Source organism: Thalassophryne amazonica, chromosome 17 (assembly GCF_902500255.1).
Source record: "Thalassophryne amazonica chromosome 17, fThaAma1.1, whole genome shotgun sequence".
Taxonomy (NCBI): domain Eukaryota; kingdom Metazoa; phylum Chordata; class Actinopteri; order Batrachoidiformes; family Batrachoididae; genus Thalassophryne; species Thalassophryne amazonica.
In genome coordinates this window covers 47,637,496-47,781,674 of record NC_047119.1, presented here as the reverse complement: position 1 = coordinate 47,781,674, position 144,179 = coordinate 47,637,496, and the positions used below count along the sequence as shown (strand labels likewise).

At 42.7% G+C, this 144,179-nt stretch overlaps 1 protein-coding gene and 1 long non-coding RNA gene across 3 annotated transcripts; one reads left to right on the top strand and one right to left on the bottom strand.

Moving 5' to 3' along the window:
• The first annotated feature begins 62,191 nt into the window (after window positions 1-62,191).
• Window positions 62,192-126,590, top strand: phf24 (PHD finger protein 24). Of its 2 annotated transcripts, XM_034192232.1 has the most exons (8): window positions 62,192-62,634; window positions 68,583-68,768; window positions 84,087-84,165; window positions 92,460-92,662; window positions 103,111-103,277; window positions 119,834-119,866; window positions 122,135-122,212; window positions 125,627-126,590. In XM_034192232.1, exons 1-8 carry the CDS (start codon window positions 62,209-62,211, stop codon window positions 125,721-125,723), a joined length of 1,269 nt encoding a protein of 422 aa, XP_034048123.1. In that variant the 5' UTR covers window positions 62,192-62,208; the 3' UTR covers window positions 125,724-126,590. The 2 variants fall into 2 exon arrangements, with proteins under 2 accessions (XP_034048123.1, XP_034048125.1); XM_034192234.1 differs by lacking the exon at window positions 119,834-119,866.
• Window positions 71,957-83,032, bottom strand: LOC117529446. Its single transcript, XR_004566017.1, has 3 exons — window positions 83,021-83,032; window positions 82,498-82,503; window positions 71,957-72,049 (listed from the first exon to the last, which is right to left on the bottom strand). It is a non-coding gene; the product is annotated as an uncharacterized LOC117529446 (long non-coding RNA).
• Window positions 126,591-144,179: the final 17,589 nt, after the last annotated feature.

Here is a 144,179-nt window from a genome sequence, read left to right as displayed (position 1 = left end):
TGTTTTATTCGTTACATAAAAGTGTTGACACAGACAACTGCCATTGAAGACGGTTTTTAGATGTCTTCTGTAGATGCCTCCAATAGCAAAAGTTCTAAATGTCAAAGCATTTTATTACATTAATGCAATCAAGAGCTGGGAGACAGTAGAGTTGTGAGTGCAGCAGGTCGGCATGGAAAACAAACAGGTGCAGGTGCTGTCCAGGAACAGGGCTGGAGATCCCTGCATTAGTGACTTCAGCCTAAATTACTCAGGTTTTCTCAGAGAAAACCTGCAAAGATGTGAACACCATTTGTGTGGTTTTGAAGTTAGCATGCTGGTGTGCTGGTAGCACTCTTCAAGCAGGCGTGCAACATGAATGTCCCTGGTTGGAAATCACCTGCGCGTCAACAGAACACAAAACTCATTGATACAGGACTTGGGGATATTAATATGTAGTTCTGGGTTTGATTCCTGGTCTGTTACCTGTCTGTCTGTGGACAACACACTTGATCTGCATCATCTGAGTCCAGCAGTAACCCGTAATGGACAGGAGACCATCCGGAGGAAGGTGTTGAATAACATGAGCATCCAGTTCATGTTGTGGTATCTGAGGATAAGCTCCGGCACTTCAGGGCCTCTATATCACCTGTTTCTATGTCTTCTAAGTTACTGTCTCAGATGACACTTAATTGATCCCTTGAGAAGACTCCCTCAGGGAAAGTGAGGTTCCAGCAGTATTGTATAGCAGCACACAGGGTAAGAAGCACATAGAGTATCAAAAGTGAAAGTAAAAAAGAAAAGCAGTTTGCAGTATAAATACACAATATACATACAGTAGTGTTCAGAATAACAGTAGTGCTATGTGACTAAAAAGATTAATCCAGGTTTTGAGTATATTTCTTATTGTTACATGGGAAACAAGGTACCAGTAGATTCAGTAGATTCTCACAAATCCAACAAGACCAAGCATTCATGATATGCACACTCTTAAGCCTATGAAATTGGGCTATTAGTAAAAAAAGTAGAAAAGGGGGTGTTCACAATAATAGTAGCATCTGCTGTTGACGCTACAAACTCAAAACTATTATGTTCAAATTGCTTTTTTAGCAATCCTGTGAATCACTAACCTAGTATTTAGTTGTATAACCACAGTTTTTCATAATTTCTTCACATCTGCGAGGCATTAATTTTGTTGGTTTGGAACCAAGATTTTGCTCATTTACTAGTGTGCTTGGGGTCATTGTCTTGTTGAAACACCCATTTCAAGGGCATGTCCTCTTCAGCATAAGGCAACATGACCTCTTCAAGTATTTTGACATATCCAAACTGATTCATGATACCTGGTATGCGATATATAGGCCCAACACCATAGTAGGAGAACCATGCCCATATCATGATGCTTGCACCACCATGCTTCACTGTCTTCACTGTGAACTGTGGCTTGAATTCAGAGTTTGTGGGTCGTATCACAAACTGTCTGCGGCCCTTGGACCCAAAAAGAACAATTTTACTCTCATCAGTCCACAAAATATTCCTACATTTCTCTTTAGGCAAGAGTGTGTGTTCTTTGGCAAATTGTAACTTCTTCTGCACATGTCTTTTATATAACAGAGGGACTTTGCGGGGGATTCTTGCAAATAAATCAGCTTCACACAGGCGTCTTCTAACTGTCACAGCACTTACAGGTAACTCCAGACTGTCTTTGATCATCCTGGAGCTGATCAATGGGCAGGGGTGGAGTTAGCCTACTTTTAGGGGTGAGCAAATATATTTTAAGCACCCCTAAAAAAAATAAATAAATAAATATATATATATATATATATATATATATATATATATATATATATATATATATATATATATATATATATATATATACGAGGTCTGTTAGAAAAGTATCCGACCTTATTATTTTTTTCAAAAACCATATGGATTTGAATCACATGTGATTGCGTCAGCCAAGCTTGAACCCTCCTGCGCATGCGTGAGTTTTTTCATGCCTGTCGGTTGCTTCATTCGCCTGTGAGCAGGCTTTGAGTGAGGTGTGGTCTACCCCTCTCGTCTATTTTTTATTGCGAATAAATGTCTGAACAATTTGGATGTTTGCTGCATCAATTTTTTTCCAGAAACTGTGAGAGACCTCCAGGTGGACACCGTTCGAAAAATTAATATGGCTTTCAGGTACGATTTTATGGGGATTAAACATATTAAGGAGTGTTACTGCCCCTTTAAGGACAGCCCACAACTGCTGAGAGTGTAGCGCGCTCCCAGCGCCGATGGACAGGCTGACACCCCGCACAAACAACCAGATCATTTCCAACGTGAAAGCTTTGTTGATCCCGGACCTCGTCTGACTTTCACAAAAAGGCAGAAGATGTGGACATCAGCACTTTTTCCGGCACATTCCACCGTTACAGGAGTTTTTTTTTTCATGGAAAAAGAAGCCGAGGGACGCACCACCGTGCCGCTATTGACGCGGCACAAAACCACCTCGGTGTTGGTCTCTCAGAACGGCTTAAAGGTGGATTTCAGACGGATTCAAGTTGCTTTTCTGTCGTGTGAATATCCGAGAAATTGAGCTTGAGCTGGACAAGCCCCAACATGTCCTGTGAGGCTTCATCACGGCGTTTCTTTGTGCCGAGCAGCTGCACCACGACGCGCCGAACTCCTCCGCATGTCTGTCTTAATGTGACGAAAAAGTGCTGATGTCCACGTCTTTTCACAATTCCTGTGCTAGTCAGAGGACATACCGGATCAAGACAGCGTCCAGTTTAGAAATGAATGGCACATTTCACTGTTAAAGGAGTTTTTGTCATGGAAAGAGGAACAAAGGGGGAGGAATTGGTTTATCCACTCACCAGGTGCTCGCTTTGCTTCAAGAAGAGGTCCTGGTTTCCCGGTTCCATGTGAAAACTCTTAATCACACTATTCCCAGGATTTTCTAATTATACATCGTCAAGTTGATGATGATTTATATTCTGCTGTTTATGCTGTGACATTACAGGGAGGTTTTTCTGAAGCACCACGTTTTTGCTGAACTTGCACTGCGGGTGTGCGGTGGTTGTTTTGGCTTGTCACATGGTGCTGCGTTAGTCTGGCTCATTACGCCCTTGCATTATGCACTCGATCACATTTATGGGCTTGTCTCAGTTATAGACCCATGACCTTCTGGGATGCATATCTGTGAAAGAGAGAACGACAGTTAATACTGTTACACAGAGGGCGGGACCTCAATTTGAACAAAAGTGGGCAAATACATTGCGTCTGGGCTGAAGAAGATACAGAACATTTTCAGATGTTCCCGTTTTTAAATTTTTTTTTTTTTTTTTAGCATTTTAAAGTTTTTTAAAGCCACATGTGGATGAGCTGCTTCCTCTAACGGCTGTTAAATGAGCTTTTGCCGCTCTCAGTAACTTTTCACAGTTCTCATTTTATTGACATAGTCACTTATCTGTGCAGTGATATCGACGTCTGTGAGGCTAAGAGACCTGTAGGAGGAGATTATGGAGTCATGAGGTTGCCGAAAAGTACTATTAAGAAAAGGAAGGTGTAAATGTTTCGGATCCTGGTGATTCTCTCACATATGTGACAGCTGTTTGTATTATAATGCAGATAATGTCATTGCACTATTGCTGCAAGTTGTAATCACTGACTTTTCCAGTAGCTTGCAAATAATTATGGTTAGAATTCCATAATCAGATTTCTCCTCCTTTTTTATGAGGTGGATGGATCCTGGACCTCCACCTCACCAAAATTCATTATGGAACTGTGATTTTATGATCTGCGTATTGCAGAGGGTGTATTTATAAACTGTAGTATTTGGAGACAGGTGAGTGTGCAGGTCTGTGTCTGCAAGGGAAAGTGTGTGTGTCAGTGTTAGACTGTGGTTCGGCACTCATGTTTCTGTCAGAACTGGACCGCCGTCTGAGAGTGTAGTGACTGAACCTGACCCGAACCTGACAGGCATTTTAACCTCTTAAACCCTAGAGTCCCCAAATTTGGGGACTTGCCCTGTTTTGGAACATTTGAACACTCATAACTAACCAATGCTGACCCCAACATACACTTATTATACATCAAAATGTCAAGCAAAGTGTCCTCTAGTAAAGTATCCACTTCAGTCACATATCAACAACTAACCACAGCTGAAACGCCAAGCAAATAAAGACATCAATCGGAATTCTTTTTTTTTTTCGAAAAAAACCCCCCCTCATTTACTCCTACCAAGTATTATTTACTTTCAATTTTTTTTTACATCCACAACATCCCCTAGGACCTGTCTTTTGCTGATCCAAACCTTTGCATTTTGACCTTGTCCAAGCTGAGAAATAAATCATAATGTATGGGTATGTGATTTAGGTGAAATAGGCTCTAGGGCTTAAGGGGTTAATGTTTCTGTCTGAACCCAACCCAAACCTGATACTGTTAATGTCACTGTTACTTACATCCTAAACAAATCCAACAAAGGAAGAAATCTGTTAGATCCTGTACTTTCTTTTTTTAATGAACAAAAATGATAGTTTGCATCATGTGAAGCAGACCAGTTGGCTACACCAGCACAGAGACTAAATAAAGTCTTTTAGTCTGACCTGTTGCGCATCCTTTCAGCCGGATTCATCATCACAGCCTGATGAAAACTTTTATTTACATGACTCCCTTGTTTTGGAAGACAATGTCTGGAAATACTTTTCCCTTATCATGGAAATTGCTTGTGAATAAATGCAGCATTTTTAAAATAGTCCCTCTGTGTTTGTCTGCTCCGGGGTGCATTTGTCAGCCTGAGCCAGAGGACGCTGGCACTGTGTCCCTACAGCAAGAAGAAGAAAATAAGCTATTTTAAAAGCTGAAAATCCTTTCTGCAATTATTTTATTAATATCACAGCACTCCATTTATTCATGATCAGCATTCACCGCAGGTATTTGTCATCTCTTTAGCACTCTGCTAGTAATGAAAATAAATCCCATTCATGATCCATCCAGACAAAATAAAGTATGTTAAATTACACCGTTAGCAAGAACAAGAACAACAACAGCAACTCATTCATTATGAGCGGCTGAGCTTTGAGAGGCAGGGCTATGGCTTCATAGTTTCAGAAATGTTCTGTATGTTTGTTGAGTGTCTTTGTGGTGATGTGTCTGAACCAGAGTATCATTTTGAAATAATTGTCTGAAAGCAGCCCAACGCGTCAGGTCCTGAGTATCCAAGCTCTAGTGTGTATGTGTGTGCGTGTGTGCACACAGAAGCTCACATACCTGTGTACAGTCACGTTCATAAGTATCTGAACAGTGACAATTTTTATGTTTTTGCCTCTGAAAACAATGGAGGTGAAATGAGACAATCAACATGTACTTTTAGCAAAGATTTCTAGCTTTAATTCAAGGGGTTTAACCCTCTGGGGTCCGAGGGCATTTTTTGGACAGTTCACTCGCCTGGCATAAATGTTTTATTATTGCTGTTAACAGCTCGCCCTGCATCCCGCAATCAAGTTTTATGTCTTTTTTTTTTTCAGGACAACCTGTGCTTTCAGAATATATATGTTTTTTGTTGTGTTTTCTAAGTGTAATGAAGGTTTACAATCAAAAATAGGCAAGGAAAAAATAAAGCAAAAAATAATTTTCCACGCATTTATTCAAAACACACAGCAAACTATAATAAACAACTTTTTTGACACTTTATAAAGGTATAAAGGTAATTTGAGGTCTTGTGTGAAAGACTGTACAACAACAAAAACACAAATGCACATTTTGAACAATATATACAAAATGGTCTATGCGTTTTGTTGTCCATTGATATGGTAAACAGTGCTTTACGCAGAGAAAGCAACAGAGTTATCCAGTAACATTCACATGCAAACTAGTGGAGCAATCCTGATAGTTACACACTCTTTGTTTGAGCACGTGAGATTGTCATCAGAGGCTCTCTGTCTTCTCCTGCTTTCACTGATTGCTCTGTGTAATGGCGCAGGGCACACTGAGTATGTATGTACTCATTGGATCACCCAGGAGGCTATTCAAATGGGCCAACTAGTAACACATCACTCCTGAAAACGATCTTTGGCTTTTCATGTGAGGTAAATCTACCCTACGATTGGATTTTGGAAAACCATGTGACGGTGAACTAATTTCGATTGGACACTCACATTGCGCACGTCATTACACAGCTTCTAAGAGAAGTACAAAGATGGCTGATGGCTGGCTCGAAAGTCCGCAGAGTTAACTTTTCAGCAAAAATAAAAAGTAAGTTTCTATCTCATATCATTAAAAAAGTTATTTATAATTTAGTAAAGCTTGGTCTTAGCCGTCATATACAACGGCATTGGCCCCAGAGGGTTAAGTAAAAAATTGCATAAATTATTGAGGAATTACAGCCATTTGTATAAACAGTCCCTCTACGAGTATTTCCAAAGTCTATAAGTAATTGGACAAATGAAGATAATTATAATTCTAAGAATTAAATAATCAATTTTGCAGCCAGTTCTTTTTACATTAATTAGGGATGGATATATGAACATTTCCAACTCAATGAATGTGTCTTGGACTTCATTTACATCAGTCATTCAGAAATCAAGCAGTATGGTACTGTATGGTAAATCTGTCTGGAGAGTTCTACTATAAAGACTCAGAAGACAAGAAGCAGTTGAAGGTTTTAATCCACAGTGATACTGTACAGAATGTATGAATAGTGTTTGGCAGAGGTCCCAATCACGTAGCATGTAGCTCTCAAATCATGCCATCAGAAGAAGACAGGGGCAACACATACGAGGTCTATTAGAAAAGTATCCGACCTTATTATTTTTTTCAAAAACCATATGGATTTGAATCACGTGTGATTACATCAGACATGCTTGAACCCTCGTGGGCATGCGAGAGTTTTTTCACGCCTGTCGGTTACATCATTCGCCTGTGGGCAGTCTTTGAGTGAGGAGTCGCCCACCCTCTCGTCGATTTTTTCATTATTTAGGAATGGCTCAGAGACTGCTGCTTTGTTTGATCAAAATTTTTTCAAAACTGTAAGGCACAACTGAGTGGACACCATTCGATAAATTCAGCTGGTTTTCGGTAAAAAATTTTAACGGCTGATGAGAGATTTTGGTCTGGTAGTGTCGCCGTAAGGATGGCCCATGGCGCCTGACGGCGATCTGCGCTTCGAGGCGGCAGCGTCTCGCCGTTTCAAGTTGAAAACTTCCACATTTCAGGCTCTGTTGACCCAGTAAGTCGTCAGAGAACAGAGAACTTTCAGAAGAAGTCGGCATGAGGAGTTTATTCGGACATTCCATTGTTAACGGACATTTTGTAATGAAAGAACGTGCGGGAAGAGTCGCATGTCGGGCCGGACCCGACTGCGGGGGGTCGCGACAGGAAAAACACCTCCGTTGGAAACCTTAACGGGCAAGTTGGAACATGCCCAAGCTGTTAAACAATTTCTCAGTTACTGACTTGTTGAAAGCCATCAAAAGCCGCCTGAATTTTACAAATGGTTTTCAACACGGAGGTGTTTTTCCTGTCGCGGCGCACACAGATTTGACGAGTCGTCACGGAAACGACTCGGCGAATTTGCGCGCACGTCTTTCATTAAAAAATGTCCTTAAACAGTGGAATGTCCGCATAAAGTCCTCATGCCGGCCTCTTCTGAATCTTCTCTGTTCTCTCACGACGTCCTGGGTGAATTAAGCCTTAATTAGGATGTTTTCAGGTCGAAAACAGGCCGACGACGGCGCCTGGAAGCGCTGCACGATGTCCCGCTCTGTGGGAAGTCCTTACACCGACAGAAACACCCCATAATCTCTCATCAACCGTTAAACTTTTCACCGAAAATCAGCTTAATTTCTCGAATAATGTCCACTCGGATATTCCTCACAGGTCCAGAAAAAATTTTGATAAAGCAACGCACGCGGTCTCGAGCAGCGTGTGAAACAAAGGAATTCAGCCGAGAGGGCGGGACCACATCTCACTCAAGGCCTGCCCACAGGGAAATGACGTCACTGACATGCATGAAAAAACTCACGCATGCGCACGAGGGTTCAAGCATGATTGGTGTAATCGCACGTCATTCAAATCCATATAGTTAAAAAAAAATAAAAGGGTCGGTTTATAATCTAATAGACCTCGTACAGATGGTCCAGTCGTGATGGTCAGATGGTTTCAAAATGCTAAGCGACTGCAAGGAGCAGAGAGTTGTGTTAGAACTGTGTTTGTTATAATGTGTTAAAATAATGTGTTTGTTTTCAGTTGGTTGTGATTTGATGACTAAAACAGGGACCATCTGCTTCCTATTACAGATTCCAGCTGCTACTGATTAGGTGACTCGGATTGAAGGCTTTGGAATCAGAGTCTTCCTAGCAGTGCTTACTCTACATTTCTCATTAACTGAGTGACCATAAAAGAAGAAGACTAGAAGACTAGCAGACTAGCGAGAGATGCCACCAAGACAGCCTTGCAGACTAGGAAGTAGCTTCTTTAGAGAAACTGGGCATTGTGCAACTTTGGTGTGTTGCACTAGTCACTGCTTCTTCATCCCTCTTTTCCACATCACCATGCAGCTGTACATTGATGCAAAAACAAACAAACAAACAAAGCAAAAGTTGCACAATTTCTTTAATATTTGAATAACAGGTATCTTTCTAGCAGCTTGAACCTTTTGGTCATTTTTTTCTGACCTCTGCAACCAAAAAGGCATTTCCAGAGAACTGCTGTTCACTGGGCATTTCTTCTTTTTTGGACCTGTTCTCTGTTGACATTTGAGATGGTTGTGTGTGAAAATACCAGTAAAAGCAACACTTTGAGGAAAAACTCAAACCAGCCCACCTAGAGCCATGTTCAAAGTCACTCCAATCACTTTTCTCACACATTCTGTGTCCATGTGTCTAAAAGCTGTGATTTTCTGCAGCGTGATTGGCTAAATAACTAGTTTTAATGAGACATTGTACAGGTGTACCTAATGAAGTAGCCGGTAAAGGCTGAGAACTCCATTTTACCATTTACACTAGTCAAGAGATGGAACATGCATCTCATTGCTGTAAATGTTTGCGAAGATCATGTGCAGAAAGTACAGGAAGTGTCTGAGAAACTGAAATATTTATATCTGCGCTTATACGGCTCCTAAAACTGCTCCACTTTGGAACATGGAGGGACTGGAAATGGCTTACATGCAGTCGCACTGTATGAGCTGCATAATGCGACTGAAGTGCTGACATCTTTCAACATGCTGACATTATATCGCAGTGCAGCGTGACAGTCGAATTTCCTCAGCATCTGCTCCGAGGCGTGGCCGCCTTTTCCTTTCCTTCATCCAGGTCTTTTTTTTAACTGCAGGCATTTAAATCATTCAGAAAGGTCGGTGAAGGAGAGCGAGCTTCAGCAGGAGCGGAGTGCATGCCGAGCCCGAAGGAGGTTTCCCTCTTTAGCTTGTATTGTCCTCGTATGGAATGAGGAGGGGTGATACGGGTAACCGCCGAGCCTGAGCAGCATCACGTCTTTATTTGTGCAATAATTCTAACAATAGCCTTCGGTGGAGTGTGTGACTCCAACACGGCCACACCTGATTTAATCCATTATAAGTAAATACCTAATGTGCATAAACCTGTTTTTATTTCAGTTCAGGTTTTCTATATTCCACAAACTAATGCTATAATTTGCAATATTATAAAAGTATTAAAAAAACTGATACTGGTCATCATAAAAAATTTATGAATAGATTCTGGACATTATCTGCAAACAAAGTGCTCAACAGTCTGTATTTTCACCAATTTAGAGTGGAACCTGTCTGTCACCAACCAGTGGTGGATCATCCTGAGCTGCTGGCCAAAGTTGTGACAAAATATAAGAAAGATCTTGCATAAACAAAGCCTGACTGATGAACGCTGGTGCAGACAGAATTTGAAAATTTGCCGCCTTTAAACTAAAAATGATGCATTAAAAACGATGACTACAGGAGTCAGCATTTAGCATCCCAGTTGGGCTTCCAATGGAAGTTGTCATTGTCCATTTGGCTGCTCCTGTTTTTTGGGGGGGGGGTCACCACAGCAGATACAGCCAGATCCACGCTGGTATTTGGCACAAGTTTTACACCGGATGCCCTTCCTGACACAACTCCAGTGTTACCTGGAGAAACACACACACAGCCGCTGGTATTCCAAAGAGGTCTCCCATCCAAGTACTAACCAGACCCTGCACTGCTTAGCTTCTGAGATCTGACGGGATCAGGCTGACACAGAGCAGGCCAACTGCTGGGCTTTCAATGGAAGTAAAAGGCTATAATTTTGTTTTTATTCACGGGGTGGGGGACGGGGATAGTCTCCCCGCCCCAAGGTCTGCCCATGCCAATGGAAATAAATGAGTGGAAATGTCTAACTTTTCCACAATGCCGCATTAGTCTTCCCAATGAATGTTTCAACTTCAGAATTATTTTGCCAAGCTATTTACTCAAATGTTTACAGAAATAAAGCCATGAAAGGACAAAAGCTGGTTTAAAAAAATTGATTTGACATTGGTGAAAACACGAAATGGATCAACAAAATCTGTATTTGTTATGTAGAAAAAAATGTGAAAATTGATGTGAAGGATTAGGGCGACGGTGCTGACCTGCAGGAAAATGTTTGAGTACTTTGACACGTTTGTGGTTGGAGCTTCGAGAGCTGAAGAAACCACGTGGCTCATGACTCAGCACTCGCTCAGAAGAGGCATCAAAGCCAGCCGCTGACCCATTTGTGCCAGAACCAACTTGTACTCTGAGGCCCTACCCAGCCATAAGGTCCTCATTTTAAATTCACACATTAACTTGAAAATGACAAAGTCCTAAAGTCCTGTACGTGCTCTGACTTAACCCTCACCAGCTGTTGGAATCCACAGATGGGCGAGTTGGCATTCATCCTCGTTCTGGCACCCATGTTGTCCTCCAGGGTTAGTTTCCAATATAATCAATTACAGATCTGTTTTGAAAAATCAGTTGTGGCACATGACTGATCGATAGTGCAGATAAAGTGAGCACCTCTGCTCTGTCTTGTTTTTCATAAACTGTATCCAGATCTGTTTGCAGCGAAAAGCATCAGAAACTCATTTGGTATTTGTCAAAGTGCACATTAATAGTGTAAAAAAAAAACCTCATAGGTTTTCTAATGGAAATCTAAGTTTGCCTGAATGTTTTCAGCGTGGTGCTCTCGAGTCTGAGGACCTCAGGGTTTGTGCACTTGTACAGCACTTAGCGTACTGTCACCGTGATCATCCGCCTACTGTTTATGAAGCATATTCACTTTGCTGGCTTTGAAACAACAATTTAGTTATTGTTGATTATCTCATTTAAAATGGCACAGCCCATTATCTGCACCGCTCGGTAACTGAGGATCCAGCTGTGGCGGCGGCAGTTAGCCGATATTTCACCCTACTGTTCATGCATTTAAACACTTTCTAAACCGCTTTGGTTTGTATGAGAAAAGGCTAGCAGCTCACACACCGACCACTCAGGCATCTACTGGTGTATTCAGGCTGCTGCGGTGGAATGCCGCTGATAGCACGCCACTGAGCTGCAGCAGGAAGGTAACTAATTAAGTTCCAACAATAGTCACTTCTGCACCCTGCAGTCTGAGCAGCACATTTCCTGCATTTACAGGCCAAGCATTCAGAAGCAGGCAGGTGCCGACCTGTTTGGAAGGAATATGGTGGTGACGTGGCATGGGTCAATATTAGAATTAAAACCAAAATATACCCCCCCCCCCCCCCCCCCCCTTTTGATCCTGATTTATCAACCTTGGGTCTGGTTACTACTATTTTGTTGCAGTAGCTTAATGTTGATCCTGATCACTTACATTTGATCCTGAGTATTGCTCTTTGATTCTGAGTACTGGCCTTGGATTCTGAGAACAGAACATGGGGATAAGGGTTAAAGCTCTGCATGAAGGATCGATCGTGAACTCTACCAAAATTGAATAGGTTGTTCTTATGGTCTGTGCCGTACACCTCCACCACATTTGACTAAAGTTGATTAGTTTTGTTTTTTGGAGGGGCATGCTCCCCAAATATGGGAGGTATTGCCATCCAATTACAATACTTTTAGAATTTTGTTTTCATGTATCATTTAAGTCCATCCCTTCGACTGCTCCCTTGTTTTCACTTGGAGTTGCCACAGCAGATCCAAGGTGGATTTGCATTTTGATTTGGCACAAGTTTTACGCTAAATTCCCTTCCTGACATAACTCCATATTACATAGAGAAATGTGGCAGGGGTGGGGTTTGAACTAGGAACCTTCCGCACTGAAACCAAGCGCATTAACAACTTAGCCACCACCCCTGCACTTTTCATGTATTGTGATATCTACTGAAATGGCATCCAAGTATCACAATACAAGTCATACTGGGAGATACGTGTACAAGGGGCGATCAAGAAGTTTTGAACCTGAAAGCCAAAATTTCTCGAGAGTGTATGAAGCTTTTGTTATGGGGTCTAGTTTGTCTGATGTTGTGCTGTTGTTGGCCAGTCGGGTGTGTGCGTACGAGTGTGTTGGTGTACCTGTATCGTTGTTTTTGCAGGCTAGGTAAAGAAGCTAGAGCTGGATGCTCGTGTATGTAGTTCTTCATAAGTTTGGTCTCTCAGAATGCAAAAGATGGTGAACCATGCTCTACTTTTTCTGTGTCAGGCTGAAAATTTTCATTCACCCTTCATATCGCCTCAATCCTATAAACAAGTCTACTCTGGCCAAAGGTCTGCCTTTTCATGAAATTCTACTGAAATCTATTCATTGAGATATGAGATATCCTGCTGACTGTTTAACTAAGTGACTAACAAAAGCAGAACCTCCTTGACGAGGGTCATTAAGGGCCCTTTCACACATAGTGCGAATATGTGCAACTCCAGGGCGACTCACAGCAAAACAGCTTGTTTGATCGAACCACGAAACATTACTCCGACGGCCAGGCATGCATGATGCTGGTGTGATGGTTCGTACACGCGGGAACACACTGCCAGCAGCTGTACGATGTGGTTACACATTGTGCAGCTGCTGTGAAGAAAAAAAAATATATATATATGCTGCGACAGTTTTTTTGCAGCACCTTTTCACAGCAGCATCTCACAGCATCTGCGCGCTGCTGAAAAAAAAATGACGTGCCACTCACGGGACTCGAACCCACACCTTCCAAAAGCTCTAATTGCCAGTCAGAAACTTTACCACTGAGCTTACAATCGCAGTCCTGTGGAAGTTGCTGGAACCTGCCTGATATGAGGAAGGAGATGGATGTATTTAAAATGAAATAAAACCACTCACAGACCTCACGGCCCAACACACATGTCCTGTCAGATGTGACATTCAGATCGCCTGCTGCATGTCCACATAAACTGACGACTCGTTTCTCCTCCCATCGCCCAAAAAAAAATATGTTTTTATGTATTTCCACACAAGCACACACATGCGCATGTCCGTCAAACACGGTACATGTGCTGCAGCTGTGATATCCAGAACCAGAGATGTCCCAACAGCTGTGGGCAGCCAGCCACACCCCCTGTCCTGTCAGCGCACAGACCACGTGTTGTGGGGGAGCCGACACTCTGGCACACTTGGCAATTTCACAGTCGTGGGGCACTTAGAAAATTTCACATCCAGCTCGACAGTGATTGTCTGCAGACTGTTTTCATGATGATAGTATGAAAGGCCACACATTTTCTAAGTGCCATGCGAGCGGTGTTAGATGTTCGTGCATATCAGCTGGAATTTGGCTAACACCTGCCCTGAGAGGATTCAATGGGCTCGCACAGCGCACACTCTGTCTTTCAGCCGCTGGTGTGTGCAAATAGTAGTAGCAACAGGTGTATGAGGTGTTGGAGGCAGCTATGAAATTACACGTTTTGCACACGATTCCTGCTTCATGCGCACTTTCTGCACAAATCGACCAAATTCGCACTATGTGTCCATGAATCCATGAATGAAGTGCGTCCTGCAAAAGGTGGCCAGGCCTTCAATCTCAGGGAAGTTGTTCACACTACAACTTATTCTGCTGCCAGTTGTAGCTCGTGTGGAGATCCTGTTCAATCCCACCAGTGCATTTTACGTGTAGACGGAGCTTTGAAATCTATAAAGGAAGCCAAAGTCTTTGAACAAAGAAACAGACAGGCTGCCCCATTTTCCTCAAAAGCTCGGATTGTGTGTAAAGCCGTGGTTATAATTTTACCTGCAGGCTGCTGAGGATGGTGAAAGCAAAAAGCATTTAGTCTTGACTTTGATGCAAGATCCTCTAAAACCACAGGTGGCAGTCAAGCAAAAACGGTCATTCAGTTGTCGGGATGACTATCGGCATCCAGAAACGATCTGAAGGCTTTGTGTCTCCATGGGGGCCCCAGGCCCAGCAGGGAGCACAAGTCTGAATTGACACCGGGGGGTTGAATCAGGGTGCTGAAGCCAAATTTTCTGGTGGAAACACTGGTAAAAATGACAGAATTACTACATGTTGGGGATGTTCACACCGCTTTCTTACTTTGTAGCAAATAGCGAAATCAGAGGTACGACACAGAACAGTTTCTATGTAATAGCTGAACATTTGGAACATATCTCCTACAAATTAAATTATGGGAGTTTGACTTAATAGCATAGTTTGTCAGATCAAGTAGAAAATATGTAATTACTCAGTGTTTCGGCAAAAATGTTCTTTGCATTTCTATAACAAATACTGGCACAAACTCCAAAAGTGCAAATTAGTCTGCATTTAATAGAGAGTGCTCTCAAACATTAACGAGCTGATTGATTCAGATAATTGGAAGGAAACAAGAGAACTGTAACAATGGAAACATTGGAAATGATTAGAAAAGCACATCCAACACAGAGTGTGGCAACCCTTGTTGGCTGTTCCTGGCCATTTATTTTTATTTTTTGCAAGTATAAAAGACAAACGTATGGATCAATCGAGGAAGAGGTCAAAGTGTCAGGACAGAAAACACAAAGCAGGAAGACATGGGAATAGAAAAAGCACAACAAAACGCATGGTTCCAGCGGGCTAAAGGGAAGCAGTCAGAGAGTGGATGACTTCAGTGATGACTCACGAATCCTTTCAAGGAGACGATGCTGGAACGTTTGTCTGGTGCCATTCTAATGGAACACATGATGATGATTGTCTGAAGCCTATTTTTTCACTCAGTTATGAAATAGGGTAAAGAACCAGAGGCTAATCATCACTTCACTGGTCACCGGTGACAGTATGAATGTTTTTGGACAATATGTTTCATTATGATGAAGACATGTCAAGATGATACTTGATCTCGCCACAAAGCAACGACTTCAAAGTGACATGACAGCACACAGTCTGGATCTCAATCCATGTTTATCTATTACTTATTCATTATTTACTCATTATTGAAGGCAGTATAAAAACTACATTTTTATCATTTCAATACACACACTCAACCACTTCAAGATCAGGTCGCGGGGGGCTGGACCCTATCCCAGCAGTCACTGGGCGTGAGGCAGGGTACACCCTGGATGAGACGCTAGTGTTTCACAGGGCCACATATACAGTAGCACTTTTCCATCTGCATCAGATGCTCAAAGCGCTTTACACACTAATGCCTCACATTTACCCCGATGTGAGGGTGCTGCCATACAAGGTACTCAGTACACACCGGGAGCAACTAGGGGATTAAGGACCTTGCCCAAGTTCCCTTAGTGATTTTCCTGTCAGGCTGGGATTTGAACCGAGGATCCTCTGGTCACAAGCCCAACGCTTAATCACTAGACCATCATCTCCCAGGTACTTGTAGTAGTCTTGTAGTAGTCCACAATGTCCACCTCTGTTCCATTGATGGTAACTGGGTTCGGACGGGTCTTCTGTCTTCTGAAGTCCACCATCAGCTCCTTTGTCTTAGATATGTTGAGCTGCAGGTGGTTGAGTCCACACCACTCCACAAACCTGTCCACCACACTCCTGCACTCAGCCCCCTGGTCACTGCTGATGCAGCCCACAATGGTAGAGTCATCTGAGAACTTCTGTAGGTGACAGAACTGTGACCAGAACCTGAAGTCTGAGGTGTAGAGTGTGAACAGGAAGGGAGACAGGACCGTCCCCTGTGTCAGATGTAATGTCCCGAAGTCACACATACTGTGGGCGACCTGCGAGGTAGATGGTAATCCAGGCCACCAGTGGAGCCTCCACCTTCATGTCAAGTAGCTTATTGCTCAGTAAGTCAGGTAGGATGGTGTTGAACGCATTAGAGAAGTCAAAGACCATGACTCTCACAGTGCTGCCTGCCTCCTCCAGGTGAGAGTGAGCTCTGTGCAGCATGAAGATGACAACATACACCACTCCCCTCTTGGGCTGGTATGCAAACCGCAGGGTGTCCAGCGATGATTCAACGACTGTGCAGAGGTGCCTCAGGATGAGCCTCTAAAGCAGGGGTGGCCAAGACTCGTTAGCAGACTTTTAATGAGCCTTTCATTGGATTCAGGTGTGTTGGAGCAGGGAGACAACTAAAGCCCCATTTACACATAGACGGTTTAGTCGGCGGGTAGTACGTAGACCAAAGTTCGCGGTAGGTCCGGCTGTTTTCGTGGTGGAAAGGGGTGGAGCACTTTGCCGGCGTTTTGACCGCTGTACTATCTGCAAATAGGCGGATAAAACGCCGCTAAATCTGCCAAATAAAGCGATGTTTTGACGTTGTAGCATCCGGCACACGTCAGGCAACGGGGGTTAATACTCAGTTAAGATGCGGGTGAGAATGGCGGTGTTCTGCTGACGCCGATAAAGCCCTGTATATCGCTGGTTAATACCCAGGTTTTTACCCAGGCAAACAGGGTAAATCCTGCGTTACTCCAGGATCATATATTTTTTTTTTTATTATTATTATTATCTGTTTCTTCTTCTTCTGTTTCTTCTTTTTATACTTTTTACCGCTGGTTAATACCCAGGTTTTTACCCAGGCAAACAGGGTAAATCCTGCGCAGGATCATATTTTTTTTTTGTTATTATTATTATTATTATTATGTTTCTTCTTCTTCTTCTGTTTCTTCTTCTTCTTCTTCTTCTGTTTCTTCTTCTGTTTCTTCTTCATCTTCTGTTTCTTCTTCTTCTTCTACTTCTGTTTCTTCTTTTTATAGTTTTACTTTTTATACTGGAACGCCGTTTTAACCGGGAGGTGGCATATATAGAATGGCGTACTGTCCGCTAGCGCCGCCGTTTTGACCGCCTCTGTCGCCGTTCTATACGCCGTTGATTATGGATACGACGCTGGCCGCCGAATAACGGCGGTGTAAACTGCAGCACTACAGGAAGAGAAAGGATGAAACGGCGATTAAAAAGTATCAAACGCCGTTGTTCGCGTTGTCTCTGTTGTTCGCGAATTCTCCGGTCTTCTCCAGGAGTGCTCCCGGAATTATTCAACATGTTGAATAATTTTCTCGACGATGGGGCTTAAGAGTGTCAGGTGTGTTGGAGCAGGGAGATAACTAAGAGTGTCAGGAAGGTGGCTCTCGAGGACCGAACTTGGCCACCCCTGCTCTAAAGTGACTTCATAACATGAGATGTTTGGTCCACAGATCTGCCTCTTGATGAGGGAAAAGCCCATATATAAGTCACACTAGATAATAAGTTGTATTATCAGCTCTTTAATTACGGATTTTTGTGCATTGTTGTAGTATACTTTGTATTATTGGCTTTCATTCTTTAATTATTAGATTTTATTTTGTTCTTTGATTCCTGGGAAATTCATATATGCATAGTCATTACAATTATTAAAAATGAATATGTGATTTTTTTTTTTTTTTTTTACTATATAAGTCGCAGAACCTCCCAAACTAGTAAAAACCTATATTCTGGAAAATAGAGTAAATTAATGTAAAATCTTTATTTTGACTATTTTATTTTGAGTGCCATAAAAGCTTTTTTGGGGGGGGAACTGTGTATGTAATGAGCTTTTGTTTGATATATTATTTGCTGAAATTCCAAGTTACAATTTGGGGTACCCTCATTTAAGTATTGTTTTTTTTTTACGGATTAGACCCAAAACCAGGATTGGCCTCCAAAGCAGGGAGGCTGAATGGATAAAGTAAACCAGATTTATTGTACAGGGATGATTACAAGGACTAATGCTGCATAAATGGTGTGTACTGATTGGGAGGTTTGCAGAGTGGAGACCTGGCCCGCGTTGCATTGGAAACAGAAGGTCGCAGCCCAAGTAGACCCGGTGTGCAGGTGGAGATCCAAGGTGAGGAGTTGTGAGCGGTCCGTGGTCCAGGTGGCCGCTTGTGGAGTTGACGGAGAGTGGTGTCACTGCGGAGGAGGAGAGACAGCATCAGGGCGGCTGCTCACAATCACTCAGACCCAAACTAGAACAGGTGACAAGAAACATGCAGTTTGCCAAACAGTGAGTCAAGAAATACTGAGACGGAACACAGACAGAAAGGCTCTATACAGAAATAGGCCAGATACCAGGTCGTGAACACTGAGTTTCTGGTACCGATGAGCTGTTGAACCAGGGTTTATATGGAGGCAGGTTGATTACAGACAGGTGTGTTCATCAGCTCCACAAGGAATGTCACCTGGAAAGAGAGAGAGAGAGAGAGAGAGCAGGTACCAGGACGACACACAACAGTTTTGACTCATTAAAGTAGTCCAACATGGATTGCATCCCACTATTTTTGGTGCTAACAGTCAAATCTATACATTAATAGTGAAGTGGTCTCTGTATGTGCGTGTCTTTAACTTTGATCACGGGGAAACTGGGGAGAGCTAATATGCTTATGTATTTTGGGTCAAGGATGAACACAGTAAAAACGGAAAGTTGATAGGACTAATATTTTTGGAGAAATTGGCGATATTACATAACAACAGTGAAGAAAGGACCTTGATAACACCATTAATCAGATCCTGGTAACCAGACAAGCTGTGAAAAAAGGAAATGTCTCAACCTCGCCAGTAGTAAAACATGACATCAACTAAATGTGCCAAATAACAAATACAATTATTCACAAAACTTTCACATTTGAATTTTCTGCTCTTTCAGTTAAAATCATTATAGAAACTATGCATAATTTATTACTACCCTTGAAAAATATCGGCTACCTATTTTGTAAACATTACCCAATCTCGAGCCCGTGGATCCCTGCGGGAAACCCACCCGAGGTGATCCCGAGGCTTGAAAAAAACAAAACTAATCAGATTTTTTTTTTTTTTTGAGTTGTAGGTTTGATGCAAGAGACCCACCTCTGGCCCATGGCCTACAATACCTGCCTGTGTGAACTGCACTGGCAAAATAACTATCACAGTAACAACAAAACAAAAATGGCTAAGTCTCAACAAGAACCTTTATGGGTTTTATGAAGTTCAGCAATGAGTCCTTCTTTACAAACCTCGAGGTCTGTAAAGGACTCACTCTGCTTCTGTTGCAGGATTAAGAAGATTTTTGCCAGTGTGAACGATAATTGAAATTAAATCTGCATTTATCTATAATTCATCAAACACTTCAGTCTTTAAGTTCTGATATTCTTAATTCATTAAACACACAAAGGAAGTTAGGTGATAACCTGCAACAATGTTTTTTATCCCCCCACAGGATTCCCCCACCAAAGTTCATCTATCAGGATCAAAGATTATCAATCAGCATCAAAGGTCAGTAACTAGGATCAAAGGTGATGGTCAGATGTCTGTAACTGGGATAAAAAGTGACCTTCCAGTTTCCTCTGTTTTCTTTATCGTTGTTCAAGCACATAATTGCAAACAGTAGTTTTTGTGTTTGTGGTTAAATTGATGAGGCTTGTTTTTCCATTCATGAAGACATTTCCCTTTCAAGTACGCATTTTAATCAGTTAATTTAGGAGAATTGGTTTTTTTTTATTGTCTTCAGCGTAGTTTTTCTTTTTTTTAAAGAAAAGCTGCTTTTTCAGCACGTACTGTATCTGCACTGATAGACCTCTGGAGGGTTCTTAAATAACAGAGCACGCTGCGTACTCAGACACTCTGAACTGTCATTCTTGCACTGAGCGTAACAATCTAGCCAGCATCCGTGTGCATCATATGTGTGCGGGTGTCAGCCATTCTTTACACACAGCAGGTCTTCTTCATCGCCTGCACTGCAGGAGGCTCCTGTGATGAGCAAACTGACCTTTAAAACTGAAGTGTGTCTCCTTCAATAAGTCGGTTTGGACATTTCCCACCATGCATCAGTTAGTAATGCGTACACATGATGGAAGTATAGTAATGTTTGGAAATAAGGCAAACAAGCATTCAGTGAATTCATTGTCTCGTCACTCGCCATCGCCCCGTACGTGCATTGGTGGATGTTGCAAACAGCAGCAGCGATCTTAAATTATTGTCGAGTTGATACACAGTCAAACAAAGTGTGTAAACTTAGTAAATATTCATTTAACAACAGATCTATAGATATCAAAATCACACAGATGAGGCTTATTGGCCTTGACAAACCATAATAATGTGATGTGACATCATTGTGACATCATCACATGACATTAGAAAAAAAGACATTCTATTTTCTGATTTATATGCACTCCAGATCATACTGTGAGCTCTTCCAGTCTCAGGTTTATGAAGAAAACATGGTTTATGAATCCTATACTGTCACATGATGGCATAATGATGTCATCATGACATCATGTGCAAACATCGCGTTTGCTGATTCATAAATGTTGAAGTTATTGCAGGAAACCCAATTCATGTATTTAATATTTATTGGCTCACTTGTGACATCATCATGGATGCTGTTGTGAAAGTGTAATGACACGGACCCACAACAGGGGGCGTAATGAACGGACAATAGATGAGCCAAAAATACAACACTTTACTGTTGTGAAGCGTGCACAACGAAATACAGACAAATACAGAATTGGACAGAGTCAATATACTAAGGTGACGTGTGTGTTGTGTGGGCCGGCAGAGGAGGTACTGCTGGCCCACCACCACTAGAGGGCGCCCTGCCTGGGTGCGGGCTCCAGGCACCGGAGGGCGCTGCCGCCTTACAGGAGCAGCCAGGATGACAGCTGTCACCCATCACTGGAGACAGCTGATCCCATCAACAAGGAGGTATATCAGCAGGACGGCATCTCCACCTCATTTGCCGAGATATCGCCTTACCAAAGAGGTAACAATCTCCGCCTACACATACGTGTGACTATAATTGTATTCTTGTTGATTATTAGTAGGACAGCTGACTACTGGACAGCATTTGGATAAGTACTCACCTTCCTACACTTCTTGATTGTTGTTGACGAGAGGTGGAGGTGGACTCTCCACCCTTCGTGTTGCGGGTGCAGCGCACCCACACCTGACTGTTTTTTGTTCCTTGCCAGCAGTACCGGATCCGACGAGCGGAGGCAGTGGCCACCTGGGAATTCGGGACTTGGCGGTTCCAGTATTCCCGGGGTTCGGTGGCAGAGGAAATCGGGTTGGTTCCGGTTCGACTTGGACAGACGTCTCCTATCGTCGAGCCTGCCCACACGACACCGTTGTAATTGAACTCAGTCTCAATATTGTAATCGGTTGTATTTGTTGTGCCTGTTTCACAACAGTAAAACAGTGTTATTTGACTCCTCCATTGTCCGTTCATTTGCGCCCCCTGTTGTGGGTCCGTGTTCCTACACTTTCACAACAGGATATCTCGGCCAACGTCATGGATCCCGAGGGGCGTCAACCGGCTTTTGAACGGCCAATGGAAGACCAGGACGCGCAGGCGTCCTCGGGAGGGGTGATCGGTGAGTTGCAGCGGATCCTCGCCGCTTTCACGACTCGGATGGATTTAATGACCGAGCAGAACGTCCTCCTGAACCGCAGGGTGGAGGCTCTCGCCGCACAAGTGGAAGCGCGCCCCCTGGGCGCCGCTGCGGCTTTCCCTCCCGTCGACCCTGTGCGTAACAGCGATGTTCCACTGGTCGTCCAACGACCCCCCCCACCTTCCCCTGAAGCTTACATAAGCCCCCCAGAGCCGTACGGAGGCTGTGTGGAGACGTGCACAGATTTTCTTATGCAGTGCTCGCTCGTCTTCGCACAGCGTCCAGTCATGTACGCGACCGATGCTAGCAAGGTAGCTTATGTAATAAACCTGCTTCGCGGTGAGGCACGCGCTTGGGCTACAGCGCTCTGGGAGCAGAATTCATGGCTCCTTCTGACATATGATGGGTTTGTAAGGGAGCTCAGAACTGTGTTCGATCACCCTAATAGAGGCGAAACCGCTTCAACCGTGCTACTGTCAATGAGACAGGGGCGTCGGAGCGCAGCTGCCTATGCTGTCGACTTCCGCATCGCGGCTGCGAGGTCCGGCTGGAATAGCACTGCGCTCCGCGTCGCCTTTGAAAACGGACTGTCGTTGGTTCTTAAGGAGCACCTGGTGGCTAAGGACGAACCGCGGGATTTAAATGGGCTCATCGATCTTGTCATACGGTTAGACAACCGGTTAGAAGAACGTCGGCGGGAACGAGACGAAGGGCATGGCCGGGCACGCGCCGTCCCTCTCCCTTCCGGTTCCGACCGCGCTCCGCCTTCCCCACGCTCCACGGCCCCTGCGCTCCGTGGGACCACAGCTCCCCCTACTGACGAAGCTATGGACACGAGTAGGGCAACATTTAGGGCACCGGATGCACAGAGGAGACGGGCCCACGGAGCTTGTTTTGTTTGTGGTGCCATAGAGCACCATATGAGAGACTGCCCCGAGCGGTTTAAACACCAACGCCCGCCCCTAGAGACTGGGCTAGGGGTGGGCCGAGACATTCACGTGGGACACACCCACATTGCCACACGACTCCCAGTCACGATCCTTTATGAGGACTCAACCCTGAAGGCCCCAGCACTGGTGGACACGGGCTCTGAGGGGAATCTGTTGGACAGCAGATGGGCCAGGGAGATAGGGCTCCCTCTGGTGGCGCTTACCTCGCCTGTTCAGGTTCGGGCACTAGATGGCTCCCTACTCCCTCCGATCACGCATAAGACACCTCCTGTAACTCTGGTGGTGTCAGGAAATCACCGGGAGGTGATCGAGTTTTTTGTGACCCAGGCCACCTCCCGTGTGGTTTTAGGATTTCCCTGGATGTTGAAGCACAATCCCCGGATTGATTGGCCGTCCGGGGTAGTGGTGCAGTGGAGCGAGACCTGCCATCGGGTGTGTCTAGGTTCCTCGGTTCCTCCCGGCTCCCAAGCTAAGGAGGAGGTCAGAGTCCCGCCCAGTCTGGGGACGGTGCCGGTGGAGTACCACGACCTTGTTGACGTGTTCAGCAAGGACCTGGCTCTCTCTCTTCCCCCCCACCGTCCGTATGATTGTGCCATCGATTTGGTTCCGGGCAGTGAGTTCCCGTCCAGTAGGCTGTACAACCTCTCACGGCCTGAGCGCGAAGTGGAAGACGGCATTTAACACCCCCTTAGGTCACTTTGAGTACCTGGTCATGCCGTTCGGTCTCACAAACGCTCCCGCAACATTCCAAGCGTTGGTTAATGATGTCTTGCGGGATTTCCTGCACCGGTTCGTCTTCGTATATCTAGACGATATACTCATCTTTTCTCCGGACCCTGAGACCCATGTCCAGCATGTACGTCAGGTCCTGCAGCGGTTGTTGGAGAACCGGCTGTTTGTGAAGGGCGAGAAGTGTGAGTTCCACCGCACGTCTTTGTCCTTCTTGGGGTTCATTATCTCCTCCAACTCCGTCGCTCCTGATCCGGCCAAGGTTACGGCGGTGAGAGACTGGCCCCAACCCACAAGCCGTAGGAAGTTGCAACAGTTCCTAGGCTTTGCTAATTTCTACAGGAGGTTCATTAAGGGCTATAGTCAGGTAGTTAGCCCCTGACAGCCCTGACCTCACCAAAAGTCCCCTTCACCTGGTCGGGTCGTTGCGAAGCCGCGTTCAAGGAGTTGAAACGGCGCTTCTCGTCTGCACCTGTTTTGGTGCAGCCCGATCCTAGTCGCCAGTTAGTGGTTGAAGTGGACGCCTCGGACTCAGGGATAGGAGCCGTGCTGTCCCAGAGCGGGAAGACCGATAAGGTCCTTCACCCGTGTGCCTATTTTTCCCGCAGGTTGACCCCAGCCGAACGGAACTATGACGTCGGCAATCGAGAGCTCCTTGCGGTGAAAGAGGCTCTTGAGGAGTGGAGACATCTGTTGGAGGGAACGTCCGTGCCATTCACGGTTTTCACTGACCACCGGAACCTGGAGTATATCAGGACCGCCAAGCGGCTGAATCCCAGGCAAGCCCGCTGGTCACTGTTCTTCGGCCGTTTTGACTTCCGGATCACCTACCGTCCCGGGACCAAAAATCAGAGATCGGATGCTTTGTCCCGGGTACACGAAGATGAGGTCAAAACGGAGTCGTCGGATCCCTCGGATCCCATCATCCCGGAGTCCGCTATCGTGGCTGCCCTCACCTGGGACGTGGAGAAGACCGTCCGGGAGGCCCTGACACGAGACCCAGACCCCGGAACCGGACCGAAGAACAAACTCTACGTCCCACCAGAAGCTAGGGCTGCAGTCCTGGACTTCTGTCACGGTTCTAAGCTCTCCTGCCATCCTGGGGTGTGTAGGACCGTGGCAGTCGTCCGGCAGCGCTTCTGGTGGGCGTCCTTAGAGGCCGACGTCCGGGGTTACATCCAGGCCTGTACCAGCTACAGCCGCTGCCCGTTCCTCATCGCCCCTGGTCCCACATCGGCCTTTCACAACAGTGTGGGCAGGCTCGAGGATAGAAGACGTCCGTCCAGAGACGAGCCGGATCCCACACGATTTCCACTGCCACCGAACCTGGAGAATACTGGAGCCGCCAAGTTCCGAGTCTCCAGGTGGCCACCATCTCCGGCTGCTGGCAGGAAGCAGAAACAGTTATGTGTGGGTGTGTGTACACCCAGCAAATACAAGCAGCGACAGTTCCTTAATGGTGGGTAAGACACCTCCACCTCCAAAACAGGAACACAATAACGAGTACAGTAGCACCTACTGAATACGGCTGAGAATATACCTCCAAAGGCAAACGATATCTCGGCAGCGGGGTGGAGATGTCTTCCAGCTTATATGGACTGGTTGATGAGTTGATGATTGGTGACAGCTGTCAGGAGTTAATGAGTGACAGCTGTCACTCTTGGCTGTCCTGTGAGGCGGCAGCGCCCTCTCGTGCCTGAAGCCCACACTCCAGGCAGGGCGCCCTCTGAATGGTGGGCCAGCAGTACCTCCTCTTCAGCGGCCCACACAACAGATGCCACATACACAGTTTGTGGTCGGACGTTTATGTACACTCACCATGGGCATGAAAGTTGTGGTAATTTTGGACTTTTTTATTTTTTGGTGCATTTTTTTTTTAAGTGGGAGTAAACCAAAGTACCTGGAGGAAACCCACGCAGACACAGGGAGAATATGCAAACTCCACACAGAAAGGACCAGGTGGGAAGGGATCCCATGACCTTCTTGTTGCAGTGATGGAAGTTTTCTGGGAATTCTCAGAAATCAAGGGTCTTACTTACGTGGTGAACAGTTATTTTTGATAGCATACATCAGAATCCATTAACGCTTCACACCCAAACAGTAGGTGGCGGTAATGCACCATGTTGGTTTGCAAACTGCCAATAAATTTGAAAGAAGAAGAGTTATTTTTGTTTTCCTGGTCCACACTTGATTTAGTCTGTGGTCTGTCTTCCCAATGTTTGTATTTGTAAAATTGTTTGGAAAGGTCTCTGATGACACGTCACAGTGGATATGAAGTCTCACATTTTCACGTCCTGATCTCAGACTGAAAGATATTGTAGTGCGTCGCTGCTCAACCACACAACAGTGAATGAGAGATGCCATTACAGATTTTAAAATGAACTCCGCGTTGTGAAACTGCAAAGAAAACAATGAAACGTTGTTCTGCTGAAGGGAGACAATTTAAAGTTCATCAGGAATAAATTCAAATAGGGTGGTGTGACCAAAAGGACCAAAACACTGACCCAACTTTTTTAAATCATCATTTATACAGAAAAACTAACACTCTGGGTAAGTCTTTGATCTTATTAGATCATGTTTTTGACGGAATTATTTATCAGCTGATGCTATTCAAGTTATTTCACATAAATCAAACTCTGTGTTTGGGATGAATTTACTTCAAACTGTCTCTATGCAAACATGATGTGTTTGCCTGCTGAATCTGCATTTTATGGCTTCATCTGTTACATGGGTCAACCTACCATCCCTGGTTCTCAAGACCAGGCACCTACAGTAGTGTTCAGAATAATAGTAGTGCTATGTGACTAAAAAGATTAATCCAGGTTTTGAGTATATTTCTTATTGTTACATCAAGGATCAAGGATCAAGGAAATTTTATTGTCATATGCACAGAACAGAAGAACTTTCCTGCACAATGAAATGTGGCTACTGCATTTAACCCATCCTATTTGCCAGTAGGAGCAGAGGTCGCCATTAGGCGCCCGGGGACCAGCTCCAGATGTACATCCCTGCCTTGGTCAACAGCAGGGCTGAGCAAACCAACACCGACCCATAACAAACAACACACATAACACACAACACATAGGCCGGCCCGGTACATAAAACATATATATGAAGCAAAACACGAGGGAAAAGGAGAAGAAAAAAACCCCTCATAGCCGCTGCATTACACAGCGGCAATGAGGAAAAAAAAAAAAATCCCATCAGCACAAAAAAACAATAATCACAGAGACAAAACAAGGACACAGGACGACAACCGAGATTTGAAAGGACCAGTTTATCAGAACACTCCGGAAGGCAGCCAGTTTCGGCGCCGTCGACGGCCTTGTTCGACAGTCTGGGGGGGGGGAAGGGAACAGCCCTGCGCAGGCTGAGAAAGTCCTGGACAGTCCACAGTTCACGTCAGGGCTGGAGAAGCTGAGGGGAGGGGGGAAGACCAGGGAGCAAGGCATAAGAGTGTTGTTCTTCTGAGGAGGTATCTTATCACAGCGACCTTGAAGTGCAGCTGTATTTGGGGAAGCCAAATGAATAGCCAGATTAACAGACACCTGAAAGATTCCACAGTTCTGAGAACAGAGTGGCTCCCAATGCATCTGAAATGTAGAATGTGGTCTTCACAGACGGTCAAAGCGGGTTTCCAGGGCTGCAATCTTCCCAGAAATGTCATCCAATGCGCGGTTAACCCCCGCCGACTGCGCAGCCACTGCCTTCCCAATCGAATCAATCATAGGGCAGCTTGGAACGACCAATCAAAGCTGCTTCCACTTTCTTGATTTTCCGGTAAACCAGCAAGTGCACCCGTTCCACACATCAGAAAGCCGGTCACCACCAAGCCGAATATGTACACATCTTCAACATCCTCCACAGAAAGCATGTAAAGGCACATGACCTGCCATCTCCTCCACGAGTCCATCACGTAACCCATCACATGCGTCCCAGCAGGACAGGTCGGGTCCTCCGCTCCCGAAGATCTTGTAGAAAAAATAGTGTCAATTGCGTTCAGAGACCACTTTAACAGATCCATTTTTGTCGTTTCCAGAAGAGCAACGCTGCAGCCTCACAGACACACGCCACAAAAGCAGGAAAGATAAGGAGGGAGGGAGAAGAGAAAAGTGCGTCCGTCTCGGTCGAGTGCAAGCTGACATGGGAAACAATGTACCAGTAGATTCAGTATATTCTCACAAATCCAACAAGACCAAACATTCATGATAGCACACGCTTAAGGCTATGAAATTGGGCTATTAGTAAAAAAAGTAGAAAAGGGGGTGTTCACAATAATAGTAGCATCTGCTGTTGACGCTACAAACTCAAAACTATTATGTTCAATCCATGATACCTGGTATGCAATATATAGGCCCAACATATAGGCTTGCACCACCATGCTTCACTGTCTTCACTGTGAACTGTGGCTTGAATTCAGAGTTTGGAGGTCATCTCACAAACTGTCTGCGGCCCTTGGACCCAAAAAGAACAATTTTACTCTCATCAGTCCACAAAATATTCCTCCATTTCTCTTTAGGCCAGTTGATTTGTTCTTTGGCAAATTGTAACCTCTTCTGCACATCTTTTATTTAACAGAGGGACTTTGCGGCAGATTCTTGCAAATAAATTAGCTTCACACAGGCGTCTTCTAACTGTCACAGCACTTACAGGTAACTCCAGACTGTCTTTGATCATCCTGGAGCTGATCAGTGGGTGAGCCTTTGCCATTCTGGTTGTTTTTCTATCCATTTTCATGGTTGTTTTCCGTTTTCTTCCACGCTTCTCTGTTTTTTTTTTGTCCATTTTAAAGCAATGGACATCATTGTACAGCCTATATTTTTTTGCACCTGCGTATAAGTTTTCCCCTCTCAACAACTTTTTAATCAAAACTATGCTGTTTCTTCTGAACAATGTCTTGAACGTCCCATTTCCTCAGGCTTTCAAAGAGAAAGCATGTTCAACAGGTGCTGGCTTCATCCTTAAATAGGGAACACCTGATTCACACCTGTTTGTTCCACAAAATTGACGAACTCACTGACTGAATGCCACACTACTGTTATAGTGAACACCCCTTTTCTACATTTTTTACTAATAGCCCAATTTCATAGCCTTAAGAGTGTGGCCTATCATGAATGCTTGGTCTTGTTGGATTTGTGAGAATCTACTGGTACCTTGTTTCCCATGTAACAATAAGGAATACACTCAAAACCTGGATTAATCTTTTTAGTCACATAGCACTACTATTATTCTGAACACTACTGTATCGGGCTTCTCTGCTCTTTTCTACTCTTCTATTTTACTCTTCCTTTTTAGATATCTAGATATACCTTAGTATACTAACATAGTTCCACCTTAGAAATGGAATATAATATATAAGATATACCTTACTGAATTTTCATGGGTGTGAAATATTCATATGATTTAAATATGATCAATATTTAACATGCTTGTAGAAGTCAGATATCGAGGTGAAAAAAGTTTGTGTGTCGTTTGCACAACAATTAAGTTGGGAGTGTCCCAGAAATGTTCATGTCAGCACTGGATGGAAAAATCTGTGTTATTGTGTTTCCCATTATAGACGTGAATTAGAATCTAATTTAAATCCAAAATCAGTGTTCCTGAGAACTAAAAGTTACATTGGTGACTTAATGAACAGTAGCTGCAGCTTTACTTGTATCAAATTTATTTTAACACACTATCACATGTTATAAAAGCACAAATTGCTGAAGTCAAATGTTTAGATAAATGTAGAGAGAACAGTAACAGTCCAATATGAATATGTGATTTTATCAAATTGTTTATTTATTTTATTTATTTATTTATTTATTTATATTTATATGCGCCAAATCACAACAAACAGTTGCCCCAAGGCGCTTTATATTGTAAGGCAAGGCCATACAATAATTACGTAAAAACCCCAACGGTCAAAACGACCCCCTGTGAGCAAGCACTGGCGACAGTGGGAAGGAAAAACTCCCTTTTAACAGGAAGAAACCTCCAGCAGAACCAGGCTCAGGGAGGGGCAGTCTTCTGCTGGAACTGGTTGAGGCTGAGGGAGAGAACCAAGAAAAAGACATGCTGTGGAGGGGAGCAGAGATCAATCACTAATGATAAATGCAGAGTGGTGCATACAGAGCAAAAAGAGAAGAAACACTCAGTGCATCATGGGAACCCCCCAGCAGTCTAAGTCTATAGCAGCATAACTAAGGGATGGTTCAGGGTCACCTGATCCAGCCCTAACTATAAGCCTTTAGCAAAAAGGAAAGTTTAAGCCTAATCTTAAAAGTAGAGAGGGTGTCTGTCTCCCTAATCCGAATTGGGAGCTGGTTCCACAGGAGAGGAGCCTGAAAGCTGAGGCTCTGCCTCCCATTCTACTCTTACAAACCCTAGGAACTACAAGTAAGCCTGCAGTCTAAGAGCGAAGCGCTCGATGGGGGTGATATGGTACTATGAGGTCCCTAAGATAAGATGGGACCTGATTATTCAAAACCTATAAGTAAGAAGAAGAATTTTAAATTCTATTCTAGAATTATCAGGAAGCCAATGAAGAGAGGCCAATATGGGTGAGATATGCTCTCTCCTTCTAGTACCCGTTAGTACTCTAACTGCCAGCATTTTGAATTAACTGAAGGCTTTTCAGGGAACTTTAGGACAACCTGATAATAAGAATTACAATAGTCCAGCCTAGAGGAAATAAATCCATGAATTAGTTTTTCAGCATCACTCTGAGACAAAGACCTTTCTAATTTTAGAGATATTGCGTAAATGCAAAAAAGCAGTCCTACATATTTGTTTAATATGCGTTTTGAATGACATATCCTGATCAAAAATGACTCCAAGATTTCTCACAGTATTACTAGAGGTCAGGGTAATGCCATCCAGAGTAAGGATCTGGTTAGACACCATGTGTTCTAAGATTTGTGGGGCCAAGTACAATAACTTCAGTTTACCTGAGTTTAAAAGCAGGAAATTAGAGGTCATCCATGTCTTATGTCTGTAAGACAATCCTGCAGTTTAGCTAATTGGTGTGTGTCCTCTGGCTTCATGGATAGATAAAGCTGGGTATCATCTGCGTAACAATGAAATTTAAGCAATGCTGTCTAATAATACTGCCTAAGGGAAGCATGTATAAAGTGAATAAAATTGGTCCTAGCACAGAACCTTGTGGAACTCCATAATTAACCTTAGTCTGTGAAGAAGATTCCCCATTTACATTAACAAATTGTAATCTATTAGATAAATATGATTCAAACCACCGCAGCGCAGTGCCTTTAATACCTATGGCATGCTCTAATCTCTGTAATAACCTTTATGGTCACAGTATCAAAAGCAGCCCTGAGGTCTAACAGACCAAGCACAGAGATGAGTCCACTGTCTGAGGCCATAAGAAGATCATTTGTAACCTTCACTAATGCTGTTTCTGTACTATGATGAATTCTGAAACCTGACTGAAACTCTTCAAATAGACCATTCCTCTGCAGATGATCAGTTAGCTGTTTTACAACTACCCTTTCAAGAATTTTTGAGAGAAAAGGAAGGTTGGAGATTGGCCTATAATTAGCTAAGTAGCTGGGTCAAGTGATGGCTTTTTAAGTAATGGTTTAATTACTGCCACCTTAAAAGTTGTTAAAAATTGTAATAACACTGTATTCTAATCCTTTGACAGACTGTGCATTACAGTTTTGTTATCATGCCAATATGGGAAAATAGTCTTTCACAAACTTGTATCATGACCATACAAATTGTGACAAAAAGACTCCTCTCCCAGATGGAGAAATTGACCCTAACCCAACAAAAGAATTACATTTTTTGATGATTTTTTTTGGTACACCAGAATGAATCTGATATTTCAAATTTTTCTGGGGGGAGAACCCCCAGACCTCCCACCAGGGGCTTCTGGCCTTCCGTCCTTGCCAAAAAATTTTCTGTCCCCACCCCCACCCCCACCATGGCACAAATTCATCACCGTTGTTGTGAGGCAACAGTGCTAACCACTACACCACCATGCCGCCAATTTTGGGTTTTAATAATGTCTTTGAACTCTTCTGCAAGCACACTGTTGAGACACAATTCAGCTGTTTTGTGTGACGATGTTAATTCTGGGTTTGGGGTCACATGCATACAGAAAATGTCCTGATTTGAATCTGCTGTCTGGGATATTAGAGGATGGACAGACTGATGAATTCTGTCAGATTTGCAGCAACCTCACAGGCTTTTATTTTGAAATACAGGCTCTTATTGTGGAAGTGCATATTGGTCCAGTCACCTTGCTGTTTTCATGACAAATCCTCATGAAGAAATGTATGCCAAAAGATGAAAGTCGGCTCTTTCTGGATTTCAGTTGATGCTCCAGATTTACAAACACACAGAGGCCACTTGCCTTTTATTATATGGATGACCTTAAAAAAAAGAATTAGGTGCACAGGTTTGAATTATTTTGGATCTTATCTTCACATGGTTAAAATTATACATACAGCTCAAATATATACATACATTCACTTAAATATTGTAATAAATGTCCAGCGTGTGTAGATGCTGTGTAAATAGGTATTGCAGCAAAAATATCTGCTGACAGATTGATTTTTATAGATTATATCTAATTTATATAGACTGACTGTTGAGGTCAAGATTAGAGAACATTGAATAATGTGGATTTAAGTATGAAGATGTTTCATTTTCTCTGTAATGTTGAAGCTTTATGACATCACAGGGGTCCATGGTCTCCACTGTCAGTCAGTGCAAAGGTACGGTTTCTCCAACTGTCTTTCTAGTTTTAAATGTGATGTTGTGTTGTTTTGGTACCTTTTGGATCAGTAAAATCCAGATGAAACCGGAGAGAGTGGAGCCAGTATTAAAATCCGCCACACAAATGAGTCTTGTGTCAGACAGTTTATGAAGCCTGTGAAGACGAGGCCTGGAAGGCTATTAGAGGAACAAGAGGGGAAAAACTCCCATTTCACTTGGATAAATGTGATTGAATTTCACACAAGCACTTATGTGGAGCATGGATGGATGGGATTGTGTTCCATAGTAAGACACGTGTCTCATAAGCAGCATGTAATCAGTGTGATTCCAAGACTGGCACCTTTTTCAATAATGGAATCCACCGTGACATAGACGAGTGGAAATAAGAGCAAATTTAATTTTGGAATTTTGTTGCCATTTGGACTTTGGTGCACAGATTACCTGCTCTTACAGTGAGAAAATCACATTAAAACTGAAAAAGTGGCTGATACACACACAAACTCCCACTTTTGATTAACTCATGCAAACTGCAGATACGAACTGTGATTTGTGTCTTTTCTGTGCTCTGTTTGCCTTCAGGTCAGTGCTCAGCATTCTAAAGGTTTTGCTTTAAATGAACACCATTTAACTGATCACATGTCACACCTTTATGCTTCTGACTGAAAGGAGAAGTCATTGCACAGAGGATAAAGTCATCAACCCTATTTGTCTTTGGGAATCAAAAAAATTGATTTTATCTCAGCTGCAGTTATTTTCATTGATGAGCTTCAGAACTGACGTCTGAACTTGCAGAGTTGAGGAGACTAAGGTTGAGAACGTCACAAAATGGCACGCAGTTCTTAGGTATACACACACACAACACACACACACACACACACACACACACACACACACACACACACACACACACACACACACCACACACACACACACACACACACACACACACACCACACACACACAGAGAGAGTATTTGGAGAGTCACATATATTCCTCATCTTTAGAAAACCCTGTGACACGCTGTGAGTGCATATCAGAAATGAATGAGTCCATCCTCTCTTGTTTTCATATATTTTCACTCACCAAATAAAGAGGGCATGAAATGAGGCAGAATCCACTAAAATGTGGTGAAGATTGATGCACCAAATCAACACAACTCGTGATATCTTGTAGAAATGTCTGCCACCTGCTGGATGGTTAGTGGATGGTGGATTGATGATCGAATCGGAGCAGGTGTGGGTGTCTGCGTGAGAAAGAGAGAGCGAGAGAGAGAGAGAGAGAGAGAGAGACTCTTTCCACAAAGAAACAAGTCACAGATCATATTTCACCATTACTTTTTGATATATTTTATTTTTATTTTTATTTATTTATTTTGCAGCATTTAATTTGTAAACAGATGATAACATGGTAATGCCTCAACACAACCCTGTGGGAAGGATTTTGTATTAATTTAGTCATGAAGAAAAAAATACAAGGGGTATGGCGGAGTGAGGTACACAGTGAATGGGTTCAGAGAGAGAGAGAGATCCTGCAGAGACATGTACTAATTTGCAGAGATAAATGGTTGTCACACAATCTTGTGGTTACCTTCTAAAGCTAAAATAACTCAGTCACAAGTCCACACAACCAGAGACTTCCGGTGACACCTCGCTGAGCTAAGATGACAGCGTCATTCCAGAGCTCTGGTATCATCTTAAAACTCCTCGCTCAATTTGATATCATTCATTTAATTTAACATTTGGAGAGATGATGAAACACCACAACCGGGCACTCCCCGGGCGCCTAATGGCGACTTCTGCTCCTACTGGCAATTAGGATGGGTTAAATGCAGTAGACATATTTCATTGTGCAGGGAACATGTTCTTCTGTGCATATGACAATAAAATTCCTTTGAATCCTTGAAAATGGAGGCCATGAAGAAAACAAAAGCTTGGACCTGATTTGGGAAGCAACGAGTGTGGTTATAACGACAGGAATGTTAACTCCTCGAGCTGAATTAACAAGTGACCTGCTGGATTTTCGTAAATGCTTAAGGAAAACATTAAGCAAAACAAATGGATTAGTATCACCAGAAATACACAGAACTGCAAGATATGACTGCTCCGATAAAAGAAGGAGTGGAGTGAGTGGGAGAAATTGAGAGGAGCCTGACCGACACCGAGTGGTGGGACATCGGGGTTAAGAGCGCTCTCACTCTACTAGCTACGCGTAGTTGTAACCAGAGAGCACTGCAGGAATAAGTCACCGAAATGGAAGGCCATTCTAGGCACAACAAACATTCGGATTTATGGTATTCCAGAGGAGGTGGACGCCACTTCTGCAGCTGCATTCGTGGTGGACATGAAAGTCACAACTGGGAGAGGCTGTCGACCTGGGAATAGAGTGAGCACTCCGCGCTCTCACAGCGAAAGATCTCAAAATGCTCCGCCATGCTTCTATGGTGGTTCACTTCCTCTGATTTTCCGTTAAAGAAAACATTACTCTACACTACCTGGAAAAATGAGCTCATTATCAAAACAAGCGCGTGTACTTTGATCATGATTATGCCGATGCTGTACAGAAGAAGATGAAGGAATATGCTCCCGATTAAGAAGGTTTGAAGGAACACGGAATACGTTTCCAAACTTCTCTAACCCGAACGAGAGTTCACTTCACGATGGGCACAGCCACGTATTAAAGAGTGACACAAGCAGCCGAGGACCTGAAAAAGCGGGGGGTTTAATGTGGACGAGTCAACTGGTGAGAAAGGAGACATCAAAGAGGAAACGCTGGCCAACTGTTGCTGTGGGAGGTGATAGAGAACTGGTGTGGAGGAGACAAGGAACTGTTCCAGGAACAGGGTGCGTGAGAGAATGAAGGAGTACCGCAGGATGGAGCACTGCTGCAGAGGATCAGTAATTTATTCAGAGATCCCACGTTATTTGGATTATATTTGAACTGCTGATACCTACGCGTAAAGAGACAGTCCCAGCAACCCCCACTCCTTTTTTGTTTTTCTCTTCCTTCGTCAGACTCATCGAGTGAACCCACCTCGTTATCCGACCCATCCCTACTGCTAAAGGCGACATGTAGCCTATTCTGTTCTATGACCTGTATAATAATTCTTACCATTTCCTTTTCTTGTTCTCTTTTCTCTTTACTGTTTATAGTCTGGAAATTTACAAGTAAATGATAACAATGGTACATACACCGCATTCTCGATATTATAACATATGTACCCTCATTGAATGTAAATGGGCTAAACAATCCAATTAAACACAGCTAGATGATAGCCACAGTTATAAAGGGAAAAGATAAATATAGCATTTTTGATGCAAAATCACATGTCAGGAGCTGAGCATGAAAAATTAAACAAGTTAGGTTTTTGGGAACATCTATTTCTTGTCATACAAAACTGGCAAAAAAGAAGGGGAGTAGGTGTATTAATCTCACGCTCAACACCATTCAAATACATGTCTGAAATAAGAGATAAAGAGGACAGGTTGTTTTGGTAAAGGGGAAAATAGACCAGAAAGAAGTAGCACTATTTAACATCTACGCCCATCCTGGGAGTGAGGCATCTTTCTTTAGAAAGTGTCTGATTTGATTGTATCAGAAACATAGTATGGAATACTCATCTGTGCTGGTGATTTTACTATTATCTTAACCCTGCATGATACAACCAAAACCAATAGGAAAAAGAACAAACAAACTGAAAAACTAATAAATAGGCTTTGGTGAACTGGAATTGAAGGACTGTGTAGAGGACTATGCATGGTTTTAATTCTGGGTACATTTTTTCACTCTGGGAGGCAGGCAACTGACTCATGAATAGAGTATTTCTTATGTACAGCAAGACCTGTATAGACTCAAGACTGCAAATAGGCCAGAGGGACCTTTCGGACCACTCAGGGGCTTATATAACTCTACATTTTGAAGGCAGACAGCGGTAAACACTTTGGAGGCTCAAAACTGGAATGTTAATGATACCACCTTTGTGACCGCCATGGTGACAGAACTAGGAATATATTTAGAGGAAAATAATAATGGAGATGTTAACTCCAGTATATCATGGGACACAGCTAAAGCAGTTCAGAGGGGTTAGAACATAGCCGAGACAGCCATATCAAAAGCTCAAACATGATCAAAACTACAAGGAAAAATTAAAAAACTTTGAACAGATTCACATTACCAATCTCTTCTTTGTCATTTCGGCTGTTCACGTTAGGAGTCGCCACAGCAGATCAATCGTTTCCATCTCACCCTGTCCTCTGCATCTTCCTCTGTCACATCAACCACCTGCATGTCCTCCCTCAGCACATCCATCTTCTCCCGGTTGTGGAAATGTTCTCCTCCTCTTCGTCATCGTCTTCGCCCAGCATACAGACTCTGATATATATTTTTTAAACATTTATTTCTCATTTTTTTCAACAGGGGACAAAACACCAGCACGTCTTCTTCAAAACACAAACACAACCAAGCAAATCAAATATGTGCTACAACCCGAGCAATAAGACCTGATAGTAACCAAATTAGAAATACCAAACACGGATGTAGATAAAATACAAAATGAGGAGGTGGAGAAAAACCTTAGGTTTTTGAAACAAAGATACTATGAGTGTTATATGGCTGGGGGGCCTGGCTGCCGGTTTGTTTGTCTTTTTGTTTTCCTCCAGGTGGCGTGCATTTGGGACTGAGTGGCTGTGTTGCTGAGGCTGTCAGGACCTCACCCTGATCACCTGCGACTCGTCAGGACTCACAGCTGTGGTGCATCTGGATGGATGGAACAGTTGGCATTTAAGACTGGAGCTGCACAGTGTGTATGTGCCAGAGACTCGACCTTGTGACCAGAACGGGTGAGATCGTCGTATCGGGAGCCACTCTCATCAGCAGCGGATGCTGAGAAACGTCCAGGTTTGATGCACAGTCTGTGAAAGAGGAGGGGGTGAGGTCTCACGCTCGTCAGCACACTTCCTGAGGTACGTTAGATTTTGTGACTAACAGTTATACAGTCAGTAAATGTGGTGTCCCTCACACCCTATTGTATTGAGCTGTTTGTTAGTCATGTATCAGCTTCCACTGCGGTGGAGTTTTGTGAACTGGATGTTCCATGCCTGCAGGTTGGAAGCTGATCAGCAATCAAGCCAGGAAGTGTTTGCTGTTTGTACACCTTTAAGTGTTCTGTGTGTAGAGTGTGGACTCACATAATGGTTCCTTCTTCACAGACTCGGTTGTTGCGGCCACCTGGGGGGTGTCGGCGGGGGTCCTTGGGTCCGAAACAGCTTCTGGCTCCGGACCGTTAGCGCTGCTGGGAGCGCACCACGCCAGACCGCACCTTTATGTATTATCACTGTTATGTATTAAATTCAGTTAGCCTTTGTACAGTGCTCTGCTTATTTCATACTGGGTCCTTCAAACGCTGGTCGGTTCTCCGAGCTGCGTCCGACACATAACAATGAGACTGACCCCAAAGCGGCAAAGTTTTTAGTTTGGAGACAGAAAAAACAAGCAGAAAGCACTATTCATAAATAGACAGACCTTGTAACAAATAAGATTACTACTAATCCACATGATATACAAAAGTCTTTGATAAATTATACAAATCTGTATATTCTAATAGGATCCAGGCAGATAAGCACACAATTACAGAATTTCTGAATTCATTAGACCAGGGTGCCCATGTTCGGTCCTCCTGAGATCTGCTCCAATACACCTGAATCAATGAAGGCTCATTAAAAGCCTGCTAACAAGCCACTCTGATGCTATTGCTCTAGAATGTGGCTGTCGGCAAGGTTGCCCTGCCAGTCCCAGTCTCTTTAACCTATGCATTGAACCTTTGGCCCAGGCAATACACAGGAGACAAAAGTGATGGGTATTGCAATTGGAGGAGATGAATCCAGAATAAGTCTGTATGCTGATGATGTTCTTGTTACATTAAGGAATCCAGATTGTGGTCTCCCTATCCTAATAAACATATTAGAAACATACAGTACATCCAGAAGTATTCACGTTCTTCACTTTTTCCACATTTTGTTATGTTACAGCCTGATTCCAAAACTGATGAAATTCATTTTTTTCCTCAAAATTCTACACACAATAACCCATAATGACACATAATTTTTTTTTAGATTTTTGCAAATTTATTAAAAACAAAAAAGCTAATAAATCACATATGCATAAGTATTCACAGCCTCTGCCATGAAGCTCAAATTGAACTCAGGTGCATCCTGTTTCCACTAGTCATCCTTGAGATGTTTCTATAGCTTAATCGGAGCCCACCTGGGGTAAATTCAGTTAATTGGACATGATTTGGAAAGGCACACACCTGTCTACATATAAGGTCCCATAGTTGACAGTGCATGTCAGAGCACAAACCAAGCATGAAGTCAAAGGAATTGCCTGTAGACCTCTGAGACAGGATTGTCTCGAGGCACAAATCTGGGGAAGGGTACAGAAACATTTCTGGTGCTTTGAAGGTCCCAATGAGCACAGTGGCCTCCATCCATAAATGGAAGAAGTTCAGAGCCACCAGGGCTCTTCCTAGAGCTGTCCGCTCATCTGAACTGAGCAATCACGGTGAAGGGTCTTAGTCAGGGAGGTGACCAAGAATCTGATGGCCACTCTGTCAGAACTCCAGCATTTCTCTGTGGAGAGAGGAGAACCTTCCAGAAGGACAACTATCTCTGCAGCAATCCACCAATCAGCCCTGCATGGTAGAGTGGTCAGAGGGAAGCCACACCTTAGTAAAAGGCACATGGCAGCCCGCCTGGAGTTTGCCAAAGGCACCTGAAGGACTCTCAGACCATGACAAAACAAATTTATCTGGTCTGATGAGACAAAGATTGAACTCTTTGATGTGAATGCCAGACATCATGTTTGGAGGAAACCAGGCACCATCCCTACAGTGAAGCACGGGTGGTGGCAGCATCTCTGGGGAGGATGTTTTTCAGTGGCAGGAACTGTGAGACTTGTCAGGATTGAAGGGAAAATGAATGTAGCAACGTACAGAGACATCCTGGATGAAAACCTGCTCCAGAGTGCTCTTGACTCAGACTGGGACAACGGTTCATCTTTCGGCAGGACAGTGACCCTAAGGACACAGCCAAGATATCAAAGGAGTGGCTTCAGGACAACTCTGTGAATGTCCTTCAGTGGACCAGCCAGAGCCCAGACCTGAATCTGACTGAACATCTCTGGAGAGATCTGAAACTGGCTGTGCATCGACACCCCATCCAACCTGATGGAGCTTAAGAGGTGCTGCAAAGAGGAATGGGCAAAATTGCCAAAAGATAGGTGCATCAAGCTTGTGGCATCATATTCATAAAGACTTGAGGCTGTAATTGCTGCCAAAGGTTCATCAACAAAGTATTGAGCAAAGACTGTGAATACTTACATACATATGATTTTTTAGTTGTTTTTTATATATAAATTTGCAAAATGTCAAAATAACCTTTTCACGTTGTCATTATGGAGTGTTGTGAGTAGAGTTTTGAGGAAAAAAAATTAATTTACTCCATTTTGGAATCAGGCTGTAACATAAAATGTGGAAACTGTGAAGCGCTGTGAATACTTTCCAGATGCACCGTGCTCCCTACGGCGTCAGAAAGAGCTAATGGAGATAAAGTGGGGGAAATGGTCCATTTACATAGCTGAAAGGTGATGGCTTGTAACTCAGCAGTTGTGAAGGTGGATGAAGGCTGCAGCAGGTCCTTAGAACCCGATCGTCTGGGATTTCACAGCCATCAAACCAGAGTCACAGTCAAGGACTGTGTGTTTGTCGGGGTGCAATGACATTCCCACGTGAAACAAACCCACGCATAGGCATCTCGAGGTCGAACCTGGATGTCCACCATCCTGTCCAGGACTTGACCAAGAGACCATCTTCCTCACCACCAAGGGATTGAAAACTGTAAGGATTTTAATCTGAAAACATGTCAGGCTGCTCTCTCCTATCCGTAGGTGCAATGGTATAGTTTCTCGGAGTGCTCTTCTAGTCATACCTGATGTTGTTGTGTCATTTCAGACCCTTTTGGATCATTTAATTAAGAGAGAGAGGGTGCAGCCCAGATTAAAATCTGATACAAATGAGCCTTAATCATGATAATTCAGTAAAATCTACTACTTCATACACATATTATGACCTGCCAAAAAGTCAGTTGTCAGTTTGAAAATTAGGAAGTTGTTGCTGTTGTTGTTGACCTGCTTTTTGCATTGTTGGAAAAAAATGTTTAATCCAATAATTTTCTTCAGCACATGAATCACACTCATTGTGTCATCACTTTGTATTTTCATTTCTTTGTTCTGTTGAACCTTAATGTTGAGTGAAATGTTTTAACAAAAATGCGAACAGGAATGTGGGCCTGCTGGCAGATGGCCTGGTTTGTGGTACTAATGAGAGTTGCTGAGCGACATTATTAGACAGAGAGATTTGCAGCAGCCGAAAAAAGAGGGAAAGACTCATTAACAGTGAGATCACATACGATCAAACATGAGCGGAATTATTTTCACACGCTGGTACACTTCTTTTTGTGTTTATTCAGAAACAAATACTCTAATTGTATTCTTTATTGTATTCTTTCATCTTCTGTGTGAAGACAGTCGTGTGATCTGCGGCGCCTCGACCAGCTCACCTTTAAACCCTTCTTGGGTTTGCTCGCTTGATGTTAAAACATGACCCGTTGTTTCACCCGACCCGAGTCCAAGTTTCTTTTTTCTGCTCGGGTCTGACTGTGTGTCTGAACAGGGAAAACTGTGTTTTTTTTATGTAATATGAAAAGTCACCTTAGCAGTGGTGTACGAGTGAGCCAGAGGTTGGCGGGTTTGATACCCTGAGTGTGATTGTGACATTGAGCAAGGCAGTGAACTTGAAACGGATCAATCATTGGAGATGTATTGAGAAAAGTTGTAGAATAAGAAGAAGAGGCTAGATGAAAATGGTTTTCTGAAAAATAGTGTTGCTAAAAAGCGAATGCGACCACTGATCCATGCATTTTCATGTTCGGTGTAAGGGGAATAAGTGAGGACAATAGCTGATTCACACTTCACCTGTATTGTCTCACATTTGTGTGAAAGGGTCTTTGGCTTTCCCACTAATTTCCAGTGGTGGAGAAACACGTTGAACAAATGATTTTGTTGATTGAACATTGTTCTAAATTGTTTTACGTATGTAAATATTTAACCGCTCCACTGCGAGGGGTATCTGTTCATCTTGACCACCTTCTGACAGCAAGAACTATGCTGGATAATAAGCATCTTGATGAAGATTTTGGGCAACTTAATTTTGTTCTTTGCAATTTAGCCAAGGAGTCTATGTTTACCAAATATGATTTCATTTTTTTTTTCTGTTATTATGCCAGATTATAAGATTTTGGCAAAGTTTGTTTTTACAAGTAATGCAGTAAAGAAACGCGCATCCAAAACACATAAAAAGGCATGCAGGACCAAAAAAATTGTACCAAACATAGAGACTGAATGATCCACACAGCCACAGCGCTCCAATACAGAAAAAAACCTTATTTAGCAAAATGTTACGTTTCAAGTGACCTGCCCTGGTCTCTGTCTGGCCACCGGAATTCGGGACTTGGCGGTTCCAGTATTCCGGGGTTCGGTGGCAGAGGAAATCGGGTTGGTTCCGGTTCGACTTGGACAGACGTCTCCTATCGTCGAGCCTGCCCACACGACACCGTTGTAATTGAACTCAGTCTCAATATTGTAATCGGTTGTATTTGTTGTGCCTGTTTCACAACAGTAAAAACAGTGTTATTTGACTCCTCCATTGTCCGTTCATTGCGCCCCCGTTGTGGGTCCGTGTTCCTACACTTTCACAACAGGATATCTCGGCCAACGTCATGGATCCCGAGGGGCGTCAAGGCTTTTGAACGGACAATGGAAGACCAGGACGCGCAGGCGTCCTCGGGAGGGGTGATCGGTGAGTTGCAGCGGATCCTCGCCGCTTTCACGACTCGGATGGATTTAATGACCGAGCAGAACGTCCTCCTGAACCGCAGGGTGGAGGCTCTCGCCGCACAAGTGGAAGCGCGCCCCCTGGGCGCCGCTGCGGCTTTCCCTCCCGTCGACCCTGTGCGTAACAGCGATGTTCCACTGGTCGTCCAACGACCCCCCCCACCTTCCCCTGAAGCTTACATAAGCCCCCCAGAGCCGTACGGAGGCTGTGTGGAGACGTGCGCAGATTTTCTATGCAGTGCTCGCGTCTTCGCACAGCGTCCAGTCATGTACGCGACCGATGCTAGCAAGGTAGCTTATGTAATAAACCTGCTTCGCGGTGAGGCACGCGCTTGGGCTACAGCGCTCTGGGAGCAGAATTCATGGCTCCTTCTGACATATGATGGGTTTGTAAGGGAGCTCAGAACTGTGTTCGATCACCCTAATAGAGGCGAAACCGCTTCAACCGTGCTACTGTCAATGAGACAGGGGCGTCGGAGCGCAGCTGCCTATGCAGTCGACTTCCGCATCGCGGCTGCGAGGTCCGGCTGGAATAGCACTGCGCTCCGCGTCGCCTTTGTAAACGGACTGTCGTTGGTTCTTAAGGAGCACCTGGTGGCTAAGGACGAACCGCGGGATTTAAATGGGCTCATCGATCTTGTCATACGGTTAGACAACCGGTTAGAAGAACGTCGGCGGGAACGAGACGAAGGGCATGGCCGGGCACGCGCCGTCCCTCTCCCTTCCGGTTCCGACCGCGCTCCGCCTTCCCCACGCTCCACGGCCCCTGCGCTCCGTGGGACCACAGCTCCCCCTACTGACGAAGCTATGGACACGAGTAGGGCAACATTTAGGGCACCGGATGCACAGAGGAGACGGGCCCACGGAGCTTGTTTTGTTTGTGGTGCCATAGAGCACCATATGAGAGACTGCCCCGAGCGGTTAAACACCAACGCCCGCCCCTAGAGACTGGGCTAGGGGTGGGCCGAGACATTCACGTGGGACACACCCACATTGCCACACGACTCCCAGTCACGATCCTTTATGAGGACTCAACCCTGAAGGCCCCAGCACTGGTGGACACGGGCTCTGAGGGGAATCTGTTGGACAGCAGATGGGCCAGGGAGATAGGGCTCCCTCTGGTGGCGCTTACCTCGCCTGTTCAGGTTCGGGCACTAGATGGCTCCCTACTCCCTCCGATCACGCATAAGACCTCCTGTAACTCTGGTGGTGTCAGGAAATCACCGGGAGGTGATCGAGTTTTTTGTGACCCAGGCCACCTCCCGTGTGGTTTTAGGATTTCCCTGGATGTTGAAGCACAATCCCCGGATTGATTGGCCGTCCGGGGTAGTGGTGCAGTGGAGCGAGACCTGCCATCGGGTGTGTCTAGGTTCCTCGGTTCCTCCCGGCTCCCAAGCTAAGGAGGAGGTCAGAGTCCCGCCCAGTCTGGGGACGGTGCCGGTGGAGTACCACGACCTTGTTGACGTGTTCAGCAAGGACCTGGCTCTCTCTTTCCCCCCCACCGTCCGTATGATTGTGCCATCGATTTGGTTCCGGGCAGTGAGTTCCCGTCCAGTAGGCTGTACAACCTCTCACGGCCTGAGCGCGAAGTGGAAGACGGCATTTAACACCCCCTTAGGTCACTTTGAGTACCTGGTCATGCCGTTCGGTCTCACAAACGCTCCCGCAACATTCCAAGCGTTGGTTAATGATGTCTTGCGGGATTTCCTGCACCGGTTCGTCTTCGTATATCTAGACGATATACTCTTTTTCTCCGGACCCTGAGACCCATGTCCAGCATGTACGTCAGGTCCTGCAGCGGTTGTTGGAGAACCGGCTGTTTGTGAAGGGCGAGAAGTGTGAGTTCCACCGCACGTCTTTGTCCTTCTTGGGGTTCATTATCTCCTCCAACTCCGTCGCTCCTGATCCGGCCAAGGTTACGGCGGTGAGAGACTGGCCCCAACCCACAAGCCGTAGGAAGTTGCAACAGTTCCTAGGCTTTGCTAATTCTACAGGAGGTTCATTAAGGGCTATAGTCAGGTAGTTAGCCCCCTGACAGCCCTGACCTCACCAAAAGTCCCCTTCACCTGGTCGGGTCGTTGCGAAGCCGCGTTCAAGGAGTTGAAACGGCGCTTCTCGTCTGCACCTGTTTTGGTGCAGCCCGATCCTAGTCGCCAGTTAGTGGTTGAAGTGGACGCCTCGGACTCAGGGATAGGAGCCGTGCTGTCCCAGAGCGGGAAGACCGATAAGGTCCTTCACCCGTGTGCCTATTTTTCCCGCAGGTTGACCCCAGCCGAACGGAACTATGACGTCGGCAATCGAGAGCTCCTTGCGGTGAAAGAGGCTCTGAGGAGTGGAGACATCTGTTGGAGGGAAGGTCCGTGCCATTCACGGTTTTCACTGACCACCGGAACCTGGAGTATATCAGGACCGCCAAGCGGCTGAATCCCAGGCAAGCCCGCTGGTCACTGTTCTTTGGCCGTTTTGACTTCCGGATCACCTACCGTCCCGGGACCAAAAATCAGAGATCGGATGCTTTGTCCCGGGTACACGAAGATGAGGTCAAAACGGAGTCGTCGGATCCCTCGGATCCCATCATCCCGGAGTCCGCTATCGTGGCTGCCCTCACCTGGGACGTGGAGAAGACCGTCCGGGAGGCCCTGACACGAGACCCAGACCCCGGAACCGGACCGAAGAACAAACTCTACGTCCCACCAGAAGCTAGGGCTGCAGTCCTGGACTTCTGTCACGGTTCTAAGCTCTCCTGCCATCCTGGGGTGTGTAGGACCGTGGCAGTCGTCCGGCAGCGCTTCTGGTGGGCGTCCTTAGAGGCCGACGTCCGGGGTTACATCCAGGCCTGTACCAGCTACAGCCGCTGCCCGTTCCTCATCGCCCCTGGTCCCACATCGGCCTTTCACAACAGTGTGGGCAGGCTCGAGGATAGAAGACGTCCGTCCAGAGACGAGCCGGATTCCCACACGATTTCCACTGCCACCGAACCTGGAGATACTGGAGCCGCCAAGTTCCGAGTCTCCAGGTGGCCACCATCTCCGGCTGCTGGCAGGAAGCAGAAACAGTTATGTGTGGGTGTGTGTACACCCAGCAAATACAAGCAGCGACAGTTCCTTAATGGTGGGTAAGACACCTCCACCTCCAAAACAGGAACACAATAACGAGTACAGTAGCACCTACTGAATACGGCTGAGAATATACCTCCAAAGGCAAACGATATCTCGGCAGCGGGGTGGAGATGTCTTCCAGCTTATATGGACTGGTTGATGAGTTGATGATTGGTGACAGCTGTCAGGAGTTAATGAGTGACAGCTGTCACTCTTGGCTGTCCTGTGAGGCGGGCAGCGCCCTCTAGTGCCTGAAGCCCACACTCCAGGCAGGGCGCCCCTCTGAATGGTGGGCCAGCAGTACCTCCTCTTCAGCGGCCCACACAACAGATGCCACATACAAGTTGTGGTCGGACGTTTATGTACACTCACCATGGGCATGAAAGTTGTGGTAATTTTGGACTTTTTTATTTTCTTTTTTATTTTTTGGTGCATTTTTTTTTTAAGTGGGAGTAAACCAAAGTACCTGGAGGAAACCCACGCAGACACAGGGAGAATATGCAAACTCCACACAGAAAGGACCAGGTGGGAAGGGATCCCATGACCTTCTTGTTGCAGTGATGGAAGTTTTCTGGGAATTCTCAGAAATCAAGGGTCCTTACTTACGTGGTGAACAGTTATTTTTGATAGCATACATCAGAATCCATTAACGCTTCACACCCAAACAGTAGGTGGCGGTAATGCACCATGTTGGTTTGCAAACTGCCAATAAATTTGAAAGAAAGAGTTATTTTTGTTTTCCTGGTCCACACTTGATTTAGTCTGTGTCTGTCTTCCCAATGTTTGTATTGTAAAATTGTTTGGAAGGTCTCTGTGACACGTCACAGTGGATATGAAGTCTCACATTTTCACGTCCTGATCTCAGACGAAAGATATTGTAGTGCGTCGCTGCTCAACCACACCAACAGTGAATGCGAGATGCCATTACAGATTTTAAAATGAACTCCGCGTTGTGAAACTGCAAAGAAACAATGAAACGTTGTTCTGCTGAAGGGAGACAATTTAAAGTTCATCAGGAATAAATCAAATAGGGTGGTGTGTGACCAAAAGGACCAAAACACTGACCCAACTTTTTTAATCATCATTTATACAGAAAAAACTAACACTCTGGGTAAGTCTTTGATCTTATTAGTCATGTTTTTGACGGACATTATTTATCAGCTGATGCTATTCAAGTTATTTCACATAAATCAAACTCTGTGTTTGGGATGAATTTACTTCAAACTGTCTCTATGCAAACATGATGTGTTTGCCTGCTGAATCTGCATTTTATGGCTTCATCTGTTACATGGGTCAACCTACCATCCCTGGTTCTCAAGACCAGGCACCTACAGTAGTGTTCAGAATAATAGTAGTGCTATGTGACTAAAAAGATTAATCCAGGTTTTGAGTATATTTCTTATTGTTACATCAAGGATCAAGGATCAAGGAAATTTTATTGTCATATGCACAGAACAGAAGAACTTTCCTGCACAATGAAATGTGGCTACTGCATTTAACCCATCCTATTGCCAGTAGGAGCAGAGGTCGCCATTAGGCGCCCGGGGACCAGCTCCAGATGTACATCCCTGCCTTGGTCAACAGCAGGGCTGAGCAAACCAACACCGACCCATAACAACAACACACATAACACACAACACATAGGCCGGCCCGGTACATAAAACATATATATGAAGCAAAACACGAGGGAAAAGGAGAAGAAAAAACCCCTCATAGCCGCTGCAATTACACAGCGGCAATGAGGAAAAAAAAAAAAATCCCATCAGCACAAAAAAAACAATAATCACAGAGACAAAACAAGGACACAGGACGACAACCGAGATTTGAAAGGACCAGTTTATCAGAACACTCCGGAAGGCAGCCAGTTTCGGCGCCGTCGACGGCCTTGTTCGACAGTCTGGGGGGGGGAAGGGAACAGCCCTGCGCAGGCTGAGAAAGTCCTGGACAGTCCACAGTTCACGTCAGGGCTGGAGAAGCTGAGGGAGGGGGGAAGACCAGGGAGCAAGGCATAAGAGTGTTGTTCTTCTGAGGAGGTATCTTATCACAGCGACCTTGAAGTGCAGCTGTATTTGGGGAAGCCAAATGAATAGCCAGATTAACAGACACCTGAAAGATTCCACAGTTCTGAGAACAGAGTGGCTCCCAATGCATCTGAAATGTAGAATGTGGTCTTCACAGACGGTCAAAGCGGGTTTCCAGGGCTGCAATCTTCCCAGAAATGTCATCCAATGCGCGGTTAACCCCCGCCGACTGCGCAGCCACTGCCTTCCCAATCGAATCAATCATATAGGGCAGCTTGGAACGACCAATCAAAGCTGCTTCCACTTTCTTGATTTTCCGGTAAACCAGCAAGTGCCCCGTTCCACACATCAGAAAGCCGGTCACCACCAAGCCGAATATGTACACATCTTCAACATCCTCCACAGAAAGCATGTAAAGGCACATGACCTGCCATCTCCTCCACGAGTCCATCACGTAACCCATCACATGCGTCCCAGCAGGACAGGTCGGGTCCTCCGCTCCCGAAGATCTTGTAGAAAAAATAGTGTCAATTGCGTTCAGAGACCACTTTAACAGATCCATTTTTGTCGTTTCCAGAAGAGCAACGCTGCAGCCTCACAGACAACACGCCACAAAAGCAGGAAAGATAAGGAGGGAGGGAGAAGAGAAAAGTGCGTCCGTCTCGGTCGAGTGCAAGCTGACATGGGAAACAATGTACCAGTAGATTCAGTATATTCTCACAAATCCAACAAGACCAAACATTCATGATATGCACACGCTTAAGGCTATGAAATTGGGCTATTAGTAAAAAAAGTAGAAAAGGGGGTGTTCACAATAATAGTAGCATCTGCTGTTGACGCTACAAACTCAAAACTATTATGTTCAATCCATGATACCTGGTATGCAATATATAGGCCCAACATATAGGCTTGCACCACCATGCTTCACTGTCTTCACTGTGAACTGTGGCTTGAATTCAGAGTTTGGAGGTCATCTCACAAACTGTCTGCGGCCCTTGGACCCAAAAAGAACAATTTTACTCTCATCAGTCCACAAAATATTCCTCCATTTCTCTTTAGGCCAGTTGATTTGTTCTTTGGCAAATTGTAACCTCTTCTGCACATCTTTTATTTAACAGAGGGACTTTGCGGCAGATTCTTGCAAATAAATTAGCTTCACACAGGCGTCTTCTAACTGTCACAGCACTTACAGGTAACTCCAGACTGTCTTTGATCATCCTGGAGCTGATCAGTGGGTGAGCCTTTGCCATTCTGGTTGTTTTTCTATCCATTTTCATGGTTGTTTTCCGTTTTCTTCCACGCTTCTCTGTTTTTTTTTTTGTCCATTTTAAAGCAATGGACATCATTGTACAGCCTATATTTTTTTGCACCTGCGTATAAGTTTTCCCCTCTCCAATCAACTTTTTAATCAAACTATGCTGTTCTTCTGAACAATGTCTTGAACGTCCCATTTTCCTCAGGCTTTCAAAGAGAAAAGCATGTTCAACAGGTGCTGGCTTCATCCTTAAATAGGGAACACCTGATTCACACCTGTTTGTTCCACAAAATTGACGAACTCACTGACTGAATGCCACACTACTGTTATAGTGAACACCCCCTTTTCTACATTTTTTTACTAATAGCCCAATTTCATAGCCTTAAGAGTGTGCATATCATGAATGCTTGGTCTTGTTGGATTTGTGAGAATCTACTGGTACCTTGTTTCCCATGTAACAATAAGGAATACACTCAAAACCTGGATTAATCTTTTTAGTCACATAGCACTACTATTATTCTGAACACTACTGTATCGGGCTTCTCTGCTCTTTTCTACTCTTCTATTTTACTCTTCCTTTTTAGATATCTAGATATACCTTAGTATACTAACATAGTTCCACCTTAGAAATGGAATATAATATATAAGATATACCTTACTGAATTTTCATGGGTGTGAAATATTCATATGATTTAAAATATGATCAATATTTAACATGCTTGTAGAAGTCAGATATCGAGGTGAAAAAAGTTTGTGTGTCGTTTTGCACAACACTTAAGTTGGGAGTGTCCCAGAAATGTTCATGTCAGCACTGGATGGAAAAATCTGTGTTATTGTGTTTCCCATTTATAGACGTGAATTAGAATCTAATTTAAATCCAAAATCAGTGTTCCTGAGAACTAAAAGTTACATTGGTGACTTAATGAACAGTAGCTGCAGCTTTACTTGTATCAAATTTTATTTTAACACACTATCACATGTTATAAAAGCACAAATTGCTGAAGTCAAATGTTTAGATAAATGTAGAGAGAGAACAGTAACAGTCCAATATGAATATGTGATTTTATCAAATTGTTTATTTATTTTATTTATTTATTTATTTATTTATATTTATATAGCGCCAAATCACAACAAACAGTTGCCCCAAGGCGCTTTATATTGTAAGGCAAGGCCGTACAATAATTACGTAAAAACCCCAACGGTCAAAACGACCCCCTGTGAGCAAGCACTTGGCGACAGTGGGAAGGAAAAACTCCCTTTTAACAGGAAGAAACCTCCAGCAGAACCAGGCTCAGGGAGGGGCAGTCTTCTGCTGGAACTGGTTGAGGCTGAGGGAGAGAACCAAGAAAAAGACATGCTGTGGAGGGGAGCAGAGATCAATCACTAATGATTAAATGCAGAGTGGTGCATACAGAGCAAAAAGAGAAAGAAACACTCAGTGCATCATGGGAACCCCCCAGCAGTCTAAGTCTATAGCAGCATAACTAAGGGATGGTTCAGGGTCACCTGATCCAGCCCTAACTATAAGCTTTAGCAAAAAGGAAAGTTTTAAGCCTAATCTTAAAAGTAGAGAGGGTGTCTGTCTCCCTGATCCGAATTGGGAGCTGGTTCCACAGGAGAGGAGCCTGAAAGCTGAAGGCTCTGCCTCCCATTCTACTCTTACAAACCCTAGGAACTACAAGTAAGCCTGCAGTCTAAGAGCGAAGCGCTCTATTGGGGTGATATGGTACTATGAGGTCCCTAAGATAAGATGGGACCTGATTATTCAAAACCTTATAAGTAAGAAGAAGAATTTTAAATTCTATTCTAGAATTATCAGGAAGCCAATGAAGAGAGGCCAATATGGGTGAGATATGCTCTCTCCTTCTAGTACCCGTTAGTACTCTAACTGCAGCATTTTGAATTAACTGAAGGCTTTTCAGGGAACTTTTAGGACAACCTGATAATAATGAATTACAATAGTCCAGCCTAGAGGAAATAAATCCATGAATTAGTTTTTCAGCATCACTCTGAGACAAGACCTTTCTAATTTTAGAGATATTGCGTAAATGCAAAAAAGCAGTCCTACATATTTGTTTAATATGCGTTTTGAATGACATATCCTGATCAAAAATGACTCCAAGATTTCTCACAGTATTACTAGAGGTCAGGGTAATGCCATCCAGAGTAAGGATCTGGTTAGACACCATGTGTTCTAAGATTTGTGGGGCCAAGTACAATAACTTCAGTTTTACCTGAGTTTAAAAGCAGGAAATTAGAGGTCATCCATGTCTTTATGTCTGTAAGACAATCCTGCAGTTTAGCTAATTGGTGTGTGTCCTCTGGCTTCATGGATAGATAAAGCTGGGTATCATCTGCGTAACAATGAAAATTTAAGCAATGCTGTCTAATAATACTGCCTAAGGGAAGCATGTATAAAGTGAATAAAATTGGTCCTAGCACAGAACCTTGTGGAACTCCATAATTAACCTTAGTCTGTGAAGAAGATTCCCCATTTACATTAACAAATTGTAATCTATTAGATAAATATGATTCAAACCACCGCAGCGCAGTGCCTTTAATACCTATGGCATGCTCTAATCTCTGTAATAAAATTTTATGGTCAACAGTATCAAAAGCAGCACTGAGGTCTAACAGAACAAGCACAGAGATGAGTCCACTGTCTGAGGCCATAAGAAGATCATTTGTAACCTTCACTAATGCTGTTTCTGTACTATGATGAATTCTGAAACCTGACTGAAACTCTTCAAATAGACCATTCCTCTGCAGATGATCAGTTAGCTGTTTTACAACTACCCTTTCAAGAATTTTTGAGAGAAAAGGAAGGTTGGAGATTGGCCTATAATTAGCTAAGATAGCTGGGTCAAGTGATGGCTTTTTAAGTAATGGTTTAATTACTGCCACCTTAAAAGTTGTAAAAATTGTAATAACACTGTATTCTAATCCTTTTGACAGACTGTGCATTACAGTTTTGTTATCATGCCAATATGGGAAAATAGTCTTTTCACACAACTTGTATCATGACAATACAAATTGTGAAAAAAGACTCCTCTCCCAGATGGAGAAATTGACCTAACCCAACAAAAGAATTACATTTTTTGAGATTTTTTTTGGTACACCAGAATGAATCTGATATTTCAAATTTTTCTGGGGGGAGAACCCCCAGACCTCCCACCAGGGGCTTCTGGCCTTCAGTCCTTGCCAAAAAATTTTCTGTCCCCCACCCCCACCCCCACCATGGCACAAATTCATCACCGTTGTTGTGAGGCAACAGTGCTAACCACTACACCACCATGCCGCCAATTTTGGGTTTTTAATAATGTCTTTGAACTCTTCTTGCAAGCACACTGTTGAGACACAATTCAGCTGTTTTGTGTGACGATGTTAATTCTGGGTTTGGGGTCACATGCATACAGAAAATGTCCTGATTTGAATCTGCTGTCTGGGATATTAGAGGATGGACAGACTGATGAATTCTGTCAGATTTGCAGCAACCTCACAGGCTTTTATTTTGAAATACAGGCTCTTATTGTGGAAGTGCATATTGGTCCAGTCACCTTGCTGTTTTCATGACAAATCCTCATGAAGAAATGTATGCCAAAAGATGAAAGTCGGCTCTTTCTGGATTTCAGTTGATGCTCCAGATTTACAAACACACAGAGGCCACTTGCCTTTTATTATATGGATGACCTTAAAAAAAGAATTAGGTGCACAGGTTTGAATTTATTTTGGATCTTATCTTCACATGGTTAAAATTATACATACAGCTCAAATATATACATACATTCACTTAAATATTGTAATAAATGTCCAGCGTGTGTAGATGCTGTGTAAATAGGTATTGCAGCAAAAATATCTGCTGACAGATTGATTTTTATAGATTATATCTAATTTATATAGACTGACTGTTGAGGTCAAGATTAGAGAACATTGAATAATGTGGATTTAAGTATGAAGATGTTTCATTTTCTCTGTAATGTTGAAGCTTTATGACATCACAGGGGTCCATGGTCTCCACTGTCAGTCAGTGCAAAGGTACGGTTTCTCCAACTGTCTTTCTAGTTTTAAATGTGATGTTGTGTTGTTTTGGTACCTTTTGGATCAGTAAAATCCAGATGAAACCGGAGAGAGTGGAGCCAGTATTAAAATCCGCCACACAAATGAGTCTTGTGTCAGACAGTTTATGAAGCCTGTGAAGACGAGGCCTGGAAGGCTATTAGAGGAACAAGAGGGGAAAAACTCCCATTTCACTTTGGATAAATGTGATTGAATTTCACACAAGCACTTATGTGGAGCATGGATGGATGGGATTGTGTTCCATAGTAAGACACGTGTCTCATAAGCAGCATGTAATCAGTGTGATTCCAAGACGGCACCTTTTTCAATAATGGAATCCACCGTGACATAGACGAGTGGAAATAAGAGCAAATTTAATTTTGGAATTTTGTTGCCATTTGGACTTTGGTGCACAGATTACCTGCTCTTACAGTGAGAAAATCACATTAAAACTGAAAAAGTGGCTGATACACACACAAACTCCCACTTTTGATTAACTCATGCAAACTGCAGATACGAACTGTGATTTGTGTCTTTTCTGTGCTCTGTTTGCCTTCAGGTCAGTGCTCAGCATTCTAAAGGTTTTGCTTTAAATGAACACCATTTAACTGATCACATGTCACACCTTTATGCTTCTGACTGAAAGGAGAAGTCATTGCACAGAGGATAAAGTCATCAACCCTATTTTGTCTTTGGGAATCAAAAAAATTGATTTTATCTCAGCTGCAGTTATTTTCATTGATGAGCTTCAGAACTGACGTCTGAACTTGCAGAGTTGAGGAGACTAAGGTTGAGAACGTCACAAAATGGCACGCAGTTCTTAGGTATACACACACACACACACACACACACACACACACAACACACACACACACACACACACACCACACACACACACACACACACACACACACACACACACACACAACACACACACACACACACAGAGAGAGTATTTGGAGAGTCACAATATATTCCTCATCTTTAGAAAACCCTGTGACACGCTGTGAGTGCATATCAGAAATGAATGAGTCCATCCTCTCTTGTTTTCATATATTTTCACTCACCAAATAAAGAGGGCATGAAATGAGGCAGAATCCACTAAAATGTGGTGAAGATTGATGCACCAAATCAACACAACTCGTGATATCTTGTAGAAATGTCTGCCACCTGCTGGATGGTTAGTGGATGGTGGATTGATGATCGAATCGGAGCAGGTGTGGGTGTCTGCGTGAGAAAGAGAGAGCGAGCGAGAGAGAGAGAGAGAGAGAGGAGACTCTTTCCACAAAGAAGAACAAGTCACAGTCATATTCACCATTACTTTTTGATATATTTTATTTTATTTATTTATTTATTTATTTTGCAGCATTTAATTTGTAAAACAGAGATAACATGGTAATGCCTCAACACAACCCTGTGGGAAGGATTTTGTATTAATTTAGTCATGAAGAAAAAAATACAAGGGGTATGGCGGAGTGAGGTACACAGTGAATGGGTTCAGAGAGAGAGAGAGATCCTGCAGAGACATGTACTAATTTGCAGAGATAAATGGTTGTCACACAATCTTGTGGTTACCTTCTAAAGCTAAAATAACTCAGTCACAAGTCCACACAACCAGAGACTTCCGGTGACACCTCGCTGAGCTAAGATGACAGCGTCATTCCAGAGCTCTGGTATCATCTTAAAACTCCTCGCTCAATTTGATATCATTCATTTAATTTAACATTTGGAGAGATGATGAAACACCACAACCGGGCACTCCCCGGGCGCCTAATGGCGACTTCTGCTCCTACTGGCAATTAGGATGGGTTAAATGCAGTAGACATATTTCATTGTGCAGGGAACATGTTCTTCTGTGCATATGACAATAAAATTCCTTTGAATCCTTGAAAATGGAGGCCATGAAGAAAACAAAAGCTTGGACCTGATTTGGGAAGCAACGAGTGTGGTTATAACGACAGGAATGTTAACTCCTCGAGCTGAATTAACAAGTGACCTGCTGGATTTTCGTAAATGCTTAAGGAAAACATTAAGCAAACAAATGGATTAGTATCACCAGAATACACAGAACTGCAAGATATGACTGCTCCGATAAAAGAAGGAGTGGAGTGAGTGGGAGAAATTGAGAGGAGCCTGACCGACACCGAGTGGTGGGACATCGGGGTTAAGAGCGCTCTCACTCTACTAGCTACGCGTAGTGTTAACCAGAGAGCACTGCAGGAATAAGTCACCGAAATGGAAGGCCATTCTAGGCACAACAACATTCGGATTTATGGTATTCCAGAGGAGGTGGACGCCACTTCTGCAGCTGCATTCGTGGTGGACATGAAAAGTCACAACTGGGAGAGGCTGTCGACCTGGGAATAGAGTGAGCACTCCGCGCTCTCACAGCGAAAGATCTCAAAATGCTCCGCCATGCTTCTATGGTGGTTCACTTCCTCTGATTTTCCGTTAAAGAAAACATACTCTACACTACCTGGAAAAATGAGCTTCATTATCAAAACAAGCGAGTGTACTTTGATCATGATTATGCCGATGCTGTACAGAAGAAGATGAAGGAATATGCTCCGATTAAGAAGGTTTTGAAGGAACACGGAATACGTTTCCAAACTTCTCTAACCCGAACGAGAGTTCACTTCACGATGGGCACAGCCACGTATTAAAGAGTGACACAAGCAGCCGAGGACCTGAAAAAGCGGGGGTTTAATGTGGACGAGTCACTGGTGAGAAAGGAGACATCAAAAGAGGAAACGCTGGCCAACTGTTGCTGTGGGAGGTGATAGAGAACTGGTGTGGAGGAGACAAGGAACTGTTCCAGGAACAGGTGCGTGAGAGACTGAAGGAGTACCGCAGGATGGAGACACTGCTGCAGAGGATCAGTAATTTATTCAGAGATCCCACGTTATTTTGGATTATATTTGAACTGCTGATACCTACGCGTAAAGAGACAGTCACCAGCAACCCCCACTCCTTTTTTGTTTTTCTTCTCTTCTCGTCAGACTCATCGAGTGAACCCACCTCGTATCCGACCCATCCCTACTGCTAAAGGCGACATGTAGCCTATTCTGTTCTATGACCTGTATAATAATTCTTACCATTTCCTTTTCTTGTTCTCTTTTCTCTTTTACTGTTTATAGTCTGGAAATTTACAAGTAAATGATAACAATGGTACATACACCGCATTCTCGATATTATAACATATGTACCCTCATTGAATGTAAATGGGCTAAACAATCCAATTAAACACAGCTAGATGATAGCCACAGTTATAAAGGGAAAAGATAAATATAGCATTTTTGATGCAAAATCACATGTCAGGAGCTGAGCATGAAAAATTAAACAAGTTAGGTTTTTGGGAACATCTATTTCTTGTCATACAAAACTGGCAAAAAAGAAGGGGAGTAGGTGTATTAATCTCACGCTCAACACCATTCAAATACATGTCTGAAATAAGAGATAAAGAGGACAGGTTTGTTTTGGTAAAGGGGAAAATAGACCAGAAAGAAGTAGCACTATTTAACATCTACGCCCATCCTGGGAGTGAGGCATCTTTCTTTAGAAAGTGTCTGATTTGATTGTATCAGAAACATAGTATGGAATACTCATCTGTGCTGGTGATTTTAATATAATTCTTAACCCTGCATGATACAACCAAAACCAATAGGAAAAAAGAACAAACAAACTGAAAAACTAATAAATAGGGCTTTTGGTGAACTGGAATTGAAGGACTGTGTAGAGGAATATGCATGGTTTTAATTCTGGGTACATTTTTTCACTCTGGGAGGCAGGCAACTGACTCATGAATAGAGTATTTCTTTATGTACAGCAAAGACCTGTATAGACTCAAAGACTGCAAAATAGGCCAGAGGGACCTTTCGGACCACTCAGGGGCTTATATAACTCTACATTTTGAAGGCAGACAGCGTAAAACACTTTGGAGGCTCAAAACTGGAATGTTAAATGATACCACCTTTGTGACCGCCATGGTGACAGAACTAGGAATATATTTAGAGGAAAATAATAATGGAGATGTTAACTCCAGTATATCATGGGACACAGCTAAAGCAGTTCAGAGGGGTTAGAACATAGCCGAGACAGCCATATCAAAAGCTCAAACATGATCAAAACTACAAGAAAAATTAAAAAACTTTGAACAGATTCACATTACCAATCTTCTTCTTTGTCTTTCGGCTGTTCACGTTAGGAGTCGCCACAGCAGATCAATCGTTTCCATCTCACCCTGTCCTCTGCATCTTCCTCTGTCACATCAACCACCTGCATGTCCTCCCTCAGCACATCCATCTTCTCCCGCTGTTTGTGGAAATGTTCTCCTCCTCTTCTTCATCGTCTTCGCCCAGCATACAGACTCTGATATATATTTTTTAAACATTTATTTATCATTTTTTCAACAGGGGACAAAACACCAGCACGTCTTCTTCAAAAACACAAACACAACCAAAGCAAAATCAAATATGTGCTACAACCCGAGCAATAAGACCTGATAGTAACCAAATTAGAAATACCAAACAGGATGTAGATAAAATACAAAATGAGGAGGTGGAGAAAAACCTTAGGTTTTTGAAACAAAGATACTATGAGTGTTATATGGCTGGGGGGGCCTGGCTGCCGGTTTGTTTGTCTTTTTGTTTTCCTCCCAGGTGGCGTGCATTTGGGACTGAGTGGCTGTGTTGCTGAGGCTGTCAGGACCTCACCCTGATCACCTGCGACTCGTCAGGACTCACAGCTGTGGTGCATCTGGATGGATTGGAACATGTTGGCATTTAAGACTGGAGTGCACAGTGTGTATTTGCCAGAGACTCGACCTTGTGACCAGACGGGTGAGATCGTCGTCTCGGGAGCCATCTCATCAGCAGCGGATGCTGAGAAACGTCCAGGTTTGATGCACAGTCTGTGAAAGAGGAGGGGGGTGAGGTCTCACGCTCGTCAGCACACTTCCTGAGGTACGTTAGATTTTGTGACTAACAGTTATACAGTCAGTAAATGTGGTGTCCCTCACACCTTATTGTATTGAGCTGTTTGTTAGTCATGTATCAGCTTCCACTGCGGTGGAGTTTTGTGAACTGGATGTTCCATGCCTGCAGGTTGGAAGCTGATCAGCAATCAAGCCAGGAAGTGTTTGCTGTTTGTACACCTTTAAGTGTTCTGTGTGTAGAGTGTGGACTCACATAATGGTTCCTTCTTTCACAGACTCGGTTGTTGCGGCCACCTGGGGGGTGTCGGCGGGGTCCTTGGGTCCGAAACAGCTTCTGGCTCCGGACCATTAGCGCTGCTGGGAGCGCACCACGCCAGACCGCACCTTTCTGTATTATCACTGTTATGTATTAAATTCAGTTAGCCTTTGTACCGTGCTCTGCTTATTTCATACTGGGTCCTTCAAACGCTGGTCGGTTCTCCGAGCTGCGTCCGACACATAACAATGAGACTGACCCCAAAGCGGCAAAGTTTTTAGTTTGGAGACAGAAAAAACAAGCAGAAAGCACTATTCATAAAATAACAGACCTTGTAACAAATAAGATTACTACTAATCCACATGATATACAAAAGTCTTTGATAAATTATACAAATCTGTATATTCTAATAGGATCCAGGCAGATAAGCACACAATTACAGAATTTCTGAATTCATTAGACCAGGGGTGCCCATGTTCGGTCCTCGAGATCTGCTCCAATACACCTGAATCCAATGAAAGGCTCATTAAAAGCCTGCTAACAAGCCACTCTGATGCTATTGCTCTAGAATGTGGCTGTCGGCAAGGTTGCCCTGCCAGTCCCAGTCTCTTTAACCTATGCATTGAACCTTTGGCCCAGGCAATAACACAGGAGACAAAAGTGATGGGTATTGCAATTGGAGGAGATGAATCCAGAATAAGTCTGTATGCTGATGATGTTCTTGTTACATTAAGGAATCCAGATTGTGGTCTCCCTATCCTAATAAACATATTAGAAACATACAGTACATCCAGAAAGTATTCACAGTTCTTCACTTTTTCCACATTTTGTTATGTTACAGCCTGATTCCAAAACTGATGAAATTCATTTTTTTCCTCAAAATTCTACACACAATAACCCATAATGACACATAATTTTTTTTTAGATTTTTGCAAATTTATTAAAAACAAAAAAGCTAATAAATCACATATGCATAAGTATTCACAGCCTCTGCCATGAAGCTCAAAATTGAACTCAGGTGCATCCTGTTTCCACTAGTCATCCTTGAGATGTTTCTATAGCTTAATCGGAGCCCACCTGGGGTAAATTCAGTTAATTGGACATGATTTGGAAAGGCACACACCTGTCTACATATAAGGTCCCATAGTTGACAGTGCATGTCAGAGCACAAACCAAGCATGAAGTCAAAGGAATTGCCTGTAGACCTCTGAGACAGGATTGTCTCGAGGCACAAATCTGGGGAAGGGTACAGAAACATTTCTGGTGCTTTGAAGGTCCCAATGAGCACAGTGGCCTCCATCATCCATAAATGGAAGAAGTTCAGAGCCACCAGGACTCTTCCTAGAGCTGTCCGCTCATCTGAACTGAGCAATCACGGTGAAGGGTCTTAGTCAGGGAGGTGACCAAGAATCTGATGGCCACTCTGTCAGAACTCCAGCATTTCTCTGTGGAGAGAGGAGAACCTTCCAGAAGGACAACTATCTCTGCAGCAATCCACCAATCAGCCCTGCATGGTAGAGTGGTCAGAGGGAAGCCACACCTTAGTAAAAGGCACATGGCAGCCCGCCTGGAGTTTGCCAAAAGGCACCTGAAGGACTCTCAGACCATGACAAAACAAATTTATCTGGTCTGATGAGACAAAGATTGAACTCTTTGATGTGAATGCCAGACATCATGTTTGGAGGAAACCAGGCACCATCCCTACAGTGAAGCACGGTGGTGGCAGCATCATTCTGGGGAGGATGTTTTTCAGTGGCAGGAACTGTGAGACTTGTCAGGATTGAAGGGAAAATGAATGTAGCAACGTACAGAGACATCCTGGATGAAAACCTGCTCCAGAGTGCTCTTGACCTCAGACTGGGACAACGGTTCATCTTTCGGCAGGACAGTGACCCTAAGGACACAGCCAAGATATCAAAGGAGTGGCTTCAGGACAACTCTGTGAATGTCCTTCAGTGGACCAGCCAGAGCCCAGACCTGAATCTGACTGAACATCTCTGGAGAGATCTGAAACTGGCTGTGCATCGACACCCCATCCAACCTGATGGAGCTTAAGAGGTGCTGCAAAGAGGAATGGGCAAAATTGCCAAAAGATAGGTGCATCAAGCTTGTGGCATCATATTCATAAAGACTTGAGGCTGTAATTGCTGCCAAAGGTTCATCAACAAAGTATTGAGCAAAGACTGTGAATACTTACATACATATGATTTTTTAGTTGTTTTTTATATATAAATTTGCAAAATGTCAAAATAACCTTTTCACGTTGTCATTATGGAGTGTTGTGAGTAGAGTTTTGAGGAAAAAAAATTAATTTACTCCATTTTGGAATCAGGCTGTAACATAAAATGTGGAAACTGTGAAGCGCTGTGAATACTTTCCAGATGCACCGTGCTCCCTACGGCGTCAGAAAGAGCTAATGGAGATAAAGTGGGGGAAATGGTCCATTTACATAGCTGAAAGGTGATGGCTTGTAACTCAGCAGTTGTGAAGGTGGATGAAGGCTGCAGCAGGTCCTTAGAACCCGATCGTCTGGGATTTCACAGCCATCAAACCAGAGTCACAGTCAAGGACTGTGTGTTTGTCGGGGTGCAATGACATTCCCACGTGAAACAAACCCACGCATAGGCATCTCGAGGTCGAACCTGGATGTCCACCATCCTGTCCAGGACTTGACCAAGAGACCATCTTCCTCACCACCAAGGGATTGAAAACTGTAAGGATTTTAATCTGAAAACATGTCAGGCTGCTCTCTCCTATCCGTAGGTGCAATGGTATAGTTTCTCGGAGTGCTCTTCTAGTCATACCTGATGTTGTTGTGTCATTTCAGACCCTTTTGGATCATTTAATTAAGAGAGAGAGGGTGCAGCCCAGATTAAAATCTGATACAAATGAGCCTTAATCATGATAATTCAGTAAAATCTACTACTTCATACACATATTATGACCTGCCAAAAAGTCAGTTGTCAGTTTGAAAATTAGGAAGTTGTTGCTGTTGTTGTTGACCTGCTTTTTGCATTGTTGGAAAAAAATGTTTAATCCAATAATTTTCTTCAGCACATGAATCACACTCATTGTGTCATCACTTTGTATTTTCATTTCTTTTGTTCTGTTGAACCTTAATGTTGAGTGAAATGTTTTAACAAAAATGCGAACAGGAATGTGGGCCTGCTGGCAGATGGCCTGGTTTGTGGTACTAATGAGAGTTGCTGAGCGACATTATTAGACAGAGAGATTTGCAGCAGCCGAAAAAAAGAGGGAAAGACTCATTAACAGTGAGATCACATACGATCAAACATGAGCGGAATTATTTTCACACGCTGGTACACTTCTTTTTGTGTTTATTCAGAAACAAATACTCTAATTGTATTCTTTATTGTATTCTTTCATCTTCTGTGTGAAGACAGTCGTGTGATCTGCGGCGCCTCGACCAGCTCACCTTTAAACCCTTCTTGGGTTTGCTCGCTTGATGTTAAAACATGACCCGTTGTTTCACCCGGACCCGAGTCCAAGTTTCTTTTTCGTCTGCTCGGGTCTGACTGTGTGTCTGAACAGGGAGAAAACTGTGTTTTTTTTATGTAATATGAAAAGTCACCTTAGCAGTGGTGTACGAGTGAGCCAGAGGTTGGCGGGTTTGATACCCTGAGTGTGATTGTGACATTGAGCAAGGCAGTGAACTTGAAACGGATCAATCATTGGAGAGATGTATTGAGAAAAGTTGTAGAATAAGAAGAAGAGGCTAGATGAAAATGGTTTTCTGAAAAATAGTGTTGCTAAAAAGCGAATGCGACCACTGATCCATGCATTTTCATGTTCGGTGTAAGGGGAATAAGTGAGGACAATAGCTGATTCACACTTCACCTGTATTGTCTCACATTTGTGTGAAAGGGTCTTTGGCTTTCCCACTAATTTCCAGTGGTGGAGAAACACGTTGAACAAATGATTTTGTTGATTGAACATTGTTCTAAATTGTTTTACGTATGTAAATATTTTAACCGCTCCACTGCGAGGGGTATCTGTTCATCTTGACCACCTTCTGACAGCAAGAACTATGCTGGATAATCAGATCTTGATGAAGATTTTGGGCAACTTTAATTTTGTTCTTTGCAATTTAGCCAAGGAGTCTCATGTTTACCAAATATGATTTTCATTTTTTTTTTTCTGTTATTATGCCAGATTATAAGATTTTGGCAAAGTTTGTTTTTACAAGTAATGCAGTAAAGAAACGCGCATCCAAAACACATAAAAAGGCATGCAGGACCATAAAAAAATTGTACCAAACATAGAGACTGAATGATCCACACAGCCACAGCGCTCCAATACAGAAAAAAACCTTATTTAGCAAAATGTTACGTTTCAAGTGACCTGCCCTGGTCTCTGTCTAAAGTTTGTTTTTATATCAGCATTGACCTTCCACAGAACAGCAATGGGTTTGGATTTGGTGTCTTTATTATCTCGTGCAGAAATGCCACAGGCCTCTCAGATGTTCTGATATTTCTCTAAAAGCTTGAAGCATTACTGTAGCCTCGTAAATTTGATAGAAACAGTTTTTCTTTTCCTCTCTGCAGCAATGGGAGTGCTCATGTCCAAGAAGCAGCAGGTGGAGAAGGTGCAGAAGTGCAGCGCTGTCGTCTCGGCTTTCCAGCAGGGACTTAAAGACCGCGCTGCTGTAACTAAACAGGCAGAAGGTGTAGTAGAGGAAGGCGACGAGATGGCCAAAACCTCAGCAAATCCCGACGAGAAGAACGAGAAGGAGGCGGAACAGGGTGAGAAAGACAATAGCGCAGGCCCCTCGACATCCCAGCAGGCCTCCGCGCCGGTGAGGGATGAGTACAAGGTCAACCAGGAGGCTTGGTCGAGGTTACGAGATGGGAAAGGAGTGGAACCTGAAGAGCTGGACAAGAGCCATCAACTTACTCCTCCTGCTTTTGTGAGGCCCAAAAGAGATAAACATGATGACCAGCCGGTGGAGGTGGAGCTGGGAAAGAGAGAGCAGGTGTGAAAGGCATCTTGACTTATGATCTGACTAGCTTTCATTGAAAATTCACAGCCAGGGTGTCATAAAAATACCTTTCACTTTCACACATACACACAATAAATCCCAGAGTCCTGGATTTTAAAAAGATGCCTGTGAGATTCTCAAGAATCTCCATGGCAACAGCAGTGAATTATTGCTTTACCGCCCTCATGTCAGACATTATGATAAAGCTCTTCAGACAGCCTGTAAAGGGACTTTTAGGCTTTATCTCAACACCTTTTTTGAAGGTGATAGAGTCTGAAGTTGTGTTCCGCACTGGCTTTTATTTCCACCCAAGCTTTTTGTTGTCAGTGCGAGAGAGAGCTCTTCACGCTGAGCAACTTGTGGAAAAACTCACGCATGTGCACGAGGGTTCAAGCATGTCTGACGTAAAAACATATGAATGAAATCCATATAGTTTTTGAAAAAAATAAAAAGGACCTATACTTTACGGACAGCCCTCGTATAAGCTACATGAAACGAACCTTGACCAAATTTCAAAGTAAAAGCAGAAGAGCCAGATCACATGGAGAATACTAAATAACCCACGGAGAATAATAAATAACAAAGGGGAGGTGATGATCCAGTGGTTTAAGCGTTGGGCCTGAGACCAGAGGATCCTCGGTTCAAATCCTAGCCTGACCCGAAAATCACTAAGGGCCCTTGGGCAAAGCCCTTAATCCCTTAGTTGCTTCCGGTGTGTAGTGAATACCTTGTATGGCAGCACCCTGACACTGGGGTGAATGTCAGCCATTATTTTGTAAAGCGCTTTGAGTGTCTGATGCAGATGGAAAAGCACTATATAAATGCAGTCCATTTGCCATTTACACACGGAGAAGTAGAACACTGCACTCATAGAACCAACACTAGTTTCCAGTTCCACAAATTTTTACCTTGGAAAAAGTTTTCAAGGTCAAAGTCCTGTTAGAAGTGGCTTTTCATAAGCTAAAACATACCAAATACAAAATATAGATCAAAAGGGCTTTTCAATGTTAAAATTGAATATCCGCTAAATCCGCAATACGGATCAGATGTGGAGCAAATTTAGTCTATTCATTTAGAGTGCCAATTTGCACCTCATTGTTACAAATGAGAATGATCATGGAGCCACTTTTGTTTGAGATATAATGCAAATGTACACTAAATGGGCTTTTCAATATTAAATTCAAATGCCCACAAAATCCACAGTCCGGATCAGATCGGGATTAATCTTTGTCAGGTGATAGTGAGTGGCAGTCTGCACCTCACTTTCAAATATGAGAGTGATTGGGACACATTTGATTAAGATATAATGTAAAATATAAATTAAAGGGAGTTTTCAATGTTAAATTTAAATGGACACAAAATCTGTAATCTGGATCGGAACCGGATCAATCTTTGTCAGTCAATAAAGGATACCATCCTACATAACGGTCTCAAATCTGAAAAAAAAATTGATCTTTTTTGACGGTCATGAATTTTTGAAAATCCCTTCACACATAGTGTTAATACATACAACTCAGGGCGACTCAGAAGAGCTTGTATGAGCGCACCACAAAACATCGCACCGACGGGCAGGCGTGCACGATGCCGGTGCGACGGTTCATGTATGCGATGGTGTCTTTTGAGCAGGAACACGGTGCGAGCTGCTGCAGCTGCTTGCACTGTGCCACTCACGGCCCTCACAGCACGACACACGTGTCCTGTCAGACGTGACAATCAGATCGCCTACTGCATGTCCAAATGAATGTTATTATGTGTTTTTATGTATTTCCACACAAGCACACATGCGCATCTGTCAGAACACGGGACGTGTTGCAGCTGTGATATCCAGAACCGGTGATGTCTTAACAGCCACGCCCCCTGTCTTGTCAGTGCACAGACCAAGATGTCACTCTGTGATCATATGAGAGATGCCTTGCCTGTGGGGGGGGGGCACACGAAACACATGCACACTTCTTGTTGGGGGAGCCGACACTCTGGCACGCCACGGGTGCACTCTGCAGCTTCACAGTCGTGGGGCACTTAGACAAATTTCACATCCACCTCGACAATGATCGTCTGCTGACTGTTTTCGTGATGACAGTATGAATGGCCACATATTTTCTAAGTGCCATGTGATGTTAAATGTTTGTGTGTGTCAGCTGGAATGTGGCCGACACCTGCCGCAAGAGTGTTTGATGGGCTCACACAGTGCACACTCTGTCTTTCAGCTGCTGGTGTGCGCAAATAGTTGTAGCAACAGATGTACGAGGAGGCAGCTACGATTTTACACGTTTTGTACACGATTCCTGCTTCATGCGCACTTTATGCACAAATTGACCAAATTCACACTATGTGTGAAGGGGTCCTAAAGATAGGGAATTTTCCAAGACTTTTCCTGACTTTGACCTTTGACCGACAAAATTGAATCGGTTCTTGCCTATCAGGATGTGAATCTTCAGTAAAAATTTCATAACCATGTATGAAAAATTGTGGGCTCCAGACTGTTCACAAACAAACAAACAAACAGACAGACAGACAGATAGACGGGTGAAAACAACCTCCACCAACTTCTTTGGCAGAGGTAATAATAACCCACTGAGAATAATAAATAGCACACAGAGAAATAGCCAGAAAATGGAACAAAGTGAAGATAAAAGTAAAACACCAAAACATGACCCATGACAGGCTTGTGAGCAGAAGATTGGATTGGATTTATTTTGGTCAAATTCATACCAGTAAAAAATACAAGGTACAAATAAAACCGAGGATAGCGCATTCAAGCATAAAAACGCTTATTTCCAATGTGGCCCTCTCAGATTCACATGTCCACAGCTTCACAGTCTTGCTTCAGTTTCCCTTTAGACATCAGAATCATCATGGTGCCTTGAACAAGGTTGTTCCATTGTGCATTTGAGTGACATGCATGGCAGCATGCTGACATTTGTGTGAATGTGAGGCACCATTGCAAAGCACTTTGCATGCATGCATCAGATGGTAAAACTCTATAAAACTGCAGTGCATTTATCATTTGTTGATCAGACAGTTAGTGAGTGACGCTGAGACTGCACGACGAGTTAATACTCATAACTGGGTAACTACCATAATTTAGTACAGCATTCACTCATGAGAACATATTTTGCAATTCTTGAAATACAAGTAACAGTCAAACCCATGTTTGATCGTTGTCACAACAAAATAATTAATTTAATATCCATTAAGTGTTTGTATGCTTCCTGTTAAAAGTTCTTACTTGGATTATAGTGCAACTTGAGATAAACTGTGACTGAATAAGTCAGGCATCTGTGTTGTAGCCTGCAGCTCAGAAAGCAGCGCTGTGGCACTGAAACTACCGGGGCGGAAACTGTTTGTGTGGTTAACCAGTCAAGCATTCTGCAGTTATTTTCCCCGGCCTGACAGCTGAGTGCATCCTGTCTGTAAATGTGGTCTATGGGGAAAAAACCACATTGGACAGATGTTAAACAAGGACACACATATCAGCGGTCATCTCAGAAGAAGTGAGAGCTTATTCAACAAGACATAGTACCAGTCTAAAGTTTGGACAGGGAAAGACGACTTCACGACCACCATACCATCCTGCAGGAAGCTGGTTTTTAAAAACAGTTTTTGTTGAACCTGGACATAAAGCAGCGCAGCACATGTGGCAGCTCAGGCGCTTAAACTACAGATGGTGTCATCATTGCAAATACCTACTCCAATCTGATCTTTAACTCCAACAACCACTGATTTTGCCAGAGCAATTCCACAACCCAAGTATGTGTGCCAAGTTTGTTGGACATTTGAGTGCAAAAATCTAAATTTTGACCTCTCGTCCCAATGATCTCAACCACAATGATTGACCTTTTGTAAATTTCAAAAGCCCACCTACATATGTGTGCCATGTTTGGTGGACATTGGAGTGAGGAGGGGTCATAAATAAACATTTTGATCTTTGTCCCCACGGATCTTGACCTTTGTGAGTCCAAACCCTAAAGATTTGTGGAAATCAGCCAGAAGACCTGGGAGAAGTTGGGAGAAGTTTCTCATATGTGAAAACCAACCAGTCAATAAATGTTATTCGGACTCCTTCATGACTCAACGCTCCTCCTGCCACCAAAGCACACTCCTATCAGTGACGCCTAATCTGTCATCCTGTTCTGTTTGTCAGAGCTTTGATTGGCAGAAGATAAACCACACCCTTTTTGTAATCCTCTTGTCTGCTTCAGCAAGGTGATCAAAGCAGATAAAATACACTCAACGAAAATATAAACGCAACACTTTTGGTTTTGCTCCCATTTTGTATGAGATGAACTCAAAGATCTAAAACTTTTTCCACATACACAATATCACCATTTCCCTCAAATATTGTTCACAAACCAGTCTAAATCTGTGATAGTGAGCACTTCTCCTTTGCTGAGATAATCCATCCCACCTCACAGGTGTGCCATATCAAGATGCTGATTAGACACCATGATTAGTGCACAGGTGTGCCTTAGACTGCCCACAATAAAAGGCCACTCTGAAAGGTGCAGTTTTATCACACAGCACAATACCACAGATGTCGCAAGATTTGAGGGAGCGTGCAATTGGCATGCTGACAGCAGGAATGTCAACCAGAGCTGTTGCTCGTGTATTGAATGTTCATTTCTCTACCATAAGCCGTCTCCAAAGGTGTTTTAGAGAATTTGGCAGTACATCCAACCAGCCTCACAACCGCAGACCACGTGTAACCACACCAGCCCAGGACCTCCACATCCAGCATGTTCACCTCCAAGATCGTCTGAGACCAGCTGCTGAAACAGTCGGTTTGCATAACCAAAGAATTTCTGCACAAACTGTCAGAAACTGTCTCAGGGAAGCTCATCTGCATGCTCGTCGTCCTCATCGGGGTCTCGACCTGACTCCAGTTCGTCGTCGTAACCGACTTGAGTGGGCAAATGCTCACATTTGCTGGCGTTTGGCACGTTGGAGAGGTGTTCTCTTCACGGATGAATCCCGGTTCACACTGTGCAGGGCAGATGGCAGACAGCGTGTGTGGCGTCGTGTGGGTGAGCGATTTTCTGATGTCAATGTTGTGGATCGAGTGGCCCATGGTGGCGGTGGGGTTATGGTATGGGCAGGCGTCTGTTATGGACGAAGAACACAGGTGCATTTTATTGATGGCATTTTGAATGCACAGAGATACCGTGACGAGATCCTGAGGCCCATTGTTGTGCCATACATCCAAGAACATAATGCACGGCCCCATGTTGCAAGGATCTGTACACAATTCTTGGAAGCTGAAAATGTCCCAGTTCTTGCATGGCCAGCATACTCACCGGACATGTCACCTATTGAGCATGTTTGGGATGCTCTGGACCGGCGTATATGACAGCGTGTACCAGTTCCTGCCAATATCCAGCAACTTCGCACAGCCATTGAAGAGGAGTGGACCAACATTCCACAGGCCACAATTGACAACCTGATCAACTCTATGCGAAGGAGATGTGTTGCACTGCATGAGGCAAATGGTGGTCACACCAGATACTGACTGGTACCCCCCCCCCCCCCAATAAAACAAAACTGCACCTTTCAGAGTGGCCTTTTATTGTGGGCAGTCTAAGGCACACCTGTGCACTAATCATGGTGTCTAATCAGCATCTTGGTATGGCACACCTGTGAGGTGGGATGGATTATCTCAGCAAAGGAGAAGTGCTCACTATCACAGATTTAGACTGGTTTGTGAACAATATTTGAGGGAAATGGTGATATTGTGTATGTGGAAAAAGTTTTAGATCTTTGAGTTCATCTCATACAAAATGGGAGCAAAACCAAAAGTGTTGCGTTTATATTTTTGTTGAGTGTAAATAAAAGAAAGAGTTACACCTTCGGACTGCTGCTAATCTTGCTGGAGCGTCAGCAGGATCCTGCTCTAGACACCTCACTGTTATCGTGCAGTTTCACCGATTCAGTGATTTCTTCCTCAGCTGCCCAGTGATGAGATGTGTGACGTGTGTGAAGTGTGGACAGCGGATGACCTGTATCCCTGCAGGATCTGCACCCGGGTTTTCCACGACGGCTGCTTGCGGGAGCTGGGCTACCTGCGTGCTGAGGCCCTGCAAGAGATGAAGGACACAGCTCACACTGTTCCCGGGTGGAGCTGCTACTACTGTGTAAGTCTGCACAATGCACCGCCACCATCACTGGCTCAATAGTCCATGAGTCAAGGAGGTTTGTGGTGCCAATTGACCACATGGTACTAAACAACACTTACAATCCAGCCTCAGGCCCACACAAAAATGTATGGTGGCATCCCATGTAGGGGTCAGTGAAGGATTACACAGGGGTCAACATTTAAAAATGCAGCATTCATATTGCAAACTATACCACATTATTTGTCTCATCTTAAAGATTCCAAAAAGGTATAGTTTAGCTAACAGAATTAATAAATGGAATAGTTTTGACCTTGCTGAACACTTGGTCTCCAAAGTAAAGGTACAACAAAGGTCTATGGATTCTATGACTTGTAAATGGACTGCATTTATATAGCACTTTTCCATCTGCATCAGACGCACAAAGCGCTTTACAAATAATGCCTCATATTCACCCCGATGTGAGGTTGCTGCCATGCAAGGTGCTTACTACACACCGGGAGCAATTGCCCAAGGGCCCTTAGTGATTTTCCAGTCAGGGTGAGATTTGGTCTCAAGCCCAATGCCTTAACCACGAGACCATCACCTCCTTGTGACACTGGTTAACCTTTACATAATGAAGACAGATGGTACAATTCCCTGTTAAAACTCTGTTAGCCCAACCAAAAATTTGCATCACTTTTTACCAGAATAGGAGGAACTTTAACTCTTGACCCCTGTACATACTGAAATTGACCTTTATCATCATTGTTGCTGTTTTTACCCCATAATATTTACTAATAGTCCAAACTATACCTTTCTGGAATCCCGGTGATCAGACAAATAATGTGATATATTTCTCAGTATTATTGGAGCATTTTAAAACGTTGACCCCTGTATAATCCTTCATTGACCCCAACCTGGCTACAGCTACCACCCTGGGATGGTCACCATACATTTTCGTGTAGGCTATAGTATACTAAGGCTGGATTGTACCAATTCTGTTGAAATTGGCTTCTGACTCATGGATTACAACTCCAGAAAACAGATTTCACAAACAGATTGTGATGAAAATTAAAAGTGTGACACCAAAAAATGTGCATAAATAATAACTAAAATGATGATAAAGTGTTGATATTTTTAAAAATCCTGAACAATAAAAGTCGATGATAAGTGAGCAGGTGAAGGATAAACAGCTGTCTGAAGCCTGCGCTCTATTTCAGCCCCGTTCAGCCCTCAGCCGCGGCCATATTGTTACTTATTGTTTTTTTTTCCAGCATTTTGGACGTAATCAACTGATAAAAAAATAGTTTTATGATCTGTGACATTAGAAAAAAGTGATGAAAAAGTGTGGATTTTTTTATTGTTGTTTTTTCTGCTTAGAAACAATTTCATATTTAAAAAAATGACACGAGCGTCTGAAAATATCAGCTATTTTTAAAATAAATATTGTTTTCCTTCTTGAATATGTTATTATTAAATATTAAACCCATTTACACCAGAAGTAAATATATAGTCTTACCTGTGCATTTCAGTGAGATCATCTTTAAACTTATTTGCCTTTACAAAACCACATCTGAAACATAATTTAATTCCTTGTGTTCTGGTTGAAGGAAACTCCATTTGACACACGGGATTTGGTGCCAGGTTCCAGCACCAGCTGTAATCAGTTTTTGCGGCTGATAGATCCAGTCTATGTTGTTAACAGAGCGGCTTTGCGCTGCAGGAAAAAGACTCGGAGCGCCTCATCTGCTCATAACATCTCAATCTGCAAGCAACGACATTATCCTATGATCCAGAAAACAATAACAATAATAATAATAATAATATAAATAATAATAATAATAATCTGAAGATCCTCAGTTTTGTGTCTGTATTGAGTGGAGCAGCCAGGGACTCCGTGCAAGTGCGCGTTCGTCAGTTTAAGTGTTCCACCTGCCATTCTGCCGGCGAAAAGTAACCGTTCTGACCCCGAAAACATGGTGCAGCTCCGACCCGAACCACGGGACAATTAAGGTAATGGTTCCAGAGCTGACGCCACTTCTTCCTCCTTCTTATCCAATGTCAGCACGCCGGGAAGTTCTTGGTCTTTTAGTGGAGCGCAGTTCAAAATCAGAATATTTATCTCTTCAAGAACTACGCACCAGGAAAGGATAAATTTCAAACTGTTTAATTTTAGTCTTAAATAGTCATGAAAACATGGCATTATGTGTACACTTTAAGAGTGAATAACTGAGGAATCAAGTTATATTACATTTGGAAATTTCTGTCCTGTGCAGAATTTTAAACATGTTTTTGTTATGTGTCGGACGCAGCTCGGAGAACCGACCAGCGTTTGAAGGACCCAGTATGAAATAAGCAGAGCACGGTACAAAGGCTAACTGAATTTAATACATAACAGTGATGTGATACAAAAACAACAAAAGAGTGTGCGGTCTGGCGTGCTGGTGATACGGTGCGCTCCCAGCAGCGCTAACGGTCCGGAGCCAGAAGCCGTTCGGACCCAAGGACCCCGCCGACACCCCCCAGGTGGCCGCAACAAACCGAGTCTGTGAAAGAAGGAACCATTATGTGAGTCCACACTCTACACACAGAGAGACCACTCAAAGGTGTACATAAACAGCAAACACTTCCTGGCTTAATTACTAATCAGCTTCCCAACCTGCAGGCATGGAACATCTAGTTCACAAAACTCCACTGCAGTGGAAGCCGATACATGACTAACGTACAGCTCAATATAATAAGGTGTGAGGGACACCACATTTACTGACTGTATAAACGTTAGTCACAAAATCTAACGTACCTCAGGAAGTGTGCTGACGAGCGTGAGACCTCACCCCCTCCTCTTTCACAGACCGTGCATCAAACCCTGGACGTTCTCTGCATCCACTGATGATGAGATGGCTCCCGAGACGACGAGCTCACCCGTCTGGTCACAAGGTCGAGTCTCTGGCAAATACACACTGTATACTCCAGTCTTAAATGCCACCATGTTCCAATCCATATAGATGCACCTCAGCTGTGAGTCCTGACGAGCCGCAGGTGATCAGGGTGAGGTCCTGATAACCTCAGCAACACAGCCACTCAGTCCCAAATGCAAGCCACCTGGAAGGAAAAACAAAAGACAGAAACAAAAAGGCAGCCAGGACCCCCAGCCATACAACAGTTTTGTCTCATTTGTCTGCTTATTATTGTTTTGTCTCTGGTTGATGTTGCCACGAGGACTTTCTGTGTCCTTGGACAAAACACTTAATCTACATTGTCTCAGTCCACCCAGCTGGAAATGGGTACTGGCCACAACTGCGGAAGCAACCTGCGTTGGACTGATGTCTTGCCCAGGTGGAACTGTAGACTCTCATCCGCTTGACACTACGGAAACCAGAGATAAGCACCTGCACCAAAAGGCCACAGGCTCTATATAAGACTTACTTGCATGTATGCATATTTAAAGCTTGTCCTTTGTTGAGTTGTTATTGTTACACTTTTTAACTTACAGTTCATGCACAATGGCTATTTCTAGGTAAGACATAGAGGAAAATTATAAAACAAAACAAAAACAAAAAACATTTCAATTGTGATTTCTATTACATTTAGACAATGTTCTTGCTTTTGGAAGCCCTTTGACACAAAACTGTTATCGGAATTCCAGCCCAGTGCCAAACCTGATGGCTCTCCGGTGCCCCCGTCCTTTGAGAGACATAATGCAATCTGCTTTAATTCACACATAAACAGCTGAAGAGCACTTTTGCTTTGAAGAGCCCTCAGAGTGGAGTAGGGGCTCCGCTGCCTTTCCTCGCCAGCCCTGAGAATCCAAACCCGCTGCCAAACTTGCACTGAGAGGAGGGGGAGGATGTTTTCACACAGTCTGAGAGAGGACGCCGAAAAGTCCTCTGCATTTGGCTCGCATCCCTGAACATGATAGGGAGATGGAGAGATGCGCAATTTTACCGCTTTCAGTTTTACTCCAAATAAACCTGCTGTTTTGTGAGCACATGTCGGTCGTCGGTTACAAATCTTCCCTTCTGTTGCATCTGACATTTAATTTCATGCAGGCGCTGGAGGCTGGTGACACATGGGCTGTGTTTCCTTGAATGTTGATTTACAGTCAGCCTTCAAAGCAGACTGTTGCATGTATGGCTCAGTGGCATCTGGGCAGAGGGAGGAGGACTTCAGAACACCACTGAGTCCTCCATGTAGAACTCGTTTCTTGGACACATGGACGAGAATCTAGGTTCTTGCTTAGAAGTCAGTGACATGGAATTAAGTGTGTCCATCACGTCACGGAGTGACATGCTGTGTCTCCAAATAAAATATCTGGACTTGTCTGCTGGTCGCCTTAATGTGGTGCATATGAGGGCCTGTGACTTCGCCTGGACAGGACATGAGTTCTACAGTTTACTTCAAGAGCACAACCAATATGTAGTGGTTGATCGGCGGAGTTGTGAGGATTTCATGAAAATATCGGTGTCTGTTATTTTTGTCAATATGCAAAATGTTGTTTTAGGATTTAACATTTTGGCTGTTGGAAATGGTGTCATTAGTTTTTCCAGAATAGTGGAGCAGATAAGTGAATTTTGGCCAAGTATCAGATTTGGCATGAATGTTCTTCATAAGTCAGTGTTTGAAAAAAAAGTGTGGGCCACTTTAAATCCAATATAGCAGCCAGGTAGGAGTCAAAGAAGAATTACACAGGGGTCAAAATTTAAAAATGCTCCTATCATATTGAAAAGTATAACACATTATTTGTCTGATCATAAATATTCCCAAAAGATATAGTTTAGATTATCTATGACTGAATGCTATGGATTTATGGGGTAAAAACAGCAAGAATGGTGACAAAGGTCAATTTCAGTTTGTACAGAGGTCAAAAGTTAAAGTTGCTCCAATCTCTGTAAAATATGATGCAAATTATTGACTGAGTTAATAGGGTTTTAAAAAGGAATAGTTTGCACCATGTGCCATGCTCAGTTGTCACATTACAGGGTACCATATGTCACATGCCATAGAATCCAATGTACATCAATATTGTTTGACATGTACTTTGCAAACCAAGCATTCAACACAGTCAAAACTATTCAGTCACACGACGTCCCAGATCAACACAGCCTTCACTTTGGAAATGATCTGGTCATTTCAGCCTGTCGATGGCCGCTCGAAGCGCGGCGCGCCCTCAGCCGCTGTGGGCCATCTTTAATCGGGTTGTAATGCTCTTTAATCTGTGTGATGCCCATAGGATTTTCACCAAAAGCCATCTGAATTTTCCGAATGGTTTCCACCTGGCTGTCTCTCACAGTTTCTTGAAAAATTTGATGCAGCGCTGCTCCAGCCGTTTAGACATTTTCCTGACAATGAAAATCCGACGAGAGGGGTGGACCAGTGCTCACTCAAAGCCTGCCCACAGGCGAATGACGCAACCAACAGGCGTAAAAAAACTCACGCATGCGCATGAAGGTTCAAGCTTGGCTGATGCAAGCGCACATGATTCAAATCCATATAGTTTTTGCAAAAAATAAAAAGGTCCAATACTTTTCTAACAGACCTCGTATGCAAATGCTGACTGATGCAGCACAGTGACTGCCAATCCAAGTGAAGGCAGAGTGATGCCTGTTGGTTGGTTGTTGGTTGTATTTGAAGTTATTTATAATAAAGTTCATATTTAAACTCTAAAACATCAAACCTCTTTTACATTACTTTGTCATAAGCGTTTGATAATGAAAATGTCTGGAATTACTGGCATTTTTTATGGAAATATCAGCAGATATATCGATATACTTTTTTTTACCTGATAATATCAGCCCCATAAAAAAAAAAAATCCATATCGGTCAGGCTCTTATTACTTCCCCAGACAAGGCTGGTGTCCATTTACAGCTGGATGGTCAAAGACAATGGAGAAAGTGTCTTTTGAAGGACACAGACAGGTAGAATGACCAGGAATCAAACCCTGGTCTACATATTGGTGGCCCAACTACGTATCCCACTGAGCCACCTACTGTACATTGGACAAGGTTCCTTCTAATAAAAACTAATGTAAACATAACCTGTTTCATACATGAGACGTGTGTTTGATGCCTGTCTCATGTGTGACACAGTGGATTAGTGGTTAGCACTGCTGCCTCACATCAGCAAGTTCCTGGATTGCTTCCCACCTGGTGCTTTCCGTGTGAATTTTGTATGTTCTTTGCCAAGAAGATAGAACAAGACAAAACAGGAGCTGTTAACATATCTGCATGTCTTTGGGTGCTGAACTCAGCTTTCATGTATCCATGATATAAATAGTTTTGATTTGACTGTTGCTTTCAGTTGCTGTTAAATTGCATGCGTGAATTGCAGAATGATTCAATCCTGCAATTACTCAACATTTCTTCTTCTTCTTCAATATTTATTTCATTCATTTAAAAGAAAAACAGAAAAGCAGAAATGAATATATTACAAGACACTGAATGAAAAGGAGCAGAGGGAAGAACAAATCTTATATTTTCTGCCCCTTTTTACAATACAATCTTTCAATTTTAAGCATCATTATTCAACATTATTTAACAGATTACATTTTTTGACTTTGTCACATACCACTGACTTATTTCATAATTTTAGCCATTATTTAAAAGATTACATTTTTAACAGGTTACATGTTAGACTTAAAACATTTTGACATTATTAAAAGATTACATTTTAGACTTTGTCACAACCCACTGACTTATTTCATAGTTTCATACTTACTTAATACATCTAGTTTAATACGTTTTTTAAATAATTTAAGCAACCTTGATTCTTTGATTTCTTTGTTGAGGTTGTTCCATAATTTTACACCATTCACTGCAGTACTCCATTCCTTTACTTTGGTTCTGAATCTTGTTTTTTTTTAAAGACTTCTATTCTTTTCAAATTCTAACTACTTACTCTTTTTTCAAACATATTTTGAATGTTTATTGGTAAGGTATTTTTTATTAGCTTGGTGCATTGTTTGTAATATTTTCAAATCAACTAAATCATGAAATTTAAGTACCCTATACTTAATCTCTAAAACAACTATTGCTAATCATTTTTAAAGCTCTTTTCTGCAAAATAAATAATGGTTGTGTATAAGTTTTACATGTTGATCCCAAGATTTCTACACAATAAGTTAAATATGGGACAATCAATGAATTGTACAATGTTAATAAACCAAAACTATTTAACGAAAATTTTACTTTATGCAAAACAGCAATGGCTTTCGCTATTTTTCCTTTTGTGTAATTTATGTGTGACTTCCATGTAAGATCTTCATCAATCATGACTCCTAGAAATTTTGTTTCTTTTACCCTTTGTATGTCCATTCCATCTATATTTAATGACACATCATTTTTTTCCACTCTGTCATTAAACAATGTGAAATTTGTCTTATTAAGATTTAGTGACAATCTGTTTATATCAAACCAATGTTTAACTTTTTCCAACTCTGTATTTATCACTTGTACTACTTCTTGTATATCTGATCCAGAGTAAAATAATGTTGTATCATCAGAAAATAATATGCTGCCAAGTACTTTAGATACATTCACAAAGTCATTGATATACAAAATAAACAGTTTGGGTCCAAGTACCGACCCTTGTGGTACTCCATAAATAATGTTACACAATTCTGATTTAGTATTATTTATCTGAACAAACAGTTTTCTATTTTCTAAGTAGCTTTTTACCCCTTTTAGGAAACTGGAGAGTTTTTTTTGCACTGAGAGAGGAGTGACAGTTCCTGTAGCATGCACAGTTGTTGCATTTGCAATAAAATGAGCAAACTCTCAGTGTGATTATATCAGACCATTAAACTACTTGTACAACAATGTTTTTGGTTTTTAATTTCTTGCACTGACACTAACGGGATGAACACACAAACCATTTTAAACTGAACAAATCAAGTTGTGTTGTTATTTTCTAGAGTCTCACACATTGATATATTTACTGGATGCAAGCTGCCAGCATAAGATTAGTGTTTTCTTCCCTGAGGGCCTGTTTGGTCCAACATGTTTTCCGGATGCTACCGGTTGGGTGTTGCATTATGCAGCACATCAATTTTGAGGTTTGATTTTGATCAGATTGTGACACAACTCCATAGAATATTGTCAAAGCCCCAGGAGCAGATGGACAGTTTCGTTGTGTTGGTCTGGAAAACATTTGTAGACAATCCGGATAATTACACATGCACAAGAATATTGTGTGGTGTAGAAAGGATCATATGTTACAGAACGTTAGGGCAAAATTTACAATTTTCTCCTAATTCTCTTTGTGATTTTTGCCTGGCAGACCCAAACATTCAGCAAATACATGAAACCCCCAAAATAAAAAAGCTGCCGTCTTCAGATCCTGCAGCATTTTGTCAGACATGAAGGGTGGGGGGATCCTATTTTGTAAAAATGTGTGATCCCACCATCCACCAGGGGATGGCGTTGTAGATAGATATAGATAGATGAGTTACTCAGAAATCTGGCTTGGTGTCTAGGAAATAGTGTTGCAGTGAACTCTTGGAGACTCCATGTGTTCCATACCTCTCAAACATTTAAGCTACGGTCACATTAGCTACAAGCAACAGAGGCAAATCGACGGTCCACCGTTCATTTTGATCAGAATTGGCATTTTGCAGCAGCAAGAGACAACAGTCACTCTGCCGCCAGCTAGGCGGGGTCATCATAGACATAAAGTCTGCTTCATGCAAATGGTGAATGACGTGACATGGTGACTGCCAGTCTGAGTGAACAGACATCAGGTGGTTGTTTGCTCAAACAAAATAATCCAAGATGGGTGGCAAAATAATCCAAGAAGGGCTCAGAAACAGCTGTGTTTCTATATAAATCTAATATGTTTTTCACATATTTTGGAAACGTTAATGAGAACTAGACACTTCTAAATCTAAACACACTGTTTTTGTTACCAGAGAATACTTCTGAAGTGATTTACAAGACAATTTATGGAGATGTTAGCATGCACACAGCCGGGAACACCCATCAAGCGACAAAGCCAACTGCTTGTCGCTGTCATTTGTAGCTCATGTGACCATAGTGTAAGTAAAGCCCACATTTCCACTTGATTTTCTGCTGGCCCAAAGTCATGCAAGGTGTTGTTGTAAGTTATCTGTCTAGTTGAGCTTGAGAGGGTATATAGGGAGAAGGATGCTGAGGATGGAGCAGGCTGGGCAGGAGGAGAAGAGGGAGGCTAAAGAGGAGGTTTATGGATGTGGTGAGGGAGGACATGCAAGTGGTTTGTGGGATATGAAAGATGCTGACTACAGGATGAGATGGGGATGGATGATGTGCTGTGGTGGACCCTAACAAGAGCAGGTGAAAGAAGAGGAGGATGACGAGGAGGATAAATATGTGCAATCTGAGTGCTGCTCTGCTTTATAACAGCAGCTTGTTCACCGTAACTCACATGATGTATTATTCCGGATATTTCTGTCCTTTATTGAAATTATTCATGTTTAACTTTTCAAAGGCTTTGTTGACTATCTGCACGCTGCAGAAAGGAGCCACTGGATGAGGAGTATGAAACTCTGAGGGTTTATCAGCGTGACACCAAAGGACTCTGTTGGCTTGTTTACAGTAATGTCTCTCATTCAGCTTCAGTGTTTCCTTCTTTGTTTCATGTTTGAGTGAAGTATGTCGTACGAAATTAGACACGGTGCTTCAGGCTGTGTTCTTAGCGTGTTCTGCAGAGCGACAGGCAGGAAATGAATCTTTGCTGATGCACCTGTCGGCTCATGCTGCGTGAGGCGTTTTTTTTCCAGTCCCTGTGGTCATGGGTCTTGGTCTTGGTAGTTCCCCTCACTCGTCTCCCTCATGCACACTCAGTTTTCCAGCCAGTTTCGGACAGATTTGCACCTTACATTTATTGTTGTTTGATTTAAGAGTCTCACCTGATATTTGGTAGCTTGCGAGTTTTAGGGTATCCATCCCCTGACTTTTGCTTTTCAGTCAATGTCACTGGAGTTGCCAGGAGTGTTTTTTTTTTTCTAGACCAGTGGTTTTCAAGCTGTGAGGTATGCCACCCTGAGGGTGCCAAAGTTCTTCGGGGGTGGGGGGTTAAAAATAACTGTAAACACTGTTAACCAACAAAAGAAGAAGGGGAAAAAAGGAAAAAGAACACATTGTTAGGGCCCTGTCCCACTGGCGTTTAGGAGGATTTGCGTATGGATTGCGCACAAAATTGGCCCATATTCGCCAAACATCCGCAATATCCGTGTAACATGCCTGTATGAGTTGGCTGTCATCCGAACACGCCCGTGATCATCCGCAGAGACACGCAGGTCTGCAGCCAGGATTTTTGAGCTGTTCAAAAATCTGGATGCGGATAACGTCCGCCTTACATACTCAATTCATACACAATACATACTCACTCTATGCGTTGTATATCTGCCGTTAACCGCTGATATCCGCAACTGATGGGGATTTGCGGCTTGGCAGCGGACTGGAACAGTGTGTAAAACAGATATATATCGTGCCCATCATGTCCACATCACAAACTAAAATATGTTGTAGCGAATGCATACAAATTGGCCACGAATAAAGTGTTTTTATTACATCTGCTTTGCAGCTGATTTGCGGACAATCTGTGAATGCATAACAAACACGTCACGTAAACCCAAAGTACTGTATGTGGCAGAAAGCGACATACCTGCCAGTCAGTGCCGGTCCAGCTGTATAAATCCACAAAGACGTAGCTGCTGAAATCATGTCTCCTCCAGGACTTTTATTTAACACCAATAAAAGGAAGGATTCAAGGATTCAAAAGAAGTTTATTGTCATATGCACATAGGAACATGTTCCCTGCACAATGAAATGTATTTACTGCATTTTACCCATCCTAATTGCCAGTTAGGAGCAGAGGTCGCCTTTGTGGCACCCGGGGACCAGCTCCAGATGTATATCCCTGCCCTAGGTCACGAGCAGGGCTGAGCAAACCTTGACTGGCCTCATGACAAACTTAACAAACAACAACACACATAAGCCGGTCCGGTACATGAACACATATAAAAGCACACACAAGGAAAGAATTGGGACGAAAACCCTCCAATGCTGCTGCGTTGAACCCGCAGCACCACTGGAGAGCAAAAAAAAAAAAAAAAAACCCATAGCACGGAAAACAGTCATAACAAAACAAAAAAAAAACCACAACAGTCAACAGACAACAGCCGAGACTTGGATGTGTCCAGTGTCCAGACAGACAGCCCGGAAAGGCCGCCCTTGAGGCACCATCAGGCCTTATCTGTCCATCCTGGGGGGGGGGATCCCAGTCCTGAATCAGTCCACCAGAGTCTCAAGGTCAAACAGTCAACATCTCAGGACTGGGAAGGGAGGGAGGCAGTGGAAGACAAGGAGGTGGGGGAGACGAGGAGCGAGGCTATCAGGAGTGTTCTTCGGGGGGAGGATTTTATCCCAGCGGCCTTGAAGGACAGCTGGTGTTTGGAAACCAAATAGATATCCAGATTAACAGACGCCTGGCAGAATCCACAGTCTGAAACTTCAGAGTGGCTCCCAAATACATCTGAACAGAGGAGAGATGTGGTCTTACAGATGATCAAAGCAGTTTTCCAGTGCAGCCATTCTCCCCGAGATGGATTCCAACGTGCGGTTGACACCTGCCGACTAAGCTGACACTGCCCTTCCAATCGAATCAATCATGTGGGGCAGCCTGGGCCAATTAATGCCGCCTCCACCTTCTTAATTTTCCGGTAAACCAGTGCTGCAGCTGCTCCACACAGCAGAAACCCTGTCACCACAGCTCCAAATAAGTAAACATCTTCAACGTCCTCCACAGACAACAGGCACATGACTTGCCACCTCTGCCAGCTGTCCATCACGTAACCCGCCACAGGTGTCCCGGCAGGACAGGTCGGGTCCTCCATTCCCGAGTGCCTTGTGGAAAAAATAGTATCAATTGCGTTCAGAGACCACTTGATCAGATCCATTTTGCCGTTTTCCAGAGGAGCAGAGCTGGCAGCCTCAGACAAAACATGCTACAGTAGCAGGAAAGTTGGGGAGGGAGGAGGAGAGAAAAATGCGATCGTCCCGACCGAGAGCAAGAAGGCAAAAAGAGTTGCTGTTTAGCCACAACTCACGCTGAAGTCTGTTTTCTGTGACACTCTCAAAAAAAAAAAAAAACACCGTCTCACACCCTGAGCGGCTTCCCCCCTCCCGCTCCCGAAACTCTTGAACAGTTAACCCTCGCATGAGAACGTGAACATTAACTCTGTGATCAACTTGTCCAAGTCCAGCAAATGCTCCAGAGGCTGTATTATTGGTGTGAATATGATGGTAAAAGGAGCGAGTGCGCTTCTTTTATGACCGGAATGCAGATGCTGTGCACGCGCAACACGTGCGCGATGCATTCATAATACACCCGTAATACTGTCATGATAATCTCAATGTGTCGGATCAGTTTCTTCACTACATGCTTTATATAACCGTGATTGTTCATCATATATTCACTATATTTTATTAATATATCCGTAATTCATACTGGAACATTTGTCATTTTTGGCCATTTTTGTTGCGGATGACAACGAACGCCCGTAATTTGTGTACTCAATTCATGGGCAATTGATCCTCTCCCCAGTGGGACAGGGCCCTTAGCTAACATTCCAGGAGCAAAATGGACAATTTTTTTAGTGCGTAAATCTACCAGTGAGAAGACAGAGTTTGGCGTAACCAAAAAAATAAGAAAGTAGAGGATGATCTTCGTTTGCTCCTCTTCACAGTGCATCCCCACATTAGCCGCCTGTGCGCATCAAAGACCCAGACTCATTGCTCGCACTAAACAAGAGGCGAGACTAGATGAGAGACTAAATATGTATAAAAGTTTAATTCATATTATTTATGTTAAAATGTGTTAGTTATGCCAAAGATGTTTAAAAACACACAGAAATGTTTAAATGTTAGAAAATCGATGTTTGAAATATGACAGAAGGTAAAAATAGAAAACACATTTAAAATGTTTGAAAATGTGTAAAATGTGTGAAAGAGTAGAAAGTTCTTTAAAAACATGTTTAAAATGTTTACAAAGGCTGTAAAATGTGTAAATGCGTAGACGGTTCCTTAAAAACACACAAATATATTTAAAATGTGTTTAACATGTAAAGGAATAAAAACAAACACACAAAGATGTTGAAATTGTGTGTATGTATGTCGGGGGGAGTAGCTATTCATTTGTTCTATGGGGGGGCTCAATCTCCCACACTTTGAAAACCCCTCATCTAGACTTTAGACAGAATTCAGCTGCTTGGCGCAACAGGCAACCACAGTCCAGCACCCGGAGACCAAATCCAGATCTCCACATTCTGCTTCAAGAGTAGAGAAGTGAGGATGATACCAAGTGTGCTTGTTTCGATGTCTGGAGGACACGATAAATGGAATAGACTCACGCCAGCTGTGTGGCAACGTATTGTAATCACTCATGGTTGTCTGTTTGTGTACAAAATAACTTGGAAAGGGAGGAGCAAATTTTTTTAAGGCCACAGCATAACTCAGATGTAAAATAAAAGACTGGGATTGGATTTCGTTTTTATTAAATTGCGATACCCAATCCAGTTATTTTGGCTGATATTGGGCCAACACCGATGTTAGGACCTGGACACACAGCACATGGCGATAGCTGAACAAAGGAAAAAAGTCACAAAGTCACAAACTGTCAAGAAAAGGTGGACGAATGATCCTGCATTCTTCCCATCGCGGAAAAGCCTGCGAATCAAGAGTGCATAAAGGAACGAAACAAAACCAAAACTAACGAAAGAAAAATGAAGCGAACGTTGACCTTGATGCTTCAAATGATACATTCATGATGACGTGACCGACAGCGGGTATGAGACTGAGCGCAGCCACGCTGTCCTCATGTCCACAGGTGCGGGATCTGGTCATCTTGACAACAACATGTGTGCACACAGAGGCCAGCTACAAACAGCTGGAATGTGCATAAATAGTTACAATAGGTGATAAAAACGTTCTTGCTGCTATTGATTCTGTATCACAACGTTGCTTTTCATCCCACACATGGACAAGTCATCAGCGATACAAGGATGCTACGTGCAGCTCGTCGGAGCTTTAATTACACTATGTAACAAATTTTTATTTTTGTTTTGTTCCTGGGTACACAGTGTGTTTTCCTAACCTGTTATACCTTAAATAAATAGAAAATAGCTGTTATTCCACAGAAACTTTGCTTCTGTGATCAGGACAATGATATTTTGAAATTTGTCTGTTTTCAAGAATATTCTCGATTCACCTTCACTACTACTGAGTAGTCTTCTAGAATATTCTTTAACTGCTAGAACGGTCCAGAATTTTCTAGAAGTTTCCAGAATTATCTAGAAATTTCAAGAAACTTTTAGAACTTTCTAGAACGTAAAAAAAAATAAAATAAAATCAAAGTTTGTGCTGAATGTAGTCATTTTTCCATAGACTTTAGACATAAGCAGTTGAAATATAACACTTAGAAGCCAGGAACAAAAATTGTGTTACATAGTGTTATTGATTCTTTCAGATATCGTCAACATTCATGCAAGACATTGGACTTGGGAGGTTGGATGACAGTCAAACGGAACACTGACGCTACGGGAACTACGCGAACGATGAGGAACCGTCAAGACAGAAAGCAAAATGAAATACAGATGAATTGGGGTTGTCGTTGGGATTCGTTCACATTTTTTTAAGAGCTTGAACATTCTGATGAGCGCCAGCTGCAGGAATGAAGCTGGATGGTGGTTAAACAATGCCTTCGAAATTCAATACAAGTCCAGGTTTCGTTTTGGCTTCGGTGTCCTTCGTTAGTGCCGTGTGACAGGGGCTTTAAATATCCTATCCATGCACCCCAGCACATGCCTCCTCAAAAGCCCAGCAGTCCTGTTTATCGTGCAGATGGGGGCACTATTTCATCAAAGTACTAATAACACTGACCTGAGTTAAAACCTAATAAACTTTTCCTAGACGGTGGGATTAGTCTAAAAAACCAAGGACTACCCCAGCAACAGATTTAATGAAAATTTGTTTCCGTTTTCGAGATCCTTGATTCGTGCACCACCCATTGACAAGGTTTTATTAAAATGTCTTGAGGATTTTTCCCAATACTACTATCAGAGAGACAGAGCTTGAAAATGTAACCTCCTTGGCGGAGATAATAATAGAATGATGAAGATGGTGTGAGACAGACCAGAACATCATGTCGTACTCACAATCCAATACTTTTTGATGCTTGCAGCTAATTGCACGTGGCTCCTCTGGGGCTCCTATAATCAGAGAACACTCAGTTATTAACATCAATTAATGTTCTTCTCAGGCAGAAAAGAACTCCTGTGACTATCCCTCGTTTATTTAACTGACTCATCTCATTGTTTTCTGCAGGATAATCTGAATCTTCTGCTAACAGAAGAAGAGATGTACAGCCTCATGGAGACCTTCAAACAGTGCAAGATCATCCCAGGTCAGACATTTCTGGCATCCCATCAGTTCTGTTCTGTTGCTCCTGTGGAGCTCCTGATGTTTTCCTCATGATTGGTGAATCGAGATTTTAAATCTGTCTGACACCAACTTGTGATTGGGTTTGTTCAAGTCGACTACAGTTTGGATCAGTGGCCGTTATCCTCCATTTATGAGGTCTGTTAGAAAACTGTCCGACCTTTTTATTTTTTGCAAAAACTATATGGATTTGAATCATGTGCACTTGCATCAGCCAAGCTTGAACCTTTGTGCGCATGTGTGAGTTTTTTCTCGCTTGTCGGTTGCGTCATTCGCCCGTGAGCACGCTTTGAGTGAGCAGTGGTCCACCCCCATCGTCAGATTTTCATTGTGAGGAAAATGTCTGAACGATTTGGAGCTTTGCTGCATCAAATTTTTCCAGAAACTGTGAGAGACAGCCAGGTGGAAACCATTCGGAAGATTCAGACGGCTTTCAGGGACGATTCTATGGGGATCACACAGATCAAGGAGTGTTACAACCGGTTTAAAGACGGCACACAATGGCGGAGGGCGCCGCTCTGAGCGGCGATCGACAGGCTGAAATGACTAGATCATTTCCAAAGTGAACGCTGTGTTGATCCGGGATGTTGTCTGACTACTACAGAAATGCCAGAAGATGTTGACATAGCACTTTTTCGGCACATTCCACTGTTACAGGAGTTTTTGTCATGAAAAGACGTGCTGAGGAATTCGCGCATCGGGACGGAGCCGCTAATGGCAGAGAACAAAAAGCAATGCCGTGATGAAGCCTCACATGACATGTTGTGGCATGTCCAGCTCATCCACAATTTCTCGGATAGTCACACGACTGAAAAGCCACTGAAAGCCGTCTGAATCTTCCGAATGGTGCAAGAGCTGGGCATGTTACAACATGTCCCATGAGACCAACACGGAGGTGCCTTTGTCCCGCGCCATTAGCGGCTCCGTGGCGAATTCCTCTGCTCCTCTTTCCATGACAAAAACTCCTGTAACAGTGGAATGTGCCGAAAAAGTGGTATGTCCACATCTTCTGCCATCTCTCTGGTAGTCAGACGTCGTTTCAGCCTGTCAATCGCCGCTCGGAGCGCGGCGTGCCCTCCGCCATTGTGCGCCGTCTTTAAACCGGTTGTAACACTCCTTAATCTGTGTGATCCCCATAGAATTGTCCCTGAAAGCCGTGTGAATCATCCGAATGGTTTCCACCTGGCTGTCTCTCACAGTTTCTGGAAAAATTTGATGCAGCAAAGCTCCAAATCGTTCAAACATTTTCCTTGCAATGAAAATCTGACGAGGGGGGTGGACCACTGCTCACTCAAAGCGTGCTCACAGGCGAATGACGCAACCGACAGGCGTGAAAAAACTCATGCATGCGCACGAAGGTTCAAGCTTGGCTGATGCAAGCACACATGATTCAAATCCATATAGTTTTTGCAAAAAATAAAAAGGTCGGATAGTTTTCTAACAGACCTCATATTTCTTTATTTGTTCTATTTTTGTTTCTTTTAAAGTAACATTAAACGTTGTGAAACATTAAACATAATAAATGTCTAAAGGAAGAAAAATTCAATTTAATCAAGACTTGCATTAACATATCTTTAATGTAACATTTTTTGTAAACTAATGATTTATAGTTCTGTTAAGAAATTCATGGACATTAAGTATTTGCAATGAAACAAATTTCAATGATTTGGGCAACACTACAGTAGGGGTGGAACGACACACCAGCTCCACCATTCAAACCACACCATGGCATGGATATCAGGATTCAATACACATCACAATGTCATGATATGCCTATCGCAATTCAATGCACGTCATGATACGCCTATCGCAATTCAATACATACCATGAGACGCCGATTGTGATTTAATACATACCACAATATATCTATTGTGATCCAGTACGTCATGATATGCCTATCACAGTTCGATACATACCACTATACGCCTTTCGCGATTCCATACACGTCACAATACGCCTATCGCAATTCAATACATGTAACAATACACCTCTCGCAATTCAATGCACGTCATTATATGCCTATTGCGATTCATTGCATACCATGATATGCCTATCGCCATTCAATACATACCAAGATACTCCTATCGCAATTCAATGCACGTCATGATACGCCTATCGCGATTCAATTTATACACAATATGTCTATTGCGATTCAATGTCTTGATATGCCTTTTACAGTTCAATACATACCACGATACTCTATCGCGATTCAATACATACCACTATACACCTATCATAATTCAATATCACAATTCAAAACATGTCACGATATGCTTATCACGATTCAGTACGTCATAATATGCCTATCAAAATTCAATGCATATCACAAAAACGCTTATTCAATACATACTGCAATATGCCTATCGTCATTCATTACATACCGCAATATGTAATCAATACATATACCTATCACACTTCAATACATATCACAATATGCTTATTGTGATTCAGTACATATCATGATATGCCTGTAGCGATTCAATACATGTTAAGATATGCCTGTTGTGATTCAATGCATATCACAATTCACCAATTGCAATCCATTACATATCACGATACATACATACGTGGTGAATATTTAAAGAAAAAAATTCTCTTGAAAGATAATTTGTAAATTTTAAATAACAATGTAAATTTAAAAATAATTTGCATATTTTATAAATCACTTTTGATTCTTCAGCTAGAAATCACTTTTTTTTTGCTGTCATAGTTGAGTTTCCATGGTACCATGACAGTCATTTTAAAAAAATGCTAAGATTTGCTACAGGCCCTACGATACAACTGTCACAATGCAAAAAGTATTGTTCCACCCCACTACTGGTGGTTGGCTCTCACTGCGGTATTGTATCACTTCCTGTTCCGGAGCACAGCGGTGTTTTTCTGTATCTGTTAGCTGTTTAATCTGCGCAGTTAGATTGATCTAGTTATCTAGATTACGATTTGTTTCCCAGTGTAATCTTTACGTGCCTTAACTAAAGCACTCATTCTGCTGAATCACCTCTAAATTATTTACACATCATTCACTTTGCGTGTTTTTAGGAATCCGCTAGCTTAGCGTAGCTACTAGCTCTTAGCCGATTTAGCATGGCGGCTTCTCCTGTCTCTCCCGCACTTTTCTGCTCTGGGTGTGAAATGTTTAGTTATTCCTCGGCCTCCTTTAGCAGTAATGGTACTTGTAATAAGTGTAGCTTATTCGTAGCTTTGGAGGCCAGGCTGGGCGAATTGGAGACTCGGCTCCGCACCGTGGAAAATTCTACAGCTAGCCAGGCCCCTGTAGTCGGTGCGGACCAAGGTAGCTTAGCCGCCGTTAGTTCCCCCCTGGCAGATCCCGAGCAGCCGGGAAAGCAGGCTGACTGGGTGACTGTGAGGAGGAAGCGTAGCCCTAAACAGAAGCCCCGTGTACACCGCCAACCCGTTCACATTTCTAACCGTTTTTCCCCACTCGACGACACACCCGCCGAGGATCAAACTCTGGTTATTGGCGACTCTGTTTTGAGAAATGTGAAGTTAGCGACACCAGCAACCATAGTCAATTGTCTTCCGGGGGCCAGAGCAGGCGACATTGAAGGAAATTTGAAACTGCTGGTTAAGGCTAAGCGTAAATTTGGTAAGATTGTAATTCACGTCGGCAGTAATGACACCCGGTTACGCCAATCGGAGGTCACTAAAATTAACATTAAATCGGTGTGTAACTTTGCAAAAACAATGTCGGACTCTGTAGTTTTCTCTGGGCCCCTCCCCAATCAGACCGGGAGTGACATGTTTAGCCGCATGTTCTCCTTGAATTGCTGTCTGTCTGAGTGGTGTCCAAAAAATGAGGTGGGCTTCATAGATAATTGGCAAAGCTTCTGGGGAAAACCTGGTCTTGTTAGGAGAGACGGCATCCATCCCACTTTGGATGGAGCAGCTCTCATTTCTAGAAATCTGGCTAATTTTCTTAAATCCTCCAAACCGTGACTATCCAGGGTTGGGACCAGGAAGCAGGGTTGTAGTCTTACACACCTCTCTGCAGCTTCTCTCCCCCTGCCATCCCCTCATTACCCCATCCCCGTAGAGACGGTGCCTGCTCCCAGACTACCAATAACCAGCAAAAATCTATTTAAGCATAAAAATTCAAAAAGAAAAAATAATATAGCACCTTCAACTGCACCACAGACTAAAACAGTTAAATGTGGTCTATTAAACATTAGGTCTCTCTCTTCTAAGTCCCTGTTGGTAAATGATATAATAATTGATCAACATATTGATTTATTCTGCCTAACAGAAACCTGGTTACAGCAGGATGAATATGTTAGTTTAAATGAGTCAACACCCCCGAGTCACACTAACTGTCAGAATGCTCGTAGCACGGGCCGGGGCGGTGGATTAGCAGCAATCTTCCATTCCAGCTTATTAATTAATCAAAAACCCAGACAGAGCTTTAATTCATTTGAAAGCTTGTCTCTTAGTCTTGTCCATCCAAATTGGAAGTCCCAAAAACCAGTTTTATTTGTTATTATCTATCGTCCACCTGGTCGTTACTGTGAGTTTCTCTGTGAATTTTCAGACCTTTTGTCTGACTTAGTGCTTAGCTCAGATAAGATAATTATAGTGGGCGATTTTAACATCCACACAGATGCTGAGAATGACAGCCTCAACACTGCATTTAATCTATTATTAGACTCTATTGGCTTTGCTCAAAAAGTAAATGAGTCCACCCACCACTTTAATCATATCTTAGATCTTGTTCTGACTTATGGTATGGAAATAGAAGACTTAACAGTATTCCCTGAAAACTCCCTTCTGTCTGATCATTTTTTAATAACATTTACATTTACTCTGATGGACTACCCAGCAGTAGGGAATAAGTTTCATTACACTAGAAGTCTTTCAGAAAGCGCTGTAACTAGGTTTAAGGATATGATTCCTTCTTTATGTTCTCTAATGCCATATAACAACACAGTGCAGAGTAGCTACCTAAACTCTGTAAGGGAGATAGAGTATCTCGTCAATAGTTTTACATCCTCATTGAAGACAACTTTGGATGCTGTAGCTCCTCTGAAAAAGAGAGCTTTAAATCAGAAGTGTCTGACTCCATGGTATAACTCTCAAACTCGTAGCTTAAAGCAGATAACCCGTAAGTTGGAGAGGAAATGGCGTCTCACTAATTTAGAAGATCTTCACTTAGCCTGGAAAAAGAGTCTGTTGCTCTATAAAAAAGCCCTCCGTAAAGCTAGGACATCTTTCTACTCATCACTAATTGAAGAAAATAAGAACAACCCCAGGTTTCTTTTCAGCACTGTAGCCAGGCTGACAAAGAGTCAGAGCTCTATTGAGCTGAGTATTCCATTATCTTTAACTAGTAATGAGTTCATGACTTTCTTTGCTAACAAAATTTTAACTATTAGAGAAAAAATTACTCATAACCATCCCAAAGACGTATCGTTATCTTTGGCTGCTTTCAGTGATGCCGGTATTTGGTTAGACTCTTTCTCTCCGATTGTTCTGTCTGAGTTATTTTCATTAGTTACTTCATCCAAACCATCAACATGTTTATTAGACCCCATTCCTACCAGGCTGCTCAAGGAAGCCCTACCATTATTTAATGCTTCGATCTTAAATATGATCAATCTATCTTTGTTAGTTGGCTATGTACCACAGGCTTTTAAGGTGGCAGTAATTAAGCCATTACTTAAAAAGCCATCACTTGACCCAGCTATCTTAGCTAATTATAGGCCAATCTCCAACCTTCCTTTTCTCTCAAAAATTCTTGAAAGGGTAGTTGTAAAACAGCTAACTGATCATCTGCAGAGGAATGGTCTATTTGAAGAGTTTCAGTCAGGTTTTAGAATTCATCATAGTACAGAAACAGCATTAGTGAAGGTTACAAATGATCTTCTTATGGCCTCGGACAGTGGACTCATCTCTGTGCTTGTTCTGTTAGACCTCAGTGCTGCTTTTGATACTGTTGACCATAAAATTTTATTACAGAGATTAGAGCATGCCATAGGTATTAAAGGCACTGCGCTGCGGTGGTTTGAATCATATTTGTCTAATAGATTACAATTTGTTCATGTAAATGGGGAATCTTCTTCACAGACTAAAGTTAATTATGGAGTTCCACAAGGTTCTGTGCTAGGACCAATTTTATTCACTTTATATATGCTTCCCTTAGGCAGTATTATTAGACGGTATTGCTTAAATTTTCATTGTTACGCAGATGATACCCAGCTTTATCTATCCATGAAGCCAGAGGACACACACCAATTAGCTAAACTGCAGGATTGTCTTACAGACATAAAGACATGGATGACCTCTAATTTCCTGCTTTTAAACTCAGATAAAACTGAAGTTATTGTACTTGGCCCCACAAATCTTAGAAACATGGTGTCTAACCAGATCCTTACTCTGGATGGCATTACCCTGACCTCTAGTAATACTGTGAGAAATCTTGGAGTCATTTTTGATCAGGATATGTCATTCAAAGCGCATATTAAACAAATATGTAGGACTGGTTTTTTGCATTTACGCAATATCTCTAAAATCAGAAAGGTCTTGTCTCAGAGTGATGCTGAAAAACTAATTCATGCATTTATTTCCTCTAGGCTGGACTATTGTAATTCATTATTATCAGGTTGTCCTAAAAGTTCCCTAAAAAGCCTTCAGTTAATTCAAAATGCTGCAGCTAGAGTGCTGACGGGGACTAGAAGGAGAGAGCATATCTCACCCATATTGGCCTCTCTTCATTGGCTTCCTGTTAATTCTAGAATAGAATTTAAAATTCTTCTTCTTACTTATAAGGTTTTGAATAATCAGGTCCCATCTTATCTTAGGGACCTCGTAGTACCATATCACCCCAATAGAGCGCTTCGCTCTCAGACTGCAGGCTTACTTGTAGTTCCTAGGGTTTGTAAGAGTAGAATGGGAGGCAGAGCCTTCAGCTTTCAGGCTCCTCTCCTGTGGAACCAGCTCCCAATTCAGACCAGGGAGACAGACACCCTCTCTACTTTTAAGATTAGGCTTAAAACTTTCCTTTTTGCTAAAGCTTATAGTTAGGGCTGGATCAGGTGACCCTGAACCATCCCTTAGTTATGCTGCTATAGACGTAGACTGCTGGGGGGTTCCCATGATGCACTGTTTCTTTCTCTTTTTGCTCTGTATGCACCACTCTGCATTTAATCATTAGTGATCGATCTCTGCTCCCCTCCACAGCATGTCTTTTTCCTGGTTCTCTCCCTCAGCCCCAACCAGTCCCAGCAGAAGACTGCCCCTCCCTGAGCCTGGTTCTGCTGGAGGTTTCTTCCTGTTAAAAGGGAGTTTTTCCTTCCCACTGTAGCCAAGTGCTTGCTCACAGGGGGTCGTTTTGACCGTTGGGGTTTTACATCATTATTGTATGGCCTTGCCTTACAATATAAAGCGCCTTGGGGCAACTGTTTGTTGTGATTTGGCGCTATATAAAAAAAAAATTGATTGATTGATTGATTTATAGGTAGCTTGGATTTATAGTATATAACCTACTTAAAATCCTAACTTGCCCTCTATGAGTACTGGAGTTAGTGAATAAGCAGTGAGGTGATGGTCTTGTGGTTAAGCCTTGGGCTTCAGACCAGAGGATCCAATGTTCAAAACCCAGCCAGACCAGAAAATCAGGACCCTTGAACAAGGTCCTTAATCCCCTAGTTGCTCCCGGTGTGTAGTGAGCGCCTTGCATGGCAGCACCCTGACATTGGTGTGCGAGTGTGAATGGGTGAATGTGAGGCATCATTGTAAGGTGCTTTGAGCTTCTGATGCAGATGGAAAAGCGCTACGTAAATGCAGTCCAATAAGTGACTTGTGTTGATGTTTTATTTGTTGGCCAAGTTCTTTGTTCACAAAATACAGTATCTTTCTTACCATTCGGAGTCCTAATTTGCAAGAAGAATTTTATTTGCCAACAACTTGGCAAAAAGCTGCCGAGAGTAACATTTATTCAATATGGTAATTTTTTTCTGTACTATAAAGTGTTTGGCTATGAGATTTTAGCACTCCAGCTTTTGCTATGAGGTGAGATAACACTGACGATAATGAATATTTTGTTGCATCTTTTTTAAAAAATCAGATTGCTGTTACAGTATGTACACTCAACCTGTTCCTCCAGCAAATGTGAGGCATTATTCTCCGACTCGTGCGGCGCAAAGCCGCAGTGAGGAGGTTCTGCTGCTCTCCTAAGTTAATTGTAACTGGAAGCCTGTGTGGCAGCTAATTAGCTGTGATGTGATGAATTGTTGCTTGTCACTGTAGAGTCATGCCTGGTGTCAGATGAACTGCTGCAGTACCGTCACTTTGTATCCAAGCAGCAGTTCGATAAGGACCTGACCGACGAGCAGGAGGAGGAGGTCCTGGCCCAGTTTGCGGCGCTGGACCCTGAGAAGAAAGGCCACATTGAATGGTCGGATTTCCTATACTTTGAGTCTCTGGTGGTGCTGAGGAAATTTCGCACGGAGGTAAAGTACCAGAACCAGATGTGGATGGTGAAGCTTCTTATGTTCCATTAGTGGATTCAAAACCTCAGGATTTTAGCTCATTTGGAACGTAGTCATAAATGATCTTCTCTGGAACTGTTTTCAGATGTGTAAAAATAATTTTGTGTGTTTTTCTTTCACAAGAATTGTTTGATAAATTGGTGAAAAAGTTCTAAATACACACTTCTCCTGAGCCCTTATTCAAAAATATCAACCCGACACTTGATGCCGTCATGAAAATGCGACACATTTCATGACAGCATCATGAAATAAGCATAAGACTGGGCTGAAAATATTTCTGCAAACAAGCCAGTCTGGACAAAGCTGGGCTTGACTTTGATTGGTTAATTCAATTTCTGATGCTACAATTCAGGATAATGCAGGGGTGGATCCAGAAAATTTTATTGGGGTGGGGGTCTGATTCATCGCAGTTGGGCAATCTGCTGAATGGATACCATTCATTCATGGAATGACAGCGTAATATTGTCAATGAAATTAAAAATAATATTTTTTAATGAGTAGTAATTAGTAAATAGTAATTTCCATTGTGAATACCAACATTAAAAAAGTAAAATCTTCAAAATAAAATATTAATTTTATTGTAAACCATATCTTTTATAATCACCAGTAAATTTTTGACAGATTGTCCAGGAACCTCCAAAAAACACTGTAATACTGCATGATAGTATTATAGTATCATGCATCTATGAACAGATGATACAATGTAAAAATTATTTCATATTGTTGAAGATATGAACATATGTTCAGCTTTTTTCCCCAGTGAAAGCTAATGACCAAAAAAATTGTGGTAAACAGATTATCAAATGTAAAAACTTCCTCTTGTTTTCTCTTCTTTCTGTTTCTTTTTCTTTTTTTTTTTTTTTGCCTGGTAGGGATGGGGGGGTGTTACTCCCCCCACCCGTGGATCCATCCCTGGGATAATCTATGCTCATGACAAGCACAGATATCAAACAAGTTCAAGAAAACCTGTCTCTCCTCAACAGATGATTCTGAAAAAGTAGCACAGTGACACACTGTGGACAGACGTCACGGTTTGCAGCAAAAATAAAACATCCTAGGAGATGTTACGTAAGAAAAACAGACACTGTTCTGTGGAGGGTATCTTTATTTTTAGAGTGAACCTGTCATTATCTGGCAGGCTTTAAAATAACAATCAAAAAAGGCTTTTTCCTCTTTCATAATCATTCAAACGCAAAAACAAAATGCCAACAACTTAAAAGAATGCCATCTGTCTTTTTAGGATTTAGCTTTTAGCCATTTTTATTTTTTATTTTATTTTATTTTATTAGGATCCCCATTAGCTCTTCCTGGGGTCCACACAAATTTCCAAACACAATAAATCAAAATACATTCAAAAAATATATAATAATAAAAAAAAAAAATGAAAATAAAAATCAAGAAAATAAAAGTCAAATCAAATCAAATTCATCATCACACATGGGCATAAAAAAAACTGTCTATACATGTTTAAAGGTTTGACACAGATTGCTCGTTACACCAACAAATGCAGTTTCAGAGGTTTTTAAAAAAAAAAAAACAAAAAAAAAAAAACAATCATTAGAAGTGAGTTTAATGTGATCCGGTAATAAATTCCATTCCTTCATACCCCTAAATATGATAGTGTTCTTGCTCTCCATAGAGATGTATATGAGTACAAGAGAGCGCAGTCCCAATGCTGCCTACTTAACACGAGTGTGCCTTCATGGAGAGCAGTTTGCCATTTTGAATGCCGGTGTTGCAGACCGAACGGTGCTCAAGTTCGGTCCTCGAGAGCTACCTTCCTGATACTCTGAGTTGTCTCCCTGCTCCAACACACCTGAATCCAATGAAAGGCTCATTAAAAGCCTGATTTTAAAAGCACCCCTGATTTAAACAAATTTAAATTTTTATTGTTGTGCATTATTGACAAGGTTGGGTAGGATTACTTTGAAAGAATACATGTGGATTACATGTATGTATGTAAATACATTTGGATTACTTGTAATCTGATTACTTTAGGATTACATTTCCAAGTAATCCTACCCAACCCTGATTATTGAATGAATAATAGTAATCGAGTGGCTTCAGTATTATGGTATGATATTATGATATGATATCTCTTTACCTAGTCTGAAAGTAGTTTCAGAACTCAGAACTCAGAAGACGTTTATTGCCATTGCCAATAACCAGGATTCACAGACTAGGAATTTGCTTTGGTATAATGGTGCAACATTAAACAGAGAGCAATATAAAATGCTAAGATAAAATATGTGCTAAAATAAGATAAAATATGAAATATGAAAGGCTATGTGCAAAGACACAAACAGAACAACAGTGCAGTGGGAGGAGTGCAATTAAAAACCAAAGTACATTTGTCTAAAGTGACCCGTGATAAAATGATAAAGTGACAGAGTTAAGGTTAAGGTGACTGAGTTATGAAGTGTTCATGAGTCTAATGGCAGAGGGGAAGAAACTGTTCTTATGGCGGGAGGTTCTGGTCCGGATGGACCGTAGCCTCCTGCCCGATGGGAGTGGTTCGAATAGCCCGTGTGCAGGGTGAGAAGGGTCAGCTGTGTTTTGAAGTTATTTATAACATTTTAGTTGAGAGTTATGATTTTTAATTGCCTAGTATATCACAAACAAACTAAAGTTTTCATGAAGATTTAGCTATTTTTGTAAACTGTTGTGTTGTTATATTCTGTACATGCTCCTGCAGGATGCACAACAAGCATTCAAAAGCCATATGTTGTGCCATACTGCATGAGATCACAAGAGAAATTTAACAGCTGTTTCAGGTCCAAATTTAGTCCAAAGAATGCACCAGAATGCACTACAGGCCACTTGTATTCTCTAAATTTTCTGGGGGGTTGGGGGGAGACATCCCCCCCAGACCCCCCCTTAGCTTTCCAAACGCCTATAGCATTCGGGGTTACTTTTGCTGTCTTGAATATTATAGATGAATCAATTTGCTGTCTTTTTTTTTTCCTCCTAAGCATCCATGAACTTGCAGCTCATGTAGCTACGTCACTCTGATTGCTTCATCCGCCTTTTATGATGAAATAATGCTGGAAATGTGGAAATGATTGTTGTACAGAAGCTTCAGATATCTGAGATACAACCCCAATTCCAGTGAAGTTGGGACATTGTTTGAAATGTAAAAAAAAACAGAATACAATGATTTGCAAATCCTCTTCAACCTATATTCAGTTGAATACACCACAAAGACAAGATATTTAATGTTCAAACTGATAGACTTTTTTGCTTTTGTGCAACTATTTGCTCATTTTGAAATGGATGCCTGCAACATGTTTCATAAAAGCTGGGACAAAAGACTGGGAAAGTTGATGAATGCTCAGAGAACACCTGTTTGTAACACTCTATGGGTGAACAGGTTAATTGGAAACAGGTGAGTGTCATGATTGGGTATAAAAGGAGCATCCCTAAAAGGCTCACCTGTTCACAAGCAAAGATGGGGCAAGGATCACCACTTTGTGAACAACTGTGTGAAAAAAATAGTCCAACAGTTTAAGAACAATGTTTCTCAATGTTCAATTGCAAGGAATTTAGGGATTCCATCATCTACAGTCCATAATATAATCAGAAGATTCAGAGAATCTAGAGACCTTTCGACACGTATGCGTCAAGGCCAAAAACCAACAACGAATGCCAGTTACCTTCGATCCCTCAGGCGGCACTGCATTAAAAACAGACATCATTGTGTAAAGGATCTTACCGCGTGAGTTCAGGAACACTTCAGAAAACCATTGTCAATTGACACAGTACGTCGCTACATCTGCAAGTTAAAACTCTACAAATCAACGCGAAAGCCATACATCAACAACATCCAGAAATGTTGCTGCCTTCTCTGGGCCCGAGCTCATTTGAAATGGACAGACGCAAAGTGGAAAAGTGAGCTGTCGTCTGATGAGTCCACATTTCAAATTGCTTTTGGAAATCATGGACGTTGAATCCTCCGGACAAAAGAGGAAAAAGACCATCCAGATTGTTACCAGCGAAAAGTTCAAAAGCCAGCATCTGTGATGGTACTGGGGTTGTGTTAGTGCCCATGGCATGGGAAACTTACACATCTGTGATGGCACCAACACATGCTGCCATCCAAGCAACGTCTTTTTCAGGGATGTCCCTGCTTATTTCAGCAAGACAATGCCAAGCCACATTCTACACGTGTTACAACAGTGTGGCTTCATAGTAAAAGAGTGCAAGTACTAGACTGGCCTGCCTGAAGTCCAGACCTGTTGCCTATTGAAAATGTGTGGCGCATTATGAAGCGCAAAATATGACAACAGAGACCCTGGACTGTTGAACAACTGAAGTCGTACATCAAGCATAAATGGGAAAGAATTCCACCTACAAAGCTTCAACAATTAGTGTCCTCAGTTCCCAAATGCTTATTGAGTGTTGTTAGAAGGAAAGGTGATGTAACACAGTGGTAAACATACCACTGTCCCAACTTTTTTGAAACGCGTTGCAGGCATCCATTTCAAAATGAGCAAATATTCGCACAAAAACAATAAAATTTATCAGTTTGAACATTAAATATCTTGTCTTTGTGGTGAAGAGGATTTGGTTGAAGAGGATTTGCAAATCATTGTATTCTGTTTTATTTACATTTTACACACCATCCCAACTTTATTGGAATTGGGGCTGCAGATGATGACTGTAGTGTTATGTGTCGACGCGGGTTGAGGAGCGGACCTGCGTCATGCCACCTGGAGAGCAAAGAAAAGAAAAGAACACCAAAACATCCAGCCACGCCCCCCCCAACACACAACAGTACCCCCCCATCAACGGGAAGCCTCCCGGTGACCGAACAGACCAGGTCCGAGAACAGCACCTCCCTCCGGGGTCCACGTCAGGAAGCAGACGGTAAGACAGGCACCGCAGCTGGAAGGCCGGCTGGAATCAACAAAAGCCCCTAAACAGTCCCCAGAACAAGTCCACTCACACAAAAAAAAACATAAAACCCACCCAAAACCTCCCCAGGGGACCGTCCCATCAAACCCCGGGAGGAAAAGAAAAACTCCCAAACACAAAAACCCAACACAGTCCCACAAACACAGTACAAACGTAAATGCATAAAAGAAAAATAACAAACAACCCCCCCAGAATGACTTGCAGAGCCCAACCCCCCCTCAGAAGGCCTTCATTGCCAGTTCCAGGAGGAACAGCCAAAACCGTAATCCCACAAAGGTCCCCAGGTCTACATGGAGTAAAACGGTGCCCCCCAGGGACCGTATCATCAACCCCAGGAGGTACCCTCCCCACAACCCCGGAACCCCAGATCCGGTCACACTTGGCCGGTCGGTCCCAAGCCAATTCCCCCCCAGAGGACCGTCCCATCAACCCTGGAGGCGGAACCCGGAAGGAAACAAAATAAAACCAAAAACCAACCCCCGGAGGACAACCAAAAACAACCCCGGGGGGATATAAAACGACCATAAACCCTGTTACCCTCCCCGGCACCCCGAAAGACCCCAGGTCCCTCCCAGAGCCCCTCGGCGGCTCTATTTTGGCGAACGGCTCAAAATATTAAGCCGGAGAAGGGAACAGGTAAAAACTAACCCAGCTCCAACCCCAAGGCGCAGCGGAGAACCGGAAATACGTCCGGTGCCCCAACTCGACCATACCCCAGCCACTCGGGAGGGGTGGAACTACCGAAATGGCAAACGGCAACAGATCGGCCCACCCCTCCGACTGAGGCATGTCTCCGCTGCACCACACCCCGGCAACACCCATGACAATCGGTACAAAGGCTCACCGAGGCTGGAGTGGAACCGGGCCCTAACCAAACTAAAAAGAACGCCTCTAACACCCCCCCCCCAGGTGCAGAGGTCTTCTGAGAATGCCCAGCGTGACCAACCTGCACCACCCCACAACCCACAAGACAAGCGGTCTAAGGGCAAGTGAGGTTGGGGTTAGGAATGTAGAGAAATAAAAGCAACAAAACAAAACGACCCAACAACCCAAACAGAAAATACCTAAAAACACATACAAAATTGACAAGTAAGTGAGCCCAGGCGGGCTTCTAACCGCCTATCACTCCACCAGATACGCCCCTACCTCCCCAAACAAGTATAACCCCTGATTAAAGAAAACAAAACATTTACTTGTGCTAGAATAGTTTTTTTTTTTTTTTTTTTTTTTTTTATGTGGGTTCTTTTGCCTGTCCCAGAACACTTGGAGTTATGTCACCGTTATTTCTCTTGACGCTTACGTGTCGGGGCAATACAGGAATCTCGACTCGTCCGAGCTGCATGGGCTCGTCAATAGGAGGAGCCGGAGGTCCCGTCGGAGGAGCCTCAGTGGGGCTTTGTGTCGGGGAAAGTCCCGAGACAAAAAAAAACGCTCTGATGGGCGTCCTCTCTCGCGTCCACGCTCCTTCATCCGATCATCTAGACGAATCAACAACGATATTAGCTCGTCTAAATCGTTTGGCTCATCACGGACCGCCAGCTCGTCTTTTAATGACTCATTTAACCCGTCTACAAACACGCCCCGTAATGCTGCGGCATTCCAACCTGATTGAGCAGAAAAAATCCGGAAGTCCACGGAATATTCCGCCGCACTCCGCCTCCCCTGCCTGAGATTCAGCAACCGTTGAGCAACGGTATTCGTTTTCACCGGATGGTCAAAAACCAGTCGGAACTCCCGGGAGAAATCCTTAAAGGACCCTAACAATGGCGAGTTGTTACTCCACAATGCTGTGACCCAAGCTAAGGCGTCACCTCGGAGCAAATTTGTCACATACGAAACACGGCTTCCATCAGAAGAGAAGGAAGCCGGTCGCTGAGCAAAAACCAGAGAACATTGCATCAGAAACGAAGCACAAGCTTCGACGTCTCCCGCATAAGGCTCCGGATGACAAATGATCGGTTCAAACACCGAATCTCTGGGTGACGGAGTTATCTGCCCTGGTATCGATGATGCCGCAGCTGGCGCTGCAGGAAGCGGAACGGCTTGAGCTGCAAGCTCCGTAACACGGGCGTCTGTTTGTTTAATTTGATTTGCGAGATGCTGTAATTGCTCCCATATTTTCTCCAAGTGTTCTTGAATCTTTTCGGCAAAAGGAACCGCCTCTGCCGCTGGGTCCATTATGGAATGGCCGGGAACTACTGTTATGTGTCGACGCGGGTTGAGGAGTGGACCTGCGTCAGACAGGACCCAGCACTAAAAATAACCAGAGAGCGGTTCCAAACAGAAACTATTTATTATTCACCTGTGCTTAAAAGTGTAAAAACATAAAAACAACGTCCCTCTGGTGGAGTGATTCGTGGCTCGCTCTCCAGCGCCCGCAAGGATTAAAGCCGGCGCTCCTGGACTTCCTACCACCGCCAAACACCCCCCAGGTGGACACGACAAACTGATTCTCTGTGAAGCAAAGAGAGGTGAGGTAAGGCAACAGATACAACTATATCTTCCAATAAACACACGCTATCAGCAACACACTCAGGTCAGTGTCCTTTTTTTTACTTTATGCAAATGAGCAGCTTCTCACAACAAGTGGAGGATCACTTATCCTTCACGCCACAGCAGTGAGAAGCAAACTGCACAATTCTCTTCACAATTCCAGTATACTGTGCAACAAACACCAGCACTATCAACAACTACTCAAACACTCAATTACCTTTCGTGTGTGCTGACAGCATGTGTCCTCACCCCTCCCCGCTTCACGGGCTCGATGTGTCAAAACCCAGGCGCGGTCCTCAGCGTCTCACAAACGAACGTCACAAGGTCGAGTTCCCGGCAGTTCTGCTTGAATCACACATGACTTAAATGCAGAACACCATCCAATTATCTGCTTCAGCTGCAAGTCGTCCAGGTTGCACGTGAGCACCACTCACAGGTGCTTTCCATGATGTTAATGAGGGTGAAGACTCTTCAGCCAGCACCTTCTTCACAGACAAATCAGCCCTCATGCCACCTGGAGAGCAAAGAAAAGAAAAGAACACCAAAACATCCAGCCACGCCCCCCCCAAACACACAACATGTAGTGCAGTTTTAAGCAGAAACAAGGTGATAATCGGTGAACCGCGGCTAATGACGCATGCGCAGTGAAGGCAGGGCAGATCGATTTTTAGGGCGAACCGTTCAGTCGGCAACACTGGTCAAAATATTGAAGTGCCTGAATGTGAAATGTTTCATGTGCATTTGAACACACGTTTCATGTGCGAGTGAACACACACGGCAAAAAAGCTCACAAAATACGTGTTAAAATACTGTTCTGACCTGGATATCGAGCCAGAAATCTAATTTACCTTAAATGATGTGAGGAAAGTATTAAACTTACCCTGACACCCACACATTCCGAAATATTAGTGTTGAAAGTTTACACAGATCTGACCAGTTCCAGCTTCAATCAATTCCTTTGCGGATGATCATTCATGAGTCCTTGATTCCAGACAATGTCGAGGTACAGAATTTGAACTTGATCATCCGGAGAAGTTAAGCCACATTGATACTTGCATGAATTTGATCCCTGGACTGCTGCGCAATTTGTCGTGCCAATGCGACCCGGTTTTGTCCTGCTTGATGCCACACTATATAAAAATAAAATAAAATGATCATTTCGTAGCCAATGACACATTTGCTCTCAGAACTCTGCTTATGAAACCATCTCTCATTGCTCCCAGAATCACAGAGAAATTATCTACAGGCTGTTTTGTGCACGTTGTGCGGTGTAGAACGCATTTGGAATCTTGTTTCAAAGGTAATCTTTGACATTCATGCTAAAATGCCAGCAAGAATTGAGCTCTGCTACAACTGTGGCCCCTCCGCTAGTATGCCATTACTGCTCTGTTCACCTCCGGCGACCAATGTCGGAAGTTTGACTGGATGCACTAGCTACACTAGATCCCTTGGGTATGAAGAAATATGAAGATACAAAGTAATATGTCTCGACGATGCACAAGTAGCAATTGACGCAATCACAAAGTTACGTTGAGCTTATACGTATATAGGTAATGTCATGTGACATCTCAAACGTCGTCAACAATCAGCTCCTCCTGCTTCTCGGAGTGCACTACCAATATGCCCACCCTCGGATGCCAAAAGTTGAACTATGTCCTACAGCAGGGGTCACCAACCCTGTTCCTGGAGGGCACCTGTCCTGCGTGTTTTCCACGTTGACCTACTCAAGTCACACCTGCTTTTTTAAAAGTGCTGTTTTCCAGCTTGTCATTGGTTGAGCACACCTGATAGAGTTAATTGTTTGGGAGTGGATCTGTTAGAGTATGTGTTAGAATTAGAAAACATGTAGGACAGGTGCGCTCTGTCAGTACAGTGTCACCCTCTGCTGAGCTACATTTACTTGCATTGAAGACAGGAAATTAGGACCCCTGTAATGAACATTCTCCTGTGTTTCAGAGAGATTTTTGAGAATCCGCTACATTGGCCAGCGCCAGTCACTTCATGTCATAGAGTGAATGAGCCCATAATGGTTAGCACTGCTGCCTCAGAGCGAGAAGGTCTTGGGTTTACTTCCCACTTAGTCTGTTACACCCATAATTATTGACATGATTTAATAACCTGCTACCCTGCACCCAACTTTGTGCTCAGATTACCTGCTTTGTACATAAGAACATACATTTGTCACACTCCAAATGCATCTCTAGTGTACAATTTTGTCTGCACTACAGATTGTCAAGATAGGGCCCATAATCTTAAATTACTTTAAAGTAAAATTGGAAGTAGTAGAACCTTATTGAAACCAAGACGTTTGCGCTTAGGTTTGATTTGGATCTTTTGCATAGTGTGACATTTTATGGTGCATCAATAAAAGTAACAGGTCCAAAATATTAAATCTTTATTACATTTTTTCCCCCTCTATTTTGACACCATAATATCAACAAAGGGGCCATACAGCAAACTGTCCATCTTACTGTTGATCTTTGAATAGATCAACAGTGAACTGGGATAAAGTTTGGAGATTTGGGTCTGCTGTTGTTGGCCGATATATCAAAGTGAGGCAGCTTTATTGGCATGCTGTGCGCCTGTCAAAAGTCATCTAAGCACACTAGTCAATCCCCGGAGAGGACATCACAACAAAGGCATGATGTTGAAATGAATCTGATCGAATGACTCAGGAGCGAAAACAGCATTTATTCACCTGCACGATGTTTTGTTATTGTCAGACAAGCTTTGGTTTGAGTAATGTTCTTTGTATATTTGGGTGGAAATCTCTGATGGGGGAGATTAAATTTGCAGGTTGTGGACTGTGTCTGTCACTGTGGGGTAGCGTTAATAAAGCCACATTTCCGATGGTATCAGCCAGCACTAATGTGATTGAGAATGATTAAAGCCAAAGGACTGAACCTGAACATCCAGATGTCACAATCACAAAAAAGGGTGAATAGATTCAGATCATTCAGGCCACCTCATCTCACACGTTTTTTTGTTGTTGTTGTTGTTAGAATTCACTGGTGCGTCTGCTGACTGCCAAAGAGAGAGAGAATGCACGGTCAATATTCCTAGGTCTGGACCTGGACAAAGACGGTGTGATCACCAAAGCAGAATGGCGGCAGGCTCAGGCGTCCTGGTTCCACAAACTCAACAAAGATTCACAGTCCTGCAACGTGAGGTGACCGCATCTCACACAGACGCACAGCACGACGCTCAAACGGGGGAAATATCTGACAAAAAATATTAACACAAAGACTACATAAAGCTGACTTTAAATTGTTGGGTTTCTTGCTGTCAGAGCACATTTGTTGTGTCTTGCACTGGAAATTGTATAAAAAATCAAATTTTCACACAATTTTTAAAAATCTGTCACTAATTTCACAGATTTTAAGTGCACATTTATTTATATGTCAGCTTATTTGTTTTGTAAAACAAATTATACCCCAAATTGAGTTAGATCTGACAAGAAGTGTGTGCTGGGGGTTGTGTGTGGTGTGTGTGTGTGTGTGTGTGTGTGTTGTGTGTGGTGTGTGTGTGTGTGTGTGTGTGTGTGTGTGGTGTGTGTGTGTGTGTGTGTGGGTGGGGGGGTGTGGGTGGGGGGGTGTGGGGCATACCCACACGTCAACATACCCACATACATACAGATGTATGTACATGATCTTGATTTGTTTCACTGAACTCCAAGGGATATGTAACACTGAAAACCAACCCTCAACCTTTTATTTCCTGAATTGAATTACAAAGAGAAATAGTTTTAAGAAAAAAAAGTTTGACAAGAGTTTGAAAATCAGTCATTTATCTGTACCAAAACAGCAACTGCCCAAGAAAACATGCACTTGGAAACTTGGAATTCTCTTCTTGGTGTCCATGCAGCGAAGGCAATGATTTATATATATATATATATATATATATATATATATATATATTTATACCACGGTCAGTGAGAATTCCATGTCTAACTGGCATGCATTATTTTCCTTTATACGCACACGAGTTAAGTCACTGTTATAATCACTCTGCTCTGGTTGTCACCATAGCAACGCACAAATCTGTTGGCGCAGATCAGCTGTGTTTTGACAAGTGAATGACAGAAACGCGATAAAACATGGATTTCCAAGTGAAGTTTAATATTGTTGGCCAAAATAAAACGTTTGAGGAATGGAAAGAGGAGGACAGCAGACGAGAAGAACAGCAAAAGCAACGGCGTAAAGATTTAACATTGGACGAACTGGACAAGATTGAAGATGGGAAAGAAGAAGTGAACGGTTCTATCCTTGCGGGCGGCCGAGTGCTCCGCATCAAAACAGCGAGTGTAGTTTCTGGACTTGTTACCAGAGTTTGTCACAGCGCGACACAGCAGAGAGGAGGGTCGGTGTGAGTGGCCCGCTATGGCGCGAGCCCGCAGACTCGATAAGCGCATCAGAGACAAAACATAAAATAGTCCCAAATACTCACACATTTTTATCAAGTTCTGTTAACTTAAATAAATATGTGTGTTAGCTCACTGTGTGGGACCATAGTATAAGCGGATTAAACAACTCGAAGCCGTGCATTATACGGTTTGAATGCACTTGAATGCACAGTGTTTCAGACTCCGCGTCATGCATTCAAACCATATAATGCACGGCTTCGAGTTGTTTAACTGGCCTCTACTGGTGGTTGGCTCTCACTGCAGTATTGTATCACTTCCTGTTCCGGAGTACAGCGGTGTTTTGCTGTATCTGTTAGCTGTTTAATCTGCGTAGTTAGATTGATCTAGATAACTAGATAACGATTTGTTTCACAGTTAGGGTTGCCAACTCTCTGAAAAATAAATAAGGGACACCTCACCGCCAGGGCCGACCGGCCGACTGACCATTGCCTTCACCCTTCCCAGCGTCTGTGTGAAACGATTTTTAACCATTTGACTGACTTGACGAGCAGAGGTGGTGGCCAAGTGGTTAATGCGCTTGGTTTCAGTTCAGAAGGTTCCAGGTTCAAATCCCACCCCTGCCACATTGCTCCATGTAATGTGGAGTTGCGTCAGGAAGGGCATCCGGCGTAAAACTTGTGTAAAACTTGTGCCAATTCAACATGCAGATCCACCTTGGATTTGCTGTGGCGACCCCAAGTGCAAACAAGGGAGCAGCCGAAGGGACTTACCTACTGTTGACTTGACCCTGAATTTAGGTAGATGCATACATGCATTTGTTCTGATATGAACACGTGGAAAACAAATTATTATTTAGCAATTTATTTTTAGTGCAAAATAAATTTTCACTCACAATTTCAATACGAGCATTCTGTCTTCTTTAAAAAATAAATCTCTGTAGTGTTATTGCTTAACTTAAATTGTATAAGTAAGTCCCTTTGGCTGCTCCCTTGTTTGCACTTGGGGTCGCCACAGCAAATCCAAGGTGGATCTGCATGTTGATTTGGCACAGGTTTTACGCCAGATGCCCTTCCTGACGCAACTCCACATTGCATGGAGAAATGTGGCAGGGGTGGGATTTGAACCCAGAACCTTCTGAACTAAAACCAAGCGCATTAACCACTTGGCCACCACCCCTGCTCTTAACTTAAATTATATAAATTAAAAAAAAAAAAAAAACAATAGAAAATTTGCATCATCCAAAACAATGTAACAGTGCAAAACAATGTAACAGTGCACATTTACACATTTAGTGTAATAAAAAGTGCAAAAATAAAGTCTGAAAAGTAAACAATACTGTTGTCGCACACCTTTTCCACCCAGCCATTTTCCTTTTTCTCATTCGCCCCTGTATTTTTGCATTCTTTTTTGTTTGTTTGTTTTTTTAGGAGGAGTAGTAACGACGTTACAGACATTGCTGTCCGTAGGCATATCTGCAGTGCCAGTGTCGGTGTCTGTATCGATATCAGCCATGCTGCTTTGTTATTGTCGTCCAGCGACTGTCGTCAGCTCATGACGTCGGTATCTTCTTGCGAGCAGATGTCCCTCGACCAATGAGATAAGAGTGATTCTGTATTGTCAACTCGTGTCTGTCAGCTCATTGGTGAAAAGCAGGAGAGAGGCTGGGAATCAAATTTACCGTAAGTTTCCATATAAAGCGCCAGTCAATTCCATTGACATTTTACAGACTTTTTGATTCTCACAGAAATACGGGACAAACTACGTCCCGTTTCAGGTCAATATGGAACGCACACTTTTATTTCCAAATAAGGGACGATTCCGTTTTTCAAGGGACGGTTGGCAACCCTATTCACAGTGTAATCTTCACGTGCCTTAACTAAAGCACTCCCTCTGCTGAATTCACCTCTAAATTATTTACACATTATTTCACTTTGTGTGTTTTTAGGAATCCCCTAGCTTAGCGCAGATACTAGCTCTTAGCCGGTTTAGCATGGCGGCTTCTCCTGTCTCTCCTGCACTTCTCTGCTCTGGGTGTGAAATGTTTAGTTATTCCTCGGCCTCCTTTAGCAGTAATGGTACTTGTAATAAGTGTAGCTTATTCGTAGCTTTGGAGGCCAGGCTGGGCGAATTGGAGACTCGGCTCCGCACCTTGGAAAATCCTACAGCTAGCCAGGCCCCTATAGTCGTTGCAGACCAAGGTAGCTTAGCCGCCGTTAGCTGCCCTCCAGCGGATCCCGAGCAGCCGGAAAAGCAGGCCGGCACCCAGTTACGCCAATCGGAGGTCACTAAAATTAACATTGAATCGGTGTGTAACTTTGCAAAAACAATGTCGGACTCTGTAGTTTTCTCTGGGCCCCTCCCCAATCGGACCGGGAGTGACATGTTTAGCCGCATGTTCTCCTTGAATTGCTGGCTGTCTCAGTGGTGTCCAAAAAATGAGGTGGACTTCATAGATAATTGGCAAAGCTTCTGGGGAAAACCTGGTCTTGTTAGAAGAGATGGCATTCATCCCACTTTGGATGGAGCAGCTCTCATTTCTAGAAATCTGGCCAATTTTATTAAACCCTCCAAACCGTGACTATCCAGGGTTGGGACCAGGAAGCAGAGTTGTAGTCTTACACACCTCTCTGCAGCTTCTCTCCCCCTGCCATCCCCTCATTACCCCATCCCCGTAGAGACGGTGCCTGCTCCCAGACCACCAACAACCAGTAAAAATCTATTAAAGCATAAAAATTCATAAAGAAAAAATAATATAGCACCTTCAACTGCACAATAGACTAAAACAGTTAAATGTGGTCTATTAAACATTAGGTCTCTCTCTTCTAAGTCCCTGTTAGTAAATGATATAATAATTGATCAACATATTGATTTATTCTGCCTTACAGAAACCTGGTTACAGCAGGATGAATATGTTAGTTTAAAAGAGTCAACACCCGCGAGTCACACTAACTGTCAGAATGCTCGTAGCATGGGCCGAGGGGGAGGATTAGCAGCAATCTTCCACTCCAGCTTATTAATTAATCAAAAACCCAGACAGAGCTTTAATTCATTTGAAAGCTTGACTCTTAGTCTTGTCCATCCAAACTGGAAGTCCCAAAAACCAGTTTTATTTGTTGTTATCTATCGTCCACCTGGTCGTTACTGTGAGTTTCTCTGTGAATTTTCAGACCTTTTGTCTGACTTAGTGCTTAGCTCAGATAAGATAATTATAGTGGGCGATTTTAACATCCACATAGATGCTGAGAATGACAGCCTCAACACTGCATTTAATCTATTATTAGATTAATTGGCTTTGCTCAAAATGTAAATGAGTCCACCCACCACTTTAATCAAACGTTAGATCTTGTTTTGACTTATGGTATGGAAATTGAAGACTTAACAGTATTCCCTGAAAACCCCCTTCTGTCTGATCATTTCTTAATAACATTTACATTTACTTTAATGGACTACCCAGCAGTGGGGAATAAGTTTCATTACAGTAGAAGTCTTTTGGAAAGCTAACTAGGTTTAAGGATATGATTCCTTATTTGTTATGTTCTCTAATGCCATATACCAACACAGTGCAGAGTAGCTACCTAAACTCTGTGAGTGAGATAGATTATCTCGTCAATAGTTTTACATCCTCATTGAGCACAACCTTGGATGCTGTAGCTCCTCTGAAAAAGAGAGCCTTAAATCAGAAGTGCCTGACTCCGTGGTATAACTCACAAACTCGCAGCTTAAAGCAGATAACCCGTAAGTTGGAGAGGAAATGGCGTCTCACTAATTTAGAAGATCTTCACTTAGCCTGGAAAAAGAGTCTGTTGCTCTATAAAAAAGCCCTCCGTAAAGCTAGGACATCTTACTACTCATCACTAATTGAAGAAAATAAGAATAACCCCAGGTTTCTTTTCAGCACTGTAGCCAGGCTGACAAAGAGTCAGAGCTCTATTGAGCCGAGTATTCCTTTAACTTTAACTAGTAATGACTTCATGACTTTCTTTGCTAACAAAATTTTAACTATTAGAGAAAAAATTACTCATAACCATCCCAAAGACATATCGTTATCTTTGGCTGCTTTCAGTAATGCTGGTATTTGGTTAGACTCTTTCTCTCCGATTATTCTGAGTTATTTTCATTAGTCACTTCCTCCAAACCATCAACATGTCTATTAGACCCCATTCCTACCAGGCTGCTCAAGGAAGCCCTACCATTAATTAATGCTTTGATCTTAAATATGATCAATCTATCTTTATTAGTTGGCTATGTACCACAGGCTTTTAAGGTGGCAGTAATTAAACCATTACTTAAAAAGCCATCACTTGACCCAGCTATCTTAGCTAATTATAGGCTAATCTCCAACCTTCCTTTTCTCTCAAAGATTCTTGAAAGGGTAGTTGTAAAACAGCTAACTGATCATCTGCAGAGGAATGGTCTATTTGAAGAGTTTCAGTCAGGTTTCAGAATTCATCATAGTACAGAAACAGCATTAGTGAAGGTTACAAATGATCTTCTTATGGCCTCAGACAGTGGACTCATCTCTGTGCCTGTCCTGTTAGACCTCAGTGCTGCTTTTGATACTGTTGACCATAACATTTTATTACAGAGATTAGAGCATGCCATAGGTATTAAAGGCACTGCGCTGCGGTGGTTTGAATCATATTTATCTAATAGATTACAATTTGTTCATGTAAATGGGGAGTCTTCTTCACAGACTAAGGTTAATTATGGAGTTCCACAAGGTTCTGTGCTAGGACCAATTTTATTCACTTTATACATGCTTCCCTTAGGCAGTATTATTAGAAAGCATTGCTTAAATTTTCATTGTTATGCAGATGATACCCAGCTTTATCTATCCATGAAGCCAGAGGACACACACCAATTAGTTAAACTGCAGGAATGTCTTACAGACATAAAGACATGGATGACCTCTAATTTCCTGCTTTTAAATTCAGATAAAACTGAAGTTATTGCACTTGGCCCCACAAATCTTAGAAACATGGTGTCTAACCAGATCCTTACTCTGGATGGCATTACCCTGACCTCTAGTAATACTGTGAGAAATCTTGTAGTCATTTTTGATCAGGATATGTCCTTCAATGCGCATATTAAGCAAATATGTAGGACTGTTTTTTTTACATTTGCGCAATATCTCTAAAATTAGAAAGGTCTTGTCTCAGAGTGATGCTGAAAAACTAATTCATGCATTTATTTCCTCTAGGCTGGACTATTGTAATTCATTATTATCAGGTTGTCCTAAAAGTTCCCTGAAAAGCCTTCAGTTAATTCAAAATGCTGCAGCTAGAGTACTGACGGGGACTAGAAGGAGAGAGCATATTTCACCCATATTGGCCTCTCTTCATTGGCTTCCTGTTAATTCTAGAATATAATTTAAAATTCTTCTTCTTACTTATAAGGTTTTGAATAATCAGGTCCTATCTTATCTTAGGGACCTCTTAGTACCATATCACCCCAATAGAGCACTTCGCTGTCAGACTGCAGGCTTACTTGTAGTTCCTAGGGTTTTTAAGAGTAGAATGGGAGGCAGAGCCTTCAGCTATCAGGCTCCTCTCTTGTGGAACCAGCTCCCAATTCAGATCAGGGAGACAGACACCCTCTCTACTTTTAAGATTAGGCTTAAAACTTTCCTTTTTGCTAAAGCTTATAGTTAGGGCTGGATCCGGTGACCCTGAACCATCCCTTAGTTATGCTGCTATAGACTTAGACTGCTGGGGGGTTCCCATGATGCACTGAGTGTTTCTTTCTCTTTTTGCTCTGTATGCCCCACTCTGCATTTAATCATTAGTGATTAATCTCTGCTGTCTTCCACAGCATGTCATTTTCCTGATTCTCTCCCCTCAGCCCCAACCAGTCCCAGCAGAAGACTGCCCCTCCCTGAGCCTGGTTCTGCTGGAGGTTTCTTCCTGTTAAAAGGGAGATTTTCCTTCCCACTGTCGCCAAGTGCTTGCTCATAGGGGGTCGTTTTGACCGTTGGGGTTTTTCTGTGATTATTGTATGGCTTTTGCCTTGCAATATAAAGTATAAAGCGCCTTGGGGCAACTGTTGTGATTTGGCGCTATATAAATAAAATTGATTTGATTTGATTTAATCCTTATATATATATATATATATATATATATATATATATATATATATATATATATATACATATATATATATATATATATATATATATATATATATATATATATATACGAGGTCTATTAGATAATAAACCGACCCTTTTATTTTTTGTTTAACTATATGGATTTGAATGACATGCGATTACACCAATCATGCTTGAACCCTCGTGGGCGGGACCACATCTCACTCAAGGCCTGCCCACAGGGAAATGACGTCACCGACACGTGTGAAAAAACTCACGCATGCGCACGAGGGTTCAAGCATGATTGGTGTAATCGCACGTCATTCAAATCCATATAGTTAAAAAAAAATAAAAGGGTCGGTTTATAATCTAATAGACCTCGTACAGATGGTCCAGTCGTGATGGTCAGATGGTTTCAAAATGCTAAGATTTGGCTTTTTTTTTAAGACCGCCTGCTTGGTCGTTCTGCTCCCTTGCCATAGCTGTAACAACGGATGTTTTGAAGAACCAAGTAATCTTGACTCATGCCTAACAGCCAACAACTTATGTACAGGAAATAATAATACTGTGGTTTATCACTTTCTTTACAACATGACATGTTAATTTCAATAATCGTGCTGTTTTTTCCCACATGGAGACAAGTGTCAACACACTAGTTACTGAAGATACTATAACATACATATCATTATGATCGTTTTAGCTGCCTGCTGCTTCGACATTAAATTCCTGCTATTAATAAATTGCCTTAAAATAAAAACATAGGCAGCTGCCAGCGCACTGCAAATGATACCTAAATGGGCCTTCTTGTTTCCTTTGATCTGTCATTTTTGGAGCAGATGGAGTACAAAACTGTCCATGTATTGTTGGGACATGATCAGTTTTGTCTTGTCAGCTACAGGGAATATAGAAAGTAGTATGAAAACGTAACTGCAGTGCAATGCAGAATAGCCATCTGCAATAAATATTACCTATTTGACACTTCTGAATCAGACTCTTTGAAAGCAGATCACACAGTGCAACGCAATTCAGTGCAACAAAGCTACAAAATGCCCTATCCTCAATTTAAAGTGCATTAAAGTGCAATTATGGCATGGTTAATTCCACTTTGTGATTTATAAGGTGCAAAATCTTAAATCAAAGGAAGGTGCAGGACACAGAAGGGTCGTATTTAGGCACTGAATTAATCATGGGCGTGTTCTGAGCTTAACATTAAGTAAACCATTTCCTTTAAAAAAAAAACAGGGGCAACAGCATTGGGCTCCTTGCTGTTTAGTCGGCATCCTCTGCAGTGGGAGGTTTTTGGTGAAGAAACTGTTCTGCACATAAAGTACCACAGTGCATCTGCCAAAGCTCCCTGAGGTCAAGCATTACAGCATGTCCTGCAACATCCAATATCCCCTCTGTACCCGGACACTGTGGCCAGCCCAGAATTAGTGCTGCCTACCTCAGAACACGGGGGCGGCGTAAAAATATACGACAAAGCAGAGTTATTAAAGTTTTGCGTTTTTCCATTCATGTTCCATTTTATGTCATTTTCACTTTTGCTGTAGTTTCATACGCAAACGTGTACTTGTGGGGAAAAAAGGAGTGTGTTTGGTTCCTGAAGCCTAGGTTGACCAAACATCCTGTTTTCCCAGGACATGTCCTGGTTTCTCTGAGAAGCCTATCTGAATTTGTGTCTTTGGATATAGATAGTACTTTGTAATATAACAATTTTCTACCCATACAGAGGAAGCATATTTTAAATGTATTGAAATTATAAGGCGTCTGTGAGTAGACTTCAGAGTATCTCATTGCCAAGTCGAGTGTCCTGGTTTTTCGGTAGTCAAAATATGGTCACCCTAGTGAAGCCGCCTATGTAAGGCATATCTGAATCTTGTGCCATCTCATTTTCTCAGCACATTTTAAGCGCAACTCCCAGGTGAACACAAGCAGACTTGTGATTTAAACAATGTGGGCGCTGAGCATGAAAATGACAACTGCTGCGGGAAGGAGCAAAGACACTCATGCTGTGTGTTGCTCTGTGCCAGTTGTAAGTAAGACAGGACCCACCGCCTCTCTAAATTTTTCACAAAAATAAAACATAAAATAAGCCTCAAAAAGGTCTTCTTACTGGGTGGTAGCCGGGTAACCATCAACAAGTCTTGACACACTCAATATACATACTCTCAAGTTTGGAACAAATTATGGCCCAGCAATGACTGCTAAAGCTAGTCAGCTGGTGTCCCTCACAGCTGTCTGAAAAATGACATTTTATTCATTTTTATCATCAGCTTTACATTCAAATAGCATAAATAACCTAATGTTATTTATTGCTGGATATAACCACAGAATTGACATTTTTAGTGATTGCCAAACTAGGGTTCCATGCAGTTTGGGAAGATGGGCAAACTTGGAAGATTGTGCATTTCTGGATTTGGAACAGTGCTGCAAGATGATGTCAGAAACCATCTAAATTACTTTCTTTAGGGTTGGCTTTGGGATTTTATTCCTCTGGAATAACTAAAAAGTGTAGAAATTTGAAAGTTTGAGGAACTGTACAATTGGTCCAGGTTGAGTTCCAGTAGTTTCCACCTTCACAATACTGCTACCAACTGGACTGGAGTGTGCATCATGTTGCAGTTAACAACATCATCAATTTATTTATTTCATTTATTTAGCATCAAATCACAGCAAAGTTGCCTCAGTGCGCTTCACACAAGTAAGGTCTAACCTTACCAATCCGTAGAGCAAGCACACAAGTGACACTGGTAAGGAAAAACTCCCTCTGATGATTTGAGGAAGAAACCTCAAGGAGACCAGACTCAAAGGGGCGACCCTCTGCTTGGGCCATGCTACCGACACAATTTACAATACGAATATACAGGAAAATTTGGGAAATTTTGCTGGTGCACAGGACAGCAGGCCTGCAGAAGAAGGCACCCACTCTCATCTCTGGATGGAGCCTCACCTCAAACAGAGAGAAAACAAACAGAATCAGGCGACAGAAAGACAACAAATACAGTATAATTTGTCAGCATTAAGCAACAAGAAAAACAGAAGAAATGCTAAGGTGATCAAGAAACTATGCCTGTGTCACTCTCTGTTGTTGAAATGACAAATTACGAACAGTTATATATACGATTACATCTACTGTTCTCTTAATTACCTTTGCCAACAAAGTTGGAGGTTATGTTTTTGCTTTTTTTACTGAAGATTCATTTTCTGATAGGCAAGACAAGACTCAGTTTTCAAGTTCATAGGTCATAGCTCAAAGTCAGGAAAAATCTTGGAAAATTGGAAAAAAAAAACCCTATCTTTAACATTGAACAAATTTTAAAAACTTCATAGCTCTCTCAAATATGAAAGAAATTTCATCTTTTTTGATAGTGTTATGTAGGTTTATATCCTTTATCCTCTGACAACGTTTGATCCAGATCTGATCCAGATTACAGATTTTGTGGTCATTTAAATTTAACATGGAAAACCCCATTTAATGTATATTTTACATTATATCTTAATCAAACATGCCCAAACCACAGTGAGGTGCAGACTGGCACACACTACTCCTGGCAAAGTTTGATCTGGACCTGATCTGGATTGTGAGTTTTGTGGACATTTGAATTTAATCTAGAAAAGCCCATTTGGTGTACATTTTGCATTATATCACAATCAAAAGTTCCTCAATCACTCTCATTTTTCTGTTATGGATTTACCTAAACCACTAAAATTGGATTGAGGTTCTAATTTTATGTCTGTCTATCTTTCAGTTATCAGTTGGAAACCAAATGCAAAAAAAAAATAAAATAAAAATAAGTCAAATTGTGCATAGCAGAGACAACCAATGTTCTGTGAAAATTATCTGAAAAAGAATTCAGAAACCGAAAAAGTTGAAGGAAAAAAAAACTGACACCACCACAAGAAAACTTTGATTCAAGTGCATGAACTAAATACATATGCCTGATATTTGATCACATCTAATTTAGCTTAGGGCCCTGTCATACCTTCATGATTTAGCCATCATATGCTGACTGTATTAAAAACACTGGCATATGTCTAATAATTTCAATTTATATTAATTTATATAGCGCCAAATCACAACAAGATTGACTCAAGGTGCTATACAGTTATGCAGCTGTCACACCTTGCTGATTTAGCCAGCGTATGCCCCATTTGCACCAAGTGGTCTGGATTGGTACTGCATGGTATAATACGTGTCGGAAAAGTTGTCTCACTTGGTTTGCGTTTCTTCCGCCGGCAAAAGCCTTTTTTTTGGCAGACGGAACACTTAAATATTTACAAGCACGTGTATGATGTCACACAGCCTCTGGTCCTCTACACAGAGGAAAAACAATAATTTAACTTTATTTTATTTTACTTGTGTCTTGGTGGATCATGGGATTTATTTTCATCACGTGCAGAATGTTGAAGAATCGACTGATGCCTTTGGTAAATGCTGACGTGAATGAATGAGGTACTCTGACTCTTTCAGCTTTTTTTTTTTTTTTAACATTTATTCTTTATTATTATTCACAGATCACATTACACAGCCAATATTGGTCATCCGGAGAAAGGAATAAAAGGAAAAGAAAAGAAAAAAACAGCATAAAAAACCTTGCTGTTAGTAACAATACTATTACTGTGTAATGTTTAATAAAGTGGTGAGAACAAAACTGCAACATGTATTTTGTATATTTGTAAAAGGACAAGACCAAGAAAGAGAGAAGAAAAAAAAAGGGCAATAATAATAATAAGAAATACTACCCAATGAACAGTAAATTAAAAAGGGATGTATGGGCTAATAACAGGAAGTGGATTCTTTTGTAGGGACTTATAGTTATATTGTTTCATTTTGAGATATGTATATAGTACATACAAGACCGAACAATCCTTTTTAAACCAATGAAATTTGTCAATGATGTTAAAGGGCAGAGACGGAAGAGATGATTTAATTCATTAAGTCTGTAGGATGTGCCTATACCTTTCGTACATAGGAGACCCATTTTGACCATGACCTTGTGAATTTATTCATTTGTAGACGGAGTGAGAAAGTAATCTTTTCCATTATATAAATTTCATGAACAATATCCGTCCATTCCTCTATTGTGGGGGGGTTGGGATGTAACAAGTGTCGGGTGATAGTTTTCTTGCCGGCAGAAATCAAAACACCAAATAAGTATTTGTTGAATTGGCCTGTGAGAAAGTTAACTTCTCCCATAATAAGTGTTTTGAAATGAAATGGTATTTTTATATGGAACATGTTTTCTAATATTTTGTGTATCTCAAACCAAAAACTTAAAATTACTGGACATTCCCAAAATACACTCAACAAAAATATAAACGCAACACTTTTGGTTTTGCTCCCATTTTGTATGAGATGAACTCAAAGATCTAAAACTTTTTCCACATACACAATATCACCATTTCTCTCAAGTATTGTTCACAAACCAGTCTAAATCTGTGATAGTGAGCACTTCTCCTTTGCTGAGATAATCCATCCCACCTCACAGGTGTGCCATATCAAGATGCTGATTAGACACCATGATTAGTGCACAGGTGTGCCTTAGACTGTCCACAATAAAAGGCCACTCTGAAAGGTGCAGTTTTATCACACAGCACAATGCCACAGATGTTGCAAGATTTGAGGGAGCGTGCAGTTGGCATGCTGACAGCAGGAATGTCAACCAGAGCTGTTGCTTGTGTATTGAATGTTCATTTCTCTACCATAAGCCGTCTCCAAAGGCATTTCAGAGAATTTGGCAGTACATCCAACCAGCCTCACAACCGCAGACCACGTGTAACCACACCAGCCCAGGACCTCCACATCCAGCATGTTCACCTCCAAGATCGTCTGAGACCAGCCACTCGGACAGCTGCTGGAACAATCGGTTTGCATAACCAAAGAATTTCTGCACAAACTGTCAGAAACTGTCTCAGGGAAGCTCATCTGCATGCTCGTCGTCCACATCGGGGTCTTGACCTGACTCAAGTTCGTCGTCGTAACCGATTTGAGTGGGCAAATGCTCACATTCGCTGCCATTTGGCACGTTGGAGAGGAGTTCTCTTCACGGATGATGCAAAGGAGATGTGTTGCACTGCATGAGGCAAATGGTGGTCACACCAGATACTGACTGGTATCCCCCCCAATAAAACAAAACTGCACCTTTCAGAGTGGCCTTTTATTGTGGACAGTCTAAGGCACACCTGTGCACTAATCATGGTGTCTAATCAGCATCTTGGTATGGCACACCTGTGAGGTGGGATGGATTATCTCAGCAAAGGAGAAGTGCTCACTATCACAGATTTAGACTGGTTTGTGAACAATATTTGAGGGAAATGGTGATATTGTGTATGTGGAAAAAGTTTTAGATCTTTGAGTTAATCTCATACAAAATGGGAGCAAAATCAAAAGTGTTGCGTTTATATTTTTGTTGAGCAACACAATGGGTCTCCTCCTGCAAACTGAACTTTGTGCTTGGGGGTCACAAAGAATCTGATTAGACATTTCCATGCAAATTCTCTCCATGTATGTGAGTTGGTGCATTTCCATTGAAACTCACAGTAACTGTCCCATTCCTCTCTCGAAATTTCAAAATTACATTCCTTCTCCCATTTATCTTTAATATAATCTGTAGAATAAGATTTTTTATTCATAAAGCTCTTATATAGTCTAGATATCATACCCTTGCCTCGTTCCGATGAATAAGCATGTAATACCTCTTTTAGTATTGGATCATCAGGGTCCACTGTAAAATTTCTAATCACCTGGTTAAAATAATTACGTAGTTGTAAATATCTGTAAAAGTCTTGCTTTTCCAGAGAGTGTTCCCTTTTCAGAGTCTCAAAACTTTTAAATTGTCCTTTATTTGTTAGACTCTTTCAGCTTTTAAAATAAGTTATTTTTCTTGTTGTGGCACAAAGTGTTTCAGACTGAGAAACACAATGGAAGCAGACAAACACAGAGGGACTTCTTTAAAATGCTACATTTGATCTGCCATGACAAGAAACGTCATTTTCCAAAATCAGGATGCTTTATGTGGGTAAGTTTTCATCAGGCTATGATGATGAATCCGACTGAAACGAACAGGTCAGATTAAAACTTTATATTTACTCTGTGTGTGAATGGTTTTAATATCTGAAACAGTCTGAACTGTTCACATCACTGCAGCTTTGAGCCAATCAATGGACAGCATTAATGGACATATTTAGACTTGAGTATCTTACAAGAAACGTGTAAACAATCGCATAACTTACCTACAACCTATGTCCTGCGTATGCGGAACATATCAGCCATATGCTGGCATATGTCAAAAATATTGTGCATGCCAAAAGTTTTCCACTTGCACAAAACTTACTCATAACTTATTAGACGTATGCCCATGTTTTTCATACAGCCGGCATACGCTGTAAATCGTCAAGGTGTGATGGGTGTTATGAAAAGCCACTTCTAATAGTACTTTTAGCTTGAAAATGTTTTCCAAGGTAAAAGTTTGTGGAATTGTAAAATAATGTTGGCGGAGGTTTGTATGGAAGCACATTGCATTCACTGGATAAAATAAATAAATAAATAAAAAATTAGACCCCTGATCTCATAATTACAAGAAAAGATCTTGTATTTTTTACAATATAAGTGCTGTAGTACAACCAGGGGGAGCTCATTGATGTGTGATCTGAGTTTGGTGGCACTACCAACCATAAATGTGACTCTACTGAGTTTTTAATGAAAGCATTTCCTTTTGCTGTGGTAATTTGTTGACGATCCCTGAGCTTCAGTCTCATAGCTGGCTGCACGTCAAGATTAATGCAATTCACAAAGAATGGAGGACGACTCATTTTAGTGAGACACCCTGTGCCCCTCCCTGGAAGAACACCTTAGAGAAAATCCACACTTTGTGTATGATCACAGTGCAGCATTAGCGGTTACAAATAACCTGATTTTTTTTATTATGACTTGGGATTTCTCACACTTGCCTTTACTGAGGGATTGGAAGTAGACACCTGATCTCATAATTACAAGATCAGGGTTCTAATTGAATGCAATGCGCTTCCATAGCGCGGTGCTCTAGTTAAAATTGTATTGCATTCAAATTGTTAGTCAGACAATGAACATCAGCAGTTTTATTTTAAAATCTTTTGTGCTACAACTTAGTTACAACACTAGTAGATGGTTCTTGGATTACTTTGTACACAGGGTTGCCAACTTTGGTATCTTGGCTGGAGTGAGACTGCGTGCGCATGGCGTGTGCGCCGAAATTTTTTTGTCACCCTAAACCTAATTAAAAATGCTCTGAAGCTTTGCTCAAACTCTCTCTACAGTCTTCACGAGGCAGCTGACGTATCAGTTGACAGATTTCAGCAAATCAGTGATCATGGAATACTGCGGTGAGAACGCTGTAAGCAGATGTTAACAGCTGTCTCGGGTGCGCGTCTTACACTCCTCTCTTTTCATTAAGAAACAATGCACTGTGGTCTGGTCTGGTCTAACAGAAAATAAACAGGAGATATTTTTATTTTGGCGTGACATTTCTTACTTGAGCATGAGAGCGTGAGGTTGATCCTGAAAGCGTGAGTCTCACACCAGATGCGTGAGAATTGGCAACACTGTGTACAACTGTTGCTTTTGTGCTTTTAGGATTCATCTGTGTACTTCAAGTTTCCTGCACAGTAATTCAGTCTTGCACCTGCAGCCAGATGTCAGTGTGTTAATAGACGTAGACTCGGATTTGCTCTGATGCAGGGATGGATCCAGGGGAGATGGGTGGAGACTGGGGGGGATACATTCTCCTCCACCCAAAAAACAACAACAACAACAAAACAGAACAAATCAATCAAACAAAAACAAGATGCAAAGGAAAAAAAATGTAAAAACAAGAAAAGAAAGGAAAAAAGTTAAAAAGAACAACAAAGAAAGAAAATAAGGCAGTTTTTAATTTTTGCAACTGAACGTTTGTCACAATCTTTTAGTTACTGTCTTCCACTGAACAAAAGATGAACATATCTCACTGTGAAATAATTTTTACTTACTTTTTTAAAATATTGGTCACGATATCACACTGTTATTCCATGAATAAGTGGATTACCCAAATGCAATGAATCAGACCCCGCCCACCACCACCACCACCAAAAAATTCTGGATCCACCCCTGCCCTGATGAGGTTTTGCTCATTGTGTGTCACAGTGTCACAGTGTGTGTTTATGCATGTGCTTGTTAACGCTTATAACCTCTTGTACTGTCAAATATGCGATCCTGCACCATCACCATCCCTCTCACCTATTCAACGCTCGCCATTCCCCACAGACTCATGGGATTCTGCTCTCCTATGAATTGTGGGTGAGTGTGACTCTGCACTGCATGGCCTGTCTTCCTCACTTCAACACCCTCAAACTCTCTCAAGTGTCCTCAGTCAGCCTGTCCTCCAATTTCTGTTTCTTTTGAAATTTAATGATTGAGCTGTACTGACTGAAGTTCAATTCACGTCATTTCATGACATCTTCTCATACGGACACTCAGAAAAAACGCCAGTCAGAGTGAGTTCTGAGGATCAGCAAAAAGCCTTTTGGTTTCATTTGAGAAGATTCAAGGAAAAAAATGTCATTGAGCACTTTAACAAGACACTGTGGGCTGTACGATGAGGAAACCTCATTTCCACTCATCAAAAAGCAAATAAACAAAAGCACGGTGGAGTGTGTGTGTGTGTGTGTGGCACATCCGGTATTGATGACGCTCAACCTCATTGATGCTTTTTAGAAGGCAGAGAAATACCAAATGAGTCAGAAATCCTGGCTCCTTTTCATCATCAGATCCCAAACTCATAAGTTGAAGTGTGATGGTGAAAATGAGGTTTTCAGAAAACAGACATCAGTCTTGGAAAGACCTTTTTTTTTAAAATACAGGAATAACATCGTAAACATTTTGTATGAATCCAGTATGAGTCACGTCTCTTTAAAACAGATCTCACAGATCGCGAGGGGATGCATGCTTAAAAAAATTTAAAAAAGTTTAATGAATATCAACACCCCCAGCATGCTTGTGTAGTGGCTCCTCCTACTCACTCCACTCGTGACGCAACTCATGATCTCCAGTATGGGAGGCGGACGCTCTGTCCAGTTTTCCAAAGACAAAGTTATAGAAATAAATACTGCAGCATTTCAGCGATTTGTGGGAGTCTGATGCTGTGGAGTCTGAGTTGTGTTCATGCTGGAAACCAGAGCAGAGAGCGCTGACATCACGATGATGTCATCATTTGAGATGAAAGAGTCAGTCAACATGCCAGTTTGCGCTACATGATGTCGCTGTCAATGATTACATCTTGAGGACGACATGTCAACGACTTCATGACATCATCGTGTGGATGTCATCGTGACATCATTGTGATGACATACACATGATGCCATCACGACAATGGCATGGCGTCATCATGAAGACAGCGTCACAATGGTGCAACAACTTGAAGACGACATCTTAATGGCACACCATCATCGTGAAGATGACATCACGATGGCACGGCGCCATCGTGATGATGTCACAATGACACAGCATCATCATGAAGTCGTTATCATAATGATACCATGCTGTTGTGACATCATCACGATGATGATATGACAACATCACGATAGCATATCATCGTGATAACGTCACGATAGCACGGCGTCATCGTGAAGATGACGTCACAATGGCACGGCATCATAGTGAATTGAAGACAGCATTGCAATGCAATGGCGTCATTGTGAAGAGGACATCATGATGGCATGGCATAATCATGAAAATGATTTCACAATGGCACATCATCATCGTAAAGATGATGCCACAACAGCACAGCATCATCATGAAGATGATGTGATGATGGCACAACATTATTGTGAAGATGATGTCACAATGGCATGGTGTCATTGCGATGATGACAACATCATCGTGATGATGATCTCACGAGGGCATGGTGTCATTGTAAAGACGATGTCACAATGGTATGGTGTCATCATCACAATCATGTCATGATGGCACGGCGTCATCATCGCAATCATGTCATGATGGCACGGTGCCATTGTGAAGACGACGTCACGATGGCACAGTGTAATCGTGATGACGATGTCGCGATGCCACAGCATCATTGTGAAGACGATGCCACAGTGGCATGGTGTCATCGTGAAGACGACGTCATAATGACACAGCATCATCGCGACGATGACGTCACAATGGCACCGCTTTATTGCACAGCGTCATTGCAAGGACGATGTCACAATGGCACAGCATTATCGTGAAGATGATGCCACGATGGTACAACGTCATCGTGAAGATGATGTCACGATGGCACAGTGTCATCGTAAAGATGACGCCATCACAGCGTCGTCATCGCAATGACAGCAAACTGAAATGGTGACTGATCTTTTTTGAGCCTTAAATAATGTTTTTGAATGAATTTTGACTGCGGTTTAGAAACTGTCACCACTTCGCAATAAGCCTGCCTCCGTCGAAAACACAAAATAATTTTAACATCCATGTTTCCTTTTATCTATAATTTTGTGCATGAACATGTCTTTTGCTTTATGTGTGTGTTTGTCAGGCTAACTGATATATTTCATCTGTTTTTTTTTTGGACAGCATAAGTAATGTTGGGCCCATGTGTGAGAGCAGTCCAACCAGCTCTGCCAGTGAAAGGAGCAAGACAGATGACAACAGGTACACTGAGCCGTGCTGGAGGTGGACAAAATAATAGAAACAAATCTAAAAAAATTATTAAATATCACCAGACTGGTAAGAAACAGCACAATGTGTCCAGGCTTCTGTGGAACATTGCAGTGGATTTCACATAAGATATATTTATTTGGCCTGTTAGAATGAGGCTGGGCTTTTCCCACTGGAGAGCCTGCAGATGGATGTTGTGCCCCAGTATTCCCACTCAACTCCCCCACCCCCCAACCCCGTACATCATTGACTGGGGTGGCAAGATTACTTTTGAGTGAAATGAAACAGTGCTGTTTTCTGAGTGATGAAGACCTTCCTGTTTTCTATGCCATTGCCCAAACTGATGACATTCCAGCTTGGATTCTACCTTTTAACAACAGTACTGTTTGCATTTCTGATAGAATTTTGTCAAATTTTGCAGTAAGTGCAGTTACTGCAGCAGCACAGCTCAGGCTGAGATCTATACTGTAATTGTACGTTGCTGCAGAGTTACTTTGCATTTCAACATCTATCCCTACCGGATGACACCTTTATTCTACACCAGGTAGGGTGGGGGAATGTTGTCGCAGTGGCTGGAGTGCTAATCCACTGTGAGTTCCTTCAGAAAACTACAATGGTAGCTACACAAGTTAAATATGAAGTAGCAGAGATGCTTTGGTGACATCTGACAAGTGAATTCTCAAAGTATCAACAACACTGCGGCACACTTCAGGCAGACTGTCAGTCGAAGAGCAGTCAATCATTCCACTATATTTGACATCTAAATTGGATGGGATGTGCTGCCAGCACTTCGACAACTGTGTTGTCAACCTTTGTGTTTCACCATAATCTTTTTTTTTCATAAAGAGTAATGCTAACTAACCAATGACTTAAGGTGATGACTAGATGTTTTTGTATCACATCTCCCAGGAGGACCCTTAGGTAACCCTGGAATGAGTTTGTCTCAAATGAATGGTTGATGAGAAAAATTACAAGAATCATGAGGGAATCTTAGTGCTGACAATTTGGCCATGTGGTTAGTTTCTCTGGGATTCACCCAACACGCAGATGCCTCGGTATTAAAGGCCCCACTTGGCTGCATCAGATAGTTCCATAGTACGGTGGAGCCTCTTAGACCTGGTCTGACCTGGGTGCGAGTGGTAAAAAGTCCTTGTAGTCAACATCAGTGGTACCTTGGTTACACCACAAAAGTGACCATGTTGTTGTCGGTGGACCTTGGTTCCTTCAACGTCTTTGTAATTCCAGTTAACTTTCATTCCATTCCTGGTTACTTTTCCATTGTCATAACATAACCAGCATCCAATGCAGGTTTCCAAACTGAAGTGGAGATGAGATTGAGATTAAACCTGATCATCTCCATTTCATCCATGAAGGATCTCAGAATTAATTTTCCACAAACCTTGCGCACACATTAAAATAGTTGATGGAAGGTATCGCCAGTTTTCCAACATAGTTGTCTTTTCTTCTGAGAAATTCTCTCGGCCTTCATTTAACAGTGTCACAGGTTAAAACAAACTTCATAGGGTCTTCATGGATTGGTTGTACTACTCGATCCCTTGTGAAGGGATCGAGGAGTACATTCCTCCAGCCTTACTTTACCCATGCTACACTCTTGAAGAATAATACATAAAAAGCTCCTTGTCCAGAGAGGTCTCATTTAAAAAAAATTTCAAATAGTTTTTGTACCTCTTTGTCACTATGACAATTTCACTCATCGAGATTCTGTCTAGTATCCGTGAGAGACTCGATGTCAGAAGGTTTCTTGAAATTAAATAATGATAAAAATTTAGGGAATTATTACTGGACATAAAACTATGTAAAGGAACTCACAGAAAAACTGACAAATTGTCAGATAACTGTTCCTTCAGGCAGAAGGTGCTTTTAGGTATGGGGACACTGGGGTTTTAACCATTTTATTTATGACTCTCATGAGTCTCAAAATAATCCAGACAGATCTGTGATGACTGTAAAAGAAGAAGTATTTCATTACTTTTCATGGATAGACAATTCCCTATGCAGGGCACCTGACAAATTATCTCCACTAAACACTCTGGCGAAATGAATGCTTTTTGGGTGTTTGGGGACTTTTTTAATCAAACATAGTTTTAACCAAAAGCATTGACATTGATATTCTTTTGATGTTTCACCACCTGAAGCAGAAGGCATATGCAAGAGTGTTTTGTTTTCTCAGAACAGTGCCAAATCATGAAATAGTTATTGAAAATTTTCTGGCTATAATCTGTTTTTAGTTATAATTAGACATTCACAACTTATGCTATTCTGCACTGTAGAAAACAAAGATCCTTGTGCATGTCTTTACAGACTCAGAAAAGTATCTTCAGTGTTTTATTGTAGTGGAATGCCTAAAGTATTCCAATGTCAGTACCCTGAGATATGTGGCCAGGTTGACTGCATCATATCCAGTTTTGTTGATATCATTTATGGCTCTGTTGTATGTATTTATACTAAATGCGATGCCTAAAAAATCCCATTTAGAAACTTGACAAGAGTAAAGTAAGATATGACCACAGCCAAAGCCAAAGTTGTCTCAGCACCCTTGAAACTGCTCAGAAAACTTGCCCACACTTGTGCGTGATTTCTCCAAAAGTGTCATAAGTGTTGTCATCTTTATGATCCATTTTTCATTGTTGTCATTTTCTGAGCATCCACTCAAAAAATAACATATATAAAGTTGAACACAGGCCTGGAATAAAAAGTGCACCTGTCCTACTGTCACCACCGCACAGCTGCCCAATCAGTCCACAAGAATGGCTCGTTTGTCAAAATGTCAGTGAAGGAAGGGTCCATTTTCTATGGTAAAACAAGGAGTGTTGGATGAAGAAGGCTGCCTCCTTTTAGATACTTCTGATCAGTAGTCTATGCTACCAAATGGACAGCATGGCTGTCTTCCATATGTGAGGTGCCGGGTTCAAGGCCACCTGCGACCGATTCTCCATGCACATCTGGAGTTGCGTCAGGAAGGTCATCTGGTGTAGAATGTGCCAAATCAACATGCAATCTGTCCTGGATCCACTGTGACAACAACCCCAGGCAAAAAAAAATAAAAATGGGAGCAACCTGAAGAAGCTTAGTCTTTTAGTTAAGGTGCTATTGTAGGAACATATGAGTGGTGAGTGGGACGTTTTGCGCCTAACCTAGAAAAAGTAGGGTGTGGTTCTTTATCTTTTGCAATTTGAGAAACCAAATTTTCTTGAGAATGTGTGAAATTTTGTTTCACTGTGTACCAAGTTGAGAAATGTTGGTTTCTCAGAATACAAAAGATGGACAACCATGCCCTCCTTTTTTCTGGGTCAGGCTCAGAACTTTTCAATTGCCCCTCTTAAGACATTTAGTCACATTTGAGTTTCCTGATGATGATAAAGCAATTTTCTGTTGTGCATCCAACAGGCCAGTGACCTGGGCAGACTTTTTAAAGGAGAGCGCCATCTATATTTTAGCTGGACGGCCCAATAGTTCTGCCGTGCACATCCGTCTCCCTCTATAGTCCAGGATCTTGTACTGCATCCCAGCAGAGAGAGAGTGAGAGCTCGATAGAAGGGTGTCCATGACTGGATGTGGTGAAGGAAGATGAATACTCCTATACAGTGAGGATGAGATCTGAGCAAAGTGGATGAAGAATATACGTCACTGAGCGACAACAGGTCAAGCCATCGACTGAATCTCTCCTCCTCTGCATTGACTCAACACAACATGCTGAAGTCACGCACTCTAACTGACATACTGACAATGCAAGTGACAGCAAATGTTGCAGACCACAACTCAAAAACCAGACGGCTTCCAAAAAGTGTGAGAGAAGATCGTCACTGGCTTGTGACTTAGTGATGATTTGCAGCATGTTGAGATCATGCACACATTCAGACAAGATCCCAGGATGCTCATACCTCTCAATGCAGGGACATTTCTGTGACAGGCTGTTGCTTCTTATTTTTAGACCTAATCACACCCAGTAATGCCGCGGTCACACTTACATTACTTTTAAAGGTTACTTTCTTTCCGTGTGCTTTGCTAAATTCATCCATCATTTCAAGAAAGCCTTTTACTTGAATAATCTGTGCATATATAGCTCATGGCAGTCGAATCTTGGTGAACTGTACTATGCGTGTGCTGATGATCAATCACAAGTCCTGCTATGACTAGCCTCTGAGGCAACATGTAGCAGTGTCCAAAACGCTGTTAACATATCAGCTAGCAATACCATGTGTTAAAATGGTATGAAATTCTTCCCTAAACAAATGTAATGTCTTCCCCAGCTGATTAATATAGTCAGTGGAGGGCACGAGCTAGTAGATAATTACCTAAAGCTAACCTTTTTGTTCACACATTTTTTCAGATAACTTTATAAACCAATAGCGACCCATGACTTCCGCTAAACATTGTTCCACTAACTTTAAGTAACATTTTCTGTAATAAGGTTTAATGGTTAAAAATGTTTGTAAACCCTAAAATACACCTTTCTATTCTTGTTGGGAGTTAATCCACATCATGCAAGGCAACAGGCATCACTTTGAGGAGGTCAGACAGGAGGAGTAAATGCATTAATAGAGATTAAAATTATTTTCCATGTGTATTTTTATTATTTCATATTTTTCATGGCATGCTGAAACTGTGTGGGAACACTCGTGTTTAAACATTAACATAAAATTAGAGAAAAAAATTCCCAAAGCAAAGCGACAGCTTCAGCTAAATGCTATAACAGTTTGTTGGTCTAGTATTATCACAGTTAACTTTTCAGGAAGCTAACTTTTCCAGTAGCTGTGCCCACCATTGAATAGAGTTTACAATATGCTGTAAGAAAGAACTGGATAGCACAAATGTATTCCCTTGATGTAGTCATCTTATTTGTGTAGCAATGTGCTACCTAGCTCACTACTTAAAATACACTACAAAGGCTTTTCATGCTAGCTTGGCTAGTTAGCATGTAACTGGTTCGGAAACTTATTTGCTAGCAAATCATGTATTTTGCCATCTAATCTACTACCAGTTAGTAATTCTATTAAATAATGTAACCTTGCATTTGTGACGTTATGTATTTGTGTATGACGATTAGCTCCACGCTAACAACATAATCACCGCGGCATGTCCTGCAAAAAGTCACTATGTTACCAAACGTCAAGCCCTGGCCATTCCATGAGAATATATTATAAAACTTGCGTTTGCCAATCTCAAGTGTGACTGGATGGTAATAATCAAATGGTTCTGTAGTGAGATTATGTTGTTTGACATCAGTATTTTAAATCACAGAAACAGGGATGTGAAAATTTGTTACTGTTTACGTCGTTTTTATGGAGATTCAGATCACCTACCAAACAGGAATAAAAGCTATTTCAGTACACATTACGAAAATCGCCGTAACAACCAGTGTACCTGTTTTAAATTATTATGGATTAACACACTCTGTTTATTCTCGTATCCTCTTATGTACCTCAGTTTGACCTGATATCATCAGTTGTTCTAACTCTGAAAAGCGATGTGTTGGTTGATAAAAGCTAACCCGGTCAGTGATTTGTATATACCACCATATTGTGTGTTTTGTTGACCTGATGGAAGTATCTGTCCTCTGTTTTAGTGTTCTTATTTTGCACTGTGGAAAATGTAGTTGAACTACTGTGCGACATAATCACTGTAGTCAAATTCTAAAAAGATAACGGGAAATCTGGTGCAAACTTTTGTCTTTTTGTTAATAAGCATAAGCACTCTTTTAAATGATGGAAACATGGTTTTGCAGGTTGTACAAAAAAAAAAAGAGAGAAAATGTAAATGCACATGAAACTGCCCCTACAATCACTGGAAATTTGCTGTAACAACTTATTGTATTGTTTATGCCTGAAGGCTCTATGACTGGTCAATAAAATATGGTTTTAAGTTATTAATAAGCAGAAGGTTGTTTCTCAGCACTCAAATAAATGCATGGCATTTACTCTCCTTGTTAAGGATCCTGGGTTTGTGCCTTTTCTCCTTTTAAATGAGATTTAGAAATTTAATGGCAGGGACCCCCCCCACATATTACTCTGTTACAAAAATATTTCTCACTTAATACAGGTAAGTCTCGTTAAATTGCACGAGTTGGGGTCCACAAAATTGGGCTGTGAGTTAACGAAGTTGGCCAAAAACAATATACAGTATTTTATACAGTCGTATAAATTTTTGGGGTCCACAAATTGACCGCAAGTAAAGCTGAATCATGACTTATGCATGCGCGAGGTAACAGGGCATACTCCTTTCCAGTCCCTTTGATCCATTTCCACTCAGCTCGGCATGTAGATGAAACCAATTCTGGAATTGCCTTTACAGGGTTTGGGCAAAAGTCAAGGTCATTGGGTGTTAGGGTTAGGGCAAAATCTTGATGTTTCACTCTTTTCCACCAAACATTGCACACGTACACTCACAGGGCCACTGCATAATACAGATAGCTAATCAGCCAATGACATGGCAGCAACTCAATGCATTTAGGCATCTAGATGTGGTGAGGGCGACTTGCTGAAGTTCAAACCAGGCGTCCAAATAGGGAAGAAAGGGGATTTAAGTGACTTTGAACATGGCATGGTTGTTGGTGCCAGACGGGCTGGTCTGAGAATCGCAGACACTGCTGATCTACTGGAATTTTCATGCACAACCATCTCTAGGGTTTACAGAGAATGGTCTGAAAAAAAGAAGATATCTAGTGAGCGGCAGTTGTGTGGGCGAAAATGATTTGTTGATATCAGAGGTCAGGGGAGAATGGGCAGACTGGTTGAATGGACCATTGGTTGATGCTATCATGTCAATATGAACCATCAACTCTGAGGATTTTTTTCAACACCTTGTTGAATCTATGCCATGAAAAATTAAGATAGTTCTGAGGTATAAGGGGTCCAACCCGGTACTAGCAAGGTGTAACTAATAAACAGACTGCATTTATTTGTAACGCTTTTCCATCTGCATCAGAAGCTCAAAACACTTTACAGTTATGCCTCACATTCACACAGACACACTCACACACACCGGGAGCAACTTGGGGATTAAGGACCTAGCCCAAGGGCCCTTAGCAACTTTCCGATCTGGCTGGGTTTTGAACTGTGGATTCTCTGGTCTGAAGACAACGCTTAACCAGTAGACCATCACCTCCCCAGCACCAACTAATAAAGTAACCAGTCAGTGTATATAGGTAAGTTCCTACTTAATTGGTAATTGAGGAACCTACCTACCCAAGGTAGGTAGGTTCCTCAATTACCCAAGTAATGTCAAATTTGCTAAAGTCAGTGGAGTCAAATAAAATAATGTGGGTGCCTACTGGGTGTTCCGGCTTAATCCCATTTCCAAAGACATACAGGTTTGGTGAATTGGTGACATTAAAATGACCTTGAGTGTGAATGTGTTTGTCTGTCTATATGTGTCGATCCGGCAATACACTGGCAACCTGTCCAGAGTGTGCCATGCGTCTTGCCTAATGACTGCTGGTTAGGCTTCAGCCCCCACCCCCTTAATCCTTAAATGGAATAACCATATTTTTAAAGTGGAAGGATGGATGGACTACTGGTTTATTTGTGTAAATGGAAAAGGGCCACATTTATATAGCACTTTTCCATCTCCATCAGACACTCAAAGTGCTTTACAAAAATGCCTCACATTCACCCCGATGTGAGGGTGCTGCCATACAAGGCGATCACTACACACCGGGAGCAACTGGGGATTAAGGACCTTGCCCAAGGGCCCTTCATGTTTTGAAGACCACATTATTTGAACATGACCACCAGTGAGTTTGGTTAGCAGTAAAATATGTCAGCCAGGGGCGTTTTAAGGAACTCTGAGGACCTCGGGGCCCCAACAAGTATAATCTGTGCAAGTATAACTGAGAATCCTCTGGTCTCAAGCCCAACACTTAACCAGTAGACCACCTCCCCTTGTGTTTGTATGATTAAACAGTGGTAATAGGAACACTAAATTCCTGAGCATTAATTTTCATCTTCATCAGGTCAAACAAGCTCAGACAGCTGCTTAAGAAAGACAATCACATGAATCCCACTAATATTATTCAAATAACAGGAAAAGCATTCCATCGCTGAACTGTTGTGACGTCACTGGAATTGTGCAACTTGTGCAGAGGGTTTCTCCTGACATGTATAACAAGAGAGGACCATAATGGGGCCAAGACCAAAGTGGAAATGGTTGAACAAGTATTGGCTGAGGGTGTGATCAAGAACATATGGAGTATGGCGCCCTGGCTCTCTGACTGTCATTGTCACTTAACCTTTATCTTGTCTCCAATGAACTAAAAAGACCATCTCATAATGCCAAGGGGTTTATCTTTCCACCAGAGGCTCTCTGGAAAGAGGAACACACTGAAATTACAGTTTGACTGCTTTGCCTCCAAGGATTGTCGGGCTTTAAAGAAAACATGCATGTACTTTGCCAAACGAGCAACAACAAGCCTTCGGCCGACTCTGAGCTTTTCTTACGTCTTCCTCTGTCACTAGGAAGGAGGTGGTTGCATAGGGAACTTCCCAATAATCTTAGGGTCCACTAATCCTAGTCCTGGTATTAAGGAGAGCATGTTGAAGTTGTTTTTACATTTATGGTAGGCTATATGCTGCCCTAAAGTAGGTTAAGTAATGTTACAAAAGTGTGACATTTAATTATGGTGAAGTACCATTATTTGTTGAGTTTCAATTCAACACATTTATAGACAACAGTACAATTAAAGGTGATTAATGGTGTATGTCAACAGAAACATGTGCAATTTTTGTAAACTGAACAAAGCTGGATCTGGTTTGTTAGCTATTTGAAAGTATTATGTTTATTTGTGAACTTTAAAATCAGTTTGTGGTTGTAATATACAGCAGCAAATAATATAAAGAGGTTAGGACCAGTGGACCCTAGGATTAGTGGAGCCTAGGATTAGTGGACCCTCCCCGGCAGCATGTCCTTACAAGCTCAGCTGATCAGCAAACGATGAGAAAGACAGCGAGGAAAGATGCCCTCACACATAAATCAGGAACTAGAGATAAAAGGACGCAAGAGTAAGTGGGAGAGAATCGTTTAGATGAGGAGGTTATGTAACTATTTCATAACAGATTCACTGATTGTGTTTTTGACCGGCTTAATTATTGTAGTAAACGCTGAGGCAAATGTGATACTAGAGCTTAGAATTAGTCACTTCAAACATCCAAATCACTCAGCTAATGAGGAAAAGCATTTAAAACTATGTGATGCAGTATTGTAGCTTATATTCCTGTTTAACACCTCCAGTAAAGGACAAGCTGACTTTACAGGGTGACACCATGAAGCAGACGTGGTGGTGGTGTTGTTTCCTGTCAGGTCTCCATGTTTTGGTTTGTCAGAAACAATGTTAAAAAGCAGAAAATAAAGGGAAAAAATGGATAAATGGAGGGTCAAAGAAAGTGGAAGACCGCATTATTTGAACTTGAACACCAGTGAGTTAGGAGTATGTCAACTAGGGGCATTTTGATCTGGGGGGACAAGTATAGCCTGTGCAAGTATAAGCATGCACCAGGTGTAAACTCTGCATACATATACACAACATAAAAACCCATCATAAAAAGTCCTCTTATTGCTTGCACTCTTTTTTGACTTCCTGAAGGAAAAGTGCGCTTCATGGTGCTTTTTAGGTTGAAATTACTTAGCGTTTGGCAGCAAGGTTTTGGCAGCATTGTGCTAGGGGGATTCCAGTTCAGACATGCCACTGCAACCTTCAAGGCTCCTGGTTCCCAACCTGGACTCTTAGCCCCCTCAGGAGGGTGCAAGGTTATGTCTGAAGATGAGAAAATTAGAATCATATATGTTACACTGATGAACCAAAGGGACCGCAAAAATTATTAAAGTTATATGTTATCGCAAATTTTCCCAAAAATTGGGTGGGGGTGGGGGTATGACCCAAGTAGCTAGAATCAATGGTAACAACAGATTTGAACAGACAAAACATATTTAAAACTACAGTGTGTATGTTTTAGTGCCATCTAGTGGAGAGGTTACAGATTGCATGATGCTGGTGCAGGTCATGATTTGTTTCCTTTCACATCTTCAATACATTGTTGACTGGGATTCATGCTGCCTTGCCTTTTCTTGTGATAAGAAATTTGTATAATCCTCCATTTAACAAAAACGAGGGTTCTCAAACTTGGTAGCCTGCATGAGCTCCCATGTAGATGTGAAGGGTTCCTTCGAAGCTAATAAAAACACACACGGATTCATTCCTGCAGGTAATTAAACACTAATTAACAGATGGTTATGAATGCTATATTCCCTTTATGCTAATGAAACAAATTAAGTCCTACCCACTGTAGCATTAAAATCAAACACTGATCTTCAAACTGACTTTTTTTGGAGGGGAAAAGTAAAGCTTGGGCTATAATTAGCAACGCCGAACAATATCCTTGTGATAGGCTTGATCTCTATGTAAGTAAGTCTGCACGGTCAGATTCATAAGTAGTTGAGTTGGACAGTGACACAGTTCAGCTTGTATTCTTCCTACTTCCTTCTTTAGGTACTTACGTACCGCTATAGAAGGTATACTATTTGTTTTTGCTTTACTTTTCCAAGGTTTGCCGACCAACACATTTCTGGCTCTGGCTCTGGCTCCTTTGCAACCTGATGTGTACTCAGAAAAAAAAAAAAAAAAAAAAATCAGATATGCCTAAATAAGATTGTATAAAAAAATAAAGCAATAATAATAAATACAAACCCTGAAACACAACCGCATTCTGCTGATTTTACTTCTCACAGCAGCCATGTAGAAATATTATTAGTATATAGTTATTATGCTGTCTGGCGCTGCTCCACTTCCACATGGCTTCATATGTAAACAAAACCACTATCTTTTTTCAATACTTACACATTCTTTGAGTTCCCCCTGATGGTCAGTAACAATTCATCACGCCTGTTTTGCTTATTTCTTTCATTTGCCTGTCCACAGTCAATGAGCTGGTAATCACACACATCGCTAACACGAACGGCTGGTAGCTGTTTCAAGTCCCGTGTCCACGCCACAGCTTTCCTGTTAAGATCACAACAGCCATCTGCTGTTGTCACCTGCTGTTATCTTCTCTGACACTTCGTTTTCACACTTCTAAACACATGGATAAACTTGTGTGGCTGTTCTGCAGAAGACTCACTGGCTCTGGTGTAGATTCCACTGCAGGGACCCCTTACAGCAAGACATTTTTTTCAGCTATGTGACCCTCACTTTCTTGAAATTGTTGCTCCTCGACGACAGAGTTGGAGTTTCTGTGTAGGCTCTCAGTTGTCCAGGTGGTTTCCATAGTAGAGAAGCTTGAATCTTTGACTGGACTGGGTTGCTTGATGCGAGGGCGTTTCGCTTCAAATCACAGAAGCTTCCTCAGCTAAAATTCTTGCTCTGGTAGTCTGACTTCTGTCTGACCCTTGTCAAGAAGAACAAACAGAAGCCAGTGAACCTCAGTCTGCAGTTCATCTCCACCTTAAAGACACTAACCACAAGTCTGAGGACAAGGAAGTTAAAATCTTAGCCAGAGAGAAGAAATGGTTTGAGAGAGGGGTGAAGGAGGCATTCTATGTGAAACAGTTGAAACCCAGCCTTAACCAGGGAGGGGGTCTGAGACACGCTTTGTCCCCTGTTTACAATGGGATACTCAGGTCAAAGCAGTTTCAGTCTTTTGTTCATGGTAATGAGTCATTCACATCATCAGGAGAGGCGTCAGTCCCATCGTTAGGAGGGACAGCTACCCTGTCATTAGGAGGATGCTAACTAGAGCACAATAGGTGCTAATTAAAGCAATTGTTTAATCACTAGCCAATAGCAGTCTGCCTCCCAGTAGGAGGTGTCTGGTTAGGTTTAAAATTCCAGCTTTTGTGGCTTCTGTTTGTTCTTCTCGACAAGGGTCAGACAGAAGTCAGACTACCAGAGCAAGAATTTTAGCTGAGGAAGCTTCTGCGATTTGAAGTGAAACATCCTCGCGTCAAGCAACCCAGGCCAGTCGAAGATTCAAGCTTCTCTATGACAGAGTTGGAGATAAAAACTGATACTGATGGTACAATGCATTCTGGGTCAGTTTTTACTCTGTGTGGTAGGGAACATTCAAGGGGTTCAACAAAAATATTGCATTAATCACTGAGGACTTACAGCTTTTTATATGCAGTTGCTCAATTTTCAGAGCTCAAACTTAATTGGACAAACTACATATCTATTATTTTACATAAAATCATCACTTTTACAGCTGGTTTTCTTTTTTAAAGAAAAGTACAAAAACAAACAAATCAATATATCTGACAGTTGCCTTTAACACATAAGAAAAATAGTCAAATTTATTATTGTTTTTATAACATCTAATGAAACTACAGCACCAGAACAAAACCCAAAGCATGACCCAAGTCTGAGTTTGTGTCTTTTAAAAGCTCAAAGATCAAATGTCTTCTGAAGGCAGGAAACGTCTCCATCAGATTTTGGTTCAGTGTTGACAGATTTTACCTGTCAAGCCGAGGAGACTGAAGAATGATGTGACGGGTTGGAAGTTAGTGTTTGGAGATCAGATCAATTTATTTCTGTTTCTCTCACAAAGTGCTGCAGCTCTGCTCAAAGAGGCTGATTTTATTCATAAGGACGAGGCCGGGCCATCAAAGGGGTGAAGGAGGCGAAGGAGGTGCAGGTGGAGGAGAATATTAATATTCCACAGATGAATACACTGCTGGAGTCTGTGTGGCAGCGTGTCGTCTGACATATGACCTCCTTTCACAGAGAAAAACGTCACTGAAGATGATTTTATTTCCTTTCTTTGTGAACCTAATCATTTCTATTCCAGGCACGACGAAAACAAACCAACACACAGATACAAGTGTAAATACAAAAAATAGGTTTTGTTTATTTGCTCCAACTCTCACTTCTTCAAAGATCAAACAAGTGTGGTGCGCGCACAAGGAGACATGAGTGTGTGAAAGCGCCAACGCAACAAGTGTGAGTTTGTTAATCACTGCCCACCACGTGTCAGCCAGAGGAGCTCAGAATAAAAAGGTTATTTCTGCTGTTCTTGCAGAGATTTGGAGACCCTCTGCTGACTGAAGTGCTGCAGCGTGACGGCACCTCAGCGCGGATGATTAATGGCAAACAGCAACCCGCCACACTGAAATATCAGTCACAGCAGAAAACAACTGCACACGCATCAAACTGGAGAGACTTCACAGTTCGTGAAGATGAAGTGAAAACAGATTATTTTACACATAATTAAAGAAAGGCACCAGAGGCGCTGCACGCTGTAATATAAATGTACAAGTAGATATAAATCTGTAATTCCTTTTGTGTCTCATCCCGATTAGAGTCTGGATTCAATCTATTCCTCAATTTAAAATGTATTTAGAGTTGGTGATGTTAACAGGCCTGGGTTCATGGACATGTTTCTCCAGCCCATTCTCACATTTTTTTTTTTGTGCCCCCGTTACAAAAAGCGCCCACTTTTAGTGACAATTTTAGCCTAGCCAACTAAAAATATGATCCTTTAATTTGATTACTTAACATTAGGGAAGGTGATGGTCTAGTGGTTAAGCGTTGGGGTTGAGACCAGAGGATCCTCGGTTGAAACCCAGCCTGACCAGAAAATCACTAAGGGCCCTTGGGCAAGGTCCTTAATTCCCTAGTTGCTCCAGGGGTGTATTGAGCGCCTTGCATGGCAGCACCCTGACATCAGTGTGAGAGTGTGTCTGGGTGAATGTGAGGCATAACTGTAAAGCGCTTTGAGCATCTGATGTAGATGGAAAAGTGCAAATGCAGTCCATTTACCATTAACACTAAAACATAATGAAATAAAATATAAACCTACAGGTATACTGATATCTAACAAATCTGTCTGTAATACTTTTTGACTATGCATGACTTCATTTTGAAGTCATTCATGCAAAACAATCACAAATATTTTGCAGAACAATCTTAAATAGTAAATGGACTGCATTTATATAGCACTTTTCCATCTGCATCAGAAGCTCGAAGCGCTTTACATGATGCCCCACATTCACCCATTCACACAAACACACACCAATGTCAGGGTGCTACCATGCAAGGTACTCACTACACACCGGGAGCAACTAGGGGATTAAGGACCTTGCCCAAGGGTCCTTAGTGATTTTCCGGTCTGGCTGGGGTTTGAACCGAGGATCCTCTGGTCTGCAGCTCAACGCACAATGAGACCATCACCTCCTCTGATCTATGCATTAGATCATCCATCTAACCTTCTTAGTTGTTGTTATGCATCAAAAAAGGTGTTTTTCAGACCATGTTTTCTTTGACATTTCACCAAACTACACCAAAATATAATATATGCTTTACGTCATCCATCGTCCATCTGTCTATCCATGTATCCATCCATCTATAACTCCAAACTGCATACTTTGACCAATGAACTTAAATTGAATTTAATGGCATCTGTGAGAGGCCATGGTTAACCTTTATAACACGTCCTCAGAAAACGGTCTTTTAGCTTCTGAGTAACGATCCAATAAACTGACCAATGAAACAGACGTGGAGCTAATAAATTCTCTTTTTACTCTGTTGCATCATGTTGATACGCAGCCAGACAGAAAGACAAAAACAGTGAAGTAGAGCAGGAGCTGGAACACATACAAGACAGGAACACTTTCAGACTTAAAACGAGTCCAGGATCAGAGTCGCATCAACACGCTGCAGCAGCCAACTCATCTCTCCAACCAAAATCCATTTTTAGAACCACCTCCGCAAATATCACATCCCACCCCCAGCACCCGATTCCTCCTCGGATCCCTCAGTCAGACAGACGCAACCAATTCCAACCATCTGCCACAGTGCTGCCGTCCACCAACACCTTCCAGCTCGTGTCTGATCACATCCTGAACTGTGCTGGTGCCACGTGTGTCCTTCTTACAGTACATGCACAAAAAAAAAAAAGAGAGAGAGAACATAGGGCCCATAAATATTTGGACACTAACAAAAGCAGTCTGTTATTGACAGAAAATAATCACAAGATTCTGAAATACAGACTGGTGTCTTTAACTTGAGAATATTTAAATTTGATTTGGTTGACATGATGGGAATTAAAGATTTTTTTTTTTAATGTGTGAACTGAAAAATTAGGTATTTCTTTTGTGGATATTTTGGTTCATTTTCATCAAATAACCCACTACATCTGGAACACAGCCAGATGAAGAATGTGTGTATGTGGCCCTGCTACACACTGGTGTTCTGTCCAGGGTGGAGCCCACCTCACGCGCTATGACTGCTGGGATAGGCTCCAGCCCCCCGTGACCCGACCTTGGATAAGTGATTGAAGGTTAGTATGTGAGTGTGTATTATGACATAAGTCATACAGTACAAGGTTCAAAATGCCATTACCGATGTGTGTACATTTTCTTCTACATTTAGATCGTGGTGTGTTGAGTGCAGCGGGTATGTATCTGCTCTCTGATGCCTTTCATCAACGTTTACTTCATTACTACATAAACCTGTTTTTAAAAATTGGGTATATTTATAATGATCATACCCAGGAACATGTAGGATTCAGAGTGGATCTGGATAAAAAAATTTGGATCTAGTGGAACAAAACTTTTTTTTCTTTTAGTTTAATCACTGTATACTGACCAAGAAGGCTTGAAGCACACTTCATAGGCGAGTAGGCTACTGGCCGGGGTGGGTATTCCAGTAATCAGTAATCAAAATCAGCAAATTTGAAGTCGAATTGATTTGAAATGTTGAATTTAGAATCTATTTCCTATCAAAGAAAAAAGGAGAAAAAACTAACTACTTTGAAGGAAAAGACAAACTTCACACAAAATAGACAGATCAAGAACATCCAGGAATTTGGCATAGCTGACTCAACGTCAAAAATTAAGTGATGTCACCAGAGAAAATGCAGAATGTTTGTCAGATAATATGCAAATCATTATTGAGTCCCGAAACCAGTACAGCAAGGTTGGTGTTCTTCAGAAGGAGCTTAAAAAGTTCACACCACTTTGCAAGAACATCCCATGGACAGAGGAGACGAACACCAGCTCGCCCCGCTTTGCAAGAACATCCCGTGGACAGAGGAAACGAACACCAGCTCACACCGCTTTGCAAGAACATCCCGTGGACAGAGGAGACGAACACCAGCTCGCCCCGCTTTGCAAGAACATCCCGTGGACAGAGGAGACGAACACAGCTCGCCCCGCTTTGCAAGAACATCCCGTGGACAGAGGAGACGAACACCAGCTCGCACCGCTTTGCAAGAACATCCCGTGGACAGAGGAGACGAACACCAGCTCGCACCGCTTTGCAAGAACATCCCGTGGACAGAGGAGACGAACACCAACTCGCACCGCTTTGCAAGAACATCCCGTGGACAGAGGAGACGAACACCAGCTCGCACCGCTTTGCAAGAACATCCCGTGGACAGAGGAGACGAACACCAGCTCGCACCGCTTTGCAAGAACATCCCGTGGACAGAGGAGACGAACACCAGCTCGCACCGCTTTGCAAGAACATCCCGTGGACAGAGGAGACGAACACCAGCTCGCACAGCTTTGCAAGAACATCCCGTGGACAGAGGAGACGAACACCAGCTCGCACCGCTTTGCAAGAACATCCCGTGGACAGAGGAGACGAACACCAGCTCGCACCGCTTTGCAAGAACATCCCGTGGACAGAGGAGACGAACACCAGCTCGCACCGCTTTGCAAGAACATCCCATGGACAGAGGAGACACAGACCAGCTCGCACCACTTTGCGAAAACATCCCATGTTCAGAGTAGATGAACACCAGCTCACACCGCTTTGCAAGAACCTCCCATGTACAGAGGAGACAAACACCAGCTCGCACCGCTTTGCAAGAACATCCCATGGACAGAGGAGACAAAGACCAACTTGCACCCAAATGATGCATTGTCCCAATCCAAGTTCAGTCTGGGATCATGCACTGGTGAAACCCTTCGCCGCATCCACGGCACCACAGAATCACATTGGGGTCCTGGACGGCATCCATCCAGGGAAACCACTGGTCCATCCTCACATCTCTAAAATATCCATCTACTTGCTGAGGACAAGTGAAATGTGGGCGTCCCCTTTGCCTTCTCCAGGTTCTGCGGTCCTCAGCACTGAGGCACCTATGTGCTGGATTGTACACAGAAAAACATGCAACATGGCCAAAATGTCAAAGCTGATGCTTCCTCACAGTGCAAGTGATAGTCCTCATCTCCTCGTCCAGCCAGCTATAACCGGTCTTGGCTGGGGACATAATCGGAGTCACACTGGCTTTGCATTCGGAGTGAGTTGTAGACTTTCATCCACTTTGTTCTACAAAATCCAAAGAGAAGCACCAATGGGCCTCCGGGCCAACACACAACTTGCTCTTTTACTGCAACATAGTGGCGAGGCCAACCACCTGGTGCAACAACTTTGGGTCCCAACTGCTAATAACCGCCCCAGCAAACTTTGTAATCATTACCTCCTGATAATAACCGTCTGTCTGCTGCTGACATGTTTGACCAGGGCAGCCCTTTGGTCTAACACACACACACACACACACACACACACACACACACACACACACACACACACACACACACACACACACACACACACCTTCAACCGCTTAGTAATTTGACAGTTGAATAACAAAAATTTCATCAATATACAAATAGTTATTGACCATACTTTGTCGAGTACTTTATAAACACAGTATGGCATGAGAAACACAATTATAACCGTGGCTAAAAAAAGAGAAAACTGGTTACAACAAGAAAAAAACAAAACCAAACAAAAGCCTGCATTTTGGGGAGTGTTGGCTGGGACATTGTGGATAATGCGACATTGGAAAACTCATCTGTTTTAAAGTGGTTCAGTAAAAATCAAGCCTCCCTTCAGTTTTCACACGTCAGTATGACTCTTTGTTATTTAACCGTCTCTTCATTATGTGCAGAAGCCTCCGGCCGCTCTGTGTGTTCAAAGCATCATTAGTCCAATTTAATGTGTGTCCTGTGTTTGTTGTTGTTGTTGCTGGCAGTTTCCTCGCTTGTGAGGATAGTGGGAAGGCCTTTTTTTTTTTTTAGTTTATTTTATACAAGCTCTCTGGTGGCTGAAAAGTCCGATGCGGGATGTACAAGACCTGTTACACTTGGGGCAAATGAACACTTGAGTAGGCTGGGCTTGTGCTGCTGCCCGCTCTTTCTGTCTTTGATGCTTCTGGCGTGAGGCCTCACTTCTTTCTGCCTCAAACTTCAGGCTTGCGGATTTGATGCTGGAACGCCAGCTGAGTCTATCTGTAGCTAGATGCTGCCATGACTGATGCTGAATGCCTGCAAGGGAGAGCTGTTTCTTCAGCTGGTCCTTATAGCACTTTTTGGGGGCCCCTTGGTTTCGTCTCCCTTCCTTGAGCGTGCCAAAGAGAATTAATTTCGGCATGCGTGTATCATCCATCCTGGCTACGTGACCTGCCCAACAAAGCTGTTGTTTGAGTATAATAGACTCCATGCTGGGCAATTTGGCTCTGGTAAGGATGTCCTCATTTGAGACGTATTCCTGCCACTTGATCCCGAAGATGTTTCGGAGACAACGCTGATGAAAGCGTTCCAGTAATCTGATCTGCTGGTGATACAGAACCCAGGTTTCAGCTCCATACAGGAGGGTAGGGACCACAATGGCTCTGTAGACTTGAACTTTTGTGGAAAGGCGCAGTGCATGATTCTGCCAGACTTTCTTTGAGAGTCGACCAAAAGAACTGCTGGCCTTGGCAAGGCGACTGTCTAGGTCCTTGGCAACAGATGTGTCGTTTGAGATAACACTACCGAGATACGTGAAGTGCTCTACTGCATTCAGGCTGGTATCCTCGATGTTGATTTGGGGTGGGGTATATGCTGTATGGGGGACTGGTTGATATAGCACTTCTGTCTTTCTCAGGCTGATGGCTGAAGGCTCTTGCTGCTTCAGCAAAACAGTTCACAATGTGCTGCAAGGCTTGCTCCGTATGGGCGACGAGGGCGCAGTCATCTGCGAAGAGCAGCTCCATGATTAGCTGTTCTGTGATCTTAGTGTGGGACAGAAGGCGCCGCAAGTTAAACAGACCTCCGTCGGTTCTGAAGCGGATATAGATGCCGTCTGTCAAGTCTTCTTTGGCCTCACGAAGCATCATGCTGAAGAAGATGGAGAACAGAGTGGGCACGAGGACGCAACCTTGTTTGACGCCATTTGAGATGGGGAAGTTGCCGGACAGAGTCCCATTGTACTTCACTTGTCCCATCTGGCCTTCATGCAGCTGGCGGATGATGGTGAGGAGCTTTGGAGGGCAGCCAAGGCATGCAAGAATCTTCCACAAACCCTCACGACTGACCGTGTCAAAAGCCTTGGTTAGGTCTATGAAGGCTGCATAAAGGGCCATGTTCTGTTCTCTGCACTTCTCCTGGATCTGTCTCAGGATGAAGATCATGTCGGTGGTTCCCCTGTTGGCCCGAAATCCGCACTGACTCTCGGGAGTATTTTCATGCGCTATGGTAGGGGTAAGCCTGTTGAGCAGCACTCGAGCCAAAATCCTACCTGCTATTGAGAGGAGAGTGATGCCCCAGTAATTAGAACAGTCAGACTTGTCGCCCTTGTTCTTGTACAGGGAGACAATGACCGCATCCCGAAGGTCATGTGGAACCATTTCCTTTTCCCAGCAACTGGAGAAGAGAATCTGAAGCTTGTCGAGGACTGCCTCACCTCCATTTTGGTACACCTCTGCTGGGATGCCATCTATGCCAGGAGACTTCCCTGGATTCAGCTGCGTGGTGGCCTTTCGGATCTCTTCAAGTGTTGGGGGTCATCAGGTTCCCATTTCACCTCGATTGATGACTCTTGCACAGTGCGCTTGTCACTGAAGAGGTTTTCAAAGTGTTCTGACCAATGCTGCATAATGGTTTCCTTGTCCGTCAGAAGGGTGGAGCCGTCTGAGGAGCGCAGGGGTGCTTGCACTTGATATGCCTGCCCATGGATGGTCTTAAGGGCTTCATAAAAGGAGCGCATGTCTCCGGCATCGGCATGTTGTTGTGTCTTCTCCGCAAAAGCTAGCCACATGTCGTTCTGCAGTATGCGGAGCTTGCTTTGCAGTGTGGAGCAGGCATTTCTGTAAGCTGTCTTGGCAGAGTGGTCATCAGGTTTAGCTAAAAGAGTCTTGTGTCATGCACGTTTCTTTTCTAGTAGTTCCTGGATCTGTGCATCAGACTCATCAAACCAGTCTTTATTTTTCCTGGCTGAGAAGCCCACTACTTCTGCTGCCGTCTCCTGAAGGATGGTCTTTAATCTCATCCACTGTTGTTCAGGGTCGTCAGGCAGGCCTTCTTCTCCACCCAGTCTCTCCTCTAGTTTGGCCTGGAACTCCATTTTTGTGTCTATGTCTTGTAGCTTGTGGACTTGTAGCTTCTTAAACTGCGGGCCTTTCTTCTTAGAAGGGGGCTTGAAAGTGAAAGCAATCTTGGAACGGACCAAGCGATGATCCGTATAGCAATCCGCACTAGGCATCACCCTGGTATGTAGTACGTCTCTTCTATCATGCTGTCGCGTCAGAACGTAGTCCAGAAGGTGCCAGTGTTTGGACCGTGGGTGTCTCCAGGTTGCTTTGAATCTCTCTTTTTGTTGGAACAGGCTGTTGGTGATCGTCAAGTCATGTGCAGAGCAGAACTCCAGCAGCAGGCGGCCATTGTCGTTACAGTTGCCTATGCCATGTTTCCCTAGCACGTCCTTCCATACATCAGAGTCGCGGCCCACTCTGGCGTTGAACTCTCCCATGATGAGGAGCTTGTTCTGGGTGTCGACGCGCTGTAGACGGTTGTGCAGATCTCTATAGAAAGCCTCCTTAACGCTGATGTCGGCCTGCATGGTTGGGGCATACACACTAACAGTAGTGGCAAAATCCTTGTTGTTGATGGGGAGCCGGAGTGACATGAGTCGGTCAGAATGTCCAACTGGCAAACTATGTAACCTATGTGCTATGGCGCTCTTAATCATGAACCCGACCCCTGAGAGTCGACGATCTTCTTTAGCCTTCCCTGACCAGAACAGTGTGTAGCCTGTGCCTTCCTCAGTGAGTGACCCTTTGTCTGCAAAGCGCACCTCGCTGAGTGCAGCAATGTCTATGTCAAGCCTTGCTAGCTATTTGGCGACTAAGGCTAAGCGTCTTCGAGGACGATCGCTATTGTCTGAGTCCATCATTTTGCGTACATTCCAGCACGCAATTTTCAGGTTCTTTGTTTTTCTTTTCGCACCGCGTGTAGTGATGCCCGTTGGCAGCGGTGAGCCAACCAGGTCTAGTGAGACAAGCCATGTTTAGACCACCTTTTCTAGGTCTGTCTCCATGTGGAGCAAGCATGGCTATCCCTAAACAGGGCTGCTTGGTCACCCAGGGCCCTGCCGGATGATGCTGTTGTCTCGGGTCAGCAATCAAACGACCATAGCTCCTGAGCCGCCTGCATGCAGGATCGAGACTGCAGCTCCCAGTGCCATCATGCACCTGCTGTTTTCGCCTCTTCCCATCGCTGCAGGGCTTTCCTTCCCGCCTGCGCTCATTGCTTAAAGTGGGGATCAGCTCGCGCACACCAATTCCACTCTTTAGGCAAGGTGGCACTCCACAGTGGCACAGACAAGCTGAGACGGCTGTGGCGACCACCAGGCTGTAGGTTTTACATCAGAGTGACCTTCTCCTAGCCTCTGGCTAAAGAACCTTCCTCGGAGGCACGGGGGCAGTAACCCAGGCTGGGGGTTTAACATCAGGGTTTTCCTTCCCCTAGGTGGACCGCCTTAACAGGGCTAATGAGTCCCATCTACCCACTGCTATAACCCAGTCAGCTGGGAGGCTCGTGATGGCAGGAGCGCCTAGATCCCGTATGTCATGGACCTACCACTGCCATATGTGTCCTGTGTGAGGAGACGATAATTGGCGTGGTTAGCAAATGACCAAAACAAAGGTGAAACGACTCCTTTTCAGCAATTCATCCAAGATTCTGCTAA

What these genes read in the sequence shown, in the direction of transcription:
- phf24 (XM_034192232.1), top strand. Translation starts at nt 62,209, where the DNA reads ATGGGAGTGCTCATGTCCAAGAAGCAGCAGGTGGAGAAGGTGCAGAAG. An exon ending in AGCTGGGAAAGAGAGAGCAG is followed by an intron (nt 62,635 to 68,582) that starts GTGTGAAAGGCA and finishes TTTCTTCCTCAG; the next exon opens with CTGCCCAGTGATGAGATGTG. An exon ending in ACAGTGCAAGATCATCCCAG is followed by an intron (nt 84,166 to 92,459) that starts GTCAGACATTTC and finishes TTGTCACTGTAG; the next exon opens with AGTCATGCCTGGTGTCAGAT.